Source organism: Crocodylus siamensis, chromosome 7 (genome assembly GCF_052110815.1).
Source record: "Crocodylus siamensis isolate JL-2025a chromosome 7, ASM5211081v1, whole genome shotgun sequence".
Lineage (NCBI taxonomy): Eukaryota > Metazoa > Chordata > Crocodylia > Crocodylidae > Crocodylus > Crocodylus siamensis.
Window position 1 is genome coordinate 45,885,038 of NC_143401.1, and position 121,896 is coordinate 46,006,933.

The 121,896-nt window shown below is 45.3% G+C and overlaps 1 protein-coding gene across 1 annotated transcript; it reads right to left on the reverse strand.

Annotated features, from left to right (window-relative positions):
* Positions 1–6,939: 6,939 nt before the first annotated feature.
* Positions 6,940–97,512, reverse strand: CCDC6 (coiled-coil domain containing 6). Its single transcript, XM_090056937.1, has 9 exons — positions 97,126–97,512; positions 48,424–48,573; positions 32,952–33,080; positions 24,331–24,434; positions 23,129–23,289; positions 18,878–19,034; positions 15,900–16,000; positions 11,955–12,079; positions 6,940–8,352 (listed from the first exon to the last, which is right to left on the reverse strand). The coding sequence occupies exons 1-9, from the start codon at positions 97,420–97,422 to the stop codon at positions 8,149–8,151; spliced, it is 1,428 nt and encodes a 475-aa protein (XP_089913063.1). The 5' UTR covers positions 97,423–97,512; the 3' UTR covers positions 6,940–8,148.
* Positions 97,513–121,896: the final 24,384 nt, after the last annotated feature.

Here is a 121,896-nt window from a genome sequence, read left to right on the forward strand (position 1 = left end):
TGTGGTTATACATGTCATAAGTAGCAATAATAATGTTCCCTAAAAACCTGGCCTAGAGTTTTGATACTAATACAGCAATATATAGTAAATAGTACTTACTAATAGTGCTAAGCATAGATGTGATTAAGGACTGCACTGAACAAGTCACAGACAAATGTCTGAAATAAAACGGAGATGAAATACAATTGATTTTTACAAGCATAAGGCACCTAGATACCAGCGAAAACCCCAGGAAACAAGTGTCTCTCAATGCCTAAAGACCTTTAAAACTCTGGCCCTAAACCCAAACCCATGACTGATATGCAGAGCTCAGTATTATATAGAATAAGAAATACAATGTGGAGCAGTCTTCCAAAACTCTCTAGCTAGAGATCTTACACTTAGCAAGCTAATGAGCCAGAAAAGTCGCTTGCTACAACACTTCCCAAAATGATCACATACAATGCAAATGTGGCCAAGGTAAAGTTAGCATGAAGCAGAAAGCAAATACAGTTGCTATTATTCTCCCTACATGTAGGAAGAACTCAGGTATGAAGACTCTCTTCATCCCATCATACTCCTAGAGAGAGATCCTTTCTCTCATACATATTAGATCATTTAGGCTGCTTGCAGATGTGGGAGGAAAAAAATGTGCTTTAAATTCAGCATGCTCCTGCTCCGAGCCCAGCACATCCCCAGAAGAGGCACTGAATTATTTTGACCTGGCTCTGCAGCATCTGTATAGCTCAGGCACTTTAGTGGGGCCTTGGTGGAATCTGCTATTAGATAAAAGTGACAAAAAGCCACACTGAAACACCTGATCTATAAAGACGCTACAGAGCTAGGTTAATGTAATTCACTGCTTCTTCTGGTAAAGTGCTTCCTCCCTCCTCCTCTCCCCTCCCCACACCCATGTCTGCAAGCAGCCTTAGTGATTCTGTAATTTAAGGTAGCCAGTTGCAGACTGGATAGGCAAAGGGGCCCTCACAACTATTAAGCAAACCTACAGGTTGAAATGTGCTCAAAATATGGTTTGACAAATAATGCGCACAAATTGATATTTCAACTGGTTGTCAGATAATTCTAAGAGAAAAAAAGGCACAGATCTGGTGAAAAGTTTATAGGCACTTGTTATGCTGTACTGCACTTTGTGCTCGATTACAACAATAAATAAATTATAAATAAAAGAACATAATGGACAGAAAATGCAGATAATAATGCAGAAAAGGACAATTTTCTTGCGATTTCCCAGTTCGTCTAATAAAAGGTATCATTTTGGAACCAAGAGTTCTAGTTTTTTGTAGGGCCAGATAATAGAGCATTCAGAGAAAACAATGAACATGCCTTTTTTGAGTTGTAAACTGTAGTAGACCACTTATGCACACAAGGAAATGGCATGTTTCCTTCCTTTCCTCCATCACATTTAATATTAGAGTACCATATCTGCTCTTGCACAAAACACACATTTCCCCCACCCCCCAAAAGGAGCTACTGAAAATTGGAAGTGTGCTTTCTATGCAAAAAATGTCGTAAGAACAATTTCGGTCCTTTCTGGCCAAAAGTGCAAGTAAAATCTGCGCTGATCTACAGGGAGCAGAATACTGAGCAGGCCCATCTGTTCCTATCCTACTCATTTACTTACTGCAAGAAAATATGTTCTTTTTCATTCTGTCCTTTAAAAACAAAATGTGTATTATATTCTGGAGGATGCTGTATGTGAGAAAATACAGGATTCTATCAGCTGCATTTTAGCAGTAGTACCAATTTATACCCCAAAGCCTCTGATTCCTGGGTTCCTCTAGCACCATGCATTACCCAAACATGTAAGATATTTCCTGTCCTAAAAAACTGACAATTAGACAAAGTTAGACAATAGTACTAGGATCCCAAACTCAATGAGATGCAAACTGCTCAGCCCAACAGTCACAATACTTTTGAAGGCAGCTTGAGAAAGGAACATATGCATACAGCTAATTCAGAAAGGTGGAAGGGATATGTAGCTTCCCCAAAATATCCCCTCAATAAATGTAGCTGGATCCCACTTAGAAGAAAGCCATGGCAAAGGTAGCTGCACACAGACCATTATATATATTTAATATCTATATATTCTATTGCAAGTAGTTTCCTATGAAAGGTTTATTTTGTATATGGAATTTGGAAAATGACCCTACCTCCAAGCCATATGATGCCTTCAGATAAATATCAGATAGTCCCCAGTAGAAATGAAAGAAGCAAGATGGAAAACTTGATCATTTTCTCATTTTCTCCCTCCCCCGTTAAATGTTGTCTCCCCTTCATTTTCTAATGATAAGGATGGGAGGGGAAAAAAAGTGAGAGGATGGATTCAGTACTTCCAATATAAGCAGGCACAAAAATATTTATTGGAAGTCTTGAATGAAGGCATGGATGAGCTTGATTACACACACGCACACACATACATTTTACATATTAAACACACACACATACATATGCATACATTATATATCTGTATAAAATTATACACACATTTTTGAGAATATGCACAGAAAAGCAATGACAGGTATTATGGGAATAATGCTGTAAAGCTCTATTCCAGTGTGCAATTCTGCACTGTTTCGTTCATGATTGACAGGTTCAGGATCTTAGCATACTTGGTCACTGCTGGATTTTTCCCAGGATTTACACTTACTGTAACTAATCTTTCTCTACATAGCACTTCTAGGCAAGTTAGCCCAAATCTTGATGGGGGGGGGGAGGGGAGAAAGAGGAAGCACTGGAATAATTTAACAAGCGTCCCAGATTGTATCTCTTCTAGGTGAATGGTTCTACCTATAATATTCTACCTGTCTATACTAGGTAACAAATTACTTTAATATCAAACTGGTGAGATCACCGAGAAACTTTAATGTTAAACTGCTGAGCAGCAGATGGTTCATTGTGTGTCCCAATTTACTGGCATTTTGAGAACCTACTATTTCTGGAGAAAGGAAACTGATTTAACTCTGTAGGTAACAGAATATGTTTTGGTTCCCTTTTCCAAGGATGAGTTGCAAAAACAAGGTGAGGCAGAGACCAAGCACCCCGAGAAAGCTCAGGTTTCCGGGCATATGAACCTTCCTGTTTAAATTGCACCACTATCTTTTTCTGCTAGGTAGGAAATTTCTTCATGTAGCTTCTTTTATTACTAGACCATACTGTTAAGTAGTTTGAGTCCTTCTTTCATAGGGAGATAATCTAAACATTACCACGAACGGGCTTATGTAACAGTTATGTTCCCACCCCTGCCCTCCAACAGAAGCATGCTATGAGTCATGTACTTAGCCACAGTACCTTTTTAAAGCCGTAACTAGCAGCAAACGGTGAATAATTTTCTCAGATTTAACCATACACTGTAGGAGGTGGATGAGGAACTTGGTTAGTTAAATACTGACTGAAGCTTTACCCAACCCAAACTATTACTTGCTCTTGAAGCCCTGAAAGCTTCTTGCTGGAGCCCCACATTTCCACTAGGCATTAAGAAATACAAACAAACTAATTCGTAGTATGACAGACCCACTTGCTTAAGAACAGTTTTCTCTGCTTTCTGTATGACTTTATCTAATGCAAGCAGAAGCCAACAAAATTTCATTTGTAAATGTAATTTCATTTGTACTTGTGGTGGAAGCTGTTGCTGACCGTGAATACTCCTTGGCCTTTGCCACAAAAGGGAAATGGGCACTTCAAAGGTTGAGACAACCAAATCCTCAAATGATTAAGAACAAAAATGATGCTTGCCAGAGAAGCTAGCCAAAAAATTGTATTGTATATTTATAAGTACAAGTACGCACACATTTTTATTTTGCACTGCAGTATTTGTTCAATTAGTCCAGCACAGGCTGGATGCCACCATTTATTTTGGTGGTAAACTGGAAGCTTCCCTCAAAGATGCTTTGGTAAAACAAAATGGTGATGGGTCTGGTGATAGGTCTCTGCACGACAAATACCAAAATCACATTTAGGAGTTCTAAAAAGTTTTGAGTGATTAGTTTTTCCTACCAGGCTGTATTCATGGGCAGTCTTCAAATACATCCTCTGAATAAATACCCTTCAGGTAAGTGGGCTTCTCTCAGTGGCCACAGGTTACAGGACTAGGAGCAATGGCTTCAGGCTTGGGCACAGGAAAGATGGAATTTAGGTTGGACATTAGGAGGAACTTCCTGACTGAGGGTGGTCAAGCACTGACACAAGCTACTTAGAGAAGCAGTGGAATCTCCATCCCTGGAAGTGTTCAAGAGCAGGTAGGACAGACAATTGTTTGGGATGATCCTGCCTTGAGCAGGGGGCTGAAATAGAAAACCTTGTGAGGGTCCTTCCAGCCCTACTTTCCCATGATCCTATATATGGCTCATTTCCAACAGAGCCAAAACGTCTTAGCTGTTCTTGTCATAAGGAAAGGTCCTTGTTTTGGCCTGACACTGAACCGAATACCCAGTTGTCAGTACTCTACGACTTCCAAAAAAGTGAATTTCCAGCTCAGAAATTTCTTCTAAACCCCTGAACAACTCCAAATATTTTTATAGTCCTCAAGAATGTGCTGAGGCAGAATGAAAAAAGCTGTCAGCTTATAGCTAGACTTAACTGCCTGCAAATTGTCAGTTCAAGTAAGGGTGATTCTAGTTACTTCTTATCTGGAGCAGTAACAAGTGGCATCCCTAAAAAGATTCTGGAAAAGTATTTTATATATTTCATACACATATGTGCCATATAAAAATGGTTTCCCTTGAGCCTAAAACAACAGAGATAGGGTGGGTTCAGACTTCTCTAGTGAGCTACAATACACTGGTAGAACTTATTTTATTCATTCTGCTCTGGGATGTTAAAAACCTGTGCAGTTTCTTGGGCAAAGTTCCCAAGAGAACATCAAGAAGTGCAAAAAGGCTGTAGTACCCTTGAGAAGGGAAGAGAAGTCACGAAAACCATAACTAGGAATTAAATCGGAACAAGTGCCTTTGAGAACTTCTCACCTCTTCCTCCAGGAATATGATTTAATAGCTGAACTAGTGTTTTAAGTGAAGCCAAAAACCACCTCTATAGAGCAAATCTCAGATAAAATGAAGTTTTGAACTCTACACCTAAACTGGGCTCCCTTAAGATGAAGCTACAGAAGAATACAATGGTATCTGCTTAATTCATGGAAAACAAAAAGGGAAGTAAAAAAAATAGCTTGTTTGGCAACTAGCTATTTGGAAAGAGAGAAAACAATGATCAGTCAAGGGAGGAAGGATTTTTATACCTTTTGCATATACCTCCTAAAGGTAAACTACTGCTGAAAAATTGCTTGTGACCTTATAACTAGGCGCACAACTTCTGCTTTGGGAAGTTGTCAAAGCAATCTCATGAAGGAGAACAATCCATTCCCTTGTGAACATGGCAGTGTCTTGGGTTGCATCTCTCACAACCAATGACAATGTACAACTGGCAAACATTAACAAAAACACCTGTAGTACACTGGATAAAATAAGATGCCAAGTACTTAAACATTCATCTTAAGCTGGCTCTTATTTTGAGTGAATTTCTCTAGTCTGAAGGAAATTCTGTAGTAGGTTGATAAATCCATAGCTGCAGAATCATGGAAGACTATAATTCACAAGCAAAAACGAAAATTCACTGATGTTTATTAGGAGAAAGATGTGCACTTATTTTAAAAAACCCCACAAATAGAGGTTGACACTTCTGTTTTCAAGAGAAGGTTTGTTCAATGTTCTTACTTACGTCAGACCGCATCAGTGCCTTATTACATTTTCAGCATTTAGTATACATCTGTCAGCTCCTTGCTTTCAAGCAGTAACAAAAGCCACAGAAGAGAATTCAAGGACATCTCTCTTGTAACAATGCTTAAACTGTGGATTACAGAATTAGAATTTTAAAATGTACCTCAAATTTATTTCACATAATTGTATTTTTCTTTTTTGAAATGAAAACTATTCTATCAGAGGCCTCTCTTTTTCAGCCTTTTTTTATACTATTGTAACAATTAGCTTGCATTCTGTTAGCACCTCTTTTCCAAAGTGCTTTTTGAGATTCTTGAATAAGGTGGGCACTATGTTTTAAATAGTTTGTGATGTACATGACCTGGAGTCTTATTTATAAAAGAATATGTATTTTTCTGTTTGATATATTTACAGAAACAAGTGTCAAACCTAAATACTGGCCCTATCTTGATACAAGTCCCATCAGAAAGTGATATATTTGACATCATCTTAAATTTTCCCATTATAACCTTGCCAAGTGATCTAGGAATTCTATTTAATAAAAATGCTCGAAACACATGGTTAGAAACAAGTGAACATTTACTATGGTTAGAAAACAAAATAAAGATGAGTTTCCAGATGGGACAATGGTCAGTTTTTAGGCCTGCCACACGCTGGACAGTATCACTTGTACTGGAAAACTACAACCTTACTAATATAATGTAATAATGCACTTGATCCCATGTTGGTTTAAACAGGTATAATATACTATATACACACTATTCTAAACTCTCCTTAAGAGCTAAAACTGGAGCTATAGTGAAGAAATTTATTTTTTCTGCTCTCACTTTAACTGAACATTTTAAATTATTACTTTTGACTTGATACTTTGAATGCTGTCTATTAAGATAATCAGTCTGCAATTCTTTTATAGCATTGGCAAATATGAAAATGTATGTACAAGTGTTAGTAAATATCCAAAATGCCACATTTCCTTCTTAAGAATGTATTCAATAAAGTGTTAGGTATGTCACAAACAAAGCTTTTGTAAACAAGTGATAAATTACTTAATGTTCAATTCTGATTATAACCAGGTACATATTAATCATAAAATACACATTCTCTAGTTATTTTTCCATGGCCCACATATGCAAATATACGAGATAAGCCACTTAAAATTATCAAGAGCATATAAACCTACTCAACAAGAATTTATGAAATATAAAACAAAATAAGATGCCAACATCAAGAAAAAAGTGACACTTTGTTCCACTGCAAAGTGAAACCAAACAATTTATTTGTGCTAAATGAATGGAAAGAATGTATTCAGAATACATTTCTTTTTACATTGTACCAGTTTAGGCTGCTATATAAGCATTCATTAGTTCCATGTTGTGCTACTTTCTATGTTCTCTGTTTTGTTTCTACCAAGCAATACAACATTTCTGGCTGTTACGCCAATATATTCCTATAAGATGATCATTATACCATATTTTTCTAATAGTCTTTTGAACATTTAGAATACTTGTTCAAACTTTATTTTAGGGGAATCACAATTAATATATTTTAAGAAAAAAAAGGTGTTCTCTACAATCAACATTGGCTTCTGCAGCAGAAATCAAAGAGCACACTTTAATCAGCCACCAGTAACCTGTTGGCAGGACCACACTTGCAGAAGTTCTTTATGATAGCACACACAGTAGCTTACAAGTTAATGTAAATGGTGAAATGAAACCAATCAATTTTTAAGGTCCATGAATCATACATTCTATATATTCTGACAAGCAAATTTCCCCACATTTAACATCAAACTGTACCATACATTTGAGGTGTTTATTCTTAAGAGGAGAAAGTATGGATGCATCATGTGTGCTGAATACTGAACCTGTATTAAGCTTATTTATTAGGTGATACAATAATAATATGCATCTTGGGCACTAATTAAAGATGACTGACTCACTTTTGCACTAAAAGCTGTATCTTCAAATTACTGAAATGTAGTGCTGATTTACCATATGCTTGGTAAATACCATAATATTTAGGAGTTTATAATAATAGTCTATCATGCCTGTAATTTTATGCAAATTGTTATGAAAAAAAAATTTAAAAAAAAAGGTCTCTCTTTAGTTTTATAAACCTAAAAGCCAGGAAAATGAAGCTTTGGAGCCTAGCAAAACAACATACTGTTGTATTACCAAATAGAGTAGCAAATGTTCCAGCCAGAGAATGGACATACATGTAGTTCAAGTAAACACTGATGGAAATTTCTGTTAAGTTAGTGTTGTAGACCCAAAACATTGGCTGCATTTTATACAAATGTTTACAACACAATTAACAGTGAAGCCTATATAACCTCAGTGCAAATAAGTCAAATCCAAATACGCCAAGTAAGCCTTTGGCTTTTAGTAAACTGCTCTGTGTTATGAGTCCAAATTTGAATACAGATTGCTGAGCACATGCACTAAGGCTGAGAGGAGGGATGCACTGAATGCTGAAAAGTGGACGACTGCAATGCTGTTGATTGGGCCATAGGCTGCACAGGTGGTGGTGGTGGTGGTGGTGGAGGAGGAGGTGGTGGCTGCACCGGGGTCTGCGTGTTTGGAGAAGGAGGTGGAGTGGGACGCTTAAATTTGTCAGGGCTGTTACTTCTTCGTGGTGAAGGCCTCTGCAGAACAAATATTGAAATCATGTTTAACAATTCTAAAAAACTTTGAGTGATTAACTCTTTAACACAGCTCAGTGCACTGGTTAAGACAAAATTCAAAATAACAATTAACTGAGGAAACCGATAAAGACACTGAACGCTCACAATACAGTGAAATCCACTCAAATTTTGAGTTTGATTTTACTCTGAAAGACATGAGCGAAGCACACATTTTTAAGGCAAAAATATTCACTGGCAACTAGTGAGAAAGGAAGAAGTAGCATACACCTTCAGGGCATCACTAACTGACAGCCTACAGGGAAAAAAATTAATGGGGAAGCTCAATTAAGGCAGCAATTCATCTATGCTTGGCTAAGCAGCAGGTGATAATGAGCAGCTCACTGAATTTTGGCAGGGTGCAAATTCAAAGCAAATCATGCACATCTAAATTCAAATGGCAAGATTACAAATGATTTTAAAATGTTCACGTTTGATAATGAGGTAAAATACAAATCTAACAAGGTCTTCTTTATGATGAAAGTGTCACAAACGGGACTACATCCTTTTGAGCTCCTACAACTAAACAGCAGCTAAACTATAGAATTTCTCCCTACCAGACATCTGGTAAGTCTGTTGGGGTTGGGGGAGGGAAGGAATTGGGGCTGGGACAAGCTGCCAAGGTGGGGCAATCGCCAGGCAGGGGAAGGGGGCAGGTGGGTGGGATACAGGTGCGGCAGCACTGGGAACAGGGGCTCTGCCCTGCTGCCACTTGCCAGCTGGGGTGGGGGGTGGGATGCAGGTGAGGCTCACTCCAGGTAGAAGGGGGCAAGCGGTAGCAAGGCATAGCCCCTGTTCCCAGCACTGCCGCACCAGCATCCCATGTCCCACCATGCCACGCCACACCAGCTAGCAAGCGGTGGAAGGGCACAGCATGGGGATCACCACCTCCCCCGGGACCCAGCAGGTGCAGTGCGGCTCAGCAGGGCACTGTGTGCTACCTGGGAGCTGGGGCAGCTTTAGTAGTTGCCCAGAGCACAGCAGCGCTCAGCCCCAGCTCCCGGACAGTGTTGAGTGCCCTTCCGAGCTGCACTTGAGCCATGGGACAGCTGCTGGGAGTTGTGTGTGGGGGGTGATCCCCGGTGCCCCATGCTGTGCCGGGGGGCTCTGCTACAAGCCCTCAGATGCCCCCAGTTGCCACTGCCAGAGCCAGTGAGTACAGGGCTTTTTAATTAAAAAAAAAAAATTAAGTACTGGGACTAGGCTGGGGCTAGACAGGGGATGGGGCTGGGCTGGGCAGGGCAGCCATGGAGGCTTCTCCCACAGCTCCCCACACTTGGGGAGAGGCAGGCACAGCCAGAGGAGCTGCAGGAGAGCCTGCAGCCATCCAGCTTTGCCTGCCTCCCCCTGGCCAATCCAAATCTCTGCAAATTAGCGCCGAATCTTCTGAAGCTGATTCAGCCGAATTTATTCAGGACAGTGATCCAAATCGAATCACTGTCCTCTAAATCAGCTGAATCCGAACTGAATACTTCCCTATTCGCACACATTTACTGCAAAGATCTGTGGCAGTTTTGTTGCTGTCTTGATATGTCACCCAGACTGTCCTAAGATGCTACACTTCCTGGACACTGTTACTCTATATCTCATAGGCAGACACTATTCTGGAAAAAAAACTTCTACATTCTGTCTTTCAAATTCAAGGTCTGTATTCTATTTAGGGGCATGAGGTATGCGAGAAAATATTGGAAATATGAGAAAAATTTCAAAATTACCAACAGAAAATAAGCAGTTATTTTTTGGGGGAAAACAGCAAAAAACTGGACACCACATATACTGCACAGCAAGTCAAAATCATTTATAAAAGAGGTATATACAAAGAAAAGCTTTTTCAAATGAAGTGTCAAGGGGCACTACTAAAAATGGAATCTAACCAAGGCACACTGATGTAATCTCTGTAAATATGCAACAGATTAGGCTAATGTCTAAAAAGAGCTATGGGCTCTTTGATAACTACCGGTCAGGACTTCTGCTTCAAAAAGCACTTCCAGTACTAAAATATCTCCAATAGGATGGAGTCTTGGTTCAGTATGAATTCGAAAAGTAGATAGCCAATTACTAATAGACCACGATGCCTGAAGCGTCCAGCATTTTTTTTGGTCTGTCTTAAAGATCTTGCCTCCATGCTCTGATATATCTTAGCTTGACTGTGCTTAGCTTATCATACAAAGATGAGTAATAATTACATAAGAATTAATTTTTCTATTCAGTATTTTCCCCTAAAATTATGTAAATATTATTATGCCTCTGAAAAGAAAAGAGTCAAGGAATAAAGAAATTACATCACTGATCAAAGACTGCAAGGAGTAACAGCAAGACTAGAAACAGAACTGTAGTCTGTTTCTCTGTTTACTTATCCATCATACCATGCAGCTCCTAGCCATGAGATCTTCATTGTGTGTAATATGATTGTAGACTTCAACAGTTGTGGCATTACTAAATCACACCAGGAAAGTTTAGTCAGACAGTATCTAAAATATTCTGTACTTTTTTGGAGTAATTCTTTTAAGGATCTTTTTCCTGAGAGGTTGGCCTGTCTCTTCTATGTTTTGTGAAAGCAAATTACAAATCGATGAAAACAAGTTTTTAAAACGGACCACTGGCATAGAGAAACATCTTGCAAGAGACTTTATGTTGCAGTTCTCAGACTCAAAGTCTACCCCTTCATAACTTTTCTGAATTTAGTGGCATCCCATTTCAAAAAACTAATTTCACTTGTTTATTCACTATGGAAAATTAACAGAAAAATCTTGTGTTAATAAGAACTCAGAAAGAAATCCATTCTGATCTATGTGTTCTATCTGAAACCTCTAGGTTTATCTTGTGAATTCTATGTAGGTGTCTGCATACCTAACAGTGCTAATATTAGACAGCACCTGCACCACCTTTAAGAGGATCCTATGGTACACTGGGTGAAAATCGTTGTTTTACATATTACTGTACTTGTTCAGAAATTTCAGTAGTGCTTCTCATCTGATGTGAAGTATTTTGTCAAATGGCTGATGCTTTAGCTTTCTTTGCTTTTAAAAACTTAAATTCTTGGAAGAAACTGAATTAGGCTGAGATATTAAACACAATAGAAGCAGAAAGGTGAAAGATGCTAAGAAAACTAACAGATAATACTAGTTTCTTCTTTGTCAGTGAGAAGAGTAATTAGGAGCTAACTGCCTGTGAGAGACATGAAGGTTACCCTGTGTTACCCTGAAGAAAACCTGAGCTTGGTAAAAACAAGAAGAAAAATTAAAGTAATATTTTAATTCCTGGTATAGGGTATATAGGTAAAAACACTCCTTCTCACACTGCCAGCTGATCCACAGGGCAATATCTGTTACTGCCCTTAAGACAACAATGTATCCTTTTTTCTTCAAGGAAAAAGTGTTCTGCAGTGAGAATCAATCAGTTTCCGGTGGATGGAGAGGAAATCAGGTTTGGTAAAGATTGCAGACATTTTAATGAAACAAAATGAAACTTCTACAAAAATCCCCCAAAAACTTTTAAAGATAAATAGAAATATTTAAATAAAAGTGATTAATTTAAAAGAAACATTTACTACTTTTAATACTCACTGTAATACCATGGGATGGTCCCATATGCTGCACATGAAGGCCTGGGGAGTTGTAATAAGACATTCCAGCTCTAGTCAATGAAGTTGGTGGTGTAAAACCAACTGTATGACTTGCATATGATAGACCTAAAATTAAAGTAAAAGGGACATAACCATAGCATACAATATTTGCATAGAAATATTAACTTAATTCAAATAAAAAACAGCTTAAGAAATTATATATTTTTTCAATTCAGTTTGTAATTATCACAGTGCACAGAAAGACAACAATATTACAAAATTTAGTATGTTTCCTAAAGGTTTCCTTAATTACACTTGACAATATTAGGTAGCATGATTTTTTTTTAAAGGCTCAGTCTGTATTCTGGAGTAGGGGATGCTAGCTGGACTATAGGATGGACTATACACTGAACACATTTTAAATCTTGCCATCTGCACATGAAGGGTGGGAAGGGATTCATGTTTAAGAAGGTTAGTTAATGTTTTTAAGCATGTCTTATTTTCTCAGTTTACATAATCCACCCAAAGACCCTTAAAATATACTTTTAGCTGAGCATGTTATTTTTCAGAACTGCAGAGACCCTCCAAAGCCAACTGAAGTCCATGGGAATGGCAGTTGCTAAGCACTTCTGAAGTTCAGATTCTAAAATGCTTTGAACACGCCACTGAAAAAAGCAGATCCTCCAAAATCTTTCAACTCATCCTACATCTTTCAAATGAATATATCTGTTGAACAGAAGGCATAATCATTTTCTCAGATGCTAGGCAAAGAGCCAAGCATTGTTTTTGGTGTGAGCATCTGAAATTAATTTTTGATTGCATATTAAACTTTTATAACAGCATGAGAAGTCAGCTAAAACAGGATATACCAGCCTTCAAACTTTGCCCACTGTCAACACAATCTAGCACCACTAAAGCTGAAGTACATACCAGCACTTTCATTTCTCCTTAGCTGTCTATATTTGGCTTTCCCTCATCTGATTCCAAAATATTGAAGGAAAATTAGTGTCTTACATAAGGAAATCAACATTGTAATAAACTTGACTATCATAACTGAAAACCTGATTTTCTCACAAGTTAAAAAGTCTCCGAAGCTGCCATTAACACACCCTGACTTTACTGCCACTAACAACAGAGACAAAGATTAAATTGTTCATCCATATAATGCTCCATCTACGGGTGCAAAGCTGAAACACTTGCAACTAGGTTTCAGTGTTCTTATGAGCACTACAGTGAGATTCAGCTCCATTCTCCCTTGTCAGTCTCACTTGGTGACAGTCAGTCTGTATGTCATAGACATGACAGCACAAAACTTACAGCTTAGGAGATGTAAAGATGGTTCTCTGCCACCCACATAATACACAGCCTCCTAATGTTGGGCTGCTTTGGGGAGTTGTCCAAGGTCTCATCTACACTGCAGAAACAAATTACTGTGGTGAAATGTAGAGATATTGGAGTTAACTTAGCAACAGTCGAGTCCAATGATTCTCTACCAGTGTCTGGGGAAGCTGGGGTGCCATGAGAGGCTTTGAAGGGTGCCACAGGAAGCATAAGGTGAGCAAGGTATGAAAAGATAAGCAGACAAAGTCAGGCTCAAGCTCTCCCTACTTGGCTGCTCCCTGCCCATACTGCCTGGCCCCTCTGCAAGGAGGTAAGCCCTATAATAAATTAGTTTTTAAAATGCAGTCACAAAATTCACAGAAGTTTGAAAGGGCTAAAACAGCTGGAAACCACTGAACTAGCCATAAAAGCACAACTCCATGCAGGGTATTTAATCCTGCCTACCATTACAGCAGCCTGCCCCTAACTGGAATGGGGACTTCAAAAGCCAACCTGTAGCTGACTACCTCTGGTTCTGAAAAAAGAATTCATCAGTTAGAATTGAGGATGTTTGGTGCTGCATGAACTTATGTTTTGTTTCAGCATCTAAGACATGAAGTTCTCCCAACAGCTATTTTCTGCATTATGCATCGTATGCACATAATTCATTATGTGAAATTCCCTTTCTTCTTAGTTAACTAAAAAAAAAAAACCAACAGTCTTGGAAGGTATGAAGCTTTGAATTGTAAAATATGAATTTATAAGATGGAAAGGACACTGACAGAAGCGAGTTTATAGAGTGCTGATGTGGCTCTTTACTACACGAGCATCTGTCAGAACTAGAAGCCTCCCAGGAAAAATAAATAAATCAGTTTTTATGTTCTTTTTTCCCCTTTTAATGTTTAGGGCTACATTTCAATTTTCTCCATCTTTGTGATACACTTCCTGGTAGAAAGTGAGGGCTCAAAGTTCCTTTGACTGCAGCAGTTGATAAGTTCAAGTCATCAATAATGTCCCATTTATGATGCGAGAATAAGATACAAAGAAAGTAGTTCTACACCAATGTTTCAAGGACCCAGGTTAGTATGCATGGACTATGAAAACGGCAGTTACATTCTGCAATGCAAGGTAATAGGTCATCATGAACATACATATATGTATGAGTGAGAGAGCAAGATGGCACTTAATTTTTAATAACACGACTGTACATTAAGTTATGTATTAAGAACTGAAAAATATATGGCATTTTCCTAATATTTAGAAACCACTTTGGCATAGCAAAATTGGATCACTGAGAATCAAAAAGCCCAAAAATCCTAATGCAAATCTTGCCATCATTTGGCTAGTTAAATTTAATTTTTTTAAAACTTATTTTACCCACTATGGGAAAGAAAATTACTTAGTAAAACCTTTTCTAAAAAAGAACTTATATTAACCCCAGAGTTTGGACAAGCCATGTGTTTTAGCAGGCCTGTGTATTACAATATCTGAGTCCTGTTCCACAGTAATGCGTCATATAGGCCAATTGCTGCTTTTACTAGCATGCTTGCTAGTTATGCTGAGTTCTCAAAATCAATTTGAGAAAGCAAAACATTCAAAATTTTCATTACATATTAGATAATTTATGATCAACATCTAATACTAATGGCTAGCAGGTTTTAGCGCATGGTCCATGGCGATGTTCAGGACATTTTGGACTCAAAGTAAATGTTTTAAATGGCATAACATTACCAGTAAAACATTTTTTTTAATTTAATATCTTTAGTAATTAAGAATTCATTTATGCAAGAGCAGTTGTAACCTACACATTCTCCTTTGCAATTGAAATAAATTCTCAGCCCAATCACAACATTCAGAAAATTTTAGTTTCCTTTAGGTGTAAATCTTATGCAAGTCTCGACAGAGATCAGAAATGCTAATGGGATTGTTTCGATTGCAGGTACGAACAGACACACATTTTAGCAACTCTATAAGGGAAGAGGGAACTGCTGCTATTCAGGAATATGCAGCAACTGTTACAATGCACCTATTACCTCCACATGATCCTGCTAGCAAGTCAAGTTAGCTAAATCACCTAACTTTGACCCAGATTGAAGCAGGAATAAAGTTGGAATATGCTTGCTACAGAATCTTGCAGATGTTGTAGTTTAACAGTTTAAATCAGCACAATGTCAGATTTGCAGAACTACACAAATGTATAAACTCCCAATCATTTTGGGAAGGTTCAAATTTTTTTTCACTTTGGCTCTCTATTAGCAAGACTTCTGAAAGGTGTTATTCACCATGCATCAGCAGCCTTGGTTTTAATAGATTCCCAAAATCTAGTAAACTACTAGAACCGTGTACTCTGTCAAAGAAAGCTGGAGGGCAAGAAGAATGAACACATATACCAACCTTCAGTTGTCAACTACGCACTATTCACTTAAAATGCTCACAGTATTGTCACAGCAGTCCAAAATATGTGCTGCATTCTATCAATTTTTTTTTTTTAAAGATAATACATAAACATATGGATCACTGACTCACTTATTTCCATGTCATCTTTAATAGGCTATTTAAATAAATTAATATAGCACATTATTATGCAGTGTATACAAGATTTTCAGACACTAGTTTATACATTTACCAGGTGATATAGGTCTGCTAGAACTTGGTGAGGGTGTATAAGGGATTGGACTGGAAACAGTGCGAGGTCTTAATCCTTGTGCAGACATCTCATTAAAATATCTAAGAAAAAAAGGTTAAAAAATAATTTGATTAACCGTTTCAAAACCTTCTATGTTTCAAATGACATTTATCTCATACTCTATAACAAGATCAGGTTAGTATAGGACCAATTATCTTTGGGCTGTTGTATCATGCCTTGGTTACGTGTTTGCTTCACCTCTGAGAACTTCAGTTCAAACACTGGCTTAGTTTGCAGCCAAAGTTGGTTTGAATCCTGTTATTTTCATGTACCAACTCACACAATGACAATCACAAGATTTAAGGCCAAAAGGGATCATAAGATTCATAAGCTAATACAACCTTTTATCTTACATTTTCACCCAGTTATCCATGCATAGAAGCCAATAACTTGTTTTGATCTGCCTTCCAGAAAGGCAGTCAGTCTATTTTGTCTATATAAAGAGAGGGAGAATCCATCACTTCCCTTTATTGCTTGCTCCAGTGGTTAATCACTTTTAGAGTTAAAAATCTGTGCCTTATATTCTGTTTGAATTGCCAGGTACTGACATACAGCCATTGGGGTTCCTGTTACTCATTTTCTACTACCTTTTGTAGCCAGAAGTTTCTTCCCACGAAGATTACATAAAAAACAAATCGTTTCTGATATTCTCCCACCCTGACCCACTTGTGGCTCTTTTCGGCACCGTTTCCAATTTTTTCAAAACCCTTTATTAAAAGGAGACAACTGAACAATATGTAGCTTTCCAGTATCCATCTCACCAATGACACCTGAGGAGTTTAATTAATCAACTCCTTTACTATTATTTGCTGCTACTCTGTTCATATGTCCAAGAACCCTGAAGCTTTGCATCTGGCCGTTTTAAAATGCATTTAGACTGAATATTCCCAGCTTAGTCAAGAAGGGCAGATCATTCCCTTTGCTCACTGAACCTGTCACCCACAGATTTTTGAATCAGTAGTGACTTTAATTTCAGATCTTTAATAAAAATACTAAACAGGACTGACAGTACTAGTTCCTGCAGAACCCTGTTAAAAATACTCTAATATGATTCCTTATTGATCAAAATTGTGAATTCTGTCAGCTGCTTAATGTGTACTTTAATGATACTTTGTGTCACTAATTTCTAGTCAAGATGTCACATGGTACTAAGATTCAAAAGTTATACTGGATATTGGTGGCAGTCTAGCTACAGTAATACCAGCTAAGTGATATTCAACTTAGTTAAATATCACTGACTTTGATGCTGCCACAGCTAAACTCTAGCTGGTTAGTTTAAAAGCTAGCCAAGGTATTGCTGAACTGTTCTCAACTGCCACAAAGGTACCAGGTGTTATATATCTACACAGTTATTTTTCTGAAAGTGTTTAGTCTTTTTCAAAAAATTAAACAAGCTTTGATAAGACCTATTTTCCAAAAGAGGACGCAGACTGGCATTAGTTACATTCATTTACATTATTCATTGAACCTTTTATCCTCAAGTGTGCTATAGGATTGGGAAAAAAAAGTTACTTTAAATCAGGAGAGGGCACCTTTCAACAGAACTATGCATTTGTGCTCTCTGTCAAGATCTCTTTTATAAGCAGTAAACTCAACCATGCAAATTAAGAATCACTATCTTACCAAACACAAGTAAAAAACAAACAACCCCTCCTAACCCCCCCGCTGAGCCATATGACCAGTCAATAGCAACACTGTTTTTATACAACTTTGAAGTCAAGCTTTACTAAACAAAATCTTTTTTTTTTTTTTTTTTTTTTTTAAGCTTAATCTCCCTTCCTTTAACCCCTGGGATTGCTAGGATTGTATTAATTATAATATAAGCATCTTCTGGGAGAGACCCAACCACATATATAGTGCCATGCAAATAAGCAAAAAAACTAGAATTGACAAGATTATATGAATTTAGACAATATTTGTTAATAACGTTATACTGCTACCACAAGCAAGATTAGTTAAACCACAAAAATTTTAATGGGATATTATACAACTGTTAGCCAAATACAAATGCAAATAAAAGTTGCATTTGATCTTTAACCAACTGTAAAACAAAATTTCTAATGTTTTGTTTTTGGAAAGTTATGTAGATATAGTTTAGTTACTTTTAATACCTGAATACAGGTATCCTCAGTGAACTCCATCTTCTGGTGACCCATTTTCATGGATCATTATTAAGGTTAATACAATACAAAATGGTTCAATACAGCTTTCAATACTGGCAAACAGTACAGATCAAGTAAAAAGATGTAGCAACACAAATATTAGGACACTGTCATACCACGGTGATGCAAGATAGTGATGACCATGAAAGACTTAATACCCCTAATTTGTAAGGTCAGTGAAAGGAAAGCTGTTTCCTTTAATAGGGAAAAACAAGGATTTTAAAATACTATGTTCCCAACACTAAACCTAGTCCAACAAGAACATCTTTTGGGAGGTGTAAGTGCATTCTCTATAAATATATATCTAATGCACATCAGGTCCTCTTGGAATGTCAAGATTTGCAATATTGTATTTTACGTTATGCAAACAACATTTGCATAAAACGAGGGCGCCTCATCTGTTTAACTCAGGTGATATCTTGATCTTGCAGTTTTATGGTCAGAACCATGTTAACATGTTTTGATTAGTTTCTAACTATAGTTTACACATACCTTTCATTTAAACTGAAAAGTATATTTGTTGTAAAACTCTTCACTAATTCATGTATAAACTATTCCCTTGCTCACAGTAAACCTAATCTATCCCCTCATGAAATTAAACCATAAAAGCTTACAAGCTTTTTGTATATTCTAGACTTTTTTTCCACATTAATTTAAGCTGAGCGCTCATCTAGAAATTTCTACTTGTGAATTCAATCAGAGCTGATATTACCTACACATTACACTGAAATATCTGAATGGCTAAAGAATACATACCTTTCATCATCCATTTCTAAACTGGACTCACTTTCTGATAGTTGTCTGCATAATGCTTCCCTTCGCTCCATCTCCCTCTGCAATTTTCTTTGAAGCCTTAAGTTCTCTTCTCTCATATGCCGCTCCTCCTCTAAATATTGCGCCATCTTCTCTGAATCTGAAATTCCAAAACTTCTGTTAACTTTTAGTTGAAAGCTCATTATCGTATACATGCACATACTTTAAACTTAACTTCCCTATCAGTATAGATCAAGTACTGTGAGTGCAAGCGGCTCCAGGAATTAAACTAAATAGAGTGACGTTTAAATTAGAGACCAAGTTAAGCAGATAGTGACCCAAACTAGTCGCTGATAGCTATTTAGTAAATTATGACATTAAGCCTATATTTTTTTTAGTGGAACAGATCTAAAAATATATTGTAAGGCTTAAAAAAAGAGGAAGAAAATGAAGAGAACCAGAACTGAAGGCAAAATTTTACAAATTTAGAGATCTAAAACTTTAGAGAGGTTTCTTTGCCTTTCATATATTATCTCGATTTCTCTGATTTAGTAATTACTTCTATGTTTCATTTTAAAATGAGGGTATTCAAAACTTTTGTTTGTATATGCACACATAGTTCACTGATCTGTCAAAGCAAGTATTTGGGTTTGATACAGCTAAACAGTAATGCAAGTTACTACTGTCTAGTAAGTCTAAAGGAAAGTCTTAGAGTTGACAGAGGAGAAAAATAAGCGTAAGTAAAATCCAGAAAAAAACAAAACATTTAAACTACCTATATTAAACTACAGTCTTATGCATATTTCCCTGCATGCCTTCAGTTAAAGAGACATTATTCCAGCAGGACATCTGTCAATGTTAAGAATGATCATTTAGTTTTACTTCAAGTAGCAGCATTTAAATATTAAGAATTTAAAAAAGCTGGTATTTCTAAACCAAATGACTAACCATCACTTAAATACTCTTTGGTGCCAGAACCCCTAAGTGAAATATTATGAAAGCATAACACTAGAAAATACACTTTTGTATACTCATTTTTAATTAAATGCCACATAGGATGAAGCTTTCGATTTTATATGTAAGATTTGACATTACATTTTCACACGCACATTTTAATTTAAAATAAATATTGCTGATATTAATAACACTTCTTTAGGTTTACAGATGACCTTTCATTCAAAATCATTTAACAATGTTTTTATATACTGTTTTCCAAACTATATGATTCAACTAGACCACAACAGAAATAAATTCACAGCAGGGGAAACTATGGCATTTTATAGTACATCACAATACTGCATTTTTAGGGCAGGAAGTTATAATTTTAAGGAAGCAAAATGCAATTACCAAAGCTGGAATTCTGTACAGATTAGAATAAATATGTACGAACAATGACATGAGATCTCAAATGACCACATACTGCCAATAGACTTTTTGCATAGGTTTTAGGAGAAAAAGGTAATCTAGGGCTGCTGATAGATATGGTAGGGAGAAGGAAAAAACACCCAGTGCTTTATTGGAAGAAGAAATGCTGACCAAGCTCTTCAGTGTCTGGACAGATTAGGCACTTCAGTGGGAGTTTTTGGCACTTTTTATCTAATAGCTGGATTCAGCTATTATCAGCTATTAGATAAAACCAAGCCTGCTGAAGCTAGGCCTGTGCGAAGCAGCAAGTATTCGATTTGGATGATTCAGAGGGATACTGATTCAATTTGGTGATTTGAGTCACTGTCCCAATTAGATTCGGCCGAATCAGATACAAAGATTTGGCGCCTATTTGAAGATTTGGCCGTAGGCTCAACAGGCAGCAGTCCTCAAGGACGCTGGACACAGCTGCCTCCAGATGGTAAATCTGTTGTGGTGGGCTGAAGAGAAGGGCAGATCTGGGAGCATACGCCCACTCCCATGCCCTCCCAGACCGGTGGCCCGCTGCAGCGGGAGCCCTCCTCCCCAAGTCTCATGCCCCCCGCCCTGGTTGGACAGCTTGTCCCAGCCCCAGCTCCTGCCTGAATCCCTCCCTTCCTGGGGGGCATTGATCCACCCCTCCCCAACACTCCTTCCCTCCCCCCCTCCACCTACCACAACAGACTTACCAGCTGGAAGACCACTGCCTTTTTAGTCTATGCCCAAATCAGCACCAAATCTTTTCCAGATTGATTCAGAGGCTTCTGAATCAATCTGGACCTTTTAATGGATCTTTCAATTCGATATGGACCCGGAGATTTGGCCACCAAATAGGGCCAAACCTCCTCCAAATTCAAATTGGCTACCAAAACTTCACACAGCCCTAGCTCAAGCACTGAATCTATACAGATGCTGGGCAAGCCAGGTAAAACTAATGCAATGCCTCTTCTGGGCATGCACTGTACTTGTCACAGGGCTGTGATGAGCTTAAAGTGCTGTTTTTTTCACCTCTTTAAGCAGCCTAGATAATGTAACATCACAGACTGAAAAGTGGCCTTTAAGTACTGAAACAGTAAAATCCACAGTATTATGCTACCTATTCTAATTTTATAAAATGTACGTGTTTTAGAGCACCTCGGTTTAGCTGCTTCTTAAGGAGTGAAATTCTCAAAAGAACTTAGGAGTCGAGTCCTATTTTCAAAGTGCTGAAATAACACTTAAAAACGCACTTTTGAAAAGTTTAATTCAAAACAAAGATGCAAAAGAGGAATAACTGCAAGATAATTAGGAGTACTTCAAGTACTTGCATATTAAGTACTCAGAATCCAAGGCCATTCTCATTTTGAAGTTCACCAAGTGAAGGCTAAACTGTAGTCTGGCAAATAAAGAAGATAAGGAATGTTAATCTCTATAAGTGGCATACTTATTAATGTTCCAAACCTGCATACAAGGGCTCTGTCCAAGACCACTCACTCATCACCATTGCCTGTAAACAAGGCCATTATTCCTGGCAAACTACTGCTCCAAAAATTAGGAAGAAAAATTCCAGTTAGCCAGCTGAGACTAGCACAAAGGAGGAAAATGCCCACTGAATTATCAAACACTTAGAACACAGAGAATATAATACTTATTCTGGCTAGAGTCTGCAGCTTATACAAAGCTATTAGCATTGGGAACAATTTTAAATAGGAATCATTTAAGATTTAGAATTGAGGGGGAAAATATTATGTTCATTAGACCACAAGAAAATAACAATGACATTTTTACTTTCTGAGAACCTCAGCATAGTTTGAAGCAGTTTCATCACAGGATCTGTTAAACGGGAAGCAAAGATGACAACTGACCACATTTGATCCACAGGCAGTTAGTGGCCCCATGATGTTTTTCACAATGGTAAGGGAATTAATCCCACCGTAGGTCTGAGCCAAACTTCAGTTGGCTGTTATGTTTTGTCTTTCAATGTCTTTTAATTTCACATGGGTAAGAACAAGTAGTAAGAGACAGCTTAATTATTCTGTAGTGAGATGCAGTTAAACAGCTGCTACATTTCACCAGGTGTGGTTGGATGTTATAACTAAGCTAAAGACTTACACTATTTAAGTGTATTTTAATATTGTTAACTACAGATTCTGCTAAATGCCCTCAAATACATTGCTTTCAAACACTTCTGTAAAAGTTAACTACTTTTGAAGAAGATCCCAATAAACAATTCTAACCAGCACATAGTCCCTGACAACCATAAAGAAATGTGCTGCCTCAGGGGTGGGCACATGAGGCATGTGCTCTGGGCACTAGAAGAGGTAGGCCTCTCTCCCATTCCCTGCTCTGCTTGTACTTCCTGGCTGCATACTGCAGCAGAACAGGCAGTTTGTGTCAGCGAGCACAAGGTGTCCTGGAAATCAATTTTGGTGAGTAGAAGTGGTGTTCACTGGAGCTAGTGGGAGAGCTGACCCCATGTTCTGCCACTGAAATCAATTTTTTTTTGCCTTCTCAACAAATTACAGCAGCAAAAAATGGAGCAAAAGTTCCCTGAAGCAGGAGCCAACACGACTGCCACTCTAGAGATCTACAATTCTCAGAAAATGCACTCTGTGATGCACACTGACTGTGCTGCTGCTGCCTGCTACTCCTCTGAGCTGCCTACCCAGTCATATTATTCACACATTATTCCGCTGTTAGCAACCTTCTATCAAAAATTAACTTATGTACAAACATATCCAGAAATAATGCAATACAATTAAACAGCTAATGTGATTTCAATTCTGAAAATTTAAACTCTGAAGAAGTCAAGATGAACAAATGTTTAAGAGTTTTTTTAAATCTCCTCTAAAAAGTAGTTTTTTCACTTACGCTGTAACTGTGCAGCTCGTAGTTGTTTCTTTAACCTCTCCACTTCATTCTTTAAAAATCTGATATGTCTCATCATATTTTCTGGAGAATCTATCTCCATCGATATGTCTCTTGGTGATGGTGGAGCAGATACTGGCTGATCTAACTTCTCCTGCAAGATTCTATATTAAAATAATATTAATTTAATTTCTGAAAGAAAAACACCCAAGGAGTTAATGACAAGTATGCATGGCAATTATTCTTTAATAACATGCCTGAGTTTCACTAAAGAAGACAAAATTTGTCAAATGACAGCTTCTCAAAGATCTTTTACTGTTTCAAATGGTGACATATCAAGTATTTCTATCATTAAATAACTACTACTTAGAAAACAAACTGGTTTTTGCTTAGCTCTTAAAATGTGAATCAATGGCTACCTCAACTCCACCAAGTGTGGCCAGGTTTTAAGAACTGTTTCATTTATATAATTTAAAATTGAGAATTAAAAGTAACACTGAATGCGTAAGGGTAAAGAACTAAATATTTATAGTTTTATTTCACTAACGATCATGTATCATGCCCATATATCTTTGGTTTTATATTAAGCACTTCTGAATTCTATATAGAAACTTCACAGCAAATCCATGTCCAAATTGTATGGGACATTTAGATTTTTTTTATTTTTTATAAGAACACAATTCTCAAGCTAAAAGAAATCCAAGTGGTCCATTCTCCCCACACCCCTCTAAAACTTAAGACTGCTAGAAGGTCAAAGCAACCTTCTCCAGTTTTTCCGGAGAGAACCTCAGAAAGGTTTCAAGGACGTTTACTGAGAGCTAGCTAAAACATCCTTAAGGGTAGAGAGGCAATTAACTCTTATAGTCTGAAGTCTGACAGGAGGCAGGGCAGGGCAGCATCCTGGAGACAACTGGTTCTAGGAGGCCTAAGTTTTCACAGCTGTTGCCTACAAAAGCTTATACCTAGGGACCTACTCAAACTGTGAAAAACAGCAGTTTCCATGATTTTGCACGAAATCACAGATTTAAAAATAAAATTACTAAAAGTAAAATGCTGGCTTCCCAGTGCGAGCCAGTGACTACTGCAGCCTGGCCTCGCAGCCCACTAGATGGCAATGAACTGGGAAAAATCGCACTGAATTCCAAATTTTTACATATTAAATTGGATAGCATCCATAATAATCAATATATTGTGACAAGACAAACCGTTTTTCTGCTTCAAGTTTATCCATTCTCTTCCACAGGCGATTCACTAATGCTTCCTGTTCTTGCTCTAATGTATTTTCAAGGTCAATCTTCTCACGCCTTAGCTGGGGAAGGAAGCAGGTTGCTAAAAGTTAGGCAAACAGCCTGCATGAATGTTATTACCAAAAGGTTAATATTCAGACTACTACTTTGGTAAATTTTTGGGAAAACTGCATTTGCTACAAGAGTATCAACTACAGAATAGCAACCAAAATGAAAATGTAAATACATCTTAGATGGTACATAAATTAAATTATCTCTGGGGTGCACAGCCTTTTCCAACACTGCCCCCTTCAGTGCATTTTTCATACACTTTTGGGGTGCTTTGTAGTTACCCACAAAATCGCATCCAATTTGAAAGAGTGATGAAACAGTGAAATTACAGATCCTGTTACAGACACCCCATATTTCAGCAGATCACATGGATAATTTAATTTTCTGCACTTACCATTCTTTCAGGGCATTTTAAACATTTTTAAAGGGTAGGAATACATACATAAGTGAAAAAGTAATTAATTCTAAAGAATTAATTTATGTTTGCTTGATATGGAAGGTAAGTCTTCTAAATAGCACATAAAAAGTAGTGAATGAAGAAAAATGACCCCAACTGTTGCATCACTTCTTAGCATTAGTAGAAACAATCTGCCGCCCCGACCCCTTAGCCCGGGAAGTCTGCTGCTTCCCGGGGGCCCGCATCTGAGACATTGCGGAGAGGATCCCGCAGCTCCTCCAGCCTACAGACCACTACCCCATGTTCCTGATTCATGTGGGCACCAATGACACGGCTCGGAGCACCCCCAGCCAGGTCATGAGGCGCTACAGGGAGTTGGGAGCGGGACTTAGGGGTCTGGGAGCTCAGGTGGTGTTTTCGTCGATCCTCCCAGTCTCGGGCTATGGGCTGAGGAGGGAGAGGAGGATCCATGCGGTGAACCAAAGACTGCGGCGCTGGTGTTATCGGGAAGGCTTTGGCTTCCATGACCACAGCCCGCTCTTTGGAGAGAGAGGCAGCGAGCTGCTGGGAAGAGATGGCCTCTACCTCTCTCCACTGGGGAGGAGGCTCTTCTCAGCCAGGCTGGCTGACCTGCTCCACCGGGCTTTAAACTAAGCCCGCTGGGGGATGGGGGGACTACTGCCCCTGCTGGCCCGCTGAACAGCCCTTGCAAAGCCAGCGGACCAAGGCACTTAAAGGGGCACTTAAGGGAGCCCACCCCTGCCCCAGCCCTGGTACAATCTGTGGGCAAGGCAAGAGCCCCCAAGGGCACACTTGCCTGCCTGTACACTAATGCCAGGAGCCTGAGCAACAAGCAGGACGAGCTCGTCCTCCTGCTCACTGCAAAGAAATATGATGTCATTGGGATAACGGAGACCTGGTGGGACTCCACCCATGACTGGACCACGGGGATAGAGGGCTATACCCTGTACAGGAGGGATCGTGTTGAAAAAAGGGGCAGGGGTGTAGCTCTCTATGTGAAGGAAAGCTACATGTCCCTGCAAGCTGATGTTGGCGACCGGCATGGACAGCTAGAGACCCTCTGGGTAAAAATTCGTGGGGAATTCGGCACAGGGGACACAACGGTGGGAGTCTACTACAGACTTCCTTGACTTCAGAAAAGCCGACTTTGACAAGCTCAAGAGGCTAGTCGGTCAGGCCCTCAGGGACCATGACCCCAGGGAGTTGGGAGTTCAAGAAGAGTGGTTGCTTCTCAAGGAAGCGATCCTCAGTGCACAAGCTAAATCTATTCCAACACGGAGGAAAGGCAGCAAGAAGGCACAGCAGCCCCCCTGGCTCTCCAGGGACCTAGCGGACCTACTGTGGCTAAAAAGGAAAGCCTACAAAGGATGGAGGACGGGATTCACCTCCAAGGAGGATTACTCCGCGCTGGTCCGGTCCTGCAGGGAGCAAACCAGGAAAGCCAAGGCTGCAACTGAACTCCAGCTAGCTTCAGGCATCAAGGACAACAAAAAGTCCTTTTTCAGATATGTGGGGAGCCGGAGGAAAAGCAAGGGCAATGCTGGACCCCTGCTAAACCAGATGGGGCAACTGACAACTGACACCCAGGAAAAAGCCAACCTATTAAATAGGTACTTTGTGTCAGTCTTTCATCAGTCACACGGGATGCCCATGCCTGCTATGGGACAGGGAAATCTGGGTGAGGGGGATCCCCTACCCTCCATCAATGCTGACCTCGTGAAGGAACACCTTGAGAAGCTGGATACCTTCAAGTCAGCTGGCCCTGACAATCTGCATCCCAGGGTACTCAAGGAGCTGGCGAGCGTCATAGCCCAGCCCCTGGCATGGATCTTTGAAAACTCCTGGCGCTCTGGTGTAGTGCCCGAAGACTGGAAGAAGGCCAATGTGGTGCCGATCTTCAAAAAAGGGAGGAGAGTGGATCCGGCTAACTACAGGCCCATTAGCCTGACTTCTATCCTGGGGAAGATCTTAGAAAAGTTTATTAAGGAGGCCATCCTTGAGGGACTGGCCCAGGCTAACATTCTAAGGGACAGCCAGCACGGGTTTGTTGCGGGTAGGTCTTGTTTGACCAATCTCATTTCCTTCTATGACCAGGTAACCTATCACCTGGACAAGGGAGAAGAGATTGATGTCATATATCTTGACTTCAAAAAAGCTTTTGATCTGGTATCCCATGATCACCTCTTGGCCAAACTGGCCGGTTGTGGCTTTGGCTCCACCACGATCCGCTGGCTGGGAAATTGGCTTTGTGGTCGGACCCAGAGAGTTGTGATTGATGGCAGTCACTCATCGTGGTGCCCTGTGACCAGTGGGGTCCCTCAAGGCTCTGTCCTTGGACCCATACTGTTCAACATCTTCATTAACGATGTGGACATTGGAGTCAGGAGTGGACTGGCCAAGTTCGTCAATGACACCAAACTTTGGGGCAAAGCATCCACGCCAGAAGATAGGCAGGTGATCCAGGCTGACCTGGACAAGCTCAGCAAATGGGCAGACGAGAACCTGATGGTGTTTTAACACCGAAAAATGCAAGGTTCTCCACCTTGGAAGGAAAAACCTGCAGCACCCTTATAGGCTCGGCAGTGCTACGTTGGTTAGCACTACAGAAGAAAAAGACTTGGGGGTCATCATTGACCACAAGATGAACATGAGCCTCCAATGCGATGCTGCGGCTAGTAAAGTGACCAAAATGCTGGCGTGCATCCATAGATGGTTCTCGAGCAAATCCCGGGACGTCATTCTCCCCTTGTACTCGGCCTTAGTGAGGCCGCAGCTGGAGTGCTGCGTCCAGTTTTGGGCTCCACAATTCAAAAAGGATGTGGAGAAGCTTGAGAGAGTGCAGAGGAGAGCCACGCGCATGATCAGAGGTCAGGAAAACAGATCTTACGATGACAGGCTGAGAGCCATGGGACTCTTTAGCCTGGAAAAGCGTAGGCTCAGGGGTGATCTGATGGCCTCCTATAAGTTTATCAGGGGTGACCACCAGGATCTGGGGGAACGTCTGTTCACCAGAGCGCCCCATGGGATGACGAGGTCGAACGGTCACAAACTCCTGCAAGACCGTTTCAGGCTGGACATAAGGAAGAATTTCTTTACTGTCCGAGCCCCCAAGGTCTGGAACAGTCTGCCAGTGGAGGTGGTTCAAGCACCTACATTGAACACCTTCAAGAGTAAATTGGATGCTTATCTTGCTGGGATCCTATGACCCCAGCTGACTTCCTGCCCTTTGGGCAGGGGGCTGGACTCGATGATCTCCCAAGGTCCCTTCCAGCCCTAATGTCTATGAAATCTATGAAATATACCAGAGACAGGCAAACCCCGGCATGCATGCCAGAATGTGGTATGCAAAGGCATTTGCTTGGCACACACAACTCGGGCAGACAGTGGGGAGCCACAAGGAGCCCGATCCTAGTTATAGCAGTGCAGTCCTGGCCCTTCCCTGTCCACCCCAAGGTGTATGTCTCCCCACTGCCAGCAACAAACCGGGCCAGGGCTCCATGGACCCAGATGCAGCTGCTTCCAGCCTCCCTAGCACCTGATGAGAGCAACCCAGGCTCTGTGGCAAGCGGCAGGGGACTGCCCAGAGTCTAGGCTGGCTGTAGTAGGCAGTCAATAGGCTGCAAGCAGCTGCACCAGGATCCACAGAGTGTCAGCCCAGCTCGTTGCTGGCAGCACATGCATGTGTGCCTGCGGGTGAAGGGTGAGAAAGGAGCTGGGGCTGCACTGCCAGAACAAATAATCAGGCCCCTCACAGCTCCCTCATTGTCCAGCCCTGGCATGCCACCATCTTAAAAGTCGAGGTTGCGTGGGTGTTTGATACTCTGCCCAAAAACATTGCTAGCCCCTGGCTACATAGTTTGTTATCAATCAGCTTTTAAAATACAAAAGTTTAACATTCCATGCTTATTTACTGTGTGAAGAAATATCAACTGAAATCTTAGCTACCAGGAAGCAGGAAAAATACTGGACATCAAAATTTTAGAGATGGTGATCAGTAGTCAATTTTTAGTGCAAATTCACTACAAATCAAACACGCACAACTATGAAAACGTTAATGGTTCAATTTGCTGGCAGCAGTGTTGTGAAGAGAAAAGCAGTATATAGGCTAGAAGAGTTCAATACTTTGTAAAATAAAACTGATTAAATCAAACAAATATCTGCTAATATTTATGACATCTGTAAATAAATATCCCTGTTTTTCAACTGAGAAACACAGATTAAGTGATTTTCTCAGTCATAATGCACACTGGTGGGTTACCCAGGAAAAGAACCCAGATGTGTGTTTTAGGTTACAAAGCTGTGGCACCCTGGTGATGAATCACTGCTCCAGCCTGGGGGAAAGGGAGGGTTCCAGCCTCAGGTAGGACATCTAAGCAATAATGTAACAATAATAGGCATGAGTAATGTTTCTGCCACTCTGCTGCTGTTCTGTTTCTGTTGATAATGGACTGTCAAAACAGTCTTTGCAGACATTAAATTTAGTGCATGTTGCCAGGAATTTAAAAATACAAAAAAACCTCGCAGGTATTTTAACTTTTAAATGTCCCTGTTTTATGAACATGCTACTAAACCTACTTGTTGGTATTTAAATGCATTACAATTTGTGTTTAACACTTTTAACAATTAACAAAATAAATGGAAATTAATATAGACTTTGTTTGCACTGGTATTTCAAAGACTCTAAAACAGCATAATATTAGTTTATTTTCCTACCCTAAAGTTCTCATAAACAGCCATCTCCACCTTGTGGCTAAGAAACATTAATTTCCAAATTGGTTATCTTGATCTTTGCCAGCTACATCTTTTTGGGTTTCTATTTCTCAAAAACATGACACATTTAAAAGTGACAGCAGAAAACAAAACAAACATCTGGCACATATCAGTATTTTACATACTTAAAGTGCAAAAGAAACCAAAGTGTATAAATACTACCCCCCACCCCACATAGACGCTTTAAAAAAAGCTATACTCTTCCACCAGGATTTACTTTTGAAATTCATGGGATTTGCACTAAGTCACTCAATGCATTTACTACATTCCAAAATTAGGTTGCTACATACGGGCTTGAAAATTCTGGCCTGAATGTGTTAAAAATTCACAATTTTCAATATACTACAAAGTTATTTCCATTTTCAACAGTAAACAATGAAGCATTTCATTTTTAACTAGAGTGTTTATAATAGAAGTTATTAAAAGTAGATATTACTTTAGCCCTGAATACTTGAAAAAAAAAATTCAGAATGAAACAAGGAGGTTCTCCAGCCCTGATAATTACTGCCTACACAAAGCAGAGCTAAACCACTGTATCATGTGATGATAACATCCATCAAAAAAAAGACAGTGTCTTCATGCCATTAAGGGCAGCAACAAACTTCCTCTTGCTCCCCTACCTGACCACATATGGGCTTAGAAGCCAAAGCAGTAATAGGCCACGGACAAGTTTAACTTTGAAGCACTTTGCTTTTCTTTGAAACATTTAAAAAACTGGAGTGTTTCAGCTGCATACAGATGTGCAGCCTCCCACCATCTCCCACAAATAGTTACAACTGCATGTAGCAGTGTGCTGTCCCAACCAGATGGCAACTCTGTTCCCCATCCCACCATGGGGCCAGTGGGGAAAGTACAGGGCAGGAAGTCAATGACTGTTCTCCTGTGTACTCAACTTCCAGTTGTCCAGTTTGGGAGGTGAAAAGGCATGCACGGATTTCTGTCTTTGGAGACTGACAAGGACACTGAAGCACTGCTCCCTTCTCACCTACCCTGCTGGGAAACCAGAAGCACACAAAAGTATGTCACTAGTGAGTCCCAAGAGATGACTGAGCACAACAGGAGAGTGTGCGTTGGAAGCGGGGATACTGAAGGACCAAGCAGCTGTCTGAAACATTCTAGAGTGGGGGCACACAATAGGAATCACTGCATTTTGAAGCACTTTAAAAGAAAGTTATTTCAGGGTTATTTTTAGAGCACTTTCTGTCTACTCGTACTTTGGAGTGCTTCAAATGTTGCATTTGTGTGGAGCTATAGTCATAGCTTCCTCTTGGGTGTCCCTGATGGAGAGAGAGGAGACTGGTTCTCATTTATCTATACTTCAGGAATTGTTAATCCTATCCCTTCTCTCCCTGCCTTCTTTAATACTTTCTCTCTCATGTTCTCTAGGATTCAGAGAGGTTTAAATAATCCAGACTTCAATAGAGGGCATCCTCATGTCTCTCTCCCCAGGAAACAGAAAACCAAGCAAGATGAGCGAGCTGGAGTACCACAATTAGGCAAGAGGATTTGGAAATCATGGGCTGGGGTGTAAAAGTCCAGTGTAACCTCTCATCACCAACTTTTTTCTTGCATTCATTGCATTTTTCCCTTACATTTGTATTTCCCACATTTATAACTGCTGAGGGGGTGGATAAGCTAACAGGCAATATTCCCCAACGTAACTGTGTACCAAGACATACAGAGCTTAGGGGCTGACATCTAGTTAACTAATTATCTTAATGTTCTTTATTGGCATCTAGTGGCTGGAACTATGGAGCTGGACACTGCCTGCCTCCAGACTTGCATTCAGCCAGTAGATGAATGGCTTGACAAATGAGAGCTCCAGCACTGAGCAAAGCTGTCATTAAAGGGTGAGCAGCAGCGCAACTAGATCACACTGGTTAGTTTAACTGCCACACTATGGCTGCCACTGAAATGTTCATGGTTAACGATGGGACTGGGTTAAGTGTGACCCAGTGAAACCCGTAATAATGAATAAACTTAATATTTGTAGTGGTTCAAAACTCGAGCTATTAATATTTATACTCCATCTGAAAGATTTGTAAGAACTCTCACATAGACATACAGGTGTCCTAAAAGTTAAAAATGGTCGTAGCAATGCCAAAATCCCCCAAGCCAAACTATTTTATACCATTACATACTGAGGCACAATTTATTGCAATCACCTCAGACTAGAATCCACTGGCTATTTCTTTCCAGCCGTTTCTAGTGAGGAACATATTTCAAAGAACAGGAAATGAATATGATATGGTCTCCCACGATGCTCTTATAACAAAATCAGGGGGATGGTGGGCTGGCAGAGTCCATGGTCAGGTAGGTTGGGAAATGGCTAATGGACAGGTCTATCTTCCTGGAGGGAGGTGAGAAGTGGTGTCCTGCAGAGTTCAGTTTTTGGCCTCATGCTGTTCAACATCTTTATTAACAATTTAGATGGGGATGTGGAAAGCACGCTGGCCAAATCTGCAAACAATACTAAGTTATGGGGAAAAGCAGTCACATTAGGGGATAGGAAATGGATCCAAGAAGACCTAGACAAGCTGGAAAGCTGGGCAGAGTGGAACTGGATGTAGTTCAATAAGGATAAATGCAGAGTGCTTCATTTGGGGAAAGGAAGCCAGCAACATCAATATGTCCTGGCCATCACAATTGCTGAATGGGACCTTGGGCTTATGGTTAATCATAGGATGAACATAAGCCACCAGTGCGACACTGCAGTCAACAGAGCTAATAGCATATTGGGATGCATTAGCCAATGGGTCGTGAGCAGGGATAAGGAAGTGATACTTCCTTTCTACTTGGTGTTGGTGAAACCCCACCCAGAGTACTGTGTCCAGGTCTGGGCATTGCACTTCAAAGAAGATGTGGAGAATCTTGAAAGGGTCCAGAGAAGGGGCACAAGAATGATTAAGGGCCTGCAGGACAAACCTTATGAGGAATGACTAAGGGATCTGGGACTACTCAGCTTAGGAAAGAGAGGACTGAGGGGGGGATTTGGTGGCTGTCTATAAGTATGTAAGGGGTGAATGTTGGGAGCTAGGAGAAAAACTGTTCATTAGGGCACCCCAGGGGAAGACAAGGAGCAATGGCAATAAACTGTTAGAGGCTGGTTTTCAGGTTGGATGCAAGGAAAAACTTCTTTATGGTAAGGGTGACCAGAATCTGGAACAGATTTTCCGAAGAGGTGGTGAAGTCCTAACCTTGGAAGTCTTCAAGAGGAGTCTGGACAGACACCTTGCTGGGATCATTTGATCCTAGCAGTATTCCCGCCCAGAGCAAGGGGGTTGGACTCGATCTTTCGAGGTCCCTTCCAATCCTTAATTTTTATGATTCTATGACTCACCTGCTCCAAAGTGAGTTGCTTAGAAATAGTATCATTTTCCAGTTTTTTAATTTTCTTCATTAGTTTGTTTACTTGAAACTCTTGTTCCTGTTCCAAATGCTGCTCCAGTTCAGCCTTCTCATGCTGTAACTAAAAATTCAAGAGAAATAGGAAAATAGTTGAATGCATAAATTAAGACTACAAAAGCAGATTTATAGGCAACGTTTATTCTTTCTAGATAGTAAAGCCTTCTCTAAATGGTTATATTCTACTCCCATCAACAAATCTAAAGATATGTACCTTAAACTTCAAGACAAATATTATAAATGGTTTATTCTATAAAGCATGAACTTTCAGATATTGAAATAGTATAAATATAGTTTTGGGATGCACACATTCAGCATGGAAAGTTTTTAAGAGACTGTCACAGCAATGACACAGCAAGAACTCATTTTTCTTAGAAAGTTTCTGCAACAATTTTAATGAAGTGTTAATGCACTTATTAGGATTATTTTCATAGAACCCAAACTGTCAAAAGTACATTTGGCAAAAAGACAATATACAGGTAACAGAAAATTACTTCTACAGTTACGATAGAAGTCAGAATTAAATACTTTAACCTCGCCTACACATTGTGATCATTTCCTAGAAAATTGACAAAAACATCACATTTCTGTGATACATCTGATTAATATAAAACCACAGTTCAAATAAAAAACTATGCCATTAGAAAATGTTCACTAGTTCTAATAAGAAAGCATAAGCGCATGTTAGACAACACAGTATAGATTTATAAGACAAGTAAAGACATTAGACTACAATGTGGACAGCCACTCTTCATATTGAGAGTCAAAATATACTAGAAATCCTGTAGGGAAAGGACTGCATCTTCCTGTGGGTAAAAGAATATGCATTTCTATTTTGGTAACAGTCATGATAATCTGTTAATTTAATTAAGGCCTACAGCTGAATGTTATTTTCACAAGACAAAACACATATCATAGGCAATGCTTTTGAAGTAAAGTTGCAGTGACCCCAAGCCAACAGCTTTCATAGTGACTGAGCCAGTGCTTTTGAGTCCCAATGCATTAATGCCAACACAAATAACAAGATGTCACTCAAAACCAAAAGCACAACAGCAGGACTGTCTATCACTGCCAAGTTGAATTACAGCTAATTTTTCATTTGTCTATTTTAAAATATTCTTAATTAAAACAAAAAAAGAGCAAAAAAGACATTTTCTACATCTATTACAAAATGCTAAAGCAATTCCTAATAATTGTTACATATAGTTAACAGATTAGACTGTTTAAAAAGACAGATGACCAAAAAGTTTTAATCAGCCTTAAGTCAGCTGCTACTAATGTAAAGTGCATACACAGAAGCTATTAACAATGTCATGCAAATATGTATAATGAAAGGACCTCAAAATACTAGAGTTGGAAGCAGTATTTGCTATGTGAAAGAATTATTATATTGTAAATGTGTTTAGCAGCAATGACAATCTGGCTCATCTGGAGTTTTGCTTTCATGAATTTGGGGTGCAGTTCTCCCCAAACCCCTGCACCTATCTTCTTGAAACTTGGCAAGTTTCATGCACTCGGCAGAGGCTACCACCCCTGCAAATCGGAGATAAAACAACAAAGTCTTTGCCATAAAATGTGGATGAAATCTGCATTGTGCAGCTATTGATAAGCTTTGTTTAAAGCATCACTGCTATGTGCACTCATTAAATCTTAACTTGGTTTTGTGAACAGCCAAAAGTCAGACTGTGTTGATCAAAATCTATTTATTTATATACTCGGTTCAGGCGAAGTCAAGGGATTTTCAGGCTCTAGGAAAGCTGTCTGTTCTATCCGACTCAAACACATGAAGTACACAAGAAACCATAAGCAAAGAATGTACCTCCCAGGGGTGGGAGGTGGTCAAGATGACAGTCATTTGGGTTCTGCAGTATTGATTCCTCTGCTCAGCATTTTGACTGTAAAAGCAGTTGTGATGACACTTCTAAACTGCATGATATCATGGTATTCAAAGTGAAAAGTCACTCAGATAACACAATTATCCCCTCTTTCTTAGTGGCTTTGACCAGCTGTGAAAATAATTAAAACAATGCTGACATTTAAATCTTGTTTTATCCCATTAATAGCTGAGAACCAGCACGTCTAAGTCTCTAACAAAATAGCCACTGAAGTAAAGAATACATATAGAGTAAGAGAGTATTATCAGACAACTGTATTTTTAATATCTGGAGTGTTGCCCATGAAATTAAAGTGGCAATTGTTTATAAACACAGAAAAAGCAGTAATAAAAGGAATGGGAAAAATACTTCCCAGACCGACATCTGCAGGTGGCCAGTGAGAAGAATTTCTTCCTGGCTGCCTTTCCAATGGCAACGTCTGTGGGGTGGGACTAGAAAAAGCATAAAAGCCTCTGTTTGGAGGCATGCAGTATGTTTTCCCAGCTTGTTCCCTGTCAGCAACTGTGAAACAGAGGAACACAGACTGAGACATTGTAGCTTCCTGGTTCAGTACTAGTTGAACGTGCTTGCTCCTTTTTCTCATTACAAAGGAGCGGGTAGGATTTATCTTAGCTTAGCTATTCCAGTCAATTATTATTAGTATTATTACTATTAATAATATTATTACTATTCAATTTATTTCTTTGAATTTAGATTTGCTTTTTTTTTTTTTTTGGAAACTTGGAAAAAAGAAAAGTGCGTTTTCCCTGCCAGTGTGATTAATCACTGTGCAGGAAGGCACAGATTGCTTGCATGCACACACAGAGATACACAGACAATATAGAGAAATATCAGATATTCATAGAAGACAGACAGCACACAATTTTTACATAACCCTTAATACTGAAGCAAACAATCAAAGAGGCCAGTACACACATGCAAAAGAGGGAATAAAACACACAACACAAAAGGATTTACACACATTCACAGACCTTTTGCAGCACAGGAAAGATCAATATGAAGCGTGCTGGAAAGGCAGGTGCCAGGTCTTCTGGCAAGGGGAGGGGGGAAGTCGGGGTAGGGGGAGAGCTAGACCTGCAAGCCCCCCGCCTCCCAAACACAGACGCAATTCTATTCCCAAGCAGCCATAGGTGCTGCCAGTGGGAGCCAGGAGGTGGGAGCAGTGTCCGCACCTGATGTCCCTGCACCTGCACCACCACCACTCAGTCCAGAAGTGCACACCAGCAGTGGAATCACTGTCTCCTCCACCCCAATTTCAGCTCTCAGCGTGAGTCTCCCACTACTGGAGCTGGAACCAGGAATACTGAGCATGCTGGCCCAAACTATTTGGGGACTGAGGGGGAAATCAGTTTGTGCTCCACACCCCTCAAGTTTCCCCTAGACCCAGGTCTCCTCCGGAAAGCAGCACCTCAGAGGAGGCTGAGGTTGTGGAGGCAAGTGGCTCAGCTGAGGCAGTTCCTCCTGTTGAGCCTCAGCCTGCTGAGAAGGGGGAAAAGGCAGGATCCTCACCCTCAACCCAGAACTGGGGGAGTAGTGTAGTGTGGGATCATTTTGAGGTGGCAGATGATCCCAGGTTTACCATCTGCCAGCACTGCCGAAGGCACATGAGCTGTGGCAAGGATGTGAGACACTTCCCACCACAGTGATACTGCTGCATCTGAGGAGGCACCACCCCTTTGCCCTTCTTTCTGCTCAGCCTGGCACCAGTGCAAGTGTGCTGAAGGGGAAGTCCCCCGCTTGCTCCAAAGTCCCCTTCCCCCCCCAAAGCAGAGGCAGGCCAACCTGGACCAGTGGGGGAAAGGTGGACAGAAAGGGGGGCGCATTCCCAAGGCGAGCAAGATCACCCAGAGCACTGGGGAGATGCTTGCACTGGATAGGCAGCCCTTCTCCCTAGTTGAGCAGCCAGGGTTCACGCGGTTCGTAGCACTTCTGGCCCCATTTTACAAAATGCCTACACGTACCAGCTTTAGCAGGATGGTGATGCCCTCCCTGTATGAGGCATGCAGGGAGTACTTGAGGGAGGAGCTGCGTAAAGCAGGGGCGCAGGTAGCCTTGCACTTCACCTCTGACATCTGGAGCAGCCAGGGTGGAGATCATATCTACCTCTCTCTCACAGGGCACTAGTGTGATGACTCAGGCCATCAGTGGGCTCTACTGCAAGCCGAGGTGCTGGATGTGTCCCACACAGCAAGGGAGATCATGGTGGCCATGAACTGCATGGTGCAGGGGTAGCTTATTGGGCAGGCCGAGCTCACCCGCAGGTTCATGAGTCACTGATAATGGGGACATAATGGTGAAGGCTATCTGCGATGCCAACTTTGCTGGCATCCACTGTGTGACACACAGGCTGCACCTAACAGTGAGGGATGCCTTGGAGGGGGACAGGGCTGCTGGTGATGGCACTGCCACCAGTACTGCTACAAGCCAGCTGATTTCAAAATGCAGGAAGGTGGCAAGCTGCTTCCACCGCAGCATAAAGGGCGTCAAGATGCTGAGGGAGAAATAGGCAGAGCTGAGCATCCTGCAGCACAAAATCATGCAGGATGTGGAGACTCGATGGAACTCCACATACCTGAAAGCTCCACCAACCTTTGGAGCAACAGAAGGCCATCCGAGAGACGGCCTTGCTTGAGGAGACTGGGATCAGTGGCCCCCTGAAGAGAGCCGAGTGGGGTACCATCTCCCAGATCTTGGTGGTCCTCCAGGCCTTCCTCAAGGCTGAGACCTTTAGCACTGGCGATGCCCCCTAGCAAGGGAACCGGAGAACCAAATGGAGAAGTTCCAGGGGATCAATGTTCCTGGCTGGGGCAGGCCACTGTCACCAGATGTGCAGGCACTAGTGAGGTGGCTGAAGGCGGGTATCAGGAGACACTGGATCTCTTGCAGTCCAGTATGGTCCATGTGATAGTGGGCATGTGTGACCTAAGGGTGAAGGGGAGCATGTTCACTGGCAGCCCCAAAACCCTTGATCACTGAATGCAGGTGCTGGTGAACAGTCAGGGAGGCTGAAGTGCAGAGGCATAGGGATGTAGAAGAGGGAGATCCCACTTTCGAGGCTTTGGTGGCTACCTATCTCACTGAGGATGTGAAGCCCACTGCACTGCAACCCGTTGGCCTACCGGGCAAGCTGCAGCCAGATGTGGCAGAATCTGGCCGCGGTTGCCTGGCAACACCTGTCCTGTCCACAGAACAGTGTTCCTCACGAGAGGGTATTCAGCCTTGCTGGGCCTGTTGTGACACCCCACTCCACCTACTTGGATCCTATGTTGGTGGAGCAGCTGGCATTCCTAAAAGGTGAACCTCCCGCTGCTGGGGTTCCCCAAGCTGCACCTGCAGACGGACTGAGCACCACCCTCCTCACTCTGTCTGCACCCATTTCCTTTTTTGGGTTTTTTAAAAGTTGAGTAACTCCTCACTCTCAGCTGGACAGGGCACTAACTGCATCACCAGCCAGCAGGGGAAGAACATGTCCCGGCTGAGCTCATTTCCCTGCCAGAACAAACTTGGAGATATAGGATTGGGGCTATTGGGAAGGAGGAGACCCCAGGTCCTGGGCATTACCACTAAAACTGCACGCTGTCGGGGTAGGGAAGCCTGGTGGGACTGCTTCCAATGATCCCCTGGTGAAAGGCAGGTAGGAGGTGCCATAACCTCCAGCTAATGCATACACACACAAAGTCCTGGCTGGAGAACGCTCAGACCTGTCATGTCTTTGACAGTCCTGACGCTTGCTGGTTGCAGTGCAGTTGTGAGGCTCCCAGTGAGCTCAGCTTAGGTACTCGGGATGCCAGCTTTAGGACTGAAAACCCCTTCATCAGGATGAGGAAGTACTTGCAGTTGGTCCTGGATGGAAGAACAGCAAGGGAGATCATGGTTGCCATGAACCGCATGGTACAGGGGTAGCTTGTTGGGCAGGCTGAGCTCACCCGCAGCAGTTCCATTTGGGTACCTTTGATGCGTCTGCTGATGCTACTGGTGTTGAGCCAGCTAAGTTATTTTACCTGTTGTCATGTGAAGTGGAGAACCGGGCATGAGGCTGTCGGGGAGGAGGCGGCCTCACTGGGGCACACTGCAATGTTGTGCAGAGGTCCCAGTGCCAGGAGGGGCGCACCTTAAACACACACACACACACACGATGTCACCCACTCACATCATGAGTTTTGCCTGTCAGAGGCTTGGGGTGCAGAGCCCTAGACGACAGACTCCCCCAGCAAGACGCACACAGCTGGCAGGCTTCATGGCTTGGCAGAGCCAAGCACCCAGGCCTGCACTAGATTTCACCCCCCGTGCCCCAAGACAGACGCAGTTGCCCAAGCAGCTACCCACATCACAAGTTTTGCCCATCAGCAGCTTGGGGTACAGTTTCCTTCAAACCCCTGCACCAATCTTCTTGAAACTTGGCAGGCTTTGTGGCCTCACCAGGGACTATAACCCCTGCAGTTTTCAGCCCCCTGTGGTGTAACACGTAGACACGACAGGAGTTTTGCTTTCATGAATTTGGGGTGCAGTTCTCCCCAAACCCCTGCACCTATCTTCTTGAAACTTGGCAAGTTTCATGCACTCGGCAGAGGCTACCACCCCTACAAATCGGAGATAAAACAACAAAGTTATAGACATTTCATTGATTCCCCATTATAGCCTATAGCCGGATCTCCAAAGTAGCAAACCGATCCAGAGCTCTGGATCAGATCGCTACCGACTCGCACAGCCCTACCAACCACCCCTAAAATGACAAGGGAGTTCCTGTCTCAGCCTGCACCCTGACATTCCCCTCAAGAGCCACTCCAAACCCATCTGCCTCCCACACCTTCCCATCCACACTTGCCCTGACAAAACCTGGGGAAGCCCAGCAGCCCCCTCCTGCCTGGCCCCAGCTCCCTGCAAGGACAGACCAAGTAGGCTGGACCAGCACACATACAGGCCAAGCAGGCTGGACCCACACATTTCTCAAACATGGGTGACCAGAACAGTATTCCATAAAAGTTTTCATAACTTCATACAATAGCATTAATATTTCCCCATGTCTACTGTCAGGGTCATTCCTAGGGGGCACGAATCAGGTCAACCACCCTGGGCCCTGCGCTACCAATGGTGGTGGCTGCTTCCCGGGGCTGGGGCCCCGCATCCTGCTTGGGTCAGCTGCGTACTGTAAATGGTTTCAAGGTCATCCAGTTCTTCCTATACAATATCCTGATAGTTCTTGGTATTGAAAATGCCCCCCAAAACAGTTTCATTAGCATGTTCCATTGGCATACTCCTACTTTTTGGCACGAAGTTCATATATTAAGTAATATCAGTGTCATGTCCAATTACTGATCAACTGGCAAGTGACATACAAACCAAAACCTGTTTTATATTTACGGAAAAAAAAAATCGCATTTGCATCCTTGAGATATCATGAAGTTTGGGTAGCCAGCTTGCATTTTGGAAATGTGTTACTTCTGAAAGATGTGTCAAAAAAAATCTGAATCAGATGACAAATCTATTCTTATTCTGTTCAGTTTGCAGAGCTAAACAAATTATGCCTATTCACTTGTCCCTCTCCAACACCGTCCATGAGTCATCCTGTAAAATACAATAGATTTAGGGCTTGGACAAACATTTAAAATCATGGAAGGTTCCTCATTCTGGTTCAAAATAAAGTTTTGAGCACAGGATGCAAACCTTGAAACTAGTTTAGGCCTAACCTGTCAGTGATAATTTAGATGAATCAGGGCAAGATCCAAACAGTTTTTTACTGTTCAGATTAAGAAAACTCTCAGGGGGAAATACTTCTAAAGGGCTTCAGGATCCGATCTACTCCCAAATTCCAATATTCCCAAGCCCCAGAAAAAGGTATCAGCAGATTTAGCAGCAGGAAGCAATATAAATTCACAGACAGACAGACAGACAGACAGACAGACAGACAGACAGACAGACAGACAGACAGACAGACAGACAGACAGACAGACAGACAGACAGACAGACACCGATCGATCTAGGTATTTCCACTAACAAACATGTACAGAAAAGTGCAACTGGTTGGGACACTGGAGCAGAACGGTATTCTTGGATTTGAGACTTCTCCAGCTTGGGTGTACTGAAGAAATGAATACACATCTGTGAATGCAAAATTTTAAAATGGAATGCTAACTCTTCATATTTTGCCAGCTGTACCAAAGACATTTGGTTCTGATTTACAACTCAACCTTCCTGTGCACCATTTTACACATACTTAGTTTCAGGCTTTAAAACAAGGGCACACATTGGCTCATATTCAACTTATTTTCCTATCTAACCCCCAGGTCCTTTTCTGCAGAGCTGCTGCTTAGCCAGTCAGTCGCCAATCTGTACTGGTACATCGGATTCTTCATTCTTAAGTGCAGGACTTTACACTTCTCCTTATTGAACCTCATGAGATTTCTTTTAGTCCAATCCTCCAAGTTGCTGAGGTGTCTATAAATACCAGCCCTAGCCTCCAGCATATCTACTACTCCCGCAGGTTGGTGTCATCTGCAAACTTTGTGAGGATGCACTCCATCCCCTTTCAGGTCACTGATGAAAATACTGAACAGGACCCTGGGGCACACCACTTGATACCAGCTGCCCCCTGGATATTGAGCCACTGACTGCTACCCTTTGAGCCCAATGAGCCAGCCAGTTTTCTATCCACCTTACAACCTGTACTTTCTTAGCTTGCTTGCAAGAACGTCATGGGAGACTATATGAAAAGCCTTGCTGAAGTCTAGGTATATCACATCCACTGGTCCCCTGTCGCATCCACAGAGCCAGTTATCATAGATGGCAATCAGACTGGTTAGGCATGACTCGTCCTTGCTGAATCCATGCTGACTTTTCCTAATTACTTTCTTTTCCTCCAAATGCTTAAAAATGGATTCCTTGAGGACCTGATCCATGGTTTTCCCAGGGGGACAGGTCAGCTGATTTGTCTGCAGTTCCCTGGATCCTCCTTCCCCCCCCTCCCCCCCCCTTTTTTTTTTTTTTGAAAAAGATGGGCACTATATTTGCTCTTTTCCAGCCCTCTGGGACCTCCCCAAATCATTATGAGTTTTCAAAAATAATGTCCAGTGTGGCTCTGAAATCACATCAGCCAATTCCCTCAGGTGCATTCCATCTGACCCCATAGACTTGTATACGTTCACCTTTTCTAACATTTTAAACATGAGTTAACAAGATGTTACACTATAGCAAAAATCCTGGTCTTGGCACAGTGTCATTCTCAGTAAAATAACAACTATTCTTGTATATGCAAGTGTTTTGTCAGCCTAGCAAATAATGTTTCAAAATAAATATCCTACAATAAAATTTAAAAGTTGTTGCAACTTTACATTTTATAAATCATGCTGAACTGGGATATTCTGGTTAAGCTACTAATCGAAGAATTGTAGCTTATGCCCTAAGCAGTTAGCTTTCACATTTAAAAAGTATATTAAAAACAAATCTCACATTGTGCAAAACAAAGATCTAACAATACAAGAACTGACTGCTCAGGCAGCATGAAAAAAAGTCACCCAGTTAACTTTTTTTCAATTGCAGAATATGGCATCATTTCTGTCTTGACAGCAGAATGGTGACTTTGAAAAAGTCATACTAAGAAATCTACCATGGTTAGCAGAAAACACTGTACAAGGCCCACCATCCTTGAATTTTAAAATAAAATGTAAATTAGATATAAATTGTTGGCACTGGATTTATGACCTAGATACCTTGTTCCACATGGACCCAAACCCTCAGACTGACAATGACTCTCCATTCGATAACAGGCAAATTTTATTGATGCAGTGATGGCAGATGAGAATAATGCAAAGAATTCTAGATCTACCAGTCCTAAGCTGTCACAGGGGACAGCTACGTCTGGCCAGTACATGATCTTCACCCTGTGATTCTCTCTTGAATATCAAATATCATCGGCCTGGAGGTCGAGGGGCAAGACCCGAACCACAACTAGCGCGTGGGTGAGATGGGATGGTGGTATACCCTCAGGCCATGGTGACCTTGGATTCCCCCTTATGGAACCCTTTGCTGCTCTGAAATCCCTCCGTTTGTATCCTTTGTCCTCTCTGATGACTCTTCATCTCTGAGCGTTACTGATTGGTCTCTCTGTGGTCATTATACATTCCATGCTCTGTCCTGTCAGCATATTCCTTTGTTCCAACAAACCCATCACATGCACACATCTCACTTTGGTTATTTACTGGGCCTCCTAATTTGGTCAGTTACCCAAAACTGGAAATCCCAAGGGCTTTGCAACTGTTTGCTGTGACCTCGTGCCAATAATGCAGAGTCAGAGTCACAGAAATTTAGGATTGGAAGGGACCTCAGGAGGTCATCTACTCCAGTGTTTCTCAACCTGTGGATTGTAACCCCAAAGTGGGTCACAAGAATATATGAAAGGTTGTGAACAAACTTTTAAAATGGATTCTCCTTTAAAAAGAAAAAACACAGCTGTGACTTTTCCCTTGCAGGCTGCAAAAGGCTGTTTTGGACTGGTTAGGGCCCTTCCCTGCCCCACACACTGTGGGACCAAGGCCTGGGGGAACAGGGTCGAGGGTAACAGTCACTGGGTTGGGCCTGACTATCAATGTTTACAAATGAGTCCTGGTACAAAAAAGGTTCAGAACCACTGAGTCCAACCCCATGCTCAAAGCAGAACCATCCCCGAATAGATCAACCCAGCCAAAGCTTTGTCTAGCCAATAGGGGTTTGTGAAGCAGGCCATACTCAATTCCAATTCGGTCTGATTCAAGGGGCAGTGATTCAAGTCATTAATTCGAGTCATTGATTCAGATCACTGTCCCTATTTGATTTGGCTGAATCTGAAGATTCAATGGTGATTCAGAGAATCAGTGATTCGGCCACAGACACAACTTAAATGTTTTTTCTACATAACCTCGAGCTACCAGGCGCAGCTTCTGAACGCTGAGACGGTGGGGTGGATGGAGCATTCCACAGGAACACAGGGTCCCCTCCCCATGCCCCCGGCACAGCAACTGGTTGCAGGGGGACCACGGGTGCCCACCAGACCCAAGAGGTACTAGTCACCAAACTGTGCCCCAGGCCCCTCATCATTTTTGCTACCCTCCATTGGACTCTCTCCAATTTGTCCACATCCGTTCTGTAGTGGGGAGCCCAAAACTGAACACACTACTACAGATTCCTCCACACAATCTGTGGGCAAGGCAAGAGCCCCCAAGGGCACACTTGCCTGCCTGTACACTAATGCCAGGAGCCTGGGCAACAAGCAGGACGAGCTCGTCCTCCTGCTCAGTGCAAAGAAATATGATGTCATTGGGATAACGGAGACCTGGTGGAACTCCACCCATGACTGGACCACGGGGATAGAGGGCTATACCCTATACAGGAGGGATCATGTTGACAAAAGGGGCAGGGGTGTAGCTCTCTATGTGAAGGAAAGCTACATGTCCCTGCAAGCTGATGCTTGCGACCAGCATGGACAGCTAGAGACCCTCTGGGTAAAAATTCGTAGGGAATTCGGCACAGGGGACACAACGGTGGGAGTCTACTACAGACCTCCCACTCAAAGTCCCGAGCTTGACCAGGAGTTTGCCCGGGGACTGACTGAGGCCGCTTGCTCCAGGACCTTGGTTGTCATGGGTGACTTCAATTACCCGGACATCTTGTGGGAAGATCACTCAGCTAAATCTGAAGCGGGCGCAAAGCTTTCTCTCGTGCGTGGATGACCTCTACCTGACTCAAGAAGTCTATGGGCCAACGAGAGGCAAAGCGCTGCTTGACCTGGTACTAGCTACGGGGGACGACCTAATTGGCGACCTAGTGATTGATGGAAAGTTTATTAAGGAGGCCATCCTTGAGGGACTGCCCAGGTTAACATCCTAAGGGATAGCCAGCACGGGTTTGTTGCGGGTAGGTCTTGTTTGACCAATCTCATTTCCTTCTATGACCAGGTGACCTATCACCTGGACAAGGGAGAAGAGGTTGATGTCATATATCTTGACTTCAAAAAAGCTTTTGATCTGGTATCCCATGATCACCTCTTGGCCAAACTGCCCAGTTGTGGCCTTGACTCCACCACGATCTGCTGGCTGGGAAATTGGCTTCGTGGTCGGACCCAGAGGGTTGTGATTGATGGCAGTCACTCATCGTGGTGCCCTGTGACCAGTGGGGTCCCTCAAGGCTCTGTCCTGGGACCCATACTGTTCAACATCTTCATTAACGATGTGGACATTGGAGTCAGGAGTGGACTGGCCAAGTTCGCCGATGACACCAAACTTTGGGGCAAAGCATCCACGCCAGAAGATAGGCGGGTGATCCAGGCTGACCTGGACAAGCTCAGCAAATGGGCAGACGAGAACCTGATGGTGTTTAACACCGAAAAATGCAAGGTTCTCCACCTTGGGAGGAAAAACCTGCAGCACCCTTATAGGCTCGGCAGTGCTACGTTGGATAGCACTACAGAAGAAAGAGACTTGGGGGTCATCGTTGACCACGAGATGAACATGAGCCTCCAATGCGATGCTGCGGCTAGTAAAGCGACCAAAATGCTGGCGTGCATCCATAGATGCTTCTCGAGCAAATCCCGGGACGTCATTCTCCCCTTGTACTCGGCCTTAGTGAGGCCGCAGCTGGAGTGCTGCGTCCAGTTTTAGGCTCCACAATTCAAAAAGGATGTGGAGAAGCTTGAGAGAGTGCAGAGGAGAGCCACGCGCATGATCAGAGGTCAGGAAAACAGATCTTACGATGACAGGTTGAGGCATGGGACTCTTTAGCCTGGAAAAGCGTAGGCTCAGGGGTGATCTGATGGCCACCTATAAGTTTATCAGGGGTGACCACCAGGATCTGGGGGAACGTTTGTTCTCCAGAGCGCCCCAAGGGATGACGAGGTCGAACGGTCACAAACTCCTGCAAGACCTTTTCAGGCTGGACATAAGGAAGAATTTCTTTACTGTCCGAGCCCCCAAGGTCTGGTATAGTCTGCCAGCGGAGGTGGTTCAAGCACCTACATTGAACACCTTCAAGAGTAAATTGGATGCTTATCTTGCTGGGATCCTATGACCCCAGCTGACTTCCTGCCCTTTGGGCAGGGGGCTGGACTCGATGATCTCCTGAGGTCCCTTCCAGCCCTAATGTCTATGAAATAAATGTCTATGAAATCACCAGTGTTGAATACAGGGAAATAATCACTTCCCTTGATCTGCTGGCAATACACCTACCAATGCAGCCCAGTATGCCATTAGTCAACTTGGCAACAAGGGCACACTGCTGGTTCATATTCAGGTTACTGTCTATTGTAATGCCCAGGTCCTTTTCTGCTCAGCTGTCTCTCAGCCAGCCAGCCAGCCCCCAGCCAGTACTGGTGCATGGGATTGTTCTGTCTTAAGTGCAGGACTTGGTATACGTTGAACCTCATGAGAGTCGTTATGGCTTAATCCTCGAATCTGTCTAGGTCACTCTGAATCCTAGCCCTACCTTCCAGTGCATCTACTACTTTCCTCAACTTGGTGTCACCTGCAAGCTTGCTGAGTCCATCTTCCAGGTTTATGCCATCTTCCAGGACACTGATGAAGACACTGAACAAAACCAGCACCAGGACCAACCCCTGGTGCACTCCACTTGATACTGGCTGCCAACTAGACATTGAGACACTGACTACTACCCTCTGAGCCTAATGCCGAAGCCAGTTTTCTATCCACCATTCATCCAGCCTGTACTTCCTTAGCTTGCCTGCAAGAATGTTGTGGGAGACCTTATCAAAAGCCTTGCTAAAAATCAAGGTATACCACATCCTCTGGTCCACCTACATCCATCATAGACTGCAATCAGGTTGGTCAAGCATGACTAGCCCTTGGTGAATCCATGCTGACTGTTGCTAATCATCTTTTTCTCCTCCAGGTGCTTAGAAATGGATTCCTTGAAGATCTTCTCCATGATTTTTCCAGGGACTAAAGTTACACTGATTGGTCTGTAGTTCCCTGGGTCCTCCTTTTGCCTTCCTTAAATATGGGCACTATGTTTGCCCTTTTCCAATCTTCCAGGACCTCTCCTGTTCACCTTAAATTTTCAAAGATGAAAGCCAGTGACTCTGTAATCTCATCAGCAAACTCCCGCAGCACCCTCAGGTACATCCCACCCAGCTCAACAGACTTGTACACATCCAGCTTTTCTAAATAGTCCCTAACCTGTTCTTTCAGCACTGGGAAAAATTGGGGTACGGATTATATATAAGATGAAGGATTTGCCGTGAATCCAGATATTAGGGAGCAGGGAAAAGAGAGAAGAGGGAAGAAGTGGAACACCAGCAACAAACTGCCATGGCTCTGGGAGCCACTGCAATCAAATGCTGCCACTTGTTCCTCCACCACAGCCCCCAAATTGCTGGACCCATGGAGAGCCCTACCTCTCCAATGCACACCAAATCAGGACTTTATATGGAGTGGCTTGTGCCCAGACTCAGCACACTAGGACTGATCCAGCCCATGGACCAAGCGCTAGCATGTGAGATCAGGTGAACCCTTGTGCCCAGCCCCCAACAGTTGGTACTCCAAGATAAGGTTCTCCCTGCCTCTTCTTAGGGCCTTCCAAAACTAGAGTGTGTGTTATAGTTGAAGGTGTTATATGCTAGAAAACATAGTATACAGTAGAATTATTCACAGCATAAGGCTGTTATTGAAAATAAGAGCTTTACAACTGTGAAATTAAGCTCTTTAATAATGTTTAATATTAATCTACACTTGCAATTTGCATTCATTCATTCATTCTGTGACATCACTCCAACCTAGTTTTGAGTGTTAGAGGAACTGAAGAGTGTTAGAGGACTTGAAGAGTGCAAGTATCCTGCTGGAACTCACAACAAGCATCCTTCCCTGCACAAATCTAAGAGGGAGACTAAGTGACCTGCTCAAAGTCACAAAATGCATCAGAGACAGGGCAGGGAATTAAACCCAACTCTCCTGCAATATAGGTTAGCACTTTAATCCCTGGGCCATCCTTCCCTGATGAACTAGGGTGTGTTAAATGAAACACCAGTAAAATATATATTAAAAGTATGTTAAAAGGAAGAGGCCATCTGTTACTAAAAATATCAATAGGTCACCCTTTAACAGATAGCAGATAACATTTCAAATGTCATATTCTAAATGCATGCACTTATTTTTCTAACATTTATTTTAAAGCAGTCAATTTAAAATCATATTGTAAAGTATGATTAATTTTGCATTATTGACAAAAACTTTCTAGAAGTCAAAATAATCTTTAAAATGCATTTAGTTTTCACTATTTCAAGTACCTCTAAATATACTCTCTTATTTTTAGGGTCCTAATGTGGTGGCTTGATTTGCAAACTCCATAGGACTGTGTTTAATTTTTTTTTTTAAAGGAAAAAAATATTTTGCACTAACTAATACATTTTGAAAAAAAGCTTGAACTGACAATATAACCCTTTGTCTGTAATCATGCCAACAAAAACTAAGTTTAACCTCTTAAAGCATGACCCCAGGGTTTATGGGAAGAAATACAAGCAGAGAAATCAATTACCTGCATCAATTTTCTTGACAGCTCATTAGTGAGAAATTCCTCTTCCTTCTCATAGTTTACAGCAAGCGTCTCTTTCTCCTTCTGCAAAGCTTGAATCTTCTTAAACAGAGTATTACTGATGAACTCCTCTTCCTGCTCTGCCCTTGCTTGCTATGAAATAAAGACATTGCAAAAGGATTAGAAGCCTCCATGTTGAAAGCAGCTTCTGCCCCTCTGTTAGAAACTTAGAATTTTAAGCAATTTTCTTCAGATCTGCCATCCCCACCCAAAAAATCACTGTAAAGTCTTTTATCACTGCAATTTTGTCCCAAAGTATCAGACTAGTCTCCTCTCTTTCCTTTGTATCAATTTTGGAAGCCATGTTAAGCATTTTTCTCAACTTAAAGAAGTACTTTTCTGAATCACTATTCTGCAAAGCTTTCTTTTAAAATCAGCTTAATTCAATTAAACAAAACAAACCTCAATCTAAAGCAAAAACAACTTAGCCGTAAAAATCGCTACAGTTCTGACTGTCATGTGCAACCTCCTGTCTTTTCTCTGACACAGACTGATTCATTTATCCCCCAACTGTACATTAGGTAGGTTTTTAAAATTCCTGTTAAATCAAAATCATTTAGTTGCATCTCTCTCCTCCTGTAAAGTTTCAAAGCTCCACAAGGTGGCACATCTAAGGTCACCTTGTCCTTGAAGGCTCTAGGCACTGCTTCACAACCCCCATGCACAATCAACTCCTACCCCCACAGGCCCTTTGCTCTTTCCTGAAAAGTTTAAGTGCTCCTAAATCCTCCCACCTGGCTTTAAAATTCTACAGTTCCACCATAAAGAAGTCATCTGTTTGAGGCAAACTTTAGAAGTGCATGTCTGGCACACAAACTATTCTGCACACCCAAAATTAAGTTCAGAGCTGAATAGTTCAATGGCCAAATTTCTACTTCAAAAATTAGTCAAATCACATTTTGGCAGAACTGAAGCAAAAAAAAAAAAAAAAATGGTAATTTAAGGTGAAGCTCTTTAATCAATGAGCTAAGACAACATTCATAGTGCTTAGGGTCAGAAGGGATCTAAACAGATCATCAGGTCTGACTGACCCCCTGCCCTGGGCAGGAACAAGTGCAGGGTCATAACACCCCAGCCAAATATCTGTCCAGCCTCCTCTTGAAGACCCCCAAGGTCGGATAAAGCACCACCTCCCCTGGGAGTCCATTCCAGAACCTGGCAGCCTAAAATGTCTCCTGATGTCCAGCCTGAATCTTCTCTCTAACAATATGTGGCCATTATTCCTAGCAACCCCCAGTGGTACCTGGGGGAACAGAGGCCCCCCCCCCCCCCCAAATCTTGCTGGTCTCCCCTGCTGAGTTTGTAAATGGCCACCAAATCCCCTCTCAGCTTTCTCTTGTGGAGGCTGAATAGATTCAGGCCCTTCAGCCTCTCTTCATAGGGCCTGACTCAAGAAGAAAGTATCTCATTTTTGAACTCCTAAATACTTGTACCCTTTGCCCAAACAGAGAAAAAAAAAAACTTTATATGCTGCATGTTGATCCAAGGTAGAATCACATCAAATATTTTCAGTTTAGCAAAACGTGAAAAAGTTAAACGCAAGATTCAGAAGCGTAATGGAAGCTAGCCTGAAACTTCATTGTGCCTCCATAACAATCTTTCCACCAAACCTGGAAGTACCTACAACATAATTCACCTCTACTACAGTTTCACCAGAAAACATCCTACAAAAACTTGATATATTATAAATCACTCAGCTACTAGGCCAGGAGTTTTCAATCTTTTTTTTTTAAACAATTGTACCCCTTCTATCTGTCTCAAAGTTTCAGCTCATGTACCCCTTTATATTTTTTTTCCTTGTTTTTAATGCTACCCATGATGTTATATATAAGGCAGGCTACACTAATTAACATTATAATTCATTATTAATATATGCATTAAATAGATACACATCATAGTTATGCCACAACAATTTGGGCCAAGGAAGGGGGAGCAGATCAAGGCCCTGGCAGTGAGGGAGTGGGGCTGGGACAGGGGCAAGTGCTGCCCAGCCAGGGCAAGAAGCAGGACAGAGCTGTGAGCAGCCTGTCCAGGGAGCACAGCAGGTGGTGGGCACTTATCAGCCGAATCTAGCTGCTCTCCACGCTGCGGGGCGCACACCTGGGAGGGTTTGGGGGGTGGGGGGGTGTGCTCCAAACCTGCGTGCAAGGTGAAGGCAGGCTGGGGCCAGGGAGGTGCCGGGCTCTTTCTGGAGTGGGGGTTGGGATGGGGCTGCACTCCAGGGTTGGCGGTGGTGGCACTGGGAGGGAGGCTATCGCGGGGAAGGGAGCTGCAGCCACCCCAAAATTCACCTTAGCCCCCACTCCCAGCGCCTCCACCACCCTCGAGCACAGCCTGGGCCCAACCCCCTGCTGAGAAGAGCCGGTGCTGCCCTGGCCCCAGCCTGCAGCAGCAGCTCACCCTCAACCCATGGACAGATCTGGGGGTACAAGACCCTGTGCCTTCCTGGGGTAGTGCAGCGGTGTGAGCCAGCCCCCAGGATGAGCCACTCACAGCTCCATCCCCTGCTCTGCCCCAGCTCTGCAGCGCCTGCCTCTGCCCAGCCCCACTCCCTGCCTCATCATGGGGGCCTCAATCTGCATCCCCCCCCCCCCACCATGCCCCTTCCCTCACAACAGACTTACCAGCCGAATACAGCTGCTCTCCACACTGCAGGGCTGTACGCCTGGCCGCCTGCATGCTGCACTGTGGCTGCACGCATGCATAGGGCATTTATCGGCCACATCATCCCAAAAAGGCGAAGTGCCGATACCGTCACTTTTCCTTATCGGTGCACCTCTAGTAATTTTTTCTTATTTGTTCTGTGCACCCCCACTTGAAAACCACTGTACTAGGCAGAAAGCTACAACTACCACCGGTGTGAAGGGATGCCATGTCTATAACCTGTAGGGAACACTGTTCTTAGTTCCAGGACTCCTTTTAAATGTAGAAGCATCTCTAAGGGTGTTAACCCATGAAACCGTTTATAACAGTGAAGTGTACATAGGTTTATATACTGATATAAATTACACCAGCATCCAAAGCAGGTAGACAACCAGCTCCTCTACTGCAGCTGCCTGCAGTCAAAGTTATTATATACCTCACCACCCTCAGGCAGGGAAACTGGTAATAAATAACCTGCATGCATAAAGCAAATGGCTATCTTTAGGCATTGACTAGGCCTGTAGTCAAGTAACTAACCTATCAAAAACCTGAGGGAAAAATGTTGTGGTAGCTTCAGGTATACAATTTAAATATAAAATTTTCATTTGCAGTGTCACTGAAGTGTTGCAACTGAGCAAGACCCAGAATCCCTATCATTGGTAATACTTTAAGAATCTTACACCAGCAAATTACCCTAATTAGCTATATGAAGGTCAACAAGCTCTTGCTACAAATGCCATATTAAATCATTAGATTATACTTTAAGAGTCAATTAATTGCAAGAAACTGTACTGACATTTTAATTATGTTATTTATCAGGGAAATTTTTAAAATAAATTTAATATAAGGCACATATTCAGAACCCAATATGTTTAATCTGGGCACAGTGAATTTCAGGATGGCGAGCACACACACTTGCGTGCACTCATGCTAATAAACACTCCTTTTGCTGTCAGTAATACAAACCATTTCTTCTATTTTTCGATTTTTGAAAAAGAAAAATGCAAACCTAGATCATAAGCGCCTTAAAAGATTTAGAAGTAAACATAGAAGCACTTTACCCTAAATAAAGGGACCAAATATTTAGCCCATACAAGTGACAAGACAGCTATAATTCAAAGCAGTAACAGTGCAAGTTAACAGCAATTTATCTCACAACAATGGATATAGATTTAAATTACTTAAAGGAATTTGAAGTGCACCAACTCTGAAACTGGAGAAAAATCAAGGTAATACTATTATAATAGATGACAAAATAATTATGCCTTACCGTACATTTTCTATGCCCATACCCACCCTTTCTTCCAGAAATTATCCCATTATATTTAAAACTGGCACAAGAAAATTAATTATGCTTTTAGAAACCCAACCTCAATTTTTGTCACATTAAAGTATTTGCCTTAATCTTGCCTAAAATCTTGGAGAAACCTTGTAATCTACTGCATTTTCACCACCAGGATACAAACCAAACACTCACCCCATAAACAAACGTATGCTGTATGCTGCAGCTATAAGTCAATGTTTTACACCTTCCTCTCCGAGGACTAAAAAGTCCACAAAATTATGATAACTTAGCCTCTTAATCACCTAAAATTCCATTTTAGTGTTAAGCTCAGGATTTCTTGCCGATCTGACCAGCAGGCAACTTATGGTAGAAATCTTATCCTTTATTATTTACAAGTTAGAAATTCATTAGTAATAATCCACCAGAAAAATAGATGACCTAAAAGAAAACTATGAGAGAGATAAGACTTTAAAACTTCTACTATACAAATATTAAAAACAAATGGTGAAAGTGCAGGGACCAAGCATGAAACACTATGTCACCAGAGAATGAAACCCTTCCCCCATGCCCCTCATGGGGCTACCAGCTGTTCAGCTTCCACCTTGCAGAAGGACCCTTCGATGGCCCAGCATGACAGAAATGGGTCCACGTTTTGTTCCAAGCTGAAGTATTCAAATTCAAATGTTGACATGTGCCTGGACCAGAAAGTGAAAGAGTTGGATGGTGTCACTGGAGTCAGCCCTGCAGCTGAGCCAGTTTCTGCAACTTTTTATATTTGCCATCTTGGCCTGTTATACGCAATTTAAAAAACGGTTGGTTGCCAATCTGCAGTATGCTGGTCACTTCCAGTCTGCAGTTTGCCAGTCCATGGTCACTTCTGGTTCAGCACCCAGCCCTCCTGTGGACTGGCAGCCAACCCTTCAGGGCCCAGGGGTTGGGAACCCCTATTCTAGGGTAGTAAGCACATCTGCAGGGATGGCAGCATTTACTTTGTCCAAGAGGTGCAAAACAAAACAGAGTGGAGGTCCAGGTGGTCAAATAGGGCTTCAGCAAAGAGCCAGGTGGATCACGCTGAGTCAGAGGTGGATCAGCTTGATGAAATACAACCAGACTAAGGAAGTAATGAGACTTCAGGATGCTTGGTTCAGTGCCCCCTGTGACAAGGCCAGATTATGGACTAGGGACTCCGGTAACAGCTCTGAAAAAAATCACAGGCACCTACCATGCGGTCTCAGTCCAGGGGTAGGTCCACCCAGGCAAGGCTGTAGTAGAAGGACGTCCCAGCCAGAAGAAGGCAGTCAGGATCCAACAGGAACATTTCCTAATGAAGACTGAGGCCCCTCACAGGAAAGCAAAGAAAGCAGTTGCCGAGGGAAGCATTCCCTAGCAAAGAGCAGGTGCCGAAGAGCTTGCAGGCAAAAGGCAACCAATCTGCTTGCCAGGTCAATTAGGTCCTAACTTCACTTGCTGACAGAACAGGCTACTGAAGCCAGTGGTACCCATTCCAGAAGTCCACAAGGAGCTTTCAGAGCCATTAGAGTAGGGTCACAAGTGGGTCCAGAATTGCACCTGGGCCACAGAGTAGCAGCTGCCAGGTTGTTGATAACCAGGACCCAGCCAGAGTAGAAGTTAGGTAGGTGCCAATGCCACCTCTGTAGTTGTTCCTCTGCCTCCTCCCCATCCCATGGCACACTTATGCTGGGGAGTGAAAGCCCCGGCATATCGGATGCAGTTGGACAGGTGGCAGCCAGAGCTTCCGGCCAGAACAGGCAAAAACTGCCCAACCCACCAGGCAGGCAGGCTCCACTACAAAAGTGGCAGCCACAGCCTCTCCACCCAGCTCTGCAGGGCCATCCAAAGCACAGGGCCCAAGGTGGTTGCCCCAACTTGCCCCCCCACCCAGAGACAGCCCTGCATCCAGACACACGCAGCAGAAGTGTGTCACTTTTGGTCCAGCTGATATGGGCTGCAGAGGCAAACTTGTAAGCCTACTGACACTCAAAAAGGGACTGGATGTCATCTTCCCTGATGACAAAGAGTCACATCATCGGCTTATGTTGTGGAGCCAGTGACTATAGCTCAATAGTTAGGGCACAGAGCCCTACTGGATGCCTCTGCATGCTGGAAATGCGGTACATGGCTCTATATTCACTTTCAGGAGGCTAGAGATGTCCCAGTATAGAAGCCAAATGGTTGAGACAGGCCCAGAAAAACAAAGATTTCCAGAGTCCAGAATAAAAAGTCATGGTTGACATGATCAAAGGCTTTTTCTTGATCCAGGAAAACAAAGCTGATGTTCAGGTCAAAGAGTTCCATGGCTGCCAGCAGGTCATGTAACAGAAATGAAGTCCTTGATGGCTCTGCCAAGTATGCAGTAGCTCTGTTCAGGGCCAAGAGAGACCAGAGAGAACAAAGGCCCATAGTTAATTAAATATAATGCGTAAGGTTACTACAGAGAGAATAGGAGGTCTCTCACCTGATTATTTCTTGACAGTTCAGCTAAGGCAAGGAAATAAACTCATGTCACAGGAGTTCTGGAGGGATACATGCATTAAAGGCTAGATTCGCAGTAATTATCATAAGGAAGAATGCAAGTTATTGGAAAGTGAGGAATGGCATACAACATATTTCAAGCACCAGAAATAGGGTAAAAAAACTTTCTGGAAAGAAATTTCTATTTCTTAATCTACTGCAGCAGTATGTAGAAGCACAGTAAACAGCGCTGCACAAACAGAACAAGGGACTATCCCACCCTCAAAAACTTGAAATCCAACATAATCTTCACTTAGCAGGAATGTTCCATGCCCCCCATTCTAAAAGATCTACCACTATCCTATTCCAAAGATGGAGCCTCCAAAATATTTTTAAAAGTATAGTCAACAAAAAGAGTCGTTCAAAAATGTCACTCCAAACGTAGGAAATGTATGCACTTAAATCATTTTAAGTAACTGATAGATCTGAACTCAAAAAGTGTGTCATAAGATAAATGCTTTTAAATGCATTTCAGTGAAATGCCGTGTTGTTGTCCATGGATACCACATGGCAATTTATAAAACAAACTCTTCCAAAAAGGGTAGTAAAAAAACAAAAACAAAGTACACATTTTAGTGCACAGAGCTGTTCTGTTATGCCAGAAGGACTGTGCAACTAAAATATTACAAACTTAATACGATTCATACTAGGGATGCACCAATAAAGATTATTTTTTGCCAGTACTAATGGCCGATTATTAGCCGGCCATATCAGCCGATACCAGTCTGATAGCCGACACGTAGTCTGGCAGCTTGGAGAGCAGAACTGGGCCAGTAAGTCTATGAGGGGGAAGGGGCGGGGGGGGGGAAGGGGGCACAGATCAAGGCCCCCACAGTGAGGGAGGAAGGAAGGGAACGGGCCAGGGGCAAGTGCTACCCAGCCAGGGCAGGGTGGGATCTGGGGCTTAGCTGTAGGTGGTTCATCCAGGGAGGTGGGGAGGGGGCAGCTCCTTGTGCTGCATGCACCCCCAGGGGAGGCAAGAGGGACATGTGGCATGTGTCTGTCCCCCCCCCCCCCCCCCAGATTTTTGCACATGGTAAAAGCAGGCTGCCCACCACAAGATTTGGGCTGGGGACTGTGCTGGCCTCTTCCTGGCAGGGGGCTGGGGGCAGTACAGCTAATTTTGGGGCGCTCTAGCCCCCCCCATAGGCCACCGTCCCAGCACTGCCACTTCCCATCCCAAGTGCAGCCCCAGCCCAGCCCTCTTCCCCCCCACCACTAGGAAGGGGCCAGCACAGCCCCCATTCCATACCTGCAGTGAGCATCCTGCACACACATCTGGGGGACATTTCATAGATTTCATAGACATCAGGGCTGGAAGGGACCTCGGGAGATCATTGAGTCCAGCCCCCTGCCTAAAGGGCAGGAAGTCAGCTGGGATCATAGGATCCCAGCAAGATAAGCATCCAATTTACTCTTGAAGGTGTTCAGTGTAGGTGCTTGAACCACCTCCGATGACAGACTGTTCCAGACCTTGGGGGCTCGGACAGTAAAGAAATTCTTCCTTATGTCCAGCCTGAAACGGTCTTGCAGCAGTTTATGACCGTTTGACCTACTCATCCCTTGGGGCACTCTGGTAAACAAACGTTCCCCCAGATCCTGGTGGTCACCCCTGATAAACTTATAGGTAGCCATCAGATTCTCTCTATGCCTCCTCCAGGGATGTATGTGTGCAGTGTAGGGAGCCGCCCCCTCTCCAGAAGAGCCTCCTGTGGCTCCATCCCACGTCCCACCTGCCCCTGCCTCACTCCTTTCCTCACTGTAGGGGCCTTAATCAGCCCCTCCCCCCACATGCCCCTTTCCAACCCCGCAGCTCTTTCTCCCAGCAGACTTACTAGCCCAATGCTGCTCTCCAAGCTGCCCAGCTACATTCCTAGCTGCATGCATGGTAGCTGTGCACATGCATGCATTGAATTGGTGACAGTATCAGCTACACCAGCCAAAAAAAGCCAATTGCCAATAATGTCAATTTTCCTTTTATTAGTGCCAATCACATATGGACTGATGTATCAGTGCACCTCTAACTCATACCACACCATTAAATAGACTGGATACAATGGATTGTAGATTACTTTTTACTCAAACTGTAACTTAAATCACAAATAGTGGGTTTTTAACTCGTCATTTATTATAAAATAATTATTTGATGTAATTTCAAGTTTAGATCTTAATTTCCTGATGACCACTTCTTCCTTTAAAAATGTATTCTTTACAAAGAGCAAGTTACTTTAGTTGTCCAGTGTATCTTACCCATTTTGCCCATAACCTTTCTTGTTTTGCTTTAACTTCCTGATCTGACCTCTGGCTATGGGTAAAGACTAAATGCTGTCACATTCTATATTATTGCACTATATAGTATTTACACACCTTTATGGGAACTTTATGTGAAAAGACTTCACAGCATCTGACAAAGGCAGTTCTAGCTTACAAAAGCTTGTGCCATATGGAGTCATAAAGAAACAGGGCTAGAAGGAACCTATACAGGCCATCTAATCCAACCCCCTGCCTGAGGCAGAATCATCTCTATCCAAACCATCCCATACAATTCATAATCTAAACTCAGCATAAGACTATCCAGACACAACAGACACCCTAACCTGCCACAGGTAAAGCAGGGATATCATAGCAGCCAATGTCCTGCTTCTATAAAAGGTTGTCAATATATGCTTAAGAGATCCCAGGGAGATGGCCACACACCACCTCTATAGAGGAAGGCAAATCTCCACAGTCCATGTCAATCTGGCCAGGAGGTAAAATTATTTCTTGACCCCAAATATAGCAATCAGGCTGACCCCTAAAGGGTCAAGGCAAGACCCTCCAGCCAAGAACCTCTGACTTTGGTCCCAGAAGGAACTTTGGCACAGCCAAGTCAAAATCCACAGCCTTGGCTGTAGCCAACGCCCAATGACTTTGATAGAAGCTTAAAAATACCCTGATATGTAGCAGAGGAGGGGTGGGGAGAGAGAGAGAAGGGGCAATCAGCAAAGCCCAGAAGCATGGGAAATACCCATAGCAGAACATTAGGCATAACTATGCTTAGATCAACCCCAACCACTGCCCTAGGCAGTCTATTCTGATTTAGTTAATCTATTAGATGCAAATCTACCCTTCTGCTTGACTCCATATGAACACAGCCAGCTACATCTTTCCTAAGGAGCAGAGAAACCAGCAGATGGAGCTGAAGTGCTATTTTCCATACTCAGAGCATACAGATATAGAGCTCAATCTTTGCAATGATCCAGAGGCAAGGAACTTAAAATGGTACTCTACTGGAAGGGTCTCATGGGATCACAGGCCTAAACCACCATTACTCAAAACTGCCTCTTCTAAGACAGCGATTCTCAACCAGGGTGCCATGTCCCCCTGGAGTGCCTTGAGATCCTTTGATACTGTGCAATGCCACACAATGTTAGCACTGTTAGATCTGTAAACATGAGTCACAAGATAAACACAGAGATTTCAAACAGAAATCTACAATTATTGTTTTTCTGAGGGGTGCTTTCAATTTATCTCAGGGTGCCTCGAATCTCAGAAGGTTGAGAACCGCTGCTCCAAGACTAATTTTGAACAAAAGCAAAAGGGTCCAGAGGAGCAATCAGCTCTAGCAATTTAAAGAATACTGAATCTGTATTTGTCAGATCTCAGAATAATTTAACTCTTGAGTGTCCTCAAACTACACACCATTAATTTCTAGCTCTACCAATTACAGATACAAGAACCTGTTATCTTAGCTCTTTTTTTAGCATTGGTTTCAAATTAAAGACTAACATCATCTTAAACTAAAGTAATTTGTGTTGCTGCACAACAGCCAACTTCTATAGGAGTCAGTTGAAGTCCTGAAGTGTTGTTGTGGTGGAGGCTTTCCACAGTGAAGCCACAGAAGCTTTCCTTAATGTCTGAAGGTTTGACTAGGGTAGCAAAGAAAAAAATTGATCTTATGATTAAAGCAACAAACTTGCATTCAAAGGGCACAGCCAGACAAGCGCACACGTGCATCTTGCAGCATCTCAAAGCCCTTTGAGATGCTGCAGGAGGCATGTGTGGGAACAAGAAAAGGTTCTGCACGCTGCAAATGTGCAGGGCAGGCGCAAAATTAGAACCCTGGATATCCAGGGATCAAAAAACCCCCCAAAAACCCAGTGAAAAAAAAGCGGGGCAGGGCATGGTCCCAGACCGTGCAACCAGAGGCTGAATCCTCCACAGAGGTGCTCTGGTAGCTGCACAGTTGGCCCTTGCCCTGGTGCTGAAGGATGCTGTCTGCCTGTTCCCCCAGCCCACCTGATCCCTGCCCCTCCCCACCCTGTCCCCAACCTGCCCCCCACACTCCCTCATGGCTGTCTTGCCCAGCCCTATCCCCCCATCACTGCCCCGTCCAGCACCATTCCCTGCATGCCCCTCAAGCCCCTGATGGCTGCCCCAGCATCTTAGCAATTAAACAAAAAAACAAAAAAATACCTCCATATTCACTGGCAGTAGCAGCTGCTGTCAGGGGTCACTGACCCTCCTCCCCCACGTGTGGGGCTGGGCAACAGCCCCAGTGGCCCCAGCCCAGGCGGGGGGGAGGGGGTGCTGTGCCAGGAAGCCCCAAAGCACCTGCTCCTCCTGGTGAGTAGAGGCCTTTTTCTTTCTTCTTTTTTTAAAGTGCTGGAGGCTGGGGGGGGGGGGGGAGGGGGGGGGGGGCGGCAGCCATCGGGGGGCTGGGGGTGCAAGTAAGGGATGGGGCCAGACAGGGCAGCAATCTGGGGGAGCAAGCAGGGTGGTAACCCCTGCGGATGCCATTGGGCCCCTGTTAGGGGGGTTTTAACTCCTGTGGGGGGGGGGGGTGGCAGGGCACCAAAACATATAGCTTTTTTAGACTGATTGAGCCAGGACAGGACAGCTTTTTATACCACTAGGGACAGCAGGGGATGCTGGCCCTGGGCTCTAGCTCTCCCTGGTTGCAGATCTAGGAGAAGCCAGGTAGGGTTATTTTGCCCCAAGTGGCACAACTTGCCCCATACCAAAGTGCATGTCTGGACACATGTACTGAGGCAAAAAGCCTTAGCTCAAATTTGCACCACTTCTATTTAAGCTCCTGCAAGCGCATGTGCCTGTATCTATGGACGGGCCCAAATGGTGCATCCCCACATGCAGGGGCATGCACTTGCAGCAGCAAAAACAGTAGTGGCGCAATTTTGCGCCACTACTTTTTGCTGCACTGCAAGCCCCTGCACACGCGCTTTGGTGTGGGACGAATTGCCCTGCTTTGGGGAATGGACCTTTCTCTGCTCTTCCCAGCTCCCAGCACGCTGGAGGGCCCAGGGGACAACTAAAGTAGTAGAGATGCTGTGGCCAACAGCCACAGCATCTCTTGGGAGAACTAAGTCTCTGTGCCTCCTGGTGCATGCTCCCCTTGTATGCACTGAATTTTTTCACTTTTCTTTTTTTTTTTTTGCTACCAGGACTACCTGGTAGTAAAATTTGCAGCGCAGGGCACATTTTAATGATCCAGGTGTACAGTTTATGATGCCACAAACCGCATGTACTTGCACATCTGAATCCGGCCAGAGTTTATGGGTTCAATCTGCAGTTCTACTACAGTTTTTTCTCTGTTCTAGGATAAGTCACAATTTCTCCTGCCCTCCAACTCTCAAAGCAGTTTCTCACCTCAAGAAGAATTCTCAAAATAAATTCATTGTTGCATGCTCAGACACAATGACAACAGAAATTTCTCAGTAATTAAACCAGCAGATTCACCTTTATACCCTCATATTATTTCACTGTCTACATGGCATATACGGGGAGATGCCAAATAAAGCATGTAAACTGATAGTTTCATAGTAGCTAGAGTCGGAAGGGACCTAGGTAGATCATCTAGTCCGACCCCCTGCCTTGGCAGGAAAGAGCACCGGGGTCAGATGACCCCAGCAAGGTGCTCATCTAACTTCCTTTTAAAAATCCCCAGGCTAGGAGCCTGCACCACTTCCCCTGGAAGCTGGTTCCAGGCCCTAGCCACCCTGACTGTGAAGTAGCGCCTCCTAATATCTAATCTAAACTTACCCTCCGCCAGCTTGTGACCGTTATTCCTGGTCACTACTGGCAGCGCACGGGGGAACAGGGACTCCCCCAATACCTGCTGATCCCCCCTGACCAGTTTGTAGAAGGCCACAAGGTCCCCCCTTAACCTTCTCTTGTGGAGGCTAAACAGGTTCAGGTCCCGTAGCCTCTCCTCATAAGGCCTGCCCTGCTGACCCCTGATCATACGAGTGGCCCTCCTCTGAACTCTTTCCATATCATCCACGTCCCTCTTGAAGTGTGGCACCCAGAACTGGACGCAGTACTCCAGCTGCGGCCTGACCAGTGCCGCATAGAGGGGGAGGATCACCTCCCTGGACCTGCTCGAGATGCATCTGTGGATGCATGACAGGGTACGGTTGGCCTTCTTGACTGCCTCCCCACACTGCCGGCCCATGTTCATCGTGGAGTCAATGACGACTCCAAGATCCTTTTCCGTCTCCGTGCTGGCAAGAGGGGAGTTCCCCAACCTGTAAGTGTGGTGCCGGTTCTTCCTTCCCATGTGCAACACCTTGCACTTATCAGTGTTAAACCCCATCCTATTCTCATCTGCCCACCGTTGCAACCTGTCAAGGTCAGCTTGTAGCCTATTGCACCCTTCTAGTGCACCCACATCCCCCCACATCTTAGTGTCATCAGCAAACTTGAACAGGGTGCTTTCTACCCCCTCATCCAAGTCACTGATGAAGATGTTGAACAGTGCGGGCCCGAGGACCGAGCCCTGCGGAACCCCACTGCCCACGTCCTTCCAGGTCGAGAAGAACCCATCCACTACCACCCTCTGGGTGCGGCCCTCCAACCAGTTGGCGACCCATTTGACCGTGTGGGCATCGACACCACAGTCTCCCAGCTTTTTGATGAGGACAGGGTGAGAGACAGTGTCGAAAGCCTTCCGGAAGTCCAGAAAGACTACATCCACAGCAACCCCTGCGTCTAATGATTTGGTGACCTGATCGTAAAAGGCCACCAGGTTGGTCTGACAAGACCTGCCACTGATGAACCCATGTTGGTTGCCCCTGAGCATGCATTCCCCCGCAAGGCCCTCCTGGATGTGTGCCAGGAGAATTTTTTCAAAGAGCTTACCCGGGATTGAGGTAAGACTAACTGGCCTGTAATTTCCCGGGTCCTCTTTTTTTCCCTTTTTGAAGATAGGGACCACATTGGCCCTCTTCCAGTCCTCCGGCACCTCGCCAGAGCACCACGAGTGCTCATAGAGCCGCGCCAGGGGTCCCGCAATGACCTCGGCCAGTTCCTGTAGAACCCTAGGGTGAAGATCGTCCGGACCAGCGGACTTGAACACGTCCAGCCTCTCCAGAAGTACCCTAACTAACTCCTCGCTAACCCCTGGCCCAGGCGTGTCTCTCCCGGGGCCCGAGGGGGGCCCAGCAGGGAGGTGGCTGAACTGGTCCCTACTTAGGAAGACAGAGGCAAAGAAATCGTTAAATAAGTTAGCTTTGTCATCTGGCGTGATGACTAAGTTGCCCATCGTTTCCTGCAGGGGCCCCACATTACCCGGAACCCTCTTTTTACCCCCTATGTATTTGAAGAAGGACTTCTTATTGTCCTTAATCCGGGAAGCTAGTCCTATCTCCATCTCTGCCTTGGCCCTCCTGACTGCCCCCCTACATCCTCGGGCGACTGTAACATAGTCCTTCTTGGTGATGACCCCATCTCTCCATTGGGTGTATGCCTCCCTTTTAGCAAGGAGACATTCCCGGATGCTCTTAGTGAGCCATGGGGGTTTATGTGCCCTCCTGCTCCCTTTGACCCTTGTTGGGATTACCTCCCTTTGGGCATGGAGGATCGTCTCCTTAAGGAGCAACCACTCACCTTCGACATCTGATTCCCTTCCCCTCTGGGTCCTCAGCGCTTCCCCAACGATCCTCCTTAGCTTGTTGAAGTCAGCCCTCCTAAAGTCTAGGGCTGTTGCCTTGCTGCAGCCCTTTGCCACCTTACGCTGGATGGTGAATTCCAGCAAGCGATGATCACTGTCTCCCAGGTGGCCCATCACCCGCAGCCCCCTCACCAGGTCATCACCCGTGGCCAGCACCAGGTCCAACATGGTGTCTCCCCTGGTGGGACTGTGCACCTCCTGGGTTAGATGAATGTTCATGTCTTTTTTTTTTAATGGAATTTTGGCTTGCTTCCCATACCGCCTCCTGCTTTTTTTTCCAGATGAAACAAGGGAGGTTGTTTTATTTTAAAACTACAAGTATTACATATAATTGAAGTTATTTTCCATACTGAGAACATCAGATTTAGTTGCAAATCCTCCAACTTCTCTAAGAGGGATAAAATTATCAAGGTTCCCCACCCCCAAATAAAGGAAAATGGGACACTCTCTGATGCATTATATACACACACATATACACACACTCCCCACCCCAAATTAAAAAGGCCTGCCTATAAATAGAATCCAGCCTGAACACAGTCCTCCACAACAGTTTGCACGGTGGTGAAGGGAAAGATTGGTTGTATAACATACTTGGAACGTTAAAAAAAACCTAGATTCAGACAAACCTAATGAAAGCACACATAATAAAACTATTTAAAAGAAATTTTAGGGGGAAAAATGGTTTATCATCTATGTTTATAATGTGAAAATTTTCTAATCGTTTTTAAAGGATTATGATTAGATGTGCACCAATATACTGTTTCTTATCGTTTCAGCACTGATAAAGGAAAACTGACATTGGCAATTGGCTTTTTTTGGCTGATGTGGCTAATAATGTTGCCAATAAATGCTGTGTGCATGCACACAGCCATAGCAAGCATGTGGCCAGCCCAGTAGCTTGGATAGCAGAGTTAGGTTGGCAAGTCTGTTCGGGGGCAGGGCCAGGGAGAGGGAATGGGTGTGGGGGAGCAGATCAAAGCCCCTGTGGTGAGGGAGGGAGTAAGGCTGGGGCTGAGGCAGGTGCTATACAGCTGGGGCAGGGTGGGGCGCAGTACGGAAATGGCAGTGGCTTCTCTACGGGAAGACAGATCCCACTGCTATCTGCGCCCTCTGGGGAGCCATGGGGGGCATGTGCCCCTCAAATCTGTGTGTGAGGTGAGGGTGGGCTGCCACTGCAGGCTTGGTGCCAGAGGCTGCACTGCACAGAGGGGTTGAGGGGGTTGTGCTTGGGCCAGGCAGCGGTGGCTATGGTAGTGCTGGTAGGGGGGGCTACAGCAAACGTTGGGGTAGCTGTAGCCTCCCCCTCACCACAGCCACCCCTCCTAGTGCTGCCACCACCCACCCCTGGCATAGCTCCAGCCAAGCCCCCCCCTCCCCTGCCAGGAAGAGGCTGGTGCAGCCCCCAGCTCTGAGCCCGTAACAGCAGCCTGCCTTCATCCCACGTGCAGATCTAGGGAGCACAAGACCCCCAAGTGTACACCAGGGGTGCACACAACATCAGGATCTGCCCCCAGCATGAGCCACTCGGAGCTCCATCCCACGCCCTACCCCGTCCTGTGGATTGTTAGAAATTCAGGGAAAAAAGATTCTGCCTCTTTGTGGATATGTAGTATAGAATTTTGTACAATTTTAATTAACTTCATTTATATGGAAATGTGCCTTAGATATATCTGCTGAATAAGGAAATGTAACTACTGACAATTGTCAAGCAAAAGAAAGTTCAGTGAAAGGAGAAGCATATTATAAAACAAGTGTGCCATGTCTACAGTAAATGTGCCTGAAAGTATATTTCATTCATTTCTCTTCAGTATTTGCTGTATGAGAGAGATCCTAGATAACAGCAACTAAAACCCCTGAAAATACATTCCCACTGAAACCTTAGTCCATGCCACTATGCCCAATCTTTGACAAGAAAAGGGACCTCTCAAGCTAAGAGAAAAAGCTTAGAGAACAAGTAATTCCTGCTGAGCTGAAATTTCTTCTCCAAAACTTCTAAAAAATAAACTGCAAGTGACAGCAAAAAGACATTCCAATATTTTCTTAAGTTTTACTGTTTGTAAGTAACAATCTGTGGAACTAAATGAGAGACTGGAATTTCCAAAATATACAGATGACAATTTTAGATTATAGACAATAATCAGTCAGGGCTGAAGGCGGCAAAGAGATGGGCTGACTAGGCACACATGGGGCTCCACTCATACGTGTGCCCTCTTGCCTGAACAAAGGCAGCAGCGGTGACAGCAGAAGCAGTGGTGGGGGCAGCAGCAACTGATCTCCCTAAGGTAAGTGGGGAAAGGAGCTGGCACAGCTGGGGTGGATCCAAGGGGAAGCCCCTCAGATCCCTTTTAGGTGAGCTGGCAGGGAGCCGCGCGGTAAGAGAGCGCGCAAACAGGGGGAGGGCTAGGGGGGACTGTCTCCCCAAGGCATGGAGAGGACCCCCAGAGGCTGTCCCTTAGGGAGCTTCACGGTCTCCCCCTTGCGGGAGGGAACGTAGGGGGCAGGGGAAGCCAGTAGGCACTTTCAGGTAGCCCCGAGTGCCCGACTGGCTGCAGGACAGCCGCAGATATTTCAAACCACGGTGTTTAAAAGCTGCGGTTTATCTCAACTCCTAGCTGTTAGGGCTGAAGGCAGCAAGGAAAGGGGCTGACTAGGCACATGTGGGGCTCCACTCATATGTGTGCCCCCTTACCTGAACGGAGGCAGTGGCGGCGGCATCAGCAGAAGCAGCGGCGGGGTCAGCAGCAGCTGGTCCCCCTAAGTTAAGTGGGGAGAAGAGCTCGGATGAATCCAGAGGGGAAGACCCCCAGATCCCTTTTAGTTGAGATGGCAGGGAGCCGTGCTCCCGAGCCACACGCTAACAGAGCAGGCAAACAGGCGCACTTGGTAAGGGCGTGCCGGTGTTTGTGCTAGCATTAGTGCAGGTGGGCTAGCAGGAGAGGACAAGAGGAAGGCTTCAGCAAAGGTAAGGCGAAGGCACCACACCAAAAGTGGTGTAGAGGTAGAGTGCTCCTAGGGCCCCTGCCCGGGGCAGCACCACCCATCTGGGCCTTCTCTGAGGCCTCCACTCAGATGGAGTCCATGGGACAGCTGGTGTCACCCTTCCCCCTGGCCTGCGGGGAATGGCTGGTGGGGCCAGGGGCCAGGACCCCCCCCCACACCTGTCCCGCAGGCACCCGTCTTAGGGCCTTGGAGGGGCAGGTGAGGGAGCTCCAGGAGGAGGTTAACAGGCCGAGGCGGATCAGGGAAGCAGAGGATGAAATTGATGGGCATTTCCTTTCCTTGACGGAGATGATCCTGGCCCTCATCAAGCCCAGTGATTACTACCCCATGGTCCTAATCCACATGGGCACTAACAATGTAGTCAGAGCAGTCCAGATTGCCTGATGAAGGACTACCAAGCTCTGAGGGGCAAGCTGAAAGAGATAAGGGCACAGGTTTCATTGGTCCTTCCAGCGAGCGGATGTGGAAGACGCCATGAGACCTGCATCTGAAACATCAACTTGCGGCTTCAAGAACAGTGTCTCATGGTGGGCTTCAGCTTTCTGAACCATGACCCATACTTCAGAATAAGAGAGATGCTTGGGTGGGATGGGCTTCACCTCTCCCCCAAAGGTAAGCACGTGTTCTCTTTCAGGTTGGCTGATCTCCTCTGACAGGCTTTAAACTAGGCTCACTGGGGGAGGGGGAGGAAGAGGACCAAGGGAGACATGGAACAAGACAGGCGACAAGGACAAGAAATACCCAGGTAAGAGACAGGGGCCCAAATAATCCTGGGATTGTGGAGGAGGTGCATATACCCTCAGGAGGCCTTAAATGCCTGTACGCTAATGCTTGTAGTATGGGGAGCAAGTAGGAGGAACATGCCCTCCTGATAGCTTACACAAACCCAGACATAGTAGGGCTCACTGAAACTTGGAGGGATCCAATGCATGACTAGGTGGTAAATATCAAGGACTATAGGGTGTATAGGCAGGACAGAATGAGGAGGAACAGTGAGGGTGTGGTGTTCTACGTCAAAAAGCAATACACATCCTCAGCAAACAGCACTGGGTCTGAGGTAGGGCAGACTGAGGTCCTCTGGGTCAGAATACAAGGGGCTCAGGGGGAAAAGGACCTAATGGTGGGGGTCTACTACAGGCTACCCAACCAGGGGGAAGAGCTGGACCAGGAATTCTCAGGTCAGCTCACAGAGGCAGTTAAGTCAAGGGACATGGTCATCATAGGTGACCTAAACTATCCGAACATCTGCTGGGAAGAGCAGTCAGCCAGGTCTGATTGTTCACATAGATTCCTAGCCAAGTTACAGGACCTCCATCTAACCCAGGAGGCGCGCAGTCCCACCAGGGGAAATGCCTTGTTGGACCTGGTCCTGGCCACAGGCGATGACTTAGTGAGGGGCCTGTGGGTGCTCAACGACCTGGGCAATAGCGATTATCGCCTACTGGAATTCACCATCCAGTGCAGGGTGTCAAAGGCCTGCAGCAAGGCAGCAGCTCTGGGCTTCAGGAGGGCGGATTACAAGGAGACTAGTTGAGGAGGAACTGAGGTCCCGGAGGGGAGGGAAGTTGGGAGTCCAAGAGCAGTCGTTCCTTAAGGAGACAATCCTCCAAGCCCAAAGGGTGACAATCCCCATGCAGATCAAAGGAGGCAAGAGCACTCAAAAGCCCCCATGGCTCACCCAAAGCATCCAGGAACATCTCAAAGCCGAAAAGGAGGCGTACACCCAATACAAAGGAGGGGCCATCACCAAGGAGGATTATACCTCAATTCCTCGAGATTGTAAGAGTGCTGTTAGGCAGGCTAAGGCAGAGATGGAACTGGGACTAGCTACCCGGATCAAAGATAACAAGAAGTCCTTTTTTAAACACATAGGGGGTAAAAAGAAGGTATCAAGTAACGCGGGGCCACTGCAAGACAACATGCTTGGTAATCTGGTGGTAGCACCAGACAACAAAGCTAATCTCTTTAACAGATTCTTTGCTTCCATTTTTCTGAGCAAGGACAGGGACAGGGAGAGGAACGTCGCCCACACTGGGATTCCAGACCGACCCAGGGGAGACGCAGCCAGGCCCATGGTCAGTGAGGACCTGGTCAGGTAACTTCTGGAGAGACCTGACGTGTTCAAATCAACAGGTCCTGATGATCTCCACCCCAGAGTGCTGAGGGAATTGCAGGACCCCTGCCACAGCTTTATGAGCACTCATGGTGCTCTGGCAAGGTGCCAGAGGACTGGAAAAGGGCTAATGTAGTCCCCATTTTCAAAGAAGGGAGGAAAGAGGACCCAGGAAACTATAGGCCCGTTAGTCTTATCTTGGTCCTAAGGAAGCTCTTTGAGAAAATTATCCAGGAGCACATCCACAAAGGACCAGCAGGGGAGCTTATGCTTAGGGGCAAATCAACATGGAATCATTAGAGGCAAGTCCTGTCAGACCAACCTGGTTGCCTTCTGTAACCAGGTCACAAAAGCTTTGGACACAGGTGTTACAGGGTACATAGTCTTTCTGGACTTTAGGAAGGCCTTCGGCACTGTCTCTCACCCCATCCTTATTAAAGAATTAGGTGACTGTGGTGTCGACGCCTACACTGTCAGATGGATTGCAAATTGGTTGGAGGGCCGCACCCAGAAAGTGGTGGTGGACGGGTCATTTTCAACCTGGAGGGACGTGGGCAGTGGGGTTCCCCAGGGCTCCGTCCTTGGGCCCGCACTGTTCAATATCTTTATCACAGATTTGGACAAGGGGGTGAAAAGAACTTTGTTCAAGTTTGCAGTTGACACTAAGATGTGGGAAGAAGTGAGCATATTAGAAGAGAGGGACAAGCTGCAACTAGATCTGGACAGGTTACAGAGGAGGGTGGATGAGAACAGGATGGGTTTCAATATGGACAAGTGCAAGGTATTGCACCCAGGGAGGAAGAACCAGCAGCATACCTACAGGCTGGGGAACTTCCTTCTCGTCAGTGCAAAGGCAGAAAAGGATCTTGGAGTCACTACTGATTCCAAGATGAACATGGGCCACCAATGTGGGGACACGGTCAATAAGGCTAACTGCACCTTGTCATGCATCCACAGATGCATCACGAGCAGGTCCAGGGAGGTGATCTTTCCCCTCCATGCAACATTGGTCAGGCCGCAGTTGGAGTACTGTATCTAGCTGTGGGCATCCCACATCAGGAGGGATGTGGACTCCAGGCATGGACCCATCAAGAGGTTCCAGAGGAAGGTCACTCCCATGATAAAGGGGCAGCAGGGTAAGCCCTATAAAGGAGAGGTTACGGGACCTGAACCTGTTCAGCCTCCACAAAAGAAGGCTGAGAAGGAATCTGGTGGCTGCTTATAAACTTGCCAAGGGGGACCAGCAGGCAATGGGAGAGTGAGTCCCTGTTCCCACCCAAGCACTACCAGGAGTAACAAGGAACAACGGCCATAAATTGACTGACAGCAGATTTGGACTAGACATCAGGAGGCACTACTTCCGTCAGGACGGCTAGGAGCTGGAACCAACCAAAGAAAGTGGCAAAATCTTTGAGAAAATCATCAAGGCTCACATTTGTGAGAGCCCGGCAGGACAAATTATGCTGAGGGGAAACCAGCACGGGTTCGTGGCAGGTAGATCGTGCCTGACCAATCTAGTCTCTTTTTATGACCAGGTCACAAAACGCCTCGACGCAGGAGGAGGGGTGGATGTCGTATACTTGGACTTCAGGAAGGCCTTTGATACGGTATCCCACCCCATACTGGTGAACAAGTTAAGGGGCTGTGACTTGGATTACTGCACAGTCCGGTGGGTGGAGAATTGGCTGGAAGGTCACACCCAGAGAGTTGTGGTGGATGGGTCGGTTTCGACCTGGAAGAGTGTGGGCAGCGGGGTCCCGCAGGGCTCGGTGCTTGGACCGATACTCTTTAATGTCTTCATCAGCGACTTGGACGAGGGGGTGAAATGTACTCTGTCCAAGTTTGCAGATGACACTAAGCTATGGGGCGAAGTGGACACGCCGGAGGGCAGGGAACAGCTGCAAGCAGACCTGGACAGGTTAGACAAGTGGGCAGAAAACAACAGAATGCAGTTCAACAAGGAGAAATGCAAAGTGCTGCATCTAGGGAGGAAAAATGTCCAGCACACCTACAGCCTAGGAAATGACCTGCTGGGTGGCACGGAAGTGGAAAGGGATCTTGGAGTCCTAGTGGACTCCAAGATGAACATGAGTCGGCAGCGTGACGAAACCATCAGAAAAGCCAATGGCACTTTATCATGCATCAGCAGATGCATGACAAATAGGTCCAAGGAGGTGATACTTCCCCTCTGTCGGGCGCTGGTCAGACCGCAGCTGGAGTACTGCGTGCAATTCTGGGCGCCGCACTTCAAGAAGGATGCGGATAACCTGGAGAGGGTCCAGAGAAGGGCCACTCGTATGGTTAAGGGCCTGCAGGCCAAGCCCTACGAGGAGAGATTAGAGAAACTGGACCTTTTCAGCCTCCGCAAGAGAAGGTTGAGAGGCGACCTGGTGGCTGCCTATAAATTCGTCAGGGGGGCACAGAAGGGAATTGGTGAGTATTTATTCACCAAGGCGCCCCCGGGGGTTACAAGAAATAATGGCCACAAGCTAGAGGAGAGCAGATTTAGATTGGATATTAGGAGGAACTTCTTCACAGTTCGAGTGGCCAAGGTCTGGAACGGGCTCCCAAGGGAGGTGGTGCTCTCCCCTACCCTGGGGGTATTCAAGAGAAGGTTGGATGTGTATCTAGCTGGGGTAATGTAGGCCCAGCACTCTTTCCTGCTTATGCAGGGGGTCGGACTCGATGATCTATTGAGGTCCCTTCCGACCCTAGCATCTATGAATCTATGGTGCTCGCCCCTACCCTGGGGTGTCTTCAAAAGGAGGCTAGACAATCACCTACCTTGGGTTGTTTGACCCCAGCATCCTTTCCTGCCCATGGCAGGGGGTCGGACTTGAAGATCTGCTTAGGTCACTTCCAACCCTACCAACTATGAAAACCATAAAATAATCATAGAATCATAGAAAATTAGGGTTGAAAGGGATCTCACTGTGTCATCTAGTCCAACCCCCTGCTCAAGAAAGGACCAACCCCAACTAGATCATCCTAGCCAAGCTTTTGTCTAGCCAGGTCTTAGAAACCTCCAAGGATGGAGATTCCACAACCTCTCTAGGTAACCTGGTCCAGTATTTTAATACCCTTGTAGCAAGAAAAATATTGGGCAGGGGGGAACAGACAGACGACTAACATAAATTTCACTTGCTGCAACTGTTGCTCCTTGTTCAGTCATCTGCCATCACTAAGAACAGTCTACCTCAGGGGTGGGCAAAATACAGCCCACAGGTGGATCCAGCCCACAGAGGCACTTTGTCCAGCCCGTGGAGGGTCCCTCAATCCCGTCTAACCCAGGTGTATCTTGCCACCCCTCAGGCACACAGTGGGGCTGGGGTGGCTTCACAGCTGGACTGCCTTTCTAGGCAACTCCTTCCAACTGTCACCACTGCTGGCCCTAGCCCCATGGTACCGGTGGGGACCCACATACACAGCCCCAACCCAGCCTGCATCCACTCCAGACTCATGCCAGCAGAGTGGACCAGACATAACCAGCATGTATGGCCCCAGCACGCTGCATGCCTGCTCCAGACTCACTGTCCATGATGAGCAGAGGCAGCAGTGACCACGCAGAAGCTACTGCTCTGTGCAAGAGAAAAGCAGTACGCCCCACTCCCTGCTTCATTGCTGCTGGGCCCTTCTTGCTGAAGCCACATGAAGTCCATGCCTGGGTTGCCCTGTGGCTCCTCTCAATTGCCACTGCTGCCCTCTGGGTGGCCCGGAGGCATCAGTGACAGAAACAGAGAGGAACTGCAGGGCAGGCCAGGCATGGGTGGCTGCAGCAAGAAGGGCCTGGCAACAGAGAGGGAGAGGGCCCACTTTACCCCTGCACAGCACAGCAGCTTCTGCCTGGTCACTGTCGCTGCTCAGTTGGGGCGGGGGGGGCAGGGTCAGGGCTAGGGCTATACATGTGGGTTTCAGCTGGTCCACTCTGGCCAGGGTGAGTTTGGAGCAGACGTGGAGCAGGGATGGGGCTGTGCACCATTGACGGTCGCAGAGAGTAGCTGCAGGGCGCACAGGCTCCAGGCTGTTGTAGGGGTGGTGGTGGTGGTGGTAGTAACTGGCCTGTAGCAGCTCCCTATAACTGTCCGTGTGGCCTATGTACACAAATAATGGCCTCCCCCTGGTCTAGCTCCACCCTCTTTGCAACCACAGTTCAGGCAGTTGAGACTATTAAACCTCCTCAGTCTTCTCTTCTCCAGACTGTATAAGCCCGGCTCCCTCAGCCTGACCTCATAAGCCATGTGCCCCAGCCCCCTCACCATTTTTGTTGCCCCTGCTGGACTCTCTCCAATTTGTCCACATCCCTTCTGTAGTGAAGGGCCCAAGACTGGACATAGTATTCCAACTGTGGCCTCACCAGTACTGAATACAGGGGAATAATCACTTCCCTCAATCTGCTGGCAACACTCCTACCAAATAAGCCCAGTATGCTATTAGCTTTCTTGGCAACAAAGGCACATTTTTGGCTCATATTCAGCTCATTGTCCACTGGAACCCCTAGGTCCTTTTCTGCAGAGCTGTTGCTTAGCCAATTAGTCCCCATCCGGTATTGGTACATGGGATTGTTCCATCCTAAGTGCAGGACTTTGCATTTGTCCTTGTTGAACTTCTTGAGATTTCTTTTGGTCCAATCCTCCAAGTTGCCATGGTCACTCTGAATCCTAGCCCTACCCTCCAGCTTATCTACTGCTTGGTGTCATCTGCAAACTTACTAAGGGTGCCCTCCATCCCTAGTGATCGATGGGAAGCTGGGTGACAGCGACCACGAGCTGATCACCTTCACCATCCTCCGTAAAGCTGGCAAGTCAGTCAGCAACACAGAAGTCCTTGACTTCAGAAAAGCCGACTTTGACAAGCTCAAGAGGCTTGTCGGTCAGGCCCTTAGGGACCATGACCCCAGGGAGACAAGAGTTCAAGAAGAGTGGTTGCTTCTCAAGGAAGCGATCCTCAATAAACAAGCTAAATCTATTCCAACACAGAGGAAAAGCAGCAAGAAGGCACAGCAGCCCTCCTGGCTCTCCAGGGACCTAGCGGACCTCCTACGGCTAAAGAGGAAAGCCTACAAAGGATGGAGGACGGGCTTCACCTCCAAGGAAGATTATTCTGCGCTGGTCCAGTCCTGCAGGGAGCAAACCAGGAAAGCCAAGGCTGCAACTGAACTCCAACTAGCTTCAAGCATCAAGGACAACAAAAAGTCCTTTTTCAGATATGTGGGGAGCCGGAGGAAAAGCAAGGGCAACGTTGGACCCCTGCTAAACCAGATGGGGCAACTGACAACAGACGCCCAGGAAAAAGCCAACCTATTAAATATGTACTTTGCGTCAGTCTTTCATCAGTCCCGTGGGATGCCCATGCCTGCTATGGGACAGGGAGATCCTGGTGATGGGGATCCCCTACCCTCCATAAATGCTGACCTCGTGAAGGAACACCTTGAGAAGCTGGATACCTTCAAGTCAGCTGGCCCTGACAATCTGCACCCCAGGGTACTCAAGCAGCTGGCGAGCGTCATAGCCCAGCCACTGGCACAGATCTTTGAAAACTCCTGGCGCTCTGGTGTAGTGCTTGAAGACTGGAAGAAGGCCAATGTGGTGCCGATCTTCAAGAAAGGGAGGAGAGTGGATCCGGCTAACTACAGGCCCATTAGCCTGACTTCTATCCTGGGGAAGATCTTAGAAAAGTTTATTAAGGAGGCCATCCTTGAGGGACTGGCCCAGCCCAGCATCCTAAGGTATAGCCAGCACGGGTTTGTTGCGGTTAGGTCTTGTTTGACCAATCTCATTTCCTTCTACGACCAGGTGACCTATCACCTGGACGAGGGAGAAGAGATTGATGTCATATATCTTGACTTCAGAAAAGCTTTTGATCTGGTATCCCATGATCACCTCTTGCCCAAACTGCCCAGTTGTGGCCTTGGCTCCACCACGATCCGCTGGCTGGGAAATTGGCTTTGTGGTCGGACCCAGAGGGTTGTGATTGATGGCAGTCACTTATTGTGGTGCCCTGTGACCAGTGGGGTCCCTCAAGGCTCTGTCCTGGGACCCATACTGTTCAACATCTTCGTTAATGATGTGGACATTGGAGTCAGGAGTGGACTGGCCAAGTTCGTCGATGACACCAAACTTTGGGGCAAAGCATCCACGCCAGAAGATAGGCGGGTGATCCAGGCTGACCTGGACAAGCTCAGCAAATGGGCAGATGAGAACCTGATGGTGTTTAACACCAAAAAATGCAAGGTTCTCCACCTTGGGAGGAAAAACCTGCAGCATCCTTATAGGCTCGGCAGTGCTATGTTGTATAGCACTACAGAAGAAAGAGACTTGGGGGTCATCGTTGACCACAAGATGAACATGAGCCTCCAATGCGATGCTGCGGCTAGTAAAGCGACCAAAACACTGGCTTGCATCCATAGATGCTTCTCGAGCAAATCCCGGGACGTCATTCTCCCCCTGTACTAGGCCTTGGTGAGGCCGCAGCTGGAGTACTGCGTCCAGTTTTGGGCTCCACAATTCAAAAAGGATGTGGAGAAGCTTGAGAGAGTGCAGAGGAGAGCCACGCGCATGATCAGGGGTCAGGAAAACAGATCTTACGATGATAGGCTGAGAGACACGGGACTCTTTAGCCTGGAAAAGCGTAGGCTCAGGGGTGATCTGATGGCCACCTATAAGTTTATCAGGGGTAACCACCAGGATCTGGGGGAACGTCTGTTCACCAGAGCGCCCCAAGGGATGACGAGGTCGAACGGTCATAAACTCCTGCAAGACCGTTTCAGGCTGGACATAAGGAAGAATTTCTTTACTGTCCGAGCCCCCAAGGTCTGGAACAGTCTGCCAGCGGAGGTGGTTCAAGCACCTACATTGAACACCTTCAAGAGTAAACTGGATGCTTATCTTGCTGGGATCCTATGACCCCAGCTGACTTCCTGCCCTTTGGGCAGGGGGCTGGACTCGATCTCCCGAGGTCCCTTCCAGCCCTGATGTCTATGAAATCTTTCAGGTCACTGATGAAGATATTGAACAAAACCAGCCCCAGGACCAACCCCTGGGACACTCCATTTAATACCAGCTGCCAACTAGACACTGAGCTACCAATTACTATCTGAGCCTGACGATCCAGCCGGTTTTCTATCCTGCAGTCCATTCATCCTACTTGTACTCCCTTAGCTTGCCTGCAAGAATATTGAGAGAGACCATATCAAAAGCCCTGCTAAAGTCAAGGTATACCACATCCACTGGTTCTTCCCACATCCACAGAGCCAGTTATCTCATGATAGAAGACATTCAGGTTAGTTAGACATGACCTGCCCTTGGTGAATCCATGTTGACCATTTCTAATCACCTCCTGCAAGTGTTTTGAAATTAAACCTAAACAACCCCACAGCCAGTGCAAAAAAGTTGTTGAAAATACTGTTAGGTTCATCACTTATGTTGTACTTGTTGCTAAGTACCATATTTTCTCACATGTAACACGCACCCTTCCCCCAAAAAGTGGACAGCACTTATTAAACAGGGAAGTAGATTATCTGTCAGAGATAGAAACACCCTGATTTGATGGGTGCCAGCTGTGGCATTACTATGACAACAGCTAATAGTCAACCGACTTAGTTGCTCACTTTTCTTCACTCCACAGGTGTTAATGATCAATTCTCCTTTCCAATAGTTCCACTAATCAAGTTAACTTTTCTTAGGTTTTGCTGTCTGCTAGCTGCTCCTGGTTTATCTCCTCCTGTTTCACAGCCCCTGGAGACTCTTTAGCTCTTTTAAAATATCACAGACCCACCACCCATGGATCAATTTTCAGTGGCAGTTAGGGTTTCAGCTTCTTAATTAAGCAAGAAGGCAAAGCAAGTCAGTTGAAAATTACGCTTTGTTGCTGCTCTATGAAATCATAAGCCTGGAAAAGTATTTTCTTTAATTCTACCAAAAATAAGTTGTGAATTATATTTCAAGATATATTATATGCAGGAAAAACCAGTATCATGCACTGTTTGGGACTCCCTTCATATGTACAGATGTATGTATGTATACAGCACACAGTACAATGGAACTCAGAGTCCCCAACTGGAGCTGACAGTCATCACCATAACACAAATAAGAAACAGGATTCCACTGAGTGTTTTCACAGTTCAGTAGAAAAATTACTATAAAATATTTTCACTTATGCATGAATGCAAGTCAGCAGCAGAATATAAAGATCCTGAATCCTAAAGTCTGTGGTAGAGGCTCTTACTAACTACTTACTAACTAGACCCATTCTTACAAGTCAGTCCATCAGAACTCCTGAGAATTTATTTCTCTCTCTTTCCACCCCTACCCCCCACAACAGTTCAAATACCCTTGTCGGATATCAGAAAACCTGTGCCCAAACCAAATTTTCCTAGCCTAAAGGAAAACTGAATAGTTGCTTGTGCATCTGAAAGAGCAGGGTCTATCTAGCTGTCACGTTTACATAAATGTTCAGCTCTCTCAATTAGATGCCATTCTAGTGCAAGCTACCTAATGGATTTATTTATAAGCAGATGTTTAGAGCAGGCTTATTTTTTCTGCTGAATAAGCCAAGCCTGCTTTGTGAAGTAGCAAGGTACACAGTATCTTCAACTCTTGAAAGGATACAGTTTATTTTCTCTAAATGTAAAATAAAGTACAGCAGATAAATTTTTCAAGTTTCATGCAAAAATAGGTATTCTTGATATTTGAATCAGAACCACTCCACTTAAATATATATTTAAATGAGGTGTTCTAAACATCACAGTAGATTCCTTAATAGTAACCTAGACTGGTACGTGTCCCACTTGCAAAAGTAAAGGCAGAAATGCTGGATTGGAAGTACTCCGCTACCACAAAGGTATGTACGGACATTCAAGGAGAATAGAGCAAGTTAAAAATGGCTGCCCAATCTACGGCAAGTTGAGATGAGGAGGGCTTGGAGGGACTGGGGAATCAAGCAGGGTTCAGGAGGAGAATTGGGGGGGGATGGGGAAGATCAGGAGGAACTTGTGGGGTCAGGAGAGGCTTGAGGGAGTGTGGGGCTCTCTTCCCCTCCCACCCCCTGATGAACAACCTCCTGGGCAAATATTTGCCCCACATTCCTCTCCTTTCCCAACTAACTTCCTCAGCTCATGGCACAGGCAAATGCCAGTAAAACCAGCACCAGGTGCAGCTTGAGAAAGGGGCATTTGGTGGGCTTGGGGAGGGAAGACAACTGGCTGGTCCACAGTGGGGAGGAGATGCTGTCTGTCTGGGGTTGGGGTTAGTGGCCAGGGGGCTAAAAATAGCCTAGTGCCAGGTGAGCAGGTAAGGAAGGCACTTCCCTGCAGCTAGGGCCAGCAGCTGGACTTTCCCAGCCCTGGGGCTGCATTGGACACTGTACAGAAGTTCAGTTAGATCGGTCTCATCAGACCTGATCCAAGTCAGACTACCTTCAAGGTACACTTAAGTTAGATGAAGTTGGCCATTTTTAGATCGATTTAACTGTCCTGAACTTCTGTACAGTTCTTGCTTTGATCCACATAACTACAGATCTAAATATAATGTCCACACCTGGGCAAACTAAGTTAGGTTGGACGGCCATTTTAATACTATCTAACCTCCCTCAACATCCGTATGTACCTAAAAATAAAATACACATGAAATGATTACTTTCCTCTTTGATGCTATCCAATAGAATATCTGAACTTGCCTTCCATCAAATAGAAGTGCAAGTTACATTTATCAGGATTCCCTGGCACTTAGAGAAATAAAGTGACAAGTTGGGGCAACCAAATGACAATATAAGTGAACAGAAAGCATATTAAAAATAGCATGAGAATAGGGACAAGATTTGTAATGGGAAGAAAAGAAAGAAAAAAGGAAGATCATGATATATTGACAAAAATCAGATGGCTATTTGGCTGACAAAAGATGAAGCCACAAGCTGGTGGTTATGTGCAATTATGATCCAATTCCTAATTTGACTTACAATTTATAAATAGGATGTTTTCAGAATAGCAAACATCCAATAATCAAACTATTTAAACACGGGTCCACATTTTGAGAATTTTTCCTGTCACAAAGATGGACATCAATTGGTTTAAAAACTCCCATCAATTCATACCTTGAAGGTAGTCTGACTTGGATCAGGTCAGATGAGACCGATCTAACTGAACTTCTGTACAGTTTCCAGTGCACCCCCAGGGCTGGGAAAGTCCAGCTGCTGGCCCTAGCTGCAGGGAAGTGCCTTCCCTACCTGCTCACCTGGCACTGGGCTATTTTTAGCCCCCTGGCCACTAACCCCAACCCCAGACAGACATCTCCTCCCCACTGTGGACCAGCCAGTTGTCTTCCCTCCCCAAGCCCACAAAACGCCCCTTTCTCTGTAAATAACAGTGTTGCTTTCACACCACAATACTTCAGATTGCATGCAGGAGCTCAGTGGCTCTTCAGCGTCAGCAGCAACTGTAATACTAGACTTTGCCTTTGCTACTTGCTGTGCCAGGCAGAAGTGGCAGCCATTTTAGCAGAGCGTCTGCTTGCTTCTTTACTTCCCGGCTACTAAGGAGTAAAAAGAAATAAACTGACCTGCCCAAGACAAGCACCTCAATTTGGGAGAGGGGAGGGAGGTGCATGTGGTATACGAGTAAATATGGTATATCATTTACACCATGGTAACTGAGCAGAGTAGGTTTAAGTATAGCTTTTTATGTATTTTTCTAAGAGTTGAGTAAGGACTTTTAAGAGTGTACAGGAAAGTGACTTGTCTTTTTATAAAGAAACTTTAGTGTTTAAGCAAGTATATTTTATGATCATTTTCACAAATCAATTGCAAGTATCTGAATTATTTTAATATCAGATATACTTGAAGAGTTTAATGATTTCTGCTACTATCCGAAGCCAAAGACTTTCTGATAATGCTTCAAATGTGAAACATTTAATTGATTTAGTGTTAAGACATGCATCACGGATACGGCATTAAAGGATACATCTAGGTTACGAGTTCCCTTGAATGTTCCCCTATTAGAAGGCACTAGATCTATGAACACATATGTCTGATTTGTTGAATATAAAACAGCTACTGTTACAAATATTTCTAACACCATCCTTCAATAGGAAAGCTTCTGAAATTATTGTAAGTAATTAACAAATATTACTCAATCTCTTGCTATGTAATCATCTCTTGTGTTCTTTCATAGGGCTGTTTGAAACCACCATCTTACTGAGCAGTAAATAGCGATTTAACATGTAACCTTAATACGACACATTTATATCTTTAAAAATCCTCTACTGTTCTAAGAACTACACCAGAAGTTATAAACATCTCTCTGTAGTAATCCTTTGCTAATTATCAATTAAAAAGCAAAGCAAAAGGCAATTTAGGGTAGCCTGTGTATTTTTCTGGGTTACTGGTGAAGTTTTAAATTAACAGCCTAGTTTTAAATTAACAGCCTTAATTTACTATTCTTCAGTGCACAGAGATAATCTCAAAGTACTGTATTTGCCAGTTAATCAACACATGTTTAGCAAACACAAAGAATATCGTTTTTGTACAGGTCCTACATAAGGACCTCTATATCCAAATGACAAATTTAAACTTCTTTTCAATTCAGTTTGTCCCTCCACTAGATTACTAGTTTTAGGAAGGTCATATAAATGGCACTGTACCAAGAGTGCTGGGAGTGTACATTTCACTACATGACATACTAACAGAAAAATGAAGGGAACATACTGTGGAATCCATTACCGAAAAATTGGCAGGTTTAAATGCTATATAGCAAGCTCAGTGCAGTAATTTTAAAGTATTCCTGAAATATTTTGAATTCAGCTGTGTGATAGGCTCTGTCTGAGAAACACGCAACAATTGACAGATTTTTATCTGCCTGCTGTAACCTACCACCAAACTTAGAAGCATAGCACATGAGCTTGATCTGTGCAACGTCAGGTGCCAAGTGTAGAAAACTAATGTGTGAGCCCAAAACCCACCATACTTCTACTTTTTTCATTACTAAGATTCTCTCTTCCTTAAATCTGACAGACCATCACTTTTTCTTTTCCACATACCAAATCATCTCCTTGACAAATCTACTCCATTGTACTGACTAGCAAGCTACATTACTATACACTAAAGGTAAAGCTGTACATATAGAAAAGAGGGAAGGAAGCAGCAGTCAGCAAGCTAAATAACTGATCAAATAGTTAATTTATTAAAGGACTCCACCCACAGGAGTATATGTTTTGGTGCCAATAGGACTTAAGCCATGTTCCAAGCTTACCAACATCTGCTCAAAGCCAAGTCAACAACAAATGCTTAAGGGCAACTATACTGCCTGCCACAATTACTTCTTTGTTCCAAGACAGGTATATGCAAACACAAAGGAGACAGAGAAGCTTTCCTAGTCCCTCTCATTTATACTTCATATAAATTCTTAAATCTCCTACATCAATATAATCCAATTCATCAATTTATTTTAGGATCTGGGTGTAATATTAAGGCATATTTCTTTCCTATTTCACAATCAGCTTTATACTTCACTAGTGTGCATATTAGTAGTCTAAGTATAATTCTGTTATACAGGATTTCTCTATGCAACAGTCCAGGCCTGGCTGTCCCTCAGTCTTTCAGTGGTGATCTGAGAGCAACTTTCAGGCATCAGATGTTTAAAGCCTTTACCTATCCCATGACAGAACTCCTCACTTCCTTAAGTGAGGCTAGGCCCTGGGCTCCAGCACCCTGTGTATCCACTAAACCGGGGCAGACAATTATTTCAGGCAGAGGGCCACTTACTGAGTTTCAGCAAGCCATCGAGGGCCACATGACAGGCAGCTAGGGGTAGATATATATTAATTTTCTAAATTTTTTAGGGGCCCTGCGGGCTGGATAGAATAGCCTGGCGGGCCGCATCCAGCTTGCAGGCCACATTTTGTCCACCCCTGCACTAAACTTACCCTTCAGGTTCAACCAGATTTGACATCTGAAGTCTTCCCTTTGGATGTCTGGCCACAAACAATCTTCTTGAAACTAAAGTGTCATTTACTAGTACAGTAGCTACAAGATATTTGGAGAACAACAACTTAACAAATTTTAAGATCTAGAACAGGGGATCCAAACTGTGGTACAGAAGCAAGGTGGTCCATCAATTCACTTCAGAACAATTTTTAAGAACATGACAAGGAAATCAGCAGAGCATTACAAGGACTTACTGCTCTACACAAGACTCTCTTAACAGATTACTTATTCCTGGATGTTAATTTAGGCAAACCTCACTTTTTTTCCCCAGATACCCACCAGCTTTATTTATTCTCCTGTGTGCACAGGCATTTTATTACCCTGATAGCATAGATTATCTTAACCCTCAAGCTTGAAAAACTGCTGATTTTCAGTCAGACTTTTTTTCCTTTTCAACACAGAAATGAGACATTAAACATCCCAGTGTCCACTGAATCCATCTTTAGTTCTGGCATAAAAAAACAAACTTTGTTCACATTTCATGCTGATTTGTCTATCCTGGAATGGTTGCTACAAGCACAAACCCAGGGCTCTCCTCCTCACTAGCTCAATTAGGAAGAGGGAATAAAGTTGCTTTTTTCCGCAACTTGCATCTACTCCAGTAATAGATCTAGTATTACTAACTGCAATAGCTTTTTTATGTACCCCAGATAAGGAAGAAATTATTTAAAAGAAAAAGGAAGTCTGATGCTGAAGATAAACATCACAGAAGGAGAACAAGAATGAGCCTGTCCCTTACCCAGGTTTCAGGGTACACAAATCTAGTTGCTCACATGTCAAAATCTGTAAAGTCAGGTTAATTATTTATTGAAAGACTGGAAAGCAAATCATGTAGCAACATCCCAATGCTTTTATTACACTTTCCTCTCTCTCTCTCTGCCCACAAGGTAGAGCCTGTTCTAGAGAACTGCACGTCAACATTCATATAGTAAGGCTGGCATCAGCCACCTTACATCCTACAGGCCAGATCCAGGCCAACTGATTCCATCTGGCCTAAAACTCCACTATGCCTATAGCCAGGGAATGTCAGTGGCAGTTTAGTAGCTGGGGAAATTGGTTACAATGGTGGCCAGGTTGCAACTAGCAACCTACCTTCAGACTGACCTGTTTTATTTGGCTGCCACTCCTGGGGCCCCCTCTACACGTGCAAAAGAAGAAAAGGCATAAAAAGGTAAAAGGAGAAAAGGTGTGATGGAAATCTAATGCACAATTCACACAATCGCACCTCTTACCATGCCATACTGCATGGCAGGAGGCACAACTGTGGAATCACACATTAGATCCCATGGCAAACTGTTGCTGGTGCAAGAGAAGCCCAAGCCTGGGCAACTCATGCACCGGCAAGAAGCAGGTTCCTACAGCTGGGAGCCCCGTGCACCCCAGTTAAGGGGCTCACCATGGACCCCCAAGGCCAAAGGATCACCGCAGGGATGATCCTCCAATCCCAGGGGTTCCCTCACACCCTGGAGCCCTAGAGATTGCAGAGGCTGTGATTTATAGGACTGGGGTGGGGAGTGGAATGTGTGAAACCCCTGAACCCTGGGGATCGTAGCTGCCACAATCCCTAGGGCTTGGAGGTTTCTCACTGGGCATAGTGCACTCCTGCAGCTAGAAGCCCCATCAGCTGACTGGGATCCCAGCATCAGGGGAGGCCCTGCTACACATGCAAATTAAAGCTTGATAATAGCCAGCTATAAAACTAATACACATTTTCAAGATCTAACTTTATAGCTGGTTGGATCTTTTGCTACTCTGCAGGTGTAGTCAGTCTCCAGGTAACTGCACAATTAACTAGTTTATTGCACGATGCCTGTAACATGTAAAGGGGGCCTAAGAGGTTAATGACCCCTGTGATAAGGGAGCTTTGCAGTCTTATATGTGAGATATAACCCATTCATCTAAGTCATTCAAGGGTCAACGCTTCTCTCAAACACTCTAAAAGGGAATTTCTTTTGAAGGACTTTGACCTTCCAAGAGCCCATATTAAATATACCATCAATCCCCATATAACTCAGATATCCAGCTAACTTTGTGACAGGAATTTATTTCATTCAATAAGCACCTAATAGCTAGTGGTGAAACACTGCAAAAACATTTTTGCAAAACACTTAATTCTTCACTTTTGCAGTCTGCTACAAGAACAGCGCCAGAAAATGACGATCCCAATGGACTGCAAAAAGAGAGGAGACACAAATCATATGAGGAAGAAGAACAAATGCTACAGGGCTTAAAAATTCTTCAATGCAATTGTTTTGTCGCAAGCATTTTTCTCATTAAGAATCACTGGTGGTATTTATATGAAACAGACAAAAATCAGTGGGTAACTCATTCATCTAGGAAAAGTTTAAAATATTCTGCTGGGCATCATCACTGAGAAATACAACAAATGAAATATTCTGCAAAGGTTTTAGCTATCTAGAAATAAACAGAAACATATTTTTGGGCAGTTTTATAGAAAACAAAACTTTTCAACAGTATCGAAATAGCTGAATATAGAAAGATTAAATCTTCAGTATCGTCCGAGTCACAGTAGGCAACCCCCAGCACATGCCAACATCCTGCCCATTCACTGAGGTTGTGGGTGTTTCTGGCACTCTGCCCAAAAACGCTGCCAACTCCTAGTCCAAGTGATACTACAACTACCTGAACGCTTATCCAGAATTAAAAATAATGCACTATGTTCAAACTTTGAATACAAAGCTGCAAAACCGTAGTGATTTCTTTTTGAAAAAAATGTACATGGAAAAAAATAAAAAATTATACTTGAACATTCTTCCCCAGTAAAATTACATTTGTAGTTTTGTAATTAGCTATAGGAATCCAAGGATTAAAATGCAAGGGGGAGGGGGTGGGGAAAGAGAATGAAAGAAACAAACCATCATAACTTACCATAAATGGCAATTAGCTTGAACTGGTTTTGTTTTGCCTTCCCCGCCCCCTTTTAATATAAGAAGTACAACAGTATTACCATGAGTTTTAGTGAGATCTAATGGATAAAGAGCAGGGCTTTGGGCAGGTCCCATCATCTCTGTACCTCAGCTTCTCACCTATAAAATGATAGGATTTCGTCTTTCAATTATCTACTGATATAAAGTATAATGTAAGAGCTAGGTATTGTTCACTACCGAAAAGCAACCCTAAAGGCATAACAAGTGTTAGTTTTGATAGACAGCATCATTTGTCAAAACCATTATTCTAGGTATTTAACCATATGAAGTTTTTTGTTTTTATTGCAAGGAGAGACACATACACCTAAAATAACACAATTTTTTTCTAAGGGTCACTTCTAACTGTAGGGAGAAGTGACCCCTTCCTATCACCTTCTTCCAACTTTTTAATCAATTTCGCCCTGTTCCTCAGTTTCTAAACTTTTTCCACCTCACTTCTGTCCATCTGCGAGCATCCCAGAAGATCCCTTTTTCCTATATGCCCTTTTTTAGTTCCTTAACTCATTTTCAGTGACCGGCTTTTAGCCAATAAAATAAGATAACTCGCTTCCAGGAATCCAGATTTTACGTTTGCTGAAGAAAAACATAGATTTCCCCCTTTAAAGGGGAAGATCACATATTTCTCCTTTAAAGGAAAAAAAACACCATGGGAAACTGTGGGTTTCCCCATCCAGGTTGGTAGCCTTCCAGCCTGCTAGGGGCTGCTTGGGCGCACCATGTACATGCGCATACACGTGCATGTGGAAGCCAGGCAGCAGTGGATAACAGCACCTCCAGGCAAGTCTATGGAGACAGGGCACAGGCGATGCAGCAGTAGGGCACAGGTGACCGGGGGGGGGCACACTCCCCCCCCTCCAGTTTTTTACACTCACAGCATGGCAAGGGCCTACAGCTGAGCTAGACCAGCTCCAGGCAGCAACCACCTCCATGGCCCAGCAGGCAGCACCCAGAGCCAAGGGAGCTCTGTACTGACATAGCCACCTAGGTGAGGTGCAATGGTGGGGGTGTGGAGTTGTGTCCCCACTGTTACTGGATGGGCGGGAAACACCTCACCTTGGCAGCCACAGTGGCATGGCACTCCCTCCTGTGCCAGGTCCTGCCCACTGGGACATAGAAGGAGCTGGTCCGGCCCAGCTGCAGCCCTGAGCCCTACCATGGGCACAGAAATCTGGTGGGGGGGGCACATAGCCCCCCCACATATCACCTTTGCCCACACACACACCCACCCCCTTCCCCACATATGGGGGGGCTGGGGGCAGCAGATCAGGCGTGAAGGGCACCAGCAGTAATGGGGGGACTGTGGGTCAGGAGTGAGAGGCACCAGCAGGGCTGGGAGGGCTGTAGCTTGGGAGTGAGGAGCAATGGCAAGGGGAGAGGCATGGCACTGGCATATCAGGGCTGCTCAGCACCACAAAGCAGCGGGGGGGTGGGAAACAGTGCCAGCTGGGCCTGGTGTCCTGGTGAGTAAAGGAGGCAGGGGGAGCTCTGATTTTCTATGGTAAAAAACAAAATTGAACACCAAAATGTATAGGTATTTAGAATGTATTTTATTATAATGATTAAGGCACTGGTAGGCTTCCAAACTGGTTTAAAACTGTAAATATATCAATAAAACATTGTGTTCAACTGATACCTAGGTATAAGTATAGGTGAGTTTCATTTTAACAACAGAAAAACATGGATTTTGGGGGTTTTACCAGAGAATTTAGGATATTTAAACTGAAAAAACCAGGAGAGCCTGCCTAAGGGGGAAAGCCCTGTTCCTTCTAAATTGCTCCCAGTCCTAAGAGCAGAAAGCCACACTTATATATTCTGCCATTACACTCCCACTCCTTTCTCCTCGACCTTTTTGATTTCCTTTCTTGTTACAGACCATCTTTGTTTCCCTACCTTCCAGCTTAACAAACAAGATGAGATGATATCCCTAAGGTGTCCTAGCAAGAAATTTTATCCCATGCATTTCAGTGCTCTTCAAGTTTCTCCCAGAAGTTCTACCTTATTGCATTCTGTGCAATGCAAAGTGAAATTAAAGTCACTTGTTGGGAGTCATCTTGCAGTCAGCCATGCATACAACCTAATAACAGCACGAGCAGCAAAAGAACAGACAGAACAAGCAAAGAAAGCAAGACATCAGAAAACAAATGGACTCTGCTTTGTCTTGTCCTGTACAGTCGAAAGGGACCTTAACAGATCATCAAGTCCGACCCCCTGCCCTGGTCAGGAACAAGTGCTGGGATCATAATATCCCAGCCAGATATCTATCCAACCTGCTCTTGAAGACCCCCAAGATAGGAGAGAGCACCACTTCCCTTGGGAGTCCATTCCAGAGCCTGGCAGGCCTAACCGTAAAGTAATGCCTCCTGATATCAAGCCTGAACCTACTCTCAATCAATTTGTGGCCATTTTTCCTTGTTAGCCCAGGTGGTGAAGCACGCAGGGAGCAGATCACACCTCCGCTCCAGGCCTAGAATCAGGCTCTGGCCTTGTGCTGTCACCACTCTACTATCTCAATCCCAGCCCCAGGCCTGCCCATCCATCCTGCTCCCAGTCACCACTTCCTGCCCATCTAAAGCCCCATCTCATCTAGGCCAGTCTTCATGGAGACCCCAGGATCACTGAGTGGTGACAGCATGAGGCTCCCAGGTCAGAGCTGTGATTTACTTCTTTCATGGCCCTGCCTGTAGAACTGGTACCCATTGCAGGGGCATAAAGGGAGCGGATTGCAGTTCTGCCTCAGGCCCCATGCTGAAACCACCCAGCAATCCCAATCCCAGCCCCTGCTCCCAGACCCCACCTGCCTGTCCCACTCCCAGATGCCAGTCCCAGCCTGCCTGTTATGCCATCTGAGTGATACATATATAGCACTTGCTTTTTGTGAACTCAAGTTCACTTTATCCAAATTGTTAGGTGTCACTGTGGAAGACAAACCAAGTCTAGTGTAGTTGTCCACAGAAGTCTAGTGAAATCCAGCTTAGTCTAGACAAAAAGCAATTGTAAAAAAATAGGACAGAAACTTCAAAACATGTGTTATGAAGTTCCACTGCATAAGCCCTGCTTACCCAACCCCAAAGTCCCCATCAGGTCAAAGTTAGAGTATAAACTGGATCTAGCCAAGTAAAGCAGCAGCTTATTGGCATTTCCAATGTGATGGAAGAACCAGGCCCCCGGTCTTCACTTTTAAGGCACTCTGAAAAAACAAGAAGAGAGCAGAATAGGAAGAATGCCACTTTTGACACAAGAAACCCAAGTGCGAGGTAACTATAAGCTAGTTATCCTGATGCCAACTCAGAGAAAGTACCAGAAAGCTCATAGTGGATTTCATTAGTAAAGAATTATTGAACAGAAATATAATTCATTTCAGTTAGCATAATTTTATGGAAAACAGGTCCTGGCACAACTTTATTCTTTGACAAATTTTAGTGAATAAAAAAGCTGTATAGATGGCCTTGGACTATTCACTATTTTCATCAGTGACTGGACAATATAAAATCAGTGCAGTTGAGGGCTCCAAGTGGTACACAGATTTTCTGAACAGTAAAAAAAAAATTAAAACAGAGCAGTCACACATAGCAGACGATCACTTGGTACACTGAGACCTTTTAAACTAAGTGAATAATACTAGGAAATGCAAAAAACCTATGCAAATAGGTTTGCCACATGGGAAAAAAGGCCAAAAATTTACCCAGGGATTTTTATACAGCAGTAGCGAGTAAGGAGTGTCTGTATATGGCATTCCTGTGACATCCTAGGAAAGACTGCATTGCTGGTGTCCTTATTTCAATAAGTATGTGGGAAACCTAGCAAGGTGAAAGAGAAACACCACAAAAGTGACTTAGGGACTGGAGGAAAAAAAAAAAAAAGAATAAAAGCTTATTCTGTGCAGTTTTTCATTAAAAAAAATCAAGAGCATGTAAATAACATTATGGGGAGAAAGGAACTTCTTAATCTAGTAGCAAAAGGCATAACAAGATCTAATGCCTCGATAGTAAAATGACTATATTAAACGGGAAATAAGGCATATTAACTTTTAACAATGAGAATGATTAGCCACTGGAACAAGCTACTGTAGGAAGTGATGGATCCTCTATGCCTCAGCGTCTTCAAATACAGATAGAATGCCTTGAGCCAAATAAGTTATTCGTTTTAATATAGAGATAACTGGCTGAAATTTAAGGGTCTGTGACAAAAATGAGATTAGATTGGTTAATGATGTAATGGGATTATTTGTAAATATTTGAGTAATTTTCTATGTAAAAAAGAAACAACTTACAAATTAAACAGCAGCTATATTATTTGGATGCCCACAGAGAAACTTACGGCAAAACATAATTTCTCTGTCAGATCAATCTACTTCTAAATATGAAGTATACAAAATGTCAACATAATTCTGAGAGAAATGCTCCTGCAGTTCTTGAAGGCAAGTTTTTTTTCCACTGTATTTCTCCAATACACTCCAACAGTAGTAGAGTGTTACCACAACACTGGCAATACCTTCCTCTGGGAACTTAATGCACCAGAGACTGATTAGAGCTACTGAATGTAAACAGACAATAAATGCACTCAATTCTTCCATTGTTAAAGTTTGCCAACAATGCAGCTAGTGGTACTGTTCTTACCACAGCTATATAAAGGCTAAAAATCTAATATTACTAAAGCTTTTTCTACATAAGGTTTCATAAAATATCCACACAATTTAAACAAGGAGAAGTGTAAAAATAAGGAAGTAAAACCTCTTGCATATTTGTCTGCTTTTCCTGAACAATTTATGAAAGGAAAATTCAGTTGCGGTAAAACTGGCAGCCTATCGTTAATACAAAAACAGACCCTTACTCTCAAAAGTGGGCACAAACAGAATGATTCTTTGTGGCAATTTTTTACATTAACCTAATTTTCTCTCTCAAGTTTTCCAAGTTATTTCTTCCAGCAAACTACCGCAAGCTTACTTTACAAATACTCTGGAAGTATTTATTGCAACTGTAGCAAACTACAGCTTGAGCCACAGTGCAGCCAGGTAGGTGTTATAAAAGATTGCCTACATAATCCTTTATCCTACAGCCAAAAAGAGCCAAGCAGTACAAAACTGCATCCCAATCCATTTTCATATAAACTATATTAAAATGCCAAGGTTTACAAATACATACAAAAATCAGTCGCCTGAAATAAAATTGGAAATGAAGATTTAACGAACAGCCTGGTCTACTGACTTCCAAATACATTTTAAGCAGCAGCATATCCCCAAATTTTGACCACTTGTGTATTTCTTTTTATTTCTTCGACCTCCCACCATTTATAATTGGTTTCTTTCCTTTCCACCTTTCCTCCCATACATACTGAGCACTCTAACACCTGCTTTTTTGTTTTCTTCTGACCACCTTACCTCCCTCCCAAATTAAAAAAGCCTACAAAAAGTCTAAAATCTACAAAAGTCTAAAAAAGAAGAGACATGTTGTTCAAAGCATATTTTCACAGTATTTACACGAAACTGAATACCCATTCACTTCACTAAACTTTAACCATTTGGGATTAAATTTTCCATGCCAATCTGACATACCTGCTTGTCATCCCTCCCCACCAACAAAAATAGTTCAATTCCATCAATAGGAAAAGTGGTAAAAGGGCTTAACAACCTCCTTGGCTCAACAGGGAACTCATGGACTTCCTACATCTAAAAAGAGAGGCGTATAATGGATGGAGGACAGGAAACACCACTAAGGAGAAGTATACAGCACTGGTTCGCACCTACAGGGAGTAAACTAGAAAAGCCAAGGCTGCAATTCAACTCCATCTGACTACACGCATCAAGGACAATAAAAAGTCCTTTTTCAGATATGTGGGGAGTCTAAAGAGAAACAAGGGCAAGACTGACCCCTGCTAAACCAGCTGGGGCAGCTGACTAGTGACATGCAGGAAAAAGCCAGTCTGCTTAATAATTACTTTGCATCAGTTTTTCATGAGCCCAAAGGGACCACCCTGCTGAACATGATGCAGGATGACCAGGGTGAAGATGAATATATGCCCACAATTGCTGTGGATTTTCTGAGGGACCATCTTGAGAGGCTGGACCCTCATAAATCAGCTGGTCTGGATTGGTTACACCCACGAGTGGTAAAGGAACTGGCAGATTTCATAGTGCAGCCACTGGCAAGGATATTCGAGAACTCGTGGCACTTGGGCAAAGTAGCTAAAGATTGGAAGAGGGCCAATGTGGTGCCTATCTTCAAGAAAAGGAGGAAAGACGACCTGGGAAACTACAGGCCAATCAGTTTGACCTGAATCCCTGAGAAGATTTTGGAAAAAATTATCAGAGAAACCATTCCTGACAGGCTAACAGAAGGCAACATTCTGAGAGATGGCCAGCACGGGGCTGTTGCAGGTAGGCCTTGCTTGACCAATCTTATTTCCTTCTATAACTAGGTGACGTATCACCTAGATAAAAGGGAAGAGGTTGATGTCACATATTTGGACTTTAAAAAGCCTTTGACCTGGTGTCCCATGATGTCCTCAGGGAAAAATTAGGCAACTGCAGCCTCGACTACTCCACAGTCTGAAGGCTGGTGAACTGGCTCCGAGGTTGGACCCAGAGAGTGGTGTAGTTCACAGAACCGAATCAACATAGCACCCAGTGATTAGTGGTGTCCCCCAAGTCTCTGTTCTCGGACCTGCACTCTTTAATGTCTTCATAAACTACCTGGACACTGGTGCCAAAAGCAGACTGGCCAAGTTCACTGACAACACCAAACTTTGCAGAAGAGTCTCTACACCTGAGGATAGACTGGTGATCCAGGCCGACCTTGGTAGGCTTGCAAGGTGGGCAGATGAAAACCTGATGGCATTCAATACAGAGAAATGCAAGCTGCTCCACCTTGGGGGAAATAAAACCACATCACACTTTTAGGCTGGGCAACGCTACACTTGCTAGCACCACGACCGAAAGTCTTGGGGGTCACGATGAACCACAAAATGAATATGAGCCACCAATGCAATACTGCAGCTAGCAAAGCAAACAAAACCCTGGCTTGCATCTACCAATGCATCTCAAGCAAAACCCAGGAAGTCATCCTCCCACTGTACTTGGCCTTTCTGTTGTCATTTGGATAACTTAGGTGTAACTATTTGTAGAATTAGGATAAAATATAGCAGCATGGCATACAGCCACTCACTTTAAAACAAAACAGTGTTAACCCTGAAAAGCTATTTAAATTTTCCCTGAATTGTTACATAAACCTGTACACATCCAGGCCAAAACCTTTAAAACCATAAGCCAAAATTTAGCAATCTGTATTTAGGCCCCAAGGAACAGTATCATTCTTAGGTCAAAAGACCATTCAGAACCCAACTCCCACTCATCTGTACCTAATATCTCCCCTGCCACCACAAAATTAACCACACACACAAACAAGAGCCTATGCCACTCTGTTCCTACCTGTTAAACAATTCCCCAAACTGTACACATTAATGCTGACATTAACACTGAAATAAACAAGAAGACAGCCATACTAATACTTAACACCACTAAATAGATTCATAAATGTAGGGTCGAAAGGGACCTGAGTAGATCATCAAGTCTGACCCCCCACCCTGAGCAAGAGTGAATACTGGGCCCCAGCTAGGTAATTATCAAGCCTCCTCTTAAAGACCCCCAAGGTAGGAGCCAGCACCACTTCCCTTGGAAGTTGCTACAGATCCTAGCCACCCTGACTGTGAAGTAGTGCCTTCTAATGTCCAGCCTGAACCTACTCGCAAACAACTTATGGCCATTATTCCTTGTTACTCCGGGAAGTGCTTGGGGGAACAGGGTCTCTCCCATTCTCCACTGGTCCCCCCTGTTAAGTTTACAGACAGCCACCAGGTCCCCTCTCAGCCTTCTCTTGTGAAGCCTGAACAGGTTCAGGTCCCATTGCCTCTCCTCGTAGGGTCTGCCCTGCTGTCCCTGGATCATGCAAATGGCCCTCCTCTGGACCCTCCTGACGCTGGCCACATCCCTCCTAAAGCACTGTGTCCAGAACTGGATGCAGTACTCCAACTGCAGCCTGACCAATGTCGTATAGAGGGGAAGGATCACCTCCTTGGCCCTGCTTGTGATGCATCTGCAGCCTTACTGACCACGTCCTCACATTGGCAGCCTGTGTTCATTCTGGAATCAATAATGATGCCAAGATCCCTTTCTGCCTCTGTGCTGACAAGAAGGGAGTTCCCCAGCCTATAGGTATGCTGCTGTTTTTTACTGCCCAAGTGCAGTACCTTGCACTTGTCACAATTGACTTCCATCCTATTTTCATTTGCCCACCCCTGTAACCTGTCCAGGTCCAGTTGTATTCTGTCCCTCCCTTCAAGCGTGCTCACCTCGCCCCAAAACTTGGTGTCGTCAGCAAATCTGAACAGGGTGGTTTTCACCCCCTCATCCAAATCGCTAATAAAGAAACTGAACAGTATGGGTCTGAAGAACAAGCCCTGGGGGACTCCACCATCCACATCCCTCCAGGTCGAATGTGATCTGTCCACCGCCACTCTCTGGGTGTGGCCCCTCAGCTAAATTTGTGATCCATCTGACTGTGCAGGCATCAATGCCACAGTCGCCTAGCTTTTTAAAGAGAATGGGGTGGGAGACGGTGTCAAAGGCTGTCCTGAAGTCCAGAAAAACTACATCCACCGCGACACCTGTGTCCAATGATCTTGTGACCTGACCAGGTTGCCTCAGCTACGACCCCCTTCCATGGCAGGAAAGAGTACTGGGGTCAAACAACCCCAGCAAGGTGTTTGTCTAGCCTTGTCTTAAAGACCCCCAAGGTAGGAACCAGCAGCACTTCTCTTGGAAGTTGGTTCCAGATTCTAGCCACCCTGACAGTGAAGCAGCACCTCCTGACATCTAATCTGAATCTACCCTGTGCGAGCTTGTGACCGTTAATTCTAGTCACTCCTGGTAGTGCTCGGGGGAACAGGGACTCCCCCAATGCCTGCTGGTCCCCTCTGACTAGTTTGTAACAGGCCACTAGATCCCCCTTCAGCCTGTGAGAGACAGTGCCAAAGGCCTTCCTAAAGTCCAGAAAGACTATGTCCACTGCTACCCCTGCATCTAAGGATTTGGTGACCCGGTCATAGAAGGCCACCAGGTTGTTCTGACAGGACCTGCCTCTAATTAACCCATGTTGAAGTGATGGAGGTATACTCCTCTTTGGTGATGGCCCTTCCTTTCTACTGGGTGTACGCCTCCCTTTTGGCTTTCAGGTGTTCCTAAATGCCTTTGGCGAACCAGGGGGGGCTTTTGAGCACTCTTGCCCCTTTTGATTCTTATTGGAAGTGTCACCGCCTGGGCTCGGAAGATCGTCTTCTTAAGGAATGACCACTTGTCTTGGACACCCAGCTCCCCTACCCTCCAGGACCTCAGTGCCCCTCCTACCAATCTTCTTAACTTGTTGAAGTTGGCCCTCTTAAAGTCAAGGTCTACTGCCTTGCAGCAGGCCCTTGACACCCTGTGCTAGATGGTGAATTCCAGTAGACAGGAAAGAGCAAAAAAAATTCAGGCTTGCCAAACAGAAAACAAAAAAGGCAGAGTTATCAAGTTATCATTAATGCAAAGGTGTGTGTAACGCACACCCACAGACGCATGAATGACGCTTGTCCCTAGCAGCTGAGCGTGGCAGTACACCTGCTATGAAAAGGAGGGCAACCATCTGCAGGCAGTCAGTGATTGCTGCTGGCTGCCGACACCAGCAGCTCACCACCCTCCCCCCCACCAGTGCTGGCAGCATCTGCGGGAGCTCCCCACTTAGCACCACAGCACTCTTGCCGCCATGTTCCCCCAGCCGCTGGGGGACAAGCATTGTTCATCCGTCTGTTGGTACATTACACACACCTTTTCACTAATGTAACTTCTAATATTTAAGTTTCCTATATTATTTCCATTCAAATAAATTCTGCTTCATTAATGATAAAAATAAAAGCTGATCCATGACATCACTGCCATAGCTAACACAGGCTTACAACCACAGGTTACATTTCGTGGAACTAAATACATGGAAGTATTTTCTTTAGTGTTGCTGTATACAAGAGGTGTAGGAGAAGAGCTGCTTTTCACCCATCTTCCAAGTACAACAATTACTTACTTGTGACTCCAAATCACTTTTAATTTTCTCTAACAAATTGTGACCAATCACTTCCAGTCTAGAGTAACAGGGCATGGTATATTTTGACTATAAATGTGTTATAAAAGGATTGTATAAAGTATGGCACAGTCTTGAAAAGTTATGTTTTATGATGATCCAAAACACTACAATTCTGCATTTTTTTTAAAAAAAGGAGACATAATAAGTGACAGCTTGCAGGCCACTGTTAATGCTGACAGGCTGAAAAGGGCAAAATATGTCTAAGGAGCAGACAGTATAAATAGAAAGCTCTACTACATGTCTATAATTTCAATTGCAAGGTTCCACTTGAAAAAAACATTCTTATACCTTCTCCAAGGCCTCTACCTCCTTACTGATTTTATTTTCCTAATCACCTCTACTTTTTTCAGCTTCAGCAGTTAATTCAAGCAACTGACTATACTCTGGGTTTTTTTGCTTCAAGCTCACCATTATGTTGCCTCATTCTATTTTCAGTATTACAAACGGTGTGTTTTACTGTCCAAACCACTTCTAAGAGCTAATTCAACAAAGATTCTTCTAAAGATGTTGATCTACCAGCCAACCCACAGGTTGCTATAGAAATGTTGCACCTTTTCTCCATTCCTCTGAGATCTTGTAAAAAGATCTCCGTTACTGGACTACAGACTTGAACAAAAATAGCACCCATTTATGAATCAATGTATGATTAGTATCTAAACTAGTCAGCCCCCAAAGTAAACTTCAGAGAATATTTTATGGAAATTAGACGTTCTGTACTTATTATCTTTAGAAATTGTTCAGTGACATGTCTTGAAGTCCTGATGAATATCTTTCCTCACTGCAAAGTCAAAAAGGATTTCCAATTGACAAGATCCCCAACCCCTGATAACAGGGCCAGAAGACATTATTGCTACCTTACAAAAAGCACAACATGTACATTTCAGCTAATACTTGATAAGTGAACATTTCTACAACTAACACTATTTTTGTCAGTCTCGAATAAATTACTACGGTAACTACATTTCAGGCACTTTTCAAGCCTATGTTCTTCTAAAACAGTGGTTCACAACCCCTCTAAGCTGGGGCACCCATCCAAAAATTCAAACTCTTAGTTTTCACTCATTTTTGACTACAGAAAAATACTAAAGCAATTCTTCTGTTGCAAATTACACAGCTCAAAATGTTTTGAACACTATGGATTCTTATTTGAAATCTTTAGGTTAAACTTTTCAATCAGGTTTGCACACCTACTAACATTCTGTGGTACCCTTGAAAAGAAAGTAAAATACCCCAGGGTGCCACGGCATCCGGGTTAAGACTCACTGTGCTAAACATCTGAATACCTATTGGGGGAACAAAAGAGGTTCCTCATGATTGGTTCCAGACCCTCACCAAGACCCACCAGATCTAACAGCCTATATGTCATTACTACCAATAAGATGTGAAGTTATTACCAGTAAAACGATGATTATAGTTGGAAAAAAGCTAGATCTGACAGTAAATGCTTACAACAGACTTTGCATTCTAAGAGAATGACAGTGTATACCAACACCTAGCTATCTGAGTAAAGATATGTAGGATCCAACTTAATTTCAACTGTCACAACTTTTATCACAAATATAAAAAAACCTGCATATTAGCTCAGAACTTAAAATACTATAACCTAACTAGACATACCAAGCTATTTACCTAAAAGCACTTAAATATGAATATCAAGAACACTTATGGAAAATAAATTTGTCAATATATTTATAGCCCCATCAGATAATCCAAGGGGCTAATAGATTTCTTTTTTTTCCTGCCTTAAGGTTCATAAATCACTCGCCCTACCTCTCACAGGCCAAATCAAAGGGCTTCATACATTTTTAAAATTATTATTCTAAAGTTAACAATGCCCTTATATGTTACTTAAAAGGGTACTCAACTTTTATACAATTCAGTACTTGGGCTTCCATGTCTGCCACAATACTGTAAAAATTCTTCTTTTAAAACACTACTGAAATGAAGGAACAAGCTTTTCAAGTCTTATTTTAAATGAGCTCCCAAGCAATCTATTCAAGTTAACTGGACAGCAAACACACAAACATGTACTAGTATTAGTATGAGAAAGTTTGCAGTTTACTACCACTTGCCGCTCACATTTGGTGCTGATAAAAGCAGGGTATGAAAAACTATAACTTGCACTGGAATGGAAGATAGTTTGAGGATCAGCATGTCATACCCTGCCTGAAGGGTTTTGTGAAATCCCTAGTCTTATTCTTTGCACAAAATTCCCAGAGACTTCCTTTCCATTAAAATGATTTTATACTATCTACCTTAGACAACTAACAAGTGTGACCTTGTTAACATGAAAAGCTGTACTGGCAAAATCTCAGATATTACCGCAAAATTAAGCACTTATTCTTTAATAGCCATCCTGAAGAAATCACCAATTTTGTTCCCCTGTTTGATTTAATCACATCTAATCATATTCGCACAGCATCTGGGTGTGGTTTAGGAAGTTGTCTACACCAGCCATTCTCAACCAGAGGTCCATGTAATGCCTGCCCTGTAGTATGTGTACTACATAACAAACCTACAACATTAAAAGTCTCTGCCAAGCTCATATCTCCCCAAGTTCCTTGCAATAGGAGAACTGCTCTGATATTTTCTTGTAGGCAAAGAAACACCAAGCATTGGCATTTTCACAGGAACTGCCTTCAATCTAAAACAAGGTTGAGAGCTGCTGACCTGAGCAGGTGGGGCCCCAGTGCTATTTTTGGCCCCTGCTTTTAAAGGCGAAAAAGAAGAACCAATTTTACAGGAGACAGGCCAGGTCCAGGGCAGCTTTCTTAGAGCTGCTCGAGGAGATCTAGTCGGCAGAGGCAGCAGACCCCGGGCAGGGGCAGCGCGGGACTGGGACCCAGAACCGCCCCGGGCCGCGGGAAGGAGGGGGAAGGATCCTGGGGGAGCCCAAACACCCCGCGGTTTCCGGCCCCGCCCGGCACCTGGGCCCAGCCGCGCCGCCCCGCCCCGCCCCGCTCAGCGCGCCCTAAGGCTCCTTCGGCGCCCCCAGCGCGCGGGAAGGCGTCGCCCGCCTCGCGGCCCTGCCGGGCACTCACGATGGTGACGCTGGCCTTGCGTAGGTCGCGGTTCTCCTCCTGCAGCGCCTTGCACTTGAGTTTGTAGGTCTCCAGCTCGATCTTGAGTACCTTGTTTTCCTGCTGCAGCGAAGCCAGGCGGTTCGTCAGCTCCTCCAGCCGGAACGGCGAGATCACGATGCCGCCCGGCTTCCCCCCGCCGCCGCCGCCGCCGCCGCCCGCGCCCGGCCCCGCCGCACTGCCGCCCGCCAGAGACCCCGGCGCCCCGCCGCTGCCGCCCGCGCCATCCGTGTCGCTCTCGCTCGCGCTGTCCGCCATCGCCGCCGCTGCCCGGCTGCCGAGAGGGCAGGAGGAAGGGGGCGGGACGTCGGCGCGCACTGCCCGACAGGGCCCCAGGACGCAGGCGCCGCGCCGCGCCTCACGGGAGCTGCCCGCGCCGCTCGCCGCTCGCCACCCGCCCGCTGCAGCGCCCCCGCGCGCCGCCAGCCTGCCCCGCAGCCAACCGTGCCGCGGCCAATGACCCGAACAATAACAATTATAATAGTAATTATTACTATTGTTATAATTATAATAATTATTGTTATTATTAACAGCCATGAATCCGGAGTTGAGAGAGAGCTTGTATTATTATAATAATTCTTACTAATAATAAGTATCGCCATTAGTAGCAGTATTACTATTCCTGCTATTAATAGCAACAATATTGGTTATCAGTAATCATTATTATTCTAATACAGCAATTACTGATGAGAATGATGAGTGCAATTGTTATTAATAGCAATAATAATGCTAATTGTTGTTATTACAATGATCGTTCATAATGATGTGTAGCAGGGCACTTAGGGCAGAGGCAACCTATGCCTGGGCCCTGCAAGCCAGGCAGAGCTGCGGGTTGCCTGAGCAACAGGCTGATGGGCAGCTGCAAGTGGGCAGCTGACGGAAAAGAGGCAGGGCACTGAGCATGCAAGGATCCTGGTTTTCTCTGATTTAAAAAAATTCCTAATTTTGGGTTAAAAAAACCCCCAAATCCACATTTTTCTGCGATTTAAATGAAACGACACTAATACATAGATCAGTGGTTCCCAAACTTTTTTTTCCATGACCCGCTGTTGGGAGCAGAGTGCGGCAGTGGCCCTAGGGCAGGGGAGCTCACGGCATGCAGTGCGGCTCGTCCTCTGTGTGCAGCTCCATCAGAATTGCCCCTGTGCCTTCATTTGGGTCATGACCCAAGGTTGGGAATTGCTAATACAGATATACTAGGCAACTGCCCGTCAAGAATGATGGGGAGGGTGGGGAGTGGGTGAGGACAGAGGCCTGCGTCCCTTCCCCACCCCCACCTCAGGCCGGGGCCGGAGCCGGGGCCATTTCCCCTCCCTCCCCCCGACTGCTTTGGGCCATAACCCCCCTTACCTTTCCTGTTCCCCTCCCTCCCCTGTTCCCCAGTGCCTCCTTTCTCTGGCAGCGGTTGTTGGAGGGGGTGGCCTCAGCCCCTGCCTCCAAGGAGTGGGGGAGGAGGGCAAGGCCAAGGGAGCTGGCCCTGCCATCCTCACAGTCATGGCGGCTCTACACTGTCTGTCCCTGTCTGCGTAGGGCACTCTGATCGGCTGCTGAGACAGCCAATCAGAGCGTAAATAAAGCATTATAGACAGACAGACAGACTTAGGCATTTATAAGATTAGAATATAGAGTGGTGTTTCATTTAAATCACAGAAAAATGTGGATTTGGGGATACTTTTTTTTTTAATTGAAAATTGGGTATTTTTTTAAATCAGAGAAAACTGGGATATGGGGGTGTAAGGGAAGGTATGGAGGCCTCATTAGTGCCCAGAAAAGTGCAACCAGACAAGGGCTGCAGCCACATAGGGCCCAGTGACTGGAAGAAACCAATTAGAGCTAGTGCCTCAGACCCAGATCTGACACAGTGGGCCTAGGCTAGAAGGCCTAGCCAAATTAAAGGGGCAGAGGCTAAGTAGGCCAAGGCCCCAATAAAGGAAAAAACATTTGTGTAACACCCATGAGGCATGGGGCATGGTGTAAGGTAGCATTTCTCAAACCATGGTTTGCAACCCAAAAGTGGGTCACAAGAATATATGATAGGGTTGCGAAGAAACTTTAAAAATGGGTTCTTGTTTAAAGGAGAAAAATGTGGGAAACCATGGGTTTTCCCTTGTCAGCTGGCAGAGTTCTAGCCTGCAAGGGGCTGCTCGGGGGCCCCCTCATCCCCCCAACACACACACTTGGTTGGGGTGGGGAGCTGAGGCCCAGCAACCAGTGGGTTGGGAGTGAAGGCACTGGGTTGGGACTCACTGTTGAAATTTACAAATGGGTCCTCATACAAAAAATGTTGATGTAGGAGAAGTTTGGAGCCCAAGGACCAGTGAGTTTTTGTGACGTTCAGTGGGCTGGGGCCAGGCGAAGGCCTGTGGACAGCCTCCCGATTTATTATTTTACCATCAAGATATGGCAGGCAAGATGAGGGCACTGGAGCTGGCACAGTTGCGAAGCCACCAGGGGTATCATGGCCACCCCTGGGGACCCCAACCCATAACATAATGATATTATTAATATGATGATGATGACAATATAACTCTTCTCCCAACCCTGGGTTTGTGGCTGTTGTGCCCTACAAACACTTAAAGTCTTAATGTGTATTAAAACAGGCTCATGTGCATTAAGTGTCACTTAAATCTTGCTTTTTAGTTAATGCACTATAAGACAGGCTAATGCACATTTTCCAACTACCTCACTTTGGGAGGTACTTTTATATGTGCTGGGTGGGACTCAGCGCTGGGTGCTTTTAATTAGCAAACCGTTCTAATTAAAAGCACCTGTGCGTCACATGTATTAGCATCTCTGCGTGTCCCCACACTGAAAAAACTGGCAATGGGGCACTTTGAACTAAAGCTCATTGAACATGTTTTATTTCAAAGCACCCCACTGCCACTCCTTCAGCGCAGAGATGCACAGCGATGCTGATGCACATGATGCACAAGGCTGCTGGAATGGAGTGCATCAATTTTCATGTTCTAGCGGGCTCTATTTAATAGAGTCTGACAAGCTGGATTTCCAGTGTGTTGGACCAGGCTCTACGTGTGTGTGTAGGAGCCCGGAGGTACTAGATTTAATGCGTATTAACTAAAGTACATTGATGCATGTGTAGATGCATCCTTAGAGACTGACAATTATCATTTCTGTCGCTAATAATTACCATCTCTGCTTACTGTCGCAGAGCACCTAGGTTCTCTGCTCCTATAAAGGGGGGAGGTGTGTCTCAGAACATGTAGGTGTCCTGCTCCTTAGAGTGGAAACAGCTAAGGAGAGAGCCCTGGCAGTGAGTGAGAAGCTCAGCTGCTGGTTACCAGGACAGCCAAAGAAGTAATGAGGAAGGACAGGTGCAGGTTGCTAGGGCAACCGCTGGGAACCAGCTGACCGGAAGGGGCAGGGCCTGGCTTCCATTTAAACCCAGGGTGAGGCTAGGCAGGTAGTTTCCTGTGAGCAGTCATAGAGGAAGGAGCTTTGCTGGGCTGAACAAAGAGGAGAGGCTAGACTGTGGGTACCACTTTGAGAGTAGGTGAAGGATAGAGCACCCCTGATGTGGTGGGATTAATGTTATAGCCAAGTGGCTTGATTTTTATGTTGCAGCCTAGGGGCTTGAGCTTTCTATTTACTGTTTATGGCTGGTGGTTTGGGTGAGGCTATTAGGTGTTGGAGGAGGCCTTGTAGGGGCTCCATGGTAGTGTGGGGACCCTGGTGCTAGAGAGGGTGCAGCATTTAGGGTGCACTGACCCCAGCCTGGAGAAGGGGAGTGGAGAATTAGAGGCCAGGTAATGCTGAGGCTACCTGAGCTCTGTGGGGGTTTGAGACCCTGAGGAGGAGAAGTGGGGCCAGGTACAGCTATGGCCACCTGATCCCCAAGGCTGCAGAAGCCCCAGAGCAAAGGGGGCAGCAAGAGAAGCCCCAGAGCAAACAACATCCAATACATCAGTGAGTCTTGGGGCATGGTATGGGGTGGTTAGAACCATGCGTTGCCCATAAGGCTGGGGTGCATGGGAAGCCCATTATAAGAACAAAATGAGTGACAGCAGGAGAAAACTGTGTCCAAGAGAATGAAAGGCAGCTTCCCTTTAATATTTAAGATCAAGACATGGCGGGTGAGATTTGAGGGTGCTTGAAGTGAACTTGGCATGGTAGGGGGCACCTCGGAGATCACGGCCACCCTAGGACCCTGCTCCATGACGCCTACCTGTGGAGCTGTATTAAAAAACAGCAGCAGCCCCAAGGGTGTAAGGCAAAACAATGAATCAGTCACTTGCTCAGGATTTAATGCCGTATTACAGTTATGTTACAATTCCTTCTATTGTCACTCAAAGCTGCTTTTGAAGACCTAACACTTGTATTACTCCATCACCTATCATTTTCTTATGAAATTGCAAGTTGTCCCATTTAATGCTATTTCCATTGTGGCTTCTCACAGATTTACATATTTCTTCTTAATAACGTAAATCTGCTGTGCCCAAACTTGGCATACAGTGTACCAACATGATATTTATAACATACTCACACAATTACCAGAATAATCATATCTTCCCCCTTATTTCTTATTGCAACCCTCCTTATGTTCTGGATCTCAGAATAGAAAGTTATTTCTCCTCCCAGGGGGTTCTACTCTTACCTTGATTGATTGATTCTCACGTTGCTGGTTCTGCCCTGGACTCTGATCCTGCCTTGAGTTCCCCACATAAACACATGGCCACTTACTTTACTACGGCTCTCAATGGGTAGTGGGTTCTGCCAAACTAATTCTAAGTATAGGACACATCTATATGTGCACCCCATCAGGTGCAAATTTGTGCCCAACAGCAGCAGTCAGATCCAGGGCTGCTCCTGCCCTGCTGTGCCACCTACAGCAGCCAGGAGGAGCTGCAGGCTCTAGCCACAGGCTTAGGCTGGAAGGGGGTGCTGTCCTGGAAGCTTGTGGCCAACGCACCATGGATACTCCCTGTTCACCCCACCCCTCCCCCCCAGCAATAGTGGCCAGGGCACTATGATCACGAGGGGCTTGTGAACAACATCCTGCTCCTCCCTCTCCCCGCCCATGAACCCTAGGCCCACAGGATAACCCCAAGACTACACACACTACAGGCAGTTAACAACAAACTTTATTTCTCTCTACCACACAGTAACAGATCCCCCTCCCTAACCCCAATGTGCACCAACAATAAAGGACCTGCTTCCCATACAAGTTCAATGTTTGTTGTCAACTGCTGGGAGGTAATAGTGGAGTGGAAGCACCTATGAGACAGATCCTAGGGAGAGGTGCCCAGTGCCTCTGGTGGCACTACCATGGGTGCAGCTGCTTCAGGGTGGTCAGCAGGTTGGGGGCTTGCCCAGAGGCAAGGGCAGATGCTGTCCAGCCTGCTCCCCCTCTTTCACCATGGGTCTAGGGCCAGCAGAGCCCATGTGTTGAGCTGGTACATCTACAGGCAGCTTCCATTCAGGAGCCACATAGCAGCTAGGCAAGCAGTAGGCAGCAGCCTAGGTGGGAGGCCAGGAGCAGGGGGCCATTGCTGCTTCAGGCAGTGCTGGACTTTATGCCAAGGCCACTGGGGGTCTGGTGCTGGGCTTTTGATGGCTGACAGGAGCCAGGTGGGTTCCAGGGCTGGGCACCAGGCAGCACGAAGCTGGCCATCAGGACCAGGATGATGTCTAGCACCAGGCAGTCCCCCTCAGTTGCCTCCACTGCCCGGACCACCATGGCAGCATGCTACTCCTGGGCCTCAAGCAGTCGGACGAGGAGGGGAATGTGTCTCTCCTTGAGGGTGAGGAGCATGGTCTTCCTGGGCCCTCTCCCGCTCCAGGTCCTGGAATTGCCAGGCCCATAAGTCTGCTAGCTGCTCCTCCACCTCTGTGACCAGCCAGTCTAGCAGCAGGGTGCAGTCCTGTGTGTCCTGCTGGTGAATGCGGCGTATGTGGAGAGTGCCAGCCAACAGTGGCAGTGTCCTTGCAGGTGTCCCCGGCATACAGCTGCTGGACCTGCCGAACAAAGACAGAGACTCCCTTTGTGAGAGTTTGCAACATTTTAGAGATAACATACACTATGCCAATGGGCTGTATATCACCTGGCCTCAAATCAGGGGTTCTATGTACACAGGTGCCCAGGGACCATGGTAACTTGGCTGGGGGAGTGTAGCAGGGAGTTGGAGGTTGACCCTGCTATGCTCATCCTCCCTGATGAGTCCGAGCCAGAAATGCCGCTGCAAGATCTCCAGGCCACAGGTGCAGTCCCTTAAGACCAGCATTTTTGGTAAATAGAAAGGGGGAATGCAGAAGCTTAAAGGGACTTTCATAGATTTTATAGATGCTAGGGTCAGAAGGGGCCTCAACAGATCATTGAGTCCAATCCCCTGCCTAGGCAGGAAAGAGTGCTAGGGTCAGATGGCCCCAGCCAGATACCTATCCAGCCTTCTCTTAAAGACACCCAAGGTAGGGGAAACCACCACCTCCCTTGGAAGGCCATTCCAAATTTTGGCCACCTTTACCATGAAGAAATTTTTCCTGATATCTAGCCTAAATCTGCTCTCTGTCAGTTTGTGACCATTGTTCCTTGTTACCCCAAGAGGCGCCCTGGTGAGCAGAGCATCTCTGATCCCTTGCTGAGTTCCCCTATTGAATTTGTAGGCAGCCACAAGATCACCTCCCAGCCTTCTGTTGCGGAGGCTGAAAAGGTCCAGGGCCCCCAGTGTCTCCTCATAGGGTTGTCCTGTAAGCAACTAATCATACCAGTGGCCCTCCTCTGGACCCTCTTTAGTCTATCAACATCCTTCTTGAAGTACAGCACCCAAAACTGGATGCAGTACTCCAACTGTGGTCTGTCCAACCTGCATAGGGGAGAAGTATCACCTCCTTGGTTCTCTTTGTCATGCATCTACTGATTATGCTTTGCTGATGATTTTGTCACACTGACGACTCATGTTCATCTTGGAGTCCACTATGACTCCGAGATCACTTTCCGCTTCTATGCTGCTGAGAGGGTCACTTGCCATCCAGTAGGTGTGCTGGATATTTCTGTATCCTAGATACAGCACTCTGCACTTGTCTTTGTTGTACTGCATCCTATTGTGGATCCTACTGCATGCACTTTTCTAACCTGTCCAGGTCTGCCTGTAATCGTTCCCTAACCTCCGGAGCGTGCACTTCACCCCACAATTTAGTATCGTCCGCAAACTTGGACAGAGTACACTTCACACCCACATCCAAGTCACTGATGAAGATTTTGAAGAGTATGGGTCCAAGGAGACCCCACTACCCACATCCTTCCAGGTCGATACTGACTCATCTACTACCACTCTCTGGGTGCGACTGCTAAGCCAATTTGCTGCCCACCAGACTGTGTAAACATCTATGTCACAGCCTCTTAATTTATTTATGAGAATAGGATGAGATACCATATCAAAGGTCTTACTAAAGTCCATGAAAATGACATCCACCTCTACTCCTGTGTCTAAGCATTTTGTGACCCTGGTTTTGTGACCAGGACTTTAGAGTCCTGGGCCAAGGGAACCCAGACTACGTAGACTAGGGGTGGCCAACCTGTGGCTCTGGAGCCACATGCAGCTCTTCAGAAGTTAATATGCATCTCCTTGAATCTTTGCACAAGCATACAATGTGACATAATGGCTATGGAAGCTGGTTACTGTGTGTTTGTGCAAAGATTCAAAGAGACATATTAACTTCTGAAGAGCCACATGTGGCTCCAGAGCTGCAGGTTGGCCTAGACCAAGGTGCTGTCCTTTCCCCTGGAAAGGGAAAAAATTCAGGGAGAATATACTTGTTACCGGCATGGAGGTGTGGGCAAACTGTCAGAGAGGAGTACTCTAGAAGAACAGCAGCAAGAACAGAGAAGCCTCATCATCTTCACTGGGAAGAAGAGCCCTAGGCAAAATACGGGAATTGGAGTCCCCAGCCTGAAGCCAGGCACGGGCCAGGAAGTGGCCCGAGTAATAACTGAGACTGCATGTGGTCTCGAGTAGTGGCCCCCGTCAGCTAAGAGTCATTCCCACCAGTGGGATTGTTGGGACAGAGAGGCCTTAAATAGTCTGAGAGCAGGGAAAAGCCTGAATTCAAAGGCGCTCTGAGGCAAGAGTGCCCACTGAAGCAGAGGGACCCTAGGAAATCAACTGAGGACAGGTGGAGTCACACCTACGATCTTTTGCTTATATGAATTTGATTTGTACATGCATGGCCAGAAGACTCCGTGGACAAAGTAACAAGAGTCTACTGAGCTTGGAGGGCCCTAAAAAGAAGGGACTGAGACTACCAGCCTGCACATCCCAGGTAGTTCTGTTTTATTTTCTCAGTTTATATAAATTTGGGTGGTGTGCAAATGAACTAATAATAATCGTGACCTAATTCCGATTGTGACGCACTGAATATATGGAAGAGAGAGGGGTGGACAGTAGCCAATATCAAAAAGAACAATGGGTGAGAGATGGACCAGGGTTTAGGGATGGAGGAGCCCTTGGCAGAGTCGGCACCATTTGCAACACACCTGACCAGTTGTTTTGGGGTATAGCTTTTCTGCAGCCTCCTGTAGAACCATCAAGGCATGGTGGGTGAGGCGCACAGTGGCAGGGAAAAATCTAGGACCTGAGAATGAGAAGGTGCCAGTTCCAATAGCACCCTGTGACAATCGGCCCCATCAAGGTGGCTGCTGGCTGAGCCCTCCATCTCCACTCCCTCCACAGGGCAGGTGAGTGGCTTGCCATTTGTGGTAGGCAACCTGCCTTCCCCATCCCCTCCCCAGGTCAGGCCAGGCCAGGGCCAGCTTCTGCTAGCAGCTGCTATGCAACTCCAGAACAACTGTTCCCCACTTCTCCTCTCTACAGGCCAGGCAGTTCACGCCCATACTACCAGGCCAGCAGTGCCCTGGTTTTGGGGGTAAGGGGCTCTCACCCAGCTGGGATCCAGATCTGATGACACCCCTGCTCCCCTCAGCAAGGAATGGGGGGTCAGCAGGGAATGGGGAATTCTGTTTACCAGGAGCCCCTTGGGATTACTAGAAATAATGGCTGCAAACTAAAAGAGAGTAGATTTAAATTGGATATCAGGAAGAAATTCTTTAAGCTGAGGGTTGCCAAAATATGAAATGGGCTTCCAAGGGAGGTGGTGCTTTCCCCTACCTTAGAGGTATTCAAGAAAAGATTGGACAGGCACCTACCTGGGGTTATTCGACCCCAGCGCACTTTCCTGCCTAGAGCAGGGGGTCAGACTTGATGGTCTACAAGGTCCCTTCCGACCCTAGAAATCTATGAAATCTTTCTTTTTATATAGGAATTGAAAGCAAGAAGTAAAGATGTTGTATTGGATATATGTTACTCGTGGTGTGTGGTAGCTTATCTTGTGTTTTAATGTTTATATGTTTTATTATGAAAAAAAAATGGAATAGTTAGAGAAATATATCTTAGGAAGCTTTCAGATTGAAAAATCTTTTGTCAGGCTGAGGAAGCACCTGCAGTTGGTGTGTCTCCTGGTCCTAGATGGAAGGAATAGTAAAGAAGCCAGAGGCTGGCCTGGCATGCAATGCAGGCAAGAAAGCCAGTCAGTGAAAATGGAAATGGAAGCATCGGGGATGAGGGAATGGCTGGGCCAGGGGATGGGGGAAGGGAGATGAAGCAGCTCAGGCAAAAGTACAGAGGTACCTGGGAAGTCAGATGTGTGGCAGGTTGCAGTGGGTCAGAATTCTATTGCCTACATCGAGTCTGAGTTTTTGTACCTAGGAGGCTGAAGAAGTGAAGTTCATAGGCCTGGCTCTCTGACTATAAGGTAAAACTTGTGTGCCACACAGCGGATGCCCACAAAGTTGGCATCATGGACAGCCTTGACCATATTGGTCCCATTGTCGGTGACCATGAACCTGCAGGTGAGCTTGGCCTGCCCAACAAGCTACCCCTGTACCATGAGGTTCATGGCCACCATGATCTCCCTTGCCATGTGGAACTCATCCAGCACCTCAGCTTGGAGGAGAGCCACCGACAGCCTGACTGATCACACCAGTACCCTGTGAGGGAGAGGTAGGTGTGATTCCCCACCCCGGCTGCTTCAGATGTCAGAGGTGAAGTGCAAGGCTACCTGAGGCCCTGCCTTGCGCATCTCCTCCCTCAAGTACTCCCTGCGTGCCTCATATAGGGAGGGCACCACCATCCTGCTAAAGGTGGTGCATGTGGGCATGTGGTAAGATGGGGCCACAAGCATCATGAGCTGCCTGAACCCTGGCTGCTCAACTAGAGAGAAGGGTTGGCTATCCAGAGCAAACATCTCCCCAGTGGTCTGGGTGATCTCGCTCCCCTTTGCAACTCGCCCCTCTTTCTGTCCACCTTTCCCCCACTGTTCCAGAGTGGCCTGCCTTTGCTTTGCGGGGATGGGGGCTTTGGAGCGAGTGGGGGACTTCCCTTTGGGCATGCTCACACTGGTGCCAGACTGAGCAGGAAGAAGGGCAAGGGGGTGCTGCCTCAGATGCAGCAGCATCTCTGTGGTGGTGAAGTGTTTCACCTCCTTGCCTCAGCTGATCTGCCTTCAGCTGTGCTGGCAGATAGCAAACCTGGGATCACCTACCAGCTCAAAATGCTCCCACTCTATGCTACTCACTCACTTCTGGGTTGAGAGTGGGGATGCTGCCTTATCCCCTTCTCAGCAGGCTGAGACACAACAGCAGGAGGAGCTGACTCAGCTGAGCCACTTGCCAGAACCTCCACAACCTCAACCTCCTCCGAGGTGCTGCTTTCCAGAGAAGGAGACCTGGGTCTAAGGGAACTTTGAGGGGTGTGGAGCACAAACTCTGATTCCCCCTCAGTCCCCAGAACTGCTTGAGCCAGGGCGCTCAGTTCCCCTGGTTCGAGCTCCAGCTCCTCCTCTGGCAGTGAAAGGCTCACGCTGAGAGATGACATTGGGGTGGAGGAGAGAGTGATTTTGCTGCTGGTGCCTCTTTCTGAAATTAGGGGAGGTGGTGCAGGTGCAGCGATATCTGGTACAGGTACTGCTCCCACCTCCTTGCTTCCACTAGCAGCAGAAGCCTTGCGGCTGCTTGGGAAGAGGATGCATCTGTTTGTGGAGGGGAACTTGCAGCTCTAGCTCGCTTCCTACCCCCTCTCCCTCCGCTGCCAGAAGATCTGGCACCTGCCTTTCCAGCACACTTCATATTCCTGTGCTGCAAAGAGTGTGTGTGTCACTCCTTTTGCGTTGTGTATTTTATTTCCTGTGTGTTGCATCCATGCACTGGACTCTGCTTTCATTTTTTGATTGAGTAATAATTATTAAGAACTATGTAAAAAATGTGTGCTGTCTGTCTGCTGTCTTCTGTGCTGTGATGTATTTATTTACTATGAATGTCAAGTGTGACTCCTTTTGTGTTGTGTGTTTTATTTCCTCTGTGTTGCATGCATTGGACTCTGCTTTGATTATTAATAACCATATATCATGTCTTCTTCTGTGATGTGCTATTAATGTGAATGTGTGACTACTACTGTACTTCTTGTTCTTCTTCTGTGTTGTAATGTGTACCTAAAATAATAGATCTCCTTCTAGGACTCTGAGTTCTGTGTTGTGTGTGTTAATCTCAATCTGAATCTCTGTTTGATTTCCGTGTCGTCTTTAATCTGTATGTAAACTAACTATAATAATATTAATAACTAATAACTATATATAATCTAATTATGAATCTCTTCTTCTATGAATATCTGACTTCTATGTGTGTGTGACATGTGCTTCCATGCACAGTGATGGATCACACTGCCAGGGAAAACACTGAGCTTTCTTTAAAAAAAAGAAAAAAAAACAAATATGAATCGAAAGAAATGAATTGGATAAGTATTAAGTAAAGAGGTTCTAAGCTAAGCTAAGATAAGCTATATCCTATCCAATCCTTTCTAAGAACAAAAAAGAGCAGGCAACTGACTGACTAGGAAGCAAGCCAGGCAGTCCAGTACCTTTCTGATGCTGTTGCTTACTCAGAACCAGCTCACAAAAGGCACACCAAGCCTGCAGACAAAGGCTCTTACGCTGTTTCTATGTCCCTGTCCCCAGACAATGTGATTGGAAGGGCAGTCAGAAAGAAATCACACTCACTGGCCAGCTAGAGATGTCAATCCTTCCCCACCTGCTCCCCCTCCCCCACTTGCTCCCCTCCCTCTTCTAAAAGTCTGTTTCCCCATAAAGACCATCTTCCGAATCTCTGAATTGCTGAATCTCTTCCAAATATTTTCCAAATTGATTTGGAGGCTCCAAATCGATTCAGAAATCTTTAAGTGTAGCCCGGTGTACACAGGTTTGTAATCCCCTTTCCAATTGAAGGAACTGTTGGCAGGGTAGTGTGCTGTGGACATTAAAAACAGCCCAGCGGCCACCTCCACCCCCTATAGAGTCAGGCCCAGTGAATCAATTACTTAACTATATACAAATTTATTAGTACAACAAAACCATTAAAAGGTAAGGACATAAATAATATATATATATATATATATATATATATATATCTATATATATATATATGAGTTTACAAAACAATAAACCCTATAACACACAGACACACACACAGACACAAATTTAAAAAGACAGATGAACAATAGTGTTGCACAAACTGCGGTTCGTTCCCTGGAGGCACACAGAGATCACAGACACACAGACATCAGTCGGCACTTAAGGGTTTATTTGCTTGCAAGCAAGGTTGGTGCTCAAATCAGCTCCCGACGAGTGATTGTGTTTGCAAGCGGCTTTTATGCTTCTCAAATCTTCTTAACGCGTACGCAGATACAGAAGTTCTTGCAACTTACTCCCACATTATATGAACATACATGTAATTACATCATTACATACATTGCATGTATAGTATAATTAGTTATTTGAGTAAGGGGGGCGGAGAGGTAAATATGCAACAGCTAATTAAGCATGCTCAGTACTACAAAAGTTCATCACTCGTATGGTTAAGGGCCTGCAGGCCAAGCCCTATGAGGAGAGATTAGAGAAACTGGACCTTTTCAGCCTCCGCAAGAGAAGGTTGAGAGGCGACCTGGTGGCTGCCTATAAGTTCATCAGGGGGGCACAGAAGGGAATTGGTGAGTATTTATTCACCAAGGCGCCCCCGGGGGTTACAAGAAATAATGGCCACAAGCTGGAGGAGAGCAGATTTAGATTAGATATTAGAAGGAACTTCTTCACAGTTCGAGTGGCCAAGGTCTGGAACGGGCTCCCAAGGGAGGTGGTGCTCTCCCCTACCCTGGGGGTATTCAAGAGAAGGTTGGATGTGTATCTAGCTGGGGTAATGTAGGCCCAGCACTCTTTCCTGCTTATGCAGGGGGTCGGACTCGATGATCTATTGAGGTCCCTTCCGACCCTAGCATCTATGAATCTATGAATCTATGAATCAAGAGTTCATTCCTTTAGGCTATGCAGTTAAATTCCAGTTTGAACTGGTTTCTGTAATCAGCATGTGAAAGTGTGAGGAGGAGAGAGATAGTCTCGGGCAGCGGCTTCCCTTATCAAGGACAAGATTCCAGCTGTGTAATTCTAACAATATTCCCCCCTCAAGATTCTTTCTGCTTCCCATTCCTATTTAGACAGATTAAGATAATTATGAGGAATCTTTCTAAGAACGATAACCTTTGCTGCAGTCTGCGCTTTGAGGGGGACTGTCGCAACTTGCATTCCTTCAACTGTGGTTGTTATTAATCTTATGAAACAGGGAGTAAGGCAAGGAATAAAAATCAACCCAGTCAGAGCACACAGAAATATAAACCCTACTTTTCTTCACCAGGCTTCCCCAAGCAGATTAGACCATCAGTCCCCATCCCATGTGTTTTTCCACGTTTGTATTGGTACATGGGCTATTTTCTTAATCTCCTTGGCAATCTCTAAGACTGCTTTCCCGTTATCATCTATTTGGAGACAACAATTAGAAAGGTTGAACTTTCCGCAGACTCCACCATACTCTGCGAGTAAATAGTCTAAGGCCATTCGATTTTGGTATATGGCTTCTCTCATCTGAGAACTCTGTCTGGCCAGTAACTCGAGAGTGTGGTGAAATGCCGGGCTAGCAGCTCCGGCACCATTTAGGGGAGCCGCGGGCTTTGCGGAGTTGTGCGAGCGCGTGGCTTGTGGGACGGAATTGAGGTAGCTTTTAGCCGCCCTCGAGGTTCGCCGGGTTGGCACAAGTAGACGACTTAGAGTAAGTAGTTAGTGTCTCTTAATCTATAGGGTGTCCGTTGGTTCATGAGGTTCCAGAGCCAGCCCTTGCGTTCCAACAGTGGAGCTAGTCCAAAGCTAGGTGCGGCTGCCGACTCCTTAAGTCCCAGAACTGGTCAATGGCTCATTGAGATGGAATGTTAGTCATAAAAGTTATTACGGAGTAGATATAGAGTAAAATAAAAAGATTTATTCACTAACCTGGCCTCACCCTCTTACGAGTAAGAGGGGAGGCCGGTTGGAACGAAGTTGCAGTAAATACAAGTATAGCGAGCGTAGGTATGCTGTCTAAGCTACGATGAGAGGCAGTCGAGAAGCGGAGTCTCCGATGTTTCTTCAGTTACAGTATGCTGGATACTAAAGGGGTCTGTTGGTTCACGGGGTTCCAGAGCCAGCAGCTGCCGACTCCGTAGTCCCAGAACTGGTCAACAACTCATGAATGGGATATTCTGTAGGGTGTCCGTTGGTTCACGAGGTTCCAGAGCCAGCCCTTGTGTTCCAACAGTGGAGCTAGTCCAAAGCTAGGTGCGGCTGCCGGCTCCTTAAGTCCCAGAACTGGTCAACGGCTCATGAATGGGAAATACAAAGCAATACTGTAACACGGTGAATCGTTGTCAGTTGTCGGATTTCTGAGGCCTTTGTTTTCGCTGGGATACGCCCAGGCGGGGAGGCTGAGAACCGGTCTGCGGGGTGATCAGGCCCACAGAGTTTTCCAGTTGTCGTCTCTGCTGCTTCCTGCTTTTTTGCCTCTTTTATAGATGTTTGTTGGACTGCCTCTATGACACTAACTATCATATATAGAGCTGGATAATTTTCTTTTACATAATTATTGCTAGGCAGACTTTCTACATAAGTTTCATTTCTGCAGAAAGGACACTTCTAGATAAGAAATGAAATTTACAGAATGCACATGTGTAGCTTAATGCCAGTGGAGAAAAGTACAAAGCGTTCATTTTGATTAACAGTCGACTTCAAGGTTACATAAATGTGAGAGTGCTGCGCGGCAGTTATACAGAAAAGGGAAAATAATATAAAGTTTTTGCTAAAAACTATAAGATAGTTACAGAGAGCAGTGGCATTTTGGTTAGTAATTATTTCTAAGACTGCCTGCAATCTGATAATTCTATTTAACATGTATATTGGTGTTCGGTATTCCCAACTTTCATCACTGGCCCATGTGGCTGGTCCATAATACTCAGTAATCCTTTGAGGGGGCCATTCATCCTCCTTCCACTTTTGGGAGCCACCCTGTGTCAAACTTACATCAATACTTCTCTTGTCCCTCTTCCAATTATCGTACAAAGAGATCCCCAACTTATTTCCAACCTCAAACGGTAGTAAAACGAAAGCTGGTATAATCATCCCAATGTAGCAGGTTCCTACCCACCCTTGTGGTAGTATTGTATAGGCCCGTCGTCTGCAAATCCAATAGTGTCCTTTTAAAGCCCTATTTTCTCTATCAGTGGCATTTGGAGGGGCCCAACCATAGGGCATCTCAGGAAACCCCAAGCCCCCTCCCGGACCTAAAGGACCAGCAGCTGTGAGGTTTCCTCTCATGGAACATTCCCATAGCCCATCCTGGGTATTATTTGTACAATCTGTCCAATTACTACTTTGATTTGTGGCACTCCAAAACTTATTAAACCACGCAGTTGTTCCATTAGGGTGCTGCCACACTAGCTGATCATACCCTGAACTGTTAGGATAAGAATTCTGTTCTGATTTTCTGGACTCTGACTAAGCTGCCTTAGGCGCACTTGGAGATCACCAGTAGGTTCACAGCTCCACCTGCTGGCTTCTTGTTCCAAGGACGGCTCAGCCTCCGGAGTGAGCTCGTCCTGGGAGCTGGTGTCCTCTGACGCTCGTGAATGTTGTTTCACACGGGTATGGTGTATCCAACGGTCATGGCTGGCAATCTTTACAGCGGTGTGGGTTGTTAAAAGTACCTGGAAAGGGCCACTCCACTGCTTAGTCAAAGGTTTCTTTTTCCACCGCTGCACCGAGACCCAGTCTCCCGGGCGGAATTCGTGTACCTGAATGTCTAAAGGCAGACGTTGAAAGGAGGCTGCATACCTGTGAAGAGAAGACAAGACAGACTGCAAAGCAATAACATACATGTGAAGCTCGCTGTAAGGGGATGGGGGAGTGCCACGTACCGTGGGACCCCGATCCCCGGATGTCCCCTGGAGAGGAGGGGTACGCGTTGGACCGTCCCGCTTCGCCGCTCTCGCCTGCCATGACTTGATGGAAAATATGGGGGTTCACCCTTGCCGGGAAGCTGGCGGTCCACGTGGGGTACCGTACCTCCAAGGTCCAGGGGTCCTGAGGGCTCCTCCTCCCCTACACCCTCGCCCGGTCCTCCGGGTTGAGCCTCCGTGAGGGGCTCCCTTCTTAGAGTCCCAGTCCGGCGGGAGAGTGGGGGTCTCTTCCCCGGCCGGACCCTCACCGGTGTCCCCGCGGCACCTAGTCCCCCTGGTGCCGCTGGCTCCTATAGTCTGGGGTTATCCCAACCCCCGTACTTAAGTCTCCCGCCGGGCGGGTTTTACACGGCCGGCCTTCCCCGCCCGCGGGTCGTCTTCCGCGACCACGTGTCCCGAAGTCGCTGTAGAAGGGTTCCCCCGTCGGTGGCCCCCTTCCCGGTTGCCCTCAGCCCAGCGGCCGCCGGGGTCTGTGTTACCTTCGGGTCGTCGCGGATTCCTGCAGTCGCTGGTTCCGCAGTTCCCTGGGTCGCTAGTCCCTCTGGGACCGTGTGGGGCTTCACCGCCCTCCGGGACGCCGCCGCGGTCTCCCGCCGCGCGGCTCCCGGCTCTGCCTCTGCCGGCTGCTCCGCTGCCGGCTCCCGCTGCGGGGCTCCCGGCTCCGCCTCTCCCGGCTGCGCCGCCGCCGGCCCCCGCTGCGGGGCTCCTGGCTCCGCCGCTCCCTGACTCACCGTCTCCGGATCCGCGGCTCCCGGCTCCGCTGCCGCCGACTCCCGCCTCGTGGTTCCCGGCCTTGCCGCATGTGGCTCCGCCGCTCCTGGCTCCCTCGCGCCCGGCTCTGCAGGTCCCGGCTCCGCGGCTCCTGGAGTAGGCTCCGACTGGAGCCTCCGTCTTCCTCTGCGGGTAAGCGTTTCCCTTTTATCTTCCCGCGCCGGTCCCGCGCCGGCGCGGTTCAGGTTCCGGGAAACATTAAGTTCCCCGCCGGGCTTCCGGGTCCGGACCCGGAAACAGGGCGGAACTCTGGGGCTCTTCTCTCGGGCCGGGCCCCGCGGGGTCCTGGCCCCCTCACACTCGCTATTACCTAATTCAAAAGTTACATTTTCTCGCAACCCAGGAGGTAAGACCCGAGGAGGCATGCCAAACATAATTTTATATGGGGTTAATTTGATGCCTCGTTGGGGAGTGTTTCGAATGCAAGTAAGAGCTAGCGGTAATGCCTGAGGCCACTTAAGGTGTACTTCAATACAGATCTTGGTGAGTAGAGTTTTTAAGGTCCTATTCATGTGTTCCACTTGTCCTGAACTCTGTGGTCTCCATGGTGTGTGTAGTTTCCAAGTGATCTTGAGGGCTTGTGCGACTTCTTGAACTACCTTTCCTACAAAATGTTGTCCTTGATCCGACTCGATGGATTCGGGCAGAGAATACCGGGGAATGATCTTCTGCAGCAGATACTTCACTACTGTAGCCGCAGCGGCAGTCCTGGTGGGCCATGCCTCGACCCAACCGGTGAGCTGGTCTACCATGACAAGTAAAAACCTATGATGTCTGGATTGTGGGAGCTCGGCAAAATCAATCTGCCATGCTTGTCCAGGGTATGCCAGGGTCTACCTCCCATTGGCACAGGAGGTTTCGTTCAAGGGTTTACTTTTTGACATGTGATGCACCTAGTAGCAATACGCTGAGCTTCTACATGTAGCCCTGGGGCTACTGTTTGGCGGATCACTAGATCACCCATAGCCATGCCTCCCATATGGGTACTTGCATGGAGCTGGTGCAGCACCTCCCGAAGCAATGGCCTAGGTATCATGACTCTCCCTCCATACTACCTCAACTAAGGTTATCACTGCACATCTTCTTTGTCTTTTTCCATCGATGACAGAGCTGGAGCCGTCTACGAAGTATTCAGCATCTGGGTTCTCAAATGGGTCCTCAGCAAGATCAGGTCGCACCTGTGTGGTTTGATTCAGGACCTCAAGGCAGTCATGCGTTGGTCTTCCTGGTTCCGGCAGCAAGGTTGCAGGGTTCAAGGCTGTGGTATGTTTGAAAGTAAGTCCTGGATTAGAGAGCAAAAATATCTCATACCGTGATTGTCTCAAGGGGTTGAGAAACTTTCCCCCCTCAGTCCCTAGAATCTGGGGAACTCCATGTGGGGTGTGTATTTCCATATCCGCACCCATAACTATCTTCTGGGCTTCTTTGACAACAACTGCTGTGGCTGCCACAGCCCGAAGACAGGCTGGCCACCCGAGCACAACTGGATCTAGAACCTTTGAGTAATATCCCACGGGTCTCCAAGTTGGGCCTGATGGTTGCGTCAGCACCCCTGATGCAACCCCTCGATTCTCATGAACATACAGTTGATAATGGCTTTTTATCATTTGGGATGGTCAGGGCAGGGAGCTGGGTTAATGCTGCCTTAAGCAAATTAAAGGTGTGCTGCATTTCTTTAGTCCATTTCCATTCAGTGAGACCCTCCTTAGTCAGGGAGTCATACAGCGGTCTGGCCTTCCCACCATAATCTGGTATCCATAGTCGACAGAACCCAGTTAGCCCTAGATTTCATAGATTTCATAGACATTAGGGCTGGAAGGGACCTCGGGAGATCATCAAGTCCAGCCCCCTGCCCAAAGGGCAGGAAGTCAGCTGGGGTCATAGGATCCCAGCAAGATAAGCATCCAATTTACTCTTGAAGGTGTTCAATGGAGGTGCTTGAACCACCTCCACTGGCAGACTGTTCCAGACCTTGGGGGCTCGGACAGTAAAGAAATTCTTCCTTATGTCCAGCCTGAAACGGTCTTGCAGGAGTTTGTGACCGTTCGACCTCGTCATCCCTTGGGGCGCTCTGGTGAACAAAGGTTCCCCCAGATCCTGGTGGTCACCCTTGATAAATTTATAGGTGGCCATCAGATCACCCCTGAGCCTACGCTTTTCCAGGCTAAAGAGTCCCATGACTCTCAGCCTGTCATCGTAAGATCTGTTTTCCTGGCCTCTGATCATGCGCATGGCTCTCCTCTGCACCCTCTCAAGCTTCTCCACATCCTTTTTGAATTGTGGAGCCCAAAACTGGACGCAGTACTCCAGCTGCGGCCTCACCAAGGCCGAGTACAAGGGGAGAATGACGTCCCGGGATTTGCTCAAGAAGCATCTCTGGATGCAAGCCAGCGTTTTGGTCGCTTTACTAGCCGCAGCATCGCATTGCAGGCTCATGTTCATCTTGTGGTCAATGATGACCCCCAAGTCTTTTTCTTCTGTAGTGCTAACCAACGTAGCACTGCCGAGCCTATAAGGGTGCTGCAGGTTTTTCCTCCCAAGGTGGAGAACCTTGCATTTTTCGGTGTTAAACACCACGAGGTTCTCGTCTGCCCATTTGCTGAGCTTGTCCAGGTCAGCCTGGATCACCCACCTGTCCTATGGCGTGGATGCTTTGCCCCAAAGTTTGGTGTCATCGGCGAACTTGGCCAGTCCACTCCTGACTCCAATGTCCACATCGTTAATGAAGATGTTGAACAGTATGGGTCCCAGGACAGAGCCTTGAGGGACCCCACTGGTCACAGGGCACCACAATAAGTGACTGCCATCAATCACAACCCTCTGGGTCCGACCACAAAGCCAATTTCCCAGCCAGCGGATCGTGGTGGAGCCAAGGCCACAACTGGGCAGTTTGGCCAAGAGGTGATCATGGGATACCAGATCAAAAGCTTTTTTGAAGTCAAGATATATGACATCAACCTCTTCTCCCTTGTCCAGGTGATAGGTCACCTGGTCATAGAAGGAAATGAGATTGGTCAAACAAGACCTACCCGCAACAAACCCATGCTGGCTATCCCTTAGAATGTTAGCCTGGGCCAGTCCCTCAAGGATGGCCTCCTTAATAAACTTTTCTAGGATCTTCCCCAGGATAGAAGTCAGGCTAATGGGCCTGTAGTTAGCCAGATCCACTCTTCTCCCTTTTTTGAAGATCGGCACCACATTGGCCTTCTTTCAGGAATGCCCGCAGCTCCTTGGGTGACTTAGGTGAGGCTAGACCTTGGATTGCCTGTATGCGGTCCACACTCAGGGCTCTGACTCCCTTTGAGAGCTTATATCCCAGAAATGTAACTTGAGGCTGACATATTTGGGCTTTCTCTCTAGAGACCTTATATCCTTTTTCCCCTAGAGTGTTTAGCAGTGATCTGGTGGCTTCCTCGCAGAGTTGCAAATTTGGGCTTGCAACCAGCAGGTCATCCACGTACTGGAGGAGAGTCACCGCGGGGTGTGATCCCTTCCACTCTTCCAAGTCCTTCTGAAGGGCAAGTCCGAAAATATCGGGGGCTGCTATGAATCCTTGTGGGAGAACTGTCCACATGAGCTGGGCTTTATGGAAAGTATCTGGGTCCTCCCATTCAAAAGCAAACAATTTTTGGCTCTCTCGGTAAAGGGGAATTGAGAAGAAAGCATCTTTCAAATCTAGCACTGAGAATATTTTGGCTTCCCCCGGTACTTGTGTCAAAATCGTGTGTGGGTTTGGGACTACAGGGTGGTCTGAAAGAACCTTCTTATTTACTGCTCGCAGGTCTTGGACCAGTCTATATGAGACCCCATCCGCCTTCGGCACTCCAAGAATGGGGGTATTATATGGTGAGGACCCTTCCACTAGCCATCCGTACTTCTTATATTTCTCTATTAACGGCTTGAGTCCAACCCTGGCCGCTCGGCTGAGTGGATACTGCTTTACCCGAACGGGCCCCTCCCCATCCTTGAGTATGATCCTTACCGGGCAGACCGATATAGCTCGCGCAGGGGTTCCATCAGGCCATACCGAAGGGTCTACTCCAGTCATGTGATCTTTAAAACTTACTACAGGGCTTCAGTCCTCCAGGAGAGCCGTCTGATAGTTTGAGCTGTGCTTGACAGGTAACTGGACCACCATCTGATCGTCTCTGAAAAATATCTCAGCTTGCAGTTTTGTGAGTAGGTCTCGTCCAAGTAGTGCAACCGGACAACTTGGAGAATATACAAAGGAGTGCTCAAGCAAATGGTCCCCCACTTTGGTGAGGAGTGGCTTACGAACGGGGAGTCGGGATTGCGTTCCCTCAGTCCCTTCCACAAGAACATGCTGTTTGCTAGTTCCTGCACGGGGGGCGTTTTCTGGAATCATTGAAAATGTAGCCCCAGTATCAACCAAGGCTTCAAAGTCTCTGCCACTAACCCTAATAGTTACCATGGGATCTTCTCGGGCTCCAACCCGAAGGGTAGTGGTCTTAGATCCCTGTCCCCTTCATTCTGTGTCCTCACCCTTTTCCTCTGCCTGCATGAGGTGACCCCTTGGTTCACCCTCTCTCTTCTCCTTTAACTTTGGGCATTCCCTCTTCCAGTGTTCTTTCTCCCTACAGTAAGCACATATGTCTGCTCCCACTCTTCCTCTTTTCCCTTTCTGTATCCCAGTCTTTCCAGGGTTACCTCCAGTTATAGCAGCCGCCAGCGCTGCCATCTGTCGCTGAGCCTTTTTATCCTCCTTGCGCTCCTGCGCTTGCTCACGATTCCCGTATACCTTATATGCAATTTCCACCAGCTCTGAAATCGGTTTCCCAGGACCTCCCTCAGTTTTCTGTAGCTTCCTACTAATATCAGCAGCAGATTGACCAATAAACATAAGATTTACCATGCATTGATTATCTGGGGCTTCTGGATCTAGGTCCGAAAACTTGCGGAACGCTTTGTACAGCCTCCCGAGGAAGGCTGAGGGATCCTCTTCTTTTCCCTGTCTCACTTCATACAATTTAGACAGATTAGTAACCCGGGGCACTGCCTTCCCCATTGCTTCCTGCTGCGGTATGATTATCTCATCCCGGTTCCTCAACAGGGCAGGTATCACGCAAGGCATGACTGGCAGCTCCCTCCACTTCTAACCTGGCTGTTGCAATGTGTTCTGCCGTCCCCAGTACTAATCTCCTCTCCTCAGGGGTCAGGAGGGTTTGGAGCATCATCTGGACATCAGCCCAAGTGGGTCGATGGGTTTGCCCAATGGATCGAAACAAGTCCCTCATTTTTTTCAGGGTCTTCACGAAAAGAGGGGCTCTGATTCTTCCAATTGAATAGGTCTGAGGTACTAAATGGGGTGTAGACAAAAGTTGCATCGCCCCTTTCTCCGATAACCTCCCGCATCAGGCAGTTCAGCATCGGCCGTGATTCTACAATATTGTGCAAATTATAGTCCTTATTCCCCGATTCAGATGGGGCACTTGGCTGAGGCACTCGCTCTGAATCATTAGGTATATTTTGATATGCCGGTGGTTTCCCTGAGGGAGGGAGTGGTGGTGCAGAAGGACTGTGTCCTGAGGAGGTGTCTGATTCATCCTCGCTACCTATCAGGGTGACCAGAGAATAAGCCCGATACCCGGCTAATTCAGGATCCCCCTCTCCCTCCTTAGACTCGGGGAGTACAGGCGGTCCCCCTCGGGTCTTTCCTTTAACAACCATTACATGAGATTTTACTAAGCATTTCTTAATCCAAGGTGGCTGATCTTGGGTCACTCCTAACCAACAGTCTATGTAAGGGAACTGATCTCAGTGTCCATCCTGCATAACTACCCCATAGACGGCCGTCACTTCTTTCACTACAAAGAATCCTTTCCGGGTCCAGTGGACCCCGAATGTTGGCCACTCGAGTTGACAAAACTTAATTAAATCATCCTTTTTCATTTTTACCCCATAATCCGCCTGCTTTGTAAATTTACTAAAGTTCCATAAAACACAACCCAGAGGAGTACTTGAGTTTTCTACATGGGAGGTACCCACACCCATTTTAATGCCCACAAAAGTGCGTCCAACGCATACCAAATACCAGAAAGCATGCACCAAAAGATCCGAGCCAAAGACTGTCCGCAAAAGTGCGTCCAATGCACACCAAATACTGGGCCAAAAGAATCCCCGGAACAAAACTAAATCGAACAAGTCTCTTCCAGATCCAAAAACCAAATTGGGCAAGGGAATTCGTATACTCACTCAAGTATCCTAGAGATCTCGATCGGAATGCTGGAATGTGTGTCTGGTGTCCTCAGAAACTGAGAATTTTACACAGGTAACCTTTAACCTCCCGGGTACCCTGACTCATGTCTCAAACGCCTGGGCGAGCCCAAAAAGGCGGCTCAGTGTGCACTCCCCGTGGTGGCAGGGACGATCTTGTCACTGGGTCCCAGGATGGTCCAGGAGGCTCCTGGCTGGCTCACCAAATTGTTGCACAAACTGCGGTTCATTCCCTGGAGGTACGCAGAAATCACAGACACACAGACATCAGTCGGCACTTAAGGGTTTATTTGTTTGCAAGCAAGGTTGGTGCTCAAATCAGCTCCCGACGACTGATTGTGTTTGCAAGTGGCTTTTATGTTTCTCAAATCTCCTTAACGCGTGCGTAGATACAGAAGTTCTTGCAACTTACTCCCACATTATATGAACATACATGTAATTACATCATTACATACATTGCATGTATAGTATAATTAGTTATTTGAGTAGGGGGGGCAGAGAGGTAAATATGCAACAGCTAATTAAGCATGCTCAGTACTACAAAAGTTCATCAAGAGTTCATTCCTTTAGGCTATGCAGTTAAATTCCAGTTTGAACTGGTTTCTGTAATCAGCATGTGAAAGTGTGAGGAGGAGAGAGATAGTCTCGGGCAGCGGCTTCCCTTATCAAGGACAAGATTGCAGCTGTGCCATTCTAACAATAGAACAACCCAGAACAAAGGTTATTGATCGGGTAACCTTATAACTCTATTAATATACAAACTATTGCTTCAACTTATTCACATAAACTATAAGACACAGTCTACAAATATAACCAGCAATCCTTAGACTACCTGGGTGCTCTCCAGGGCAGGGGCCTCACTCCCAAGGTACAGGAAAGGAGGTGGGGGGAAAGAAAAACAGAGGGAGACCCCAAAGACTCTTAAGCTCCACCTTATATCACCCAGATGCAGCCCACGTGGTGCCCCTTCACAACCCTGGGGGGTCCTCCCCTGTTGGGACCCTTTTTGGAGGGTAACTTACTACTCCACAGTCCCAGAGGGTTGCCTCCTGTTCTCCAGGTCGAGCTCTGTTCCCCGCCAGGCCACCCACCTCTGCTGCTGCTGGCCTGGCTTAGGGCCACATGCACTGCTTCGTGTAGTGGGAGCTTCACCTTGTGCTAGGGGTTGGAGGCCCAGAAAGCCTTGTGCAGCACTGGGGCTTGGTCTGCTGCTGGACCCTCTGGACAGTGCTGTCTGCACTAAGTTGCTGTCCTGAACCACCTTGAGTGGCTCCCAGGGTCTCTCACCTTCCAATGCAGCGCATCCTGCACTGAGCTCCCAGCCTCATGCTGGGGGTTGTGGACCTGAGCCACCCAA

Bases quoted from the DNA above. Each gene is read 5' to 3' on its own strand.
- CCDC6 (XM_090056937.1), bottom strand. From the start codon at position 97,422: ATGGCGGACAGCGCGAGCGAGAGCGACACGGATGGCGCGGGCGGCAGC. The intron at 24,435-32,951 runs GTGAGTCATAGA...TTCCTTCCCCAG, and splicing joins AGCAACTCACTTTGGAGCAG to CTAAGGCGTGAGAAGATTGA. The intron at 12,080-15,899 runs GTAAATGTATAA...CTTTAATTTTAG, and splicing joins TAGCAGACCTATATCACCTG to GTCTATCATATGCAAGTCAT.